The 144,179-nt window shown below is 41.6% G+C and overlaps 4 protein-coding genes across 5 annotated transcripts; 1 reads left to right on the top strand and 3 right to left on the bottom strand.

Annotated features, from left to right (window-relative positions):
* Nucleotides 1-1,612: 1,612 nt before the first annotated feature.
* sec14l8 (SEC14-like lipid binding 8) lies at nt 1,613-26,672 on the bottom strand. The gene is made up of 12 exons (XM_080739072.1): nt 26,539-26,672; nt 25,183-25,258; nt 16,465-16,508; nt 14,124-14,186; nt 13,732-13,920; nt 12,908-13,003; nt 12,729-12,789; nt 11,132-11,215; nt 10,536-10,642; nt 6,509-6,648; nt 5,459-5,628; nt 1,613-3,154 (listed from the first exon to the last, which is right to left on the bottom strand). Exons 1-12 carry the CDS (start codon nt 26,590-26,592, stop codon nt 2,847-2,849), a joined length of 1,392 nt encoding a protein of 463 aa, XP_080595198.1. The 5' UTR covers nt 26,593-26,672; the 3' UTR covers nt 1,613-2,846.
* A 1,465-nt stretch (nt 26,673-28,137) lies between these two features.
* rnf215 (ring finger protein 215) lies at nt 28,138-33,222 on the top strand. The gene is made up of 10 exons (XM_080737855.1): nt 28,138-28,443; nt 30,264-30,416; nt 30,514-30,585; nt 30,749-30,834; nt 30,947-31,001; nt 31,110-31,214; nt 31,414-31,530; nt 31,741-31,884; nt 32,120-32,222; nt 32,374-33,222. The coding sequence occupies exons 1-10, from the start codon at nt 28,213-28,215 to the stop codon at nt 32,394-32,396; spliced, it is 1,089 nt and encodes a 362-aa protein (XP_080593981.1). The 5' UTR covers nt 28,138-28,212; the 3' UTR covers nt 32,397-33,222.
* Nucleotides 33,223-33,406: 184 nt separating this feature from the next.
* On the bottom strand, nt 33,407-52,927 carry ascc2 (activating signal cointegrator 1 complex subunit 2). The gene is made up of 19 exons (XM_080737854.1): nt 52,822-52,927; nt 50,777-50,887; nt 48,198-48,356; nt 47,587-47,760; nt 46,438-46,567; nt 46,045-46,112; nt 45,770-45,883; nt 43,155-43,267; nt 42,910-42,984; nt 42,081-42,185; nt 41,921-41,989; nt 41,325-41,399; nt 39,241-39,475; nt 38,574-38,770; nt 37,793-37,912; nt 37,139-37,363; nt 36,825-36,915; nt 36,137-36,231; nt 33,407-35,668 (listed from the first exon to the last, which is right to left on the bottom strand). The coding sequence occupies exons 2-19, from the start codon at nt 50,861-50,863 to the stop codon at nt 35,497-35,499; spliced, it is 2,304 nt and encodes a 767-aa protein (XP_080593980.1). The 5' UTR covers nt 50,864-50,887; nt 52,822-52,927; the 3' UTR covers nt 33,407-35,496.
* Nucleotides 52,928-57,798: 4,871 nt separating this feature from the next.
* slc39a14 (solute carrier family 39 member 14) lies at nt 57,799-79,327 on the bottom strand. Of its 2 annotated transcripts, none has more exons than XM_080739111.1 (10): nt 79,088-79,327; nt 73,003-73,202; nt 71,552-71,880; nt 69,364-69,544; nt 66,736-66,905; nt 63,701-63,823; nt 61,880-62,059; nt 60,589-60,814; nt 60,242-60,426; nt 57,799-60,123 (listed from the first exon to the last, which is right to left on the bottom strand). In XM_080739111.1, the coding sequence occupies exons 3-10, from the start codon at nt 71,864-71,866 to the stop codon at nt 59,968-59,970; spliced, it is 1,536 nt and encodes a 511-aa protein (XP_080595237.1). In that variant the 5' UTR covers nt 71,867-71,880; nt 73,003-73,202; nt 79,088-79,327; the 3' UTR covers nt 57,799-59,967. The 2 variants fall into 2 exon arrangements, with proteins under 2 accessions (XP_080595237.1, XP_080595236.1); XM_080739110.1 differs by having other exon boundaries at nt 71,552-71,894.
* Nucleotides 79,328-144,179: the final 64,852 nt, after the last annotated feature.

Genomic DNA, 144,179 nt, shown 5'->3' on the forward strand with positions numbered 1-144,179 from the left:
AACTTATGTGCTGTATGTTGTAGTACTCTTGTGTCTGTCGTTATTAGAGGTGCAGCAGTTAATTGATGACCTGATGAAGATGTACTGACATCGAAAGGTTGTCAGACTTGAATTGTCAGTTTGCTTCAGTGCCTTCAGTCCTTACTTTCAGTCCCGCTCCTGACTGAGATGCACGGACCAGCCTGTATTTGGCTTGAGGCGTGGTGGAACGCCTTGTTCCTGGTTAATTGAACAGATTCATATTAATCAAACTACTGTAAATAGGAAATTAAACTAATTTGCGATTGCGAAGCGATTTTCACAATTTCAAATCATTGTGCATCAAAGTATAAAATAAGCCTCAGTTAATTCATTTGTTGATAAATACAAATTTTAAAACAAAATGTAAAAAAGTCCTCTACATTATTTTATTAATCTATAGATATTTTATTAATCTATAGATTAATCGCTAAGAAAATAGTCTGTCTCGTGTGTGTACCAGTGTGTATATATATATACTGTATGTATAAATATGCACAATACATAGTTTGCATAATGAAATAGTATGTTGTCGATAAGAAAATAGTCGATAGTCATGGTCAGCTTTCTATAAAATATTAATATGCAAAATAAAATTTGTGTATGAAGTGATTATTTGTATTGTTTTATTGTACTTACCAGGATGAGTTAACTATGCAAAATCTAGCTTCCATATTGGTGACAAAATATTTTGCATTCACAAGTTGGTCTGCTTTAATATATACTGTAACACAATAACAGTCATGGATTGACACTCAAACTACACACACATGCGCAAACGAATGAAAAATGGCAAGGCATAATTGTGGTATTCGTTTAATTTGGAACAATGAAATTCCTAAGGAATATAGATATTTAAAGGAGTCTTTGCCACTTTTCAACCCATCTTCATATAATAGGTCCTCACTAATGTTCATAATAAAATGGCACACATTTCTTCTACTCTGTCCAAGTCTCTTAGGAGAGCTGTGGGAAGTTCAGAAATCCATAGTCTTGTGACATCATTTTCCAAAAGAAATCTAATCAATATTTTAGAAAGAAATATTTAGATTTTTATTATCACGAGAACAATGGCTTCCACTTTAACATTGCAACTTTTCAGGAATAGAAAGCCTGCATTTTCTATTAGCTTGGATTCCAAAAAAAACTAACCCTAACCCAATTATATGAAGATAGGTTGAAAAGTGGAAGTCCTCCTTAATAGAACATTAAAGCTATAGCTATACAGTACATTTTGCATATCCATATGTACAAATTATTTCAGTTTCAGTTCTGTTCCCATACACCAATCATACTGTACCTTAGCTTTCACATTTGTTAAGCATGGGGTTTGAACCAGACTTGGGCTGTGGGAGATATGTATTGGGTTGCAGAATTGTGTACAGTAAAATTGTAATGGCAATGCAATGCAACGGGCCATTTTTGAGTGTTCAAACAATTTGTATGTGTTATGTGTTACTGATATATTATCTACTTCAAGAGCAGGCTTTAGTGTGCCTCAAAAACACTAGTTTGCCTGAAGGCAACTTTGTTTGCACTGAAACCAAAAGCTATGCTTTTTCTTTTTTCTTTACAAATCTTTACCTACATTCTATAACTGTCAGGTAAGGATTATATAATAGAGAGGCAATTAACAAAAATAGTTTAATATACTGTATAATATAATACTGGACATTCTTTTGAATCATTTTAAATTAAGGCTTTAATGTTTAACCTGAACATTGATCTTATTTCTTTCCACTACAAACTTCTGTTGGGCTAAACAATCAGGCTGATACTAGGATAAGAAGAAAGAGCCAGTGTTGCTGGGTGATAAGCACATTTAAATATTCACAACCATACTGTATTTCCTGCTCCAACTGTAGGAGGTATGTACAGTATTAGATACATCTCAAGTAATCCAGAGGATTTATTTGGTGCCGTGAGTTATCCTCTTGAATGCAGACCGTTCCTCCATTTCTGTATCAGTGCATGGGCGACATGGTCATTAATGTCCATGGCCTCAGATTGTTTTCAGATCAAGTATCTCAGGACATGTGTACCAGTGGGGACTAATCAGTGCAGCTGCAGTTCCAACACTTCCAATGAAGCCCATAACTATATACGAATTAACCTGCATATAAAACTGTATGAATGGCTACTTATAAGAACTTACAAGTATATAATTAATTATTCATAACAATAATCAAAATAACACAGTACTATAAGCATTTTATAACTACTTTTAAGGCCATGTACGCATCGTAATCTGCTAATGAGTAACACTATAAATTACAGTTATAAGCACTGACAAATAGAGTACCCATAATGCAATCAGAACACATTATAAAGTGAAGTATCATAATACTTCATAATTAATTACTAGTCACTCAGACATTTTCATTTGGCCAGGATCACAGTTTATTTTAAATAATACATTATAATCACTGTTATAATTCATTATGGTGTGGTATACGTCACTATAAGTGATAATTTAGTGCTTTAAATAAAGTGGGAAAATAGCAATACATGTTTTCTGCCCACGCCTCCTGGAATGTCATTACTTACTGCAAAGCACCAAATTAACATTTATGCATATGCATTGTAACAGTGATTATAATAATAATTCAATTCAATTCAAGTATTACAATTATGAGGATTCATAATACAATGCTGTTACGAGTTTATGAGGTATTATGATGTGCTTATAACTATAATCATATAGTTCAGTTCAGCTTATAACTATAATCATATAGTTCAGTTCAGAATCAGTTTTATTGTTATAGGCAGATTGTAATGCATTATATAGAGACAGGCTTCATAGGAAATGTTAGCAAATTTGTCTTCAATCATGACTGGCTGGTACTCGCCTCTTCTGATTGGTTGCCAGACCCACCGTTGGAATTTGCGGACTGTGAGTGGATTGGCAGTAGGACCTCTGATTGGCTGGGACTGCGAGAGCCACCGTTGACCTTTGGGGACTGTGACTGGGTTGGTAGTAGGACCTCTGACTGGCTGGGGCTCCCCTCTTCTGATTGGCTGCTAGACCCACCGTTAGCCTTTGGGGACTGTAAGTTGGTTGGCAATAGGACCTCGACAGAGAAGCTGATCCTCTTGGACTGGAAGATGCTGTAAGTGTTGTCAAATCGCAGCACATCTGGAAGGGCACGGAAAAAACATGTCAATCAACCACAGTTTTTCAGTTCTAATCATGAAACTTGTTTACGGGCAGCCACATCTGATCTTTAGTACCGACAGTCCACAACTACACACTGTTAATAATCAAGTGATTAGACTGGATTCTGAAGTATTCAAACAATGTTGACCTGTATGCATTGCTTGCTGTGGTAATGACGTAATGACTTGACTTGCTTGAGAATGCTTAAGTTGTACATACGTCAGTGTTACTCGACAAAAGAACAGATATACAAGCTCACAACATGTCACATCGCGATGCACTAGGAGCTAGTCCTACACACCGAAAACCAACCATCTACAAGCTCACACTGATTTACACTGAAATGCGCTGTGCGCTTGTAGATTGGGTATTTTCAGCAAGCGACACCATCGTATGACAAATATAAACCAGGTGTCTGTGCCTCGTGTCAAGACTGAGACTGAGCTCTTTAGAAATCAGATTTGAATCTAACGATTTCACCTATGAACCTATGAATGTGGTTCAAATCTGATTCACAATCCTCCAATTAGCTATAGCTCCAACATCTGGCTTTGTCCGGTCAAAAACCAATGGGAAAACGTTAGAAAATGTCTGGGCTTAAAAGGATCCCTGACTAATACGGCAAATATGCCTTAATACATTATACAGTAATTGTCCTCTATAACTACAATGTAAAATAAAAAATATCTTAAATATTTAATTTCTTCTAGAAATAGCATTTCCCCTATTGTCATTGAGTGAAAGATTAGCTATTTCTAGAAGAAATAAAATATTTAAGGTGTTTTTAATTTTACATTGTAGTTATAGAGAACAATTATAATGTATTAAGGCATATTTGTCGTATTAGCCAGGGATCCCTTTAAGTAAACTGAAGCACGGCTACAAATGGCTAAAAGTTTGTTGTCACATCAAGTATGTCATCCCAGGCTTGGGCCACAGGGTAGTGGTCCAGGCACCTAGGCTCCAGCCCTTGCAGCGTCGCAGGTTCGAGACCCGATCCTGACGACCTTGGCTGCGGGTCACCCCACCCCCCCCATCTCTCCCCGTTTCCTGTCAGCCTACTGTGTAAACCTATCAATAGAGGCAGAAAAAAGCCCAAAGAATATCTTTAAAAAAGGACACTTGAAATGCAGTTCATTCAGAAATTGCATGGGCTCACTGAAAACACACACAAAGTATATTATGTACTATAGAAAATGTACACATCCCTCCTCAAGAGAGTAAGAGAGAGTAAGCACAGCAGTACATGCCAATATAACTGCATGTTTAACAATCCTCAGGCTCGCACCACTCCTCCATTGAACTCAATGGACTTTTGGGGTTTTGAGTTTACAAGAAAGGTTACAGGAAAAGGTCCATTGAACTCATGCAGAACTTTGTGGTATTGCTACTATTTATACTACAGGCCGTAATATAGTAAGACAGAATTCATTTCCCATAGGAATTCACTGGGACTTTTTGAAAAATCTCAAAAAGTATAAAAGATTGTAATGAGAAAGATACAAGCACACATAACGGTGTAAAGCTGAACAAGTTGAATTTTGAACAAAAAGCGAGCCCACAATTAACTCATAAATAGCACCGCTCACTTGACAATGATTTTGGTGTGATTTTTTATTTCCAGTAAAAGTAATTGTAATTCAAGGAGTTTTGGGAGGAGGTTAGAAAGGAGCTACAACGGATACTACTTATTAACATTGAGCTAGATCCAAAACTCTTCTTATTAGGCCTTTACCCGATCGGCCATAGGATAAAAAACAACGAGATAACATTTCTGGATCTTGGGCTCCTACAAGCCAAAAGGGTTATCGCCCTTTCATGGAAAAAGACAGGGAAACCTAGCATCGCTCAGTGGTTTAAGGAACTGTCTTTGTGCCTTCCATTAGAAAGAATCACATACACTCTCAAAAATAAACAAGAGCTGTTTGAGAAAATATGGGGGAACTTTATTCAGTATATAAAGGGCAATGATCTTTCTCACTTCATGGAGGAATCGGAAGTGGGGTAATTGCACTCTCTGCAGGCACTTGTTCGGGGCGTGGGACTCTGTGGGTGTTAATGGTACATGTGCTCATGTTTTGTTTGTTTTTGTTTTTTGTAAGTTGATGTTTTTTTTGTTTTTGTTTTTCGTATGTGGTGTCATTCGGGTTGTTTTGTTGCAGTTTGTGTTTTCATTTTCACTGTCATGTATTTGTATTTGTTATGTGAGTCTTTAAAAAAGAAAGAAAAAGAAAATAAACATTGTTTAAAAAAAAAAAAAAAAGTAATTGTAATTCAGCTCACAGACTCCAGGTAGTTCACATGTAAGTGAGCCATCCTCGGGCACCAGGTGGGAGTTGTAGCGCTGGCTGCACACCACCTGCTGCATCTGACCTTTCTTCTGCCATTCCCCCTTCTTGGACTTCAGAAACACCCCAAAGCCGATGTCTGCCCCCTCGCTGGCAAACTGCCACCTGAGAATGGTTACATTGGTTTTACACAGGAAGACGTTGCTTGAAACCACATCTACTTACAGTCTAACTACCTGTAAATGAATGGGTGTTTAGGCCCATTCCCACTGGGCCAGATAACAGATAAAAAAAAATCTCTTTCTCAAGATATTTTTCCATTCAAAGTGGATGGTAGATACAGATAAAAAGAAATATCTGCCACAAATAAAAGACATATCTGTGGCAGATATTTAGTTCCAACTGTATCTACCATCCAGTTTGAATGGGAAAATATCTGGAGAAAGAGATCTTTTTATCTGTTATCTAGCACAGTGGGAATGGGCCTTTTGAGTTATAAAAAGTATAAGGCAGGAATAGTGGGTTGCAATTGCAAATAAGGATTTGTGGGCACAGACTAATAACAGTAGTTAAGATACAATGGAGCTCAAACAAACAGGAGGCCTTGTTCCTAAACTTCAGTCGGTTAAAATGTGTAAATAATATAGCAATTTTTCTGTTGAACTACTGTTGTCTTGAGCGCTTACATAAACCTGTGTTAGATATTACAAAAAAAGTAGAGGAGCTATGTCACTGGTTATCAATTGGACACCTCACATAATAAATAGATTTTTTTTATAGTGGTTAGTGGTTACTGAATGATTCAGAATAATCACTCATCCATTTTTGTCTCCACCAGGCCGAAGGCGTGGCCGAGACTATGTTTTTTTCCCGCCCGTCAGAGTGTGTGTGTGTCCGTCCGTCTGTGAGCAGCTAATCTACGGCATTGTTGGACCAGTGGCCCTTGGGTAGTCAGATCCCAAATTCCCGCCAGTACCTAGCAAGTTTCAAACTGATCTCTGTTTGCGAACTGTGGCATTTCAACACTATATAAAACAGAGTTAACCTGAGAACGCAGCCGGGAAACAGGATCTCATATTCCAGCTGCTTGGAGGAACCTCGATTGACTGTGAGACACTGCTCATAGTTCACCTTCACATGGTCCCGAACATAGTAGGACTTGGGCACAGGACCTACATAATGGATCTGGAAAACACACACGCGCGCGCGGCACACACACACACACACACACACACACACACACACACACACACACACACACACACACACACACACACACACACACACACACACACACACACACACACACACACACACACACACACACAGTTAGAATATTGTTGTTAAACAGTTCATGTTGAAATGTAGCCAGGCTATGTAAGAGTTTAAAGGAGATGAGGGTAAATAGAAGGCTTAACTTACTGTGACACCAGTGGCCTTTAAATAACTGCCAGGAATACCATGAATGTTCAGTAGAAGACGGATTCAGAATTATCTCAAAGAGGTATAGATTTTCAAAGTCTTTTTTCTCTTTTCTGTCCTACAAATTCAAGTATTCCTAGACCTAGACATACAAGAAGGAGCCCAGACAGCAACTGTAAAGGAGCAGTGAGCACGTATCTATTTATTCAAGTAAAACCAAACCAAAGACATGGTGTGAAATCCTGTACTGTACTGGAACCGAGCAATAGAGGGCAGTGTGAAATCAGAAAAGAAAGCAGTCATGAGCCCAGGAGAAATAAAGAGTTTCTGTTCACCACACCAGGCTATGGTTGAGATCAATCCCACTTATATGATAGTTAACACAATACCAACATTCATGCACACACCACTGTGCTAACTTGTCAATTACACACTGCATGCTTACTTAAAGGGAATATTCAGAACTTAGTATATAAATAGAATAGAAACTGATGTGTTCATTTCTTTTATTTTATTACTGATCTATTAATGGTGTACTATACCTTCATCTACCAGAAAATACACTGTGGCAGGAGGTAAAAAACTAAATAAAAACAACACCATAAACGTCCTTGAATAAAGTGACATACTGGGCCACTTTCTTCATGACATTATGCATTAGCAATGCTAACAAACACTAACAGGTCAGGAGGTTAGACACTTTTTGAACGTACTAAAATTCTGTAGAAGAAAAGCGTAGTCCTTCCCATTATCAGTTGTATCCACCTATCAGCCTCTTATCGTGGTCCAACTGCACATTGATAAGAACAGCCATTCAGAACGACCGTTGAAGAATGTAAAGGCCTGATATCACAGCAGTTCATTTAAGCACTAGCAAACTCCATACAGTTAATGCCAATGACATTCAAATAGCTAGCATTCTCCATTTGCAATAACAACTACAACCAGTGGTGGAAAAGGTACTCACATTTCTTACTTAAGTAAAAGTACCAATACGGCAATGTTGAAATACTCTGTTACAAGTAACTGTCCAGAATTCAAAATGTACTTGAGTAAAAGTACAAAGGTACTGGTATCAAAATATACTTAAAGTACAAGAAATCTCTTAAAAGTACTCAAGGTGCAGAATGTCCCATTTCACAAGTTTTTGAATGTATAAAATATTATGAAAATAACAGATCTACAAGCTCAGATGTGATGCATTGTGAGATTGTAGGCTATTTTCAAATGGCCGAAATGGATATACAGTAGGGCTGAGGTGCTTAATGTTTGTTTTGTAATAGTAATCTACAAAGTAACTAGTAACTAAAGTTTTAAAATAAATAATTGCAGTTCAGTAAAAGTACAATATTTGCCTCTGAGATAGTGGAGTAGAAGTAAAAGTATTGGAAATTGGAAATACTCAAGTAAAGTACAAATATCTAAACATTTTACGTAAGTACAGTACTTGAGTAAATGTAATTAGTTACTTTACACCACTGACTACAAAAAAAAGAAAGTTGTGTAAAAATAGGGGTTGAGGTTGAGCCTCTGTCCATTGAATCTAGCAGGTCATTCCAATGTTCTGATATTCTTTCCTCTTCCTCATCTGTCTCGGGCCCAATTACGTATCTACAGAAACAATGATAAATCCGGATTCAGTTTGCATTATCTAGAAAAATTATCGAATGCATTGCATACTCAAGCTAAAGTTCAGTCATCCTTACTGCTTCTAGGCCAACTCTATGCTGTGAGGCAGGATTGCACTGGGGGAGGGAAGCACAAGCTGTCATTTAAGCAATAGATAATATTTTTAATTGTGCATTATCATCTGGTGGAGTTGTCTCACCAGAAAGGCCTTTTGATTGAAAGTATGTTGTGGTCTTTCTTGGTAGTCTTGCATGGCGAGACACAATTTGCAAATGCTTCTGTTCCGTCATACAGTCTGGTTGACGGAAGTTCTAACCATGAGTGTCGAAGAGATCGCTGAGCATCACTGAAGCGATGAAACCTCCTCCCCACCTCTGTTTAGTTTTTACAGCCGCGTACATTTATCTTAATATATACCAGTAAGACTCCCTAATCGGGACATAAGCGACCATCAAGTCGCATACACAAACTTTAGAAGGCAATCGTAGCCAATCAGGAAGGAATATGGGAAATGGGACAGATCCATGTTGATGACATGACTTCAGAGATACTGTGTACCGCTTTGTGTGATTTAAGGCCAAAATCTGTAGGAGCAAGGAGAGCCAGTCTATGGTTGAGATCAATCCCGCTTATATGATAATTAACACAATACCAACATTCATGCACACACCACTGTTTTTAATGACTTGTTCTATACCTTTGCAGCACCGTTGGCATCGATAGGGCCAACGGTGCCAGATATAAGAGTAGGGGCAAAAGTGTGACGTGACGTGATGGGCAGACTGAGGGACGAAGGGACTAGTCTAGATGGACAGAGGGGTCCGAGCACATAGGGTGGACCTGGCAGAATCTTAAAATATACCCTTCAAGGATTAAGAAAAAACAGGTGGCGAAAGAAAATCCACCCTATGCGTGAGGACCCCTCTGTCCATCTAGACTAGACTGATGGAGGGACGGACTGATGGACAGCCGGTGGAGCTTTTCATAGTAACTTGCGACCTGAAGGTTGCAATAAAAATAATTTAAGCATAAATAGCTTGCTGCTTATCAGAAATTATATTTTAAAATATATTTTCGTGAAGGTGACAGTCTGACTATGCGAGACTATGGTCTTGGTGTTCGGTTTTAAATCCATATCCAGTGTTGTAGATCCAGGCTTGTCTCCAAAATAAGAGCGGTCCATGTGGTGAATATCCATGACAATTCTAGTGGTTTGGAGGATCCCAGGTGGAATGTATTGATCAGCTTCAACTGGCCAAGCAGTTTAATTGGCATGGTCTTGTTGTGAAACACTTTGTTGCTTCTTGGGTAATAGAACACTAGGGAGTCACAGGTGCAACAGTTAATTGAACTAATTGATTGAATTGATTATAACACAAATACATTTGATGAAAATAGTGATTTTATGGGGAAATATATTTACAGTATTCTTTTTATTATACGAATGTTGCACAATGTTTTTGTACATCAATGTTATGACGAAGTATTGAATATAATTTAATCGGTTAATCGATTTAGTTGATTGTGAAAAATGTATTTGCGTTGATTCGTTGACATAAAAAATGACTGAATGAGTGCTTCTCAATTATTCAATTATTCTGAAAAGTAATCGCTAAGGAAATACAGTAATTGACAGTAAAATAGGACAGGTGATACAGCCGACTATGAAAAGCTCCAAAATACAGCCAGAACATTTTGAGGTGTGGTTGCTATTGAAAACCCCAGTCCAAACACATTGAGCCACCAGGACATCTCTCAGAACAGCTTCTTAACTACAGGAGCAGACTGTAGAATCTTCTATGATAACTACAAACATACACATCAATGTCAAGGCAGAAGGATTTGCAACAACACCATGTCATCTGTGCAGACTACACAACCAGAGCCAACATCTTGCATATATATTCAGCGATGGGTTGCAAGTCTATTTGGCAGGTTTACTGTAACAGCACTAGAGAACAGCAGCCTAGAGGTTTGCAGAGAGGATCTGCTTCAGTCCTTGTGACAGAGATTGGACTCACCCTGGACTTACAGCGAGGATCTCCATCAGGATCAGTCAGTTTACCCCCATAGACCACAGGCAGCTGCTCTGGGTCGATGTATTTCACTAATACCTCCTTCCAGTTGTCTGCAGATCCAGAGATTTTGAAAGGGCAAAGACAGAGGAAATGTAAATATTGGTGACAATTATAGGCGAGAAGAGGACCAACTGACCATATTCACATGGTGCCCATTTTGCTCTAACTCAGGAGTTCCCACATTTGTGAATTTTATGAATTTATCACATACGCCCTTAAAATTGTAGATAAGCTTTTTACACTATTTCTGAACTTTGTATTTCTATACAATCTCCGATTTTTCCCCCCTGAAAAATCTCAGATTTATTTTTGTAGGAAAGGTTAAAAAGTGGATATTTATTTACAACCCATAAAACGGGTCGGCGACCGACCCTATGTTTGGGAATCATTGCTCTAACTTCCTTTTAGTCTTGGAGGATGGGGTTTTCACATTGTATGAAGTTAGGACAAAACGGCCTCCATGTGGTCATTTACCCAGCAATGAAACAACGTGTCATAATTGCATGAGATGCAGTTGCAAAAAGGGTATCTTGTCTCACCACCCAGCACATGGATCTTTTGTCGTGTGACCTCGCTCAGGAAGTGCTTTACAAGGTTGTAGGCCACAGGGAAGATTTTAGGGGCTGTAGAGATACAAAGAGTCAAGTTAGGCAAGTTAGGCAACTGATCAGTGGTGTAAAGTAACTAAGTATATTTACTCAAATACTTTACTCAAGTACAGTTTTGACTGAGGTATTTTGACTTTACTGGAGTATTTCCAATTCTAGTGCTTTTACTTTTACTCTGAACTTTGAAAACTTTAGCACTGGTTACTTTGTAGATTTTGATTATTATGATTACAAAACATACAGTAACCACTTCAGCCTTATATACATTTCAGCCATTTGAAAATAGCCCATCTACAAGCTCACAATGCGTCGCAATCACTTTGCTATGATGACACTTATGATGACCATAATGATATTAACCCCTTATGAGGTCCTGAGGCAGGAACCGGTTTGTTGTTCCCGAGCTGAAGACAAAGCATGACAGTGCCTTTGCTTGTCAGGGCTCCTTGACTGGAAAATCCTGTTTTCAGCACTGTCTTCTCTTAAATCCCTTATTAAAATGCATGTCAAAAGACATTTCCACAATTTTACATTTATATCTAACTATTAATTTACCGAATGTCTGTCCGCAGTCCGCCGTCTGACCGCCTGTCTGCATGCTGACATCACTGATACTAAACAGTGTCGCCACCAAAATTGTTAACAATGCCCAACTGACATCAACAAAGCCCAACTGACATCACTGACTGACATCACTACAGTGCCCAAATTTGGAGATGACATCACAGACTGGCCTGGACACAGAACACCATATATGGGTATAAAAGAGTGCCAGCCAGGCAGACAGACTGATACAACGGGTATTGCACAACTGGACATCGATGGTGACTATTCTGCCCAACGGGACTCCTACATTCATTCAATCTCTCATCGCACACCGCGGGGCACAGAACTAATATATCTATGAATTACAGAAATGTTGTATGTGTTTACGCTCCTAGCCAATCACGGGCCACAGGCTGTGTATGCCCGTAGCCAAACAGAGAGGGACAAAGGGTGACATCACAATATCAAGGCATACATAAGGCTGCATATCGGTATTTATCCAGTTTAGAGATTGGACGGCTGAGGGATAGGTAAGGATCCCCTAGTTTATTCTAATGAATGATTCCCTTAATGTTTTTGCCAGACCCATGAAATGGGTAGGCCTACATAAGCAAATGTCGGTCTGTCCGGGTTTTCTATATAAAGGGTATATATGATGATGACATGATGATGACATGCCTACAAAAGGCATGATGTCATAAATGATGATGACAGACAGGGGGTTGGCAGAACCGGGGTCTGGCACAACCAGGTTGACCTGGTCTAGTTATTTATCACTGCACTTATTATTTTATACATCTTATTGTGTGTTTCCTGTTGATGAATTACATTGTAAAATAAGTACACTGAATCTTTGTTTTGATAAGTTCCAACTAAAAAGGCCTGACAAAAATTACTCAATCACTCATCCTCAATGTACTGTACTTGCTTTAACATGTACCGATCACTACTAGCTACTAGCTAGGGGAAAAGACAAATGCACCTTTAATGACAAATACTCTTTTCAACCCCTCTGGATAGTTTTCTTCAAACATCTGGAGGATCTAAAGATGCAAAACAACACACATTAAGTCACTGCTCATTTCAGTTCAAGAATGTCTTATTTTCAGGACACATTTTGAGTGAGCTATGTTTGTGATATATGTTTGCGTTCATGTATACCTCTGTATATGTCTCAATAGCAGGCTTCCATAAGTGCTTCACACCCAGACCCTCAACGTCATAGATCATGGTTACGGCCTCCACATGCTTCCCCAGCTAAAAGACAACACACATACATCAAGAAAGGGAGCCATTATTAGGGGTGCCCTGTTGCCTTCAATGGGAAAACATACTTTTATCCCCGTTAGTGATGGGGCTCTAAGAACGGTAGTGTTGGTCAGTCGGGCTGTCTACCCACAGCACCACTTTAGTCCCAAACAACATATCTTGAAAGCTAATACCCAATGGCCTTTCCTCTAGCTCCACCGTTAGGCCAAACCTTCCACTTGCACAAAAGTTGTCTCAAAATCTATCGGGTAGATTGCCAAAACACTTGCTGGATTGCCTTCCCTGAAATCTCTGAAATGATTAGATATCTTAAAACGACAGTACAACAAAACAGCATACTTTTAGAATATGTAAACAACTCATGTTAACCTTGAACAACTCATGTTAATGCTCAGGGAATTTGACATGCATGTAAAGTTATCAAGCAGAGCACACAAACACAGTCTCCCATGCACACATTCTAGAAAAAAGCACTGTCAGTCAGCAGTGGAGCACCCTTCATTGATTAAAAAGGGAGCGTTCCCAGCGTTGGCGCTGACGCAACACTCGATGGCTCCGGTGGAGTCAGGGGGTAAGAGAGAGAGATATCGCCCTCTTTATAGATCGAAATGTACTGTTGAAAGGTAGTGTATGATCAATTTTGTACCTTTCTGGCCTGTTTGCAACTATGCCCAACAAAAACAAAACAAACGTGAAAACCTTCCTGCTCATCTTACCCGCTGGCACTGCAGGTCACATTCCTTCTGCAGCAACTCACAGTCTCTGATCTTGGACTTAACAAAATCCTGCTTGGAGGCGGACATGAAGAGGCCTTTGGGATCCACTGGTCCGATGACATCATACCAGATAGGACTGCCCTCGCGGTCAAAGCCGCACATCCCTCCAGACAGATGTTTCTCTATCACCTAAAAGAAAAGAACCACTGCATATTCACACATGCCGAGTTTATTTGACAGTATAAAGACATGGATTACCCCCCCCCCCCCCCCCCAGCAAATCAAACCATGGGTACTTTAATCAAATCTAGCCAAGAGCAACATGTGATAAACTAAATCTATCCGTAAAATGCTGCTATTCAATGACACATTTTATATACTGTAACACTTACTTCAGGAGGTCGCCATTCAGTGGCCAATGTGTCTACTTTCATTCGATTCCTGAACTCCAAATGCTGGAATGAAACAGAAATGTGACAGGCCAAATGTAAACATGACCAGTTAAACCCTCTACTTAGACGACTGTATTCCTGTGGGCTACACTAAATATCTTTGCTGAAATAGTCGATCTATAAGCTTGTGGATCTGCTATTTTCGTCTGTTCTCCCCAAATAGTGGTTAATGCCTGGCTTTGGTTAGCAAATCGAGTAGTAATGCGTTCTAAACATATTAACCACTTAAGCCCTATATATTTATATATTGTCATATAACTGTTTCAAACAAAAATAGCTACTGTAAAGTAAAATGGCTGATTTACAAGATCACAATGTAAACATTTTCACCTAGAATGACATGCCCCAAAAACTTTAGATGCCAGGTTGGAAGAGGTTAATGGTGTAAAATGAATGAAAGTAGAACAGAGTGGACTGAGTTAAGTGGCTCAGGAGGTTTTAGACATGCAACTAAGACCTGCCCCCTCAGCTAGAAGAGGATTGTCTGCTGCAGCAGTGTACAGTATGCACGCATACACACAAATAGGGATTAAATAATATAAACACCACACACACAAACTACACTGTGCACACATTCTCGCTCTCATTCTCTCACGTTGTCAACATGTTGTTGCTGTCAGTCAGAAACCTTCTAGTCCCACTTTTCAACTTCTTATGTCTTTTCATAAATTACGAAATTAATGTTGTACTTCATGTCGCGCAAAGTTAGCAGCTTGTGAGCTCGTAGATCAGCAGTTTTACCGTTTTTCTCCTCCAAGGTTTGGAAGTGAAACACACACATGACCCAAAGGTCATTCGGGAGACTTTCTGGCACGAACAACTCGAATCACTTGTCATTATAAGTGACAATCTTGAGTATAAATATTTAACCAACACAGGTTTTACAAGGATTCCACAGAGGATTCCACCCCAGTGACCCCACAGCGATGATATTATCTCCACCAGGCTAATCTATCAAGACTGTCAGTAATCTGTCAGCGCCATAAACATGTAATGTTGTGTTGTTAAGGGATACAAGAAGAGTAACCTAGCGTAAGGGTCTACAGCGTTTTCAGGCCAAGGACCCCTTAGTTGAGACAGAGATGAAGCAGGGACCCCCACAACCTTTTCATAGATTCCATATAGTTTTGTTGTTTGGCAGCACAATCATCTGTGTATTTTGGATTCATGTCAATTTGTGTTTTTAGATATTTAACAACTTGAACCATCAATACTTAATAAACCTGACCTTTCACTCTGTACTTAGTCTGCTCTTTTTCCCCCTCTACATCAAAGCTCTTTGCCAAAAATAGCCGATCTACAAGCTCACAACGCCTCGCAGCACGAGGCGTTGTGAGCTTGTAGATCTGCTATTTTTGGCTAATGTTCTCAGAATATGGATGCTAGGGTTCAAGTGGTTAATATAAAAAAGGAGAAAAAAGGTTTCTATCACACAAAGATTTGGAGGATCCCCTGTAGTAACTCTGAGGACCCCCTGTTGAAGACCCCTGACCTAGCGTCACCAGGCTTTCCACCACGGAGGAAAGCCTGGTATTTGACAGTTGTGATCCAGTTTAGAAAAGAAGGGAAAAAAGAATCGGGTTCCGGTTGACGCCACATTGTTTTTGTTCCCCACAAAATTCGAATCAATTTGTTTAGTCCCGCTAGTCAGAATCAAGAGTCAGCTTCATTGTCACATCACAGGTTTAGAGCACTATGGAAGAGTGGCCTTCTCGATGTAAGTAATGTAAACATGATTTGAATATGCACGGTGCATCATTATCAGAATTCAATTTAAATTTTGTGTGCGTGTGTGTGTGTGTGTGTCAGTCTGCACCAAATCACTCGCCCTCCCTCCCAAATCTTGCAAAAATTCAACTCTGATTTGCGTCAAATTTCTTGTTATGAAATGTCACTGTTGTTCTGTCGCAAACTAAAGGTGTTGCAAGTGTCTTTGGCAAGTCTCATTTGGAAAAGATGGTGCTGATCGCAAAGCAACTAAACTAGGGGTTAAATATTAAACCCAACACACAAAAAACACTCTCAGTACACAAAAACAAAGACACACACACACACACACACACACACACACACACACACACACACACACACACACACACACACACACACACACACACACACACACACACACACACACACACACAGACAGACACACAGACACACAGACACAAATAAACCATTTGCACAGGCCAAATAAAGACCTTCACATACACTGCAGGTATAGAAGGAAAACAGCTCTAGAAATGGCATCTCCAATTGAAAAGAAGACCTGCAGGATTACCTTTCGCAGCATAGCCTCAGACTTGGTGAGATTGAAGTTTCTGGCTGTAAAAAGACAAGGGAGAAAGTAAGAGTTAGGGGTTGAGTCTTGAGTGCTTTGCTCAGGGACACTGTGACACATGTCGTCTATACCACTGTACCACTACAATAATGCTAAACTAGTAATAACACAATGTCAAATGTCATGTGAAATTAGAGCTGCGCAAGTGAGTAATAAGAACAGTAGTATAGTTTAGCATTTTTCATAAGTTTTAATTTTTACATTTAGTTTGACTTTCAATTACTTTTTAAGGTTTGCTAGTTTAGAAAAACCCCAGCATTTGATTTGATGTATTTATTAGATCCCCATTAGCTTACTGTACAGTCACAGCAGCTACTCTTCCTGGGGTCTTAAAAACATGTCATCATCGACAACATCAGCTTATTTTACATAACATACAATCCATTCATACAATACACAACAGTACAATACAAAAACACATAACCTGTCTAATACATTTGATAGCTCCAGTCCACAGTACCAATTCAACGTACTTGATGTGAAATGGGATATATATAGCTCTTCCTTTTTTTCTCTCTCTTTTTTTCAGAAACGTGGACCTCTACAGGGGTCTCCCTAGGGTCACAGACAATGTCAGGGAGAGAAGGATGAGGCTGGCTGCACTGTGTCAGGCACCCGGAACTGGTGGCAAGCAAACTTGACAATGTGGGAACCAGCCCAAGTCACAACTGCAGTACAAAGAGAAAGAGCCGCACCACCTACGTAGACACTAGCCCTGAAACATAACTGTCATATCATGACAGTTACGGATCCACCCCAACCTGGTGTTGAGCAGTTTAGCGTTGGTGTAGACGTACGTGGGAAATTGGCTAAACTGCTCAACACCAGGTTGAGGTGGATCCATGACAGTTGTGAGATACGACCGTCATGTTTCGCATGGCTACGTAAACACAATGCTACATGACAGAGGAACTAGCAACAAACACTACAGAGCTCCGGGTCCTGATGCTGGATAGATTAAAATTGTAATTCTGTTAACTCATTATTTTCCCTTCACATTTAGTTTTAGTTAAAGAGATATTTCACTTTCAAAAATCTTTTGGTCATTTTATCATCTAATCAGGCTTTTGGGAACACCCAGGACAGTTTCTGAATTCGGTATTTAGATACTTGATATTCATTTTTCCCTAGTTGTCCCCTTCCTATACAAACCCATTGTAACTTCAAACTCTAATTTTAACCATGATAGATTCAATGAAAACACCATTATTTTTTAAATACTGAATCAAGCAATTCAAAACTGTCCTGGGTATTCCCAAAAGCCTGATTGGATGATAAAATGACCAAAAGCTTTTTTGAAAGTGAAATATCCCTTTAAGTATAATTGATAGAGTTGATAGAGTTGCAGCCAATGTCTTTCATGATCAAGCCATTTTGACCATGAATGACTCAGGGGCCCCAGAGCCAGACACCCAGAGATACCAGGCTACAGGCAATTGCAGGTAGATATGTTGACCATATGGGAAAGCCAAGTTTGTAATGCATCATGGGAATTGTGGGAGTACAGTATTTGCTGCATGCAGTATATACCCAATCAGAATCCAAAAAAATCGCTAATGAAAAAGAACACATTTCTGGCAGGACACAAAGTCATGTCTTGTGTCAGGTCATGCTCTAGTGAAGTCATCTCAAATAAACTAATTTTGGTATTTAAGGCCATCCTGTCCTGTTATTTTCTGCAATTTCTGCTACCATCCATTACCCCAGTCCAAATGGTCATGGCCTCTTTTGCACTTACTAGTACCAGTAACCACTGGAAGTTGACTGCAAGTACTATAGTGCTGTCTGCCGACCTGAGTGTAATTTACAGTGGCCGACATCTACGCTGCAGTAGACAGTAAAGTAAACACACATGCAAGCTGATTCAACAGAATGGATTTGGTATGCCTAGGTGTGGCAGTTAGTTACAGGGTAGGGTAGGTATGTATGTACTGTATCATTTGATGGGCCCCTTTACAATAAAGAAATCCAAAACAAAAATTAGGAAGTGCAGATGGTAACGATCACACAGATTGTCAGCCACATGTACTGTAAATATAACAGCTATTAATGCTTTTCAAATAAGTACTTAAGCTTAGCACACATCCTATTTAATTATACTATGCTTGAGCACATCTGAACGAAACTGCAGTAGCAAGCTACTGTAGAATTACTGATTAACAAATGCTGGCGATTAAACTTCCTTCAACAGTGAAAATCAGGAAGTCAACAAGAAAATATAAAAAAGGAAGCCAATCAGACCACTAGGCTAATAAGCCTAAGTCTTAAAGGGCCTACACCATGCTTTTAAAACTATATTTTTTGTATAAATATATTCTCAAAATTGAGTCTTATGCTGCATTCACACTGCAGATATATAGTTGAACGTTTTGCTTGCTTGGTCAATGTTATCTCAATGGAAACCAGCTTTAAAGCTTTCAAAGCTTTGTTCTGTGTATGTCCTGTATCTTTAAAGCTGGTTTCCATTGAGATAACATTGACCAAGCAAGCAAAACGTTCAACTATATATCTGCAGTGTGAATGCAGCAAGAGACAGGTTTTAACCCTCAAAAAACACTCTGACCATTCTTTTTGTTTGTTCTAGCTCTACTATAATGAGGCTCTCCAGCTGCAATACCAAAACGGCCTCTGTTTGCTCAGGGGCGCATCTAGTGGGGTTTTTCCAGAAAAAAAAGTTTTTTGAAAAAGAAAAAGTTTTTTGAAAAAAAAAGAAGTTTTTTGAAAAAGAAAGTTTTTTGGAAAAAAAAAAGTTTTTGGAAAAAAAAAAGTTTTTTGAAAAAAAAAAATTGAAAAAAAAAAAGTTTTTTGAAAAAAAGTTTTGAAAAAAAAAAATTGGAAAAATTTCTGGAAAAAAAACGGGAAACGAGAGTGACGTCACTCTCGTCAACTCTCAGAACAGCACTGTTCTGAGAACCCGTGGAAAGCTTTTCATCTCTGTCTGCCCAAAACCAGAGAAAGACACAACGGTCAGAAATAGGACTTTGTGAGGATAGAAGGTGCCAGTGGGACCCCAAAAAAAGGTTTTAAAATAGAAAAAGTGAAAATTCATGGTGTAGGTCCTTTAAAGGGTACTGTAATTGTTTTTTTTTTTAAACATGTCTTTATTGAAATTCACATTGAGAAATAATTTGTACATACAGTATATACGGTAGATCTCTTTTTTTTTTCTTTTTTTTCTCCCCCCGTCCCAAAAATTACAAAAACAAAAAACTGCCATAGCAAATACCCTCCGGCTGACCCCCAAAACCAGCCTCTTCAAACATCCCCCCTCCCCCTAAAACTTGGATTGAGATTACAACTCAAACTGATCCAATGCAAGCAAGGGAGCAGATAACCAAGCTAAGCCTTCTGTCCAGAACCAAGCTAACTTAATCCTAAACTAACCACCTATCCCCGGCGTGGCTCCCGACTATGAGCCATTGCAAAACAGCCCTTCACTGTTCAAAAGTTAAAGTTTTATATTCCGGCAAGCATTGCTGTTAGAGACTGAGTGTTTGTTCAGTAACAGGGGTCTCCCCATCTCTTTAGCAAACAGAAAATAAATGTTCAGGTGGGTTACACATTTCATCCAATCAGGAGAGGGAACCAGCTTGTGTTCCAGCAACAACAATAACAACAAATCACTCAGAAGCTCAAAAATAGCAGATCTACAGGCTCACAAAGAGTGACAATGTGTTGTGAGCTTGTACTGTGCATCGCCTATTTTTTCTATTCGTAGCCTCTATCGTATAAAGAGGCTTAAAGTAGGTAGTAGGTTACAGTAGGTACTTAAAGGGGAAAACCACCCATTTTCAATATTGAACTATGTCATTAAAGGGGAAGACCACCCATTTTCAATATTGAACTGTCATTAATATACCTTAGAGGAATTGTGTGGAAATAGAAAAAAAAAATCCCCCCCTTCTGTGTTGCCTAGAACTGGAAGATTGATTTTGGGGTTTGTATTGTAAAGTACAACTGTGTGATGTCATCAAGTTGTACTTTACAATACAAACCCCAAAATCAATCCTCCAGTTCTAGGCAACACAGAAGAGGGGGTACTTTTTTCAATTTCCAAAAAAATGGGCGGTCTTCCCCTTTAATATACCTTAGAGGAGTTGTGTGGAAATAAAAAAAAGCCCCCCCCCCCTTCTGTGTTGCCTAGAACTGGAGGATTGATTTTGAGGTTTGTATTGTAAATCACACCGGTGTGATGTCATCACGGTGTGATTTATTGCATCTTTGCAGCCAGGAAACTTGAAAGAACAGTACTGTTCTGAATATGGTCTAATTGTTTTTGCACCAACACATACTGAAGCATGAACCGAGATAATGACACTTTTATTGGAGGCAATTCCCAGGAAATGAGAAGGCTCTCTCACTGACCTCTGGTACACCCTTGCACAACGTGGAATATACCAGGATAGGATCAAGATACTAGTCTTGAACAGTGTCACCAGATTTTGAGAGAGAAATAAGCAATCATGTCTATGAAAACAAAGCCCCAAAGAAGCGGCTAATAGGCCACATGAGCACTTAATAACTTTATACATCTGCTATTTGAAAATAGACCATCTACAAGCTTGCTGATCTGCTATTGATTTAACAAATCTTGGGGGGAAAAAATCTAAACATTTTAATAACACAAATCTGGTACAGATGTTCCTGGCACAAAATATTTCCAGATGGGAATTCAGGGACAAATACATATTAATTTGGGGTCCTTGACATTTATGAAGAGAAGGCTTTCGCACTCCCAGTTCCTCTCAAGCAGGTGCGTGAGTAACAAAACATTAGGAAGGAATCTGACGAGGAGACAGATGAACAGATGAGGGAGTAATTTATTAATAGAGCAAGGTTTCGGTCGTGAGACCTTTCTCAAGCTCGTCCTTGGCATTAAAATGTTTGTTTAAACAACACAGGAAACAAGCCCTAATAAAAACATTATGAAACAAGCCCAAATAAGCAACTACACTCAACAAACAAGCCCAAAAAATGAAACCCACAATTACCAATATTTTGTTCGAACAGGGGCGCGGTAGCAACACGCACAGCGTAGGGCACCACGCCCGACAGCCAGTTGTGCATAGGGCACCCAAATGACTAGTGGCAGCCCTGCGTTCAAAGTCCAAAGTCGCTTATAATAAGCAGGCATGGCAACGCTGGTCATGACCCATCACAATTTCCACACTCGTGAGAATACTATTACGGATCAAATGGTTGCCATAAATCTGGTCTTTTATCTCTCAAAGTGAAATTCTCCACAGATAAATATGTCTTAAAGCATTATGTCCGGGTCATCTGAAAGTTGATATCACCAGTGGTTTCAATCAGTAATGACTCAGAAAGGAAGGGACTCCTGCTGACCCCTAGAACACACTAGAACACTGTTTCCCAAACAGTGGGTCGTGGACCAATTCTTATGGGTCACAAATAATACCACTTTTTGTTTCCCACATTTTGTTTTTAATTATTATTTTTTCAAAAGAATATACAAAAATGTACAATCTAAAAAACAAATCCATTAAATTAGAGGGAAAATTTACTTTTAAGTGAAGATGGAAGATCTACAAACTCACAACATGTCGCAGACGTGTTGTGAGCTTGTAGATCTGCTATTTTGGGTGTCGAGCTAAAAGGTTTGGGAACCACTGCTCAAGTCTAGATAAAACATTGTCCATACTTTCTGTCACAAGGATAGTGTAACAGAGAGGCATATGGATAGTCCATTAACCCCCCGAAATTGAAACTGTATACAAATCAAGGGCAGAGAACAAATCTGTAAGATACATTTTGGATAGTTGGCTAACGTGCTAATTACAAATATTGAAATGTACTATTACAATATAATATAAAGCATGGGTCTTCTTCAACTGGGTGTCCGGAGCCCTTATGGGGTATTATAGAGTTACTACAAGATTCCTGTCAATATGTGAAAAGGACATTTTTTTGTTTTCTTTCCTAGCTGAAAATACACTTTAAGGTGAATCCAACATATTATTAGCAAAGATAATGTGTACTGTAAACATAATAATACATTTAATTTGCTAAACACTGATGATAGTCCTGCCATATGAATCTGTGAAGCCATCAAAGCTGCAGCATCACTTGACGATAACTCAGGGTCATTTAAAAGAAAAACCTGCGGAATACTTCCAAGGTAAAATCTCTCCAAAAACTCTGCACACTGGGTCATGCACCAAAGCTTTAAAAATATATATTGGTTACTTTTTACACCATTGGACACGACAACATGTGATGTGTCAGACATCTGTTGAAGAGCCAGCACGAAACGTCACGTCTAATTGTGTAAAAAGTAACCAATTTTTTTAAAAAGCTATGGCGCATGTAGTGGGGCTGCTTCGTCTGTCTCTGCTAAGGGGTCCATGGCTTGAAAAACTAAGACCCCTGATTTATATAATTTCATATTGTTTCTCTAATCTTGCATACCCTCTGCCATTGGAACAGATCAATGCCTTCATTTGCCTGAGTTGCAAATCTCCTTTCTCTCTGTTTCACTGCCCGTGTTCACAACATGTTTGGTGAAACATGACATCATCCACAGGGTCACTCGTTCAGTGAGATGGAAATAACTGAATCCCTCAGCACACATAGTACCCTAACAGAGCCCTCTTTGTCAGAGCTTGGACTCTTTCTATAAAGGTTTTACGCTCTGTGATTATTCAAGAGGTTCTAATTGACAGAATGATACACCAACTCAAAACTACATTCGGCTATCCCTAATGTAACCAATTACATACAGTAGGGTAGGCCTAGCGCATGCATAATTGGAGTACTCTGATCCCTACTGAAAGTGATTGCTGAGCCTATTTGCACGCTGTGCTCTAAGAAGGTTGTTGGCACTTATTTACCTCTGTTCTTCGGAGAATACTCTCCACTGGCCAGATTCAGTCAGATGGTTGCTTCTAACTTCTTTGACATGTTTAATATCAGTGATGTTAGTCATGAAGTCATCTCCAAATTTGGGCACTGTTTAGTATCAGTCATGTCAGTCATCTTCAAATGTGGACTGACTGATGACAGTCAGTGATGTCAGTCAGTGATGTCAGTCATCTCCAAATGTGGTCATTGTTTCACAATGCGGCTGTTACCATGGTGGCGACACTGTTTAGTATCAGTGATGTCAGCATTCAGACAGACAGACATTCGGTAAATTAATAGTTAGATATCAGTTTAATGGAAGGTTGGATAAAGTAAGAGAATAAGATAAGGGTAACCGTGGGATAGGAATAAATCAGTGGTTCTCAACCTTTTTTTGAGCTCTGTCCGGACTACTCGCATATTCCAGTTAAATAGTGCCTGGGCTTGATATACAGTAATTTGTTGCATGTAGAATCGGGGAACAAATGTAATCAAGTATTTTTCTCACACACCATGCAAATTAATTCAAACATTTTCTTGCATTAGACACATTTTAATATACATTCTATGTATGTATTTACATAATTAATCAAATGGACCATTTGCAGACCTAATTATGCCATGGACAATTAGTAGTCCGTGGACCATTGGTTGTTCAACAGTGGGATGCATAGACATGGATGGATACACAGCAAGTGTTACCAGAAAAAACTAAACTTAGCCCAAATCGCCTCCCAACAGTGGTCCCCAGGTTGATTCTTAGTCAGGGTGGTGGTCCTGGGGCCAGTGGTGCATTGGTGATTCAATGTTTGGGGGGGTCGCTTATCTAGAGACGTCACACACACGTCGCTCAACACCTACTATACAGGTCTATTGGTATGCATACAGGCTTGTTTCTTTGTTAAAACACCCTGTTGTGACACTAAAGCATTGGCGAAGTGTGAACTTGGGGGGCTTTGGCGTCAATGCATGTATGTTTGCGTGAAAGCGTGACCCCTGCTCAGAAAAGATATGGGGTGGCAGTTATGCAACGAACATCAATAAAGGGAAAATATTTGATTAAAAAAGAAAAACGCTGGGATTAAGAATTTCTGTATCGGTTATGAAATATTCTAGGAATTCTGGGCAGTCCTTGGCGGAAACAAAACTAGAGAGACCTACAGCAGCCAGGCCACATCTACTTCATCTTGGGTTCATGGCGTAAGTACAGTGACTACTGGCAGATGCGCCGTGACCCATCGTTGTCAAACTTTAATGCGATTATCTCTAGATAAGGATCAATCACAGAGTCCTCGCCCTCTTCCACAGAGCAGAGCCAGCCTGCTCAACAAGGCCTCTTTTATAATACCTTGCACTTCCGTCCCTCCTCACTGTAACATCACGCGTGCTGGGGAAAATCAGATTCTATAGGCTGGTCACTGCTCATAAATAAAAAAAAGGCCATGACCAAGTGTTGATGTTTCAGTCATACTGTACATCCAGAGTCACATTTCAGCTTAAAAGAAGTTACCAATGGTTGCTCTCTTTCTTAACTTCACTACTGTACATCACCACGTGCTGCAACAACCGACCACAGAGGATGTTTGCAAAAGCTTTATCTAACATGTCCACTTGTGTAGCAATGGCTTATACGGTACCTCCACTGCAACTTCTCTATATTGCAGACGTATGGAGAAATTGAGAATTTGGAAAGAACTTCCTCTGTTCCCTCCTTGACACATGAACATACACGTAATTATAACCCACAGCGCAGCACTGAGTGCATCTCAGTACACACTGTATATTGATGTATCATACCTCTTAGCCAGCGTAACAGGAAGTGATCATTCTGCGCCGGAAGCTGAGGAAGAATGTCTTGTATCCTCTCTCGAAACTTTGGGGGAGAGAGAGATAGAGAGAGAGAGAGAGAGAGAGAGAGAGAGAGAGAGAGAGAGAGAGAGAGAGAGAGAGAGGGAGAGAGAGGGAGGGGGGGGGGGGGGATTGATTGATTGATTGAAGAATTTATTAGCAGTTTGCAATAGAAGAAAGTACAGTTTCATGATAGCACAAATCACTGGTACAACACGGTCAACTAAAAGGAGATCCTAGAAAGTCTTACGGTTTATTTTACACAGGAACCACACTTTTATGTATCTCATACAACATTGAAACACAGACGGATAGAACATAGTACTTTATCTATAGGATAACATCCATTTCAAAAAGCTGAAAGAGCGTAACATCATTTACAAAAGCAGAAAAGGGAGGGGGGAGCATGGGGGCTTAGTCTATTTACAAGTCACGAGTAGCAGCCGCCTGAAGGTGACTTTTCATACCAATTTCGAAGGAGGCTAGGGATTTACTCTCCTTCAAGGCTTGCGAAAGGGCGTTCCACATGTTGGTGGTATAGCAGGAGACAGGTGGGTTTGCTGGACATCTCTGATCATAATCATGCATTATGACCATTAAGGATTTTAATACTATGAGCTCAATTTAAGGTAATCTTCAGGTTTAGCTGAGAGAACAAATGCTTCATGTGGGTTTAAAGGAGTAGTTCAACCCCTAAATGACTTTTGTTCTATTGATTACTCATACCATGGAGACTTGGTGTGAGTTATGCATTTGGGTCCACATCTTTGTCTTAGGAATGGGACAAATACGAAAACATATTATTGATCCATGGCGTGAGTAATCAATAGGGCTATAAAAAAAAGTCATTTTGGGGGTGAACTACTCCTTTAACAGTGTAACGGTCCAACATTTTTTTAGATCAAGTTCTAGTTCCTAATTTGACTTATCATGTGATATGATGACTATACACATGGACATAGCATGCCTGCATATGATACAACACAGTATAACGACGATGGTATTAACTGTAAGCAGTGCACGGTATGAAAAATAAACAATGTTATTTCGACATTCCAGTGAGAACAATGAATTGAATTAAATAAAGATAACAATAATAATAATTTGCCAGACAACGAACACTAGAGAAGAATTGGGCCTCAATATCAAAGTCTGCGCTGCAGCAATAGGGACATTATGCTCGCAAAGATAACAACTGAGTGATAACAATCGTCATGTGTCAACTGCAGGTTTTTAAACCACAACTGACTCAAACGTTTACCCAACGCATTTCACAAGAATCAAAGTAACGTAGCTATATATTACCTGTGCCAACGCATCGGCCTGTTTGGGACTGAGGTCTCCGACCCGTCCGCTCATCGCCTCTGTGGATAATAATATGAAGTTGTTAATCCTATGATATGAGCTGAGTGAGTTAGTGTATTATTATCCTCTCTCCGCTGTATCCGCCGTGCTGAGCACTGCTGCTGCCTGTGGCTGTTTGTCTGTGTAAACGTGTGAGTGATGATGCTGGGGGGGGCGCTGTCCATGTAAACACGCCATATGCAACGCCCACTGCGCTCTCAGATCTATGAACAGATCTACAAGAAATAACACGTTGCGAGGCGACGCGTTATTAGCTTGTAGGTCTGTTCTTTTTCAGGGGGCAACGGGTCCCTTGCCTCCACTGACGCACCAAGCAGTCGCAGACCACAGTACAGTCGAACATTCCAAAGTGCCCCGTCAGTTTCCAGCTGGTGTTACATCAGAATTGGTTATCAATGAATGTCGGTACTGCGCACCTGTCGACTTGTAGAAGAGACAGATTGATGTGAAGACACACTCCTCTCCTGCGTGTTGTCAGTGCCACCCAACAGAATTCTTCTGGTAGCTTCTTTATTTTATTGTTTGTATTATGCCGTTTTTTTTTTACTATCGTCGCTTAAGTTTCTGCCAATTGGTCCTTTCGTGTATTGTTCATGTAAAGAAAGAAAGAAAAGGAAAGGTTAGATTGTCTTTCTTTCTAGAATAAGTAACATGTCAAAACAACATGTTAAAACCCTCCGTAGTATCGCTGTGGTTTCCAGATCCCCCACCAGATGGCAGTCTCATTTCAGGCCTTTTCCTGTGCAGCCAGGAAGCTGCCTTCATGTTTACATTCTGGGCCCAAGCAGAAACCAGCTGATCAAAATCAGACATTCCGCTAGTAGCCTTCAAAGTAAAAGATAACCAAAAGTGCCAACCACATTAAACTTTGGGTTGAAAAGGTCACGGTCAAGGGCCATAATCGCTGGCAAGTGGCAAGAGTGTATCTGGGTGGATTTTCGTGAAACTTGGTGTGAATTAGTTGCTAAGTAGTCTTAAAGAGATGATTGACCTCAATTTGGGCTGAGTTTTTAAGAGACCATGTGTGATCCTATTCTGTCAAACATAGACAGACAGACTGCCAGTCATGTCCATGATAGCTGAGACACAGAGACAGAACAGTACTATTTAGCCAACTTTTTGCCGTAAATGTGTCTTCCTCCCCATTTCCAGACTCCCAAATGCACCAACACAAGGACAATATGGTAATTTGACAGTTCAAGGCCATATGTTTTATTTAATTAATGAAATCTGGGGTATTTGGAATATTGCAGTAAATTGATGTCATTCATCAAACCAGTCTAGTTTTACAGTGCTGTCACTGCTGTGTTGGTACACTTTTGTATACACACACGCACGCGCGCGCGCGCACACACACACACACACACACACACACACACACACACACACACACAACAACTTTAATACATCGCGCAGAGACAGCCACGAGGTGAAACGCAAACAAGAGCTTTTATTATGAAGGCAGGATCAATCCATCAGCTGTGGTCAGCTGTGGCTGAGCTAACGCACTGTTCCAGACAGTCGAACAGACAGTGGGACCATAACATGAGGGCTGACAGCTTTTGTTGGGGTTATTTATTCGTGGCAATTTCAGATCAGTTCGGTTTTTAGGCAATGGCTTCGAGTTCCCGCTGGTACTACTTATTGTGCATGTCGCTTGTCCTTTGTGCTCCCTCTCTGCTGTCGGGTCTGCTGGTCACGGGTGAACAGGCAGCGCTGGTGGAGGTTTTCCTGGAGGAGCGGAGAGACATTGTAAACACCGTGCTGCAAGGAGAGGTGGTCGAGGCGACCTGGGGCAGCATCTCCTCCGACAATGACGATCAAAAGCTCCATGATCTGATTCTGGTCAGTGCTGTTTTTAAACCACAGGTTCCCAAACACTGGGTCGGGAACCATTTGTGGGTCGCGGACATTTTATTTTTATGGGTCCCTTAATTTTAGTTTCTTACATTTTGTTTTTAATTATTGTGATTTCAAAACATTTTCTAAAAACATTCCCATAAAAAGCAATCATTTAATGAATAAAAGAAAAGAAAAAACAAAGAAATTCCATAAATTAGAAAATAAATGTTCTTAATTAACCAAGGGGACTGCCCATAAGTCCGACATCTCATTGCGACCGTTGGTCGCAGATTAGTATGTGAACGGTCACAGCTTGTCCGTATATGTGTGTGTGTGTCTGTCTGTCTGTCACGCCTGACACTGTGGTTCTATGCGTTTGTCGCTCTGACATCATGCTCTGATGTCACACTAACAGAATCCCTTTTAGGCCCATATGGAGTTCCCTGATGTCATCAATATTCACTTCATATGGGAATGCCCAATTGCTCATATATGGAGGCCACATACCACACTAACAGAATCCATATATGGCCAAGACAGCCCATATCTATGTGGCTGGTTCTACAGACAGGGATCTCCATGTATGGGCATAAAAGGGTATGATGACTTTCACATAACGAATAACTGAGTAAGCATGTTTGCTCTCACAGCATATCTCCATATACAGTACATGGATCTCCATATATGGGTAACAGGGGTCTCCATATATGGGTAACTGGTCCGATATAGCCTACATTACTGGCCAGATGGCCAAGAATTGTCAAAGGGCGAGGTCATATGTCGACCTGAGGCGTCTTACTAGTTAGTCCTACATTGGTTAAGGTTAGGGTTAGAAGTGTAAAGAGCCGATCTACAAGCTGTGAGCCTACATTGGCTAAGGTTAGGGTTAGAAGTGAAAAGAGCCGATCTACAAGCTGTGAGCTTGTAGATCTGCTATTTTCAATAGTTCGGGTCCCGGGCAAACGTTTAATTTCTGTTTTGGGTCTTGACTGTTCCTCAGACAGTTATTTAGAAATCATATGGCTCAGTTGTCTTATTTATATATCTCCTTTATGAATGTATTTGAATACATTTGAAGTCATCTTTTTTTTTTTTTTTTTTAGATTTTCTTTGGGGCTTTTATGCCTTTATTTGATAGGATAGTAGACTGACAGGACATGGGGAGAGAGATGGGGAATGACATGTGGCAAAGGTCGTCCGGATCGGGAATCGAACCAGCGACGCCAGCAGGCATCATAGCCTAGTATGTGGTATGCACCTTGACCACTAGGCCAGCGGGTGCCCCGAAGCCATCTTATTTAGATTGATTATAATCCACGTCAGGATTGATTTACATCTTGGCACTAGTTCAAGAGTGCTGTCAAAGTTAAAGACCAATTCCCTGCAGGGGTCATCATCGCCATGCTGGTTTGTGGTGGAAATCTTTGTCAAAATTCAATTTTTGCCACGGACATACAAAAGGAGTGGACAATAATATTTCAAAAAACACAAATAGCTAGCTAGCCCTGAATGACAACAGGTCTGTAACTCTTGAGTGTGCAAATGGTAACCATTTGTACACTCCAAATGGGGGGGGGGGGGGTAAGGGGTCCATTTGATTCCATTTGTACACTAAGGGCCCTATTATGATCCAGGTCTTATGCCTTATGCCTTAACTTCTTTACCCTTTTTTCACTATTTTGAAAAACATTTTTAAATACTTCAAATGCTGATCTACATCTGCACGTTGTGAACTTGCAGATCAGCTATTTGAAATAATTAAAAACACATTTGTCTGTGCATGGACACATTGATGACTCCTGAATTCTCTGCAATGTGATCAGGTGCAGGATGAGGAGACCCAGGTGAGAAGAGGGAAGGACGAAGATGAACCCAAAGAGCAGGAGCCATGGATCGGTGTGGTGCCTGTTAAGATGGAGGAAAGTCAGGTTTCTACCAGGAACCAGGAGTCCTTTGCTGCTGCTGTGGTAAATAAAGTGAGTGTTTACTTTGAATCATAAATGTTTATTCTGCAAAGCAAGGCCCTTAAAGTGTATAAGTCACTACTCAGCCTGTTTCGTTTCTCTTTGTCAGATGCAACGAGCCTTGGTCCTGGGGGCATCTGCGTTGATCATTCTGGCCCTCAACCAAAACCCTGTCAGTGAGGTAACTGAACACATACCTGAGTAATTACACCAATCTGAGTTGTTGAATACGACTTGCTTGCCAAAACGTACATGTTACTGTTACATTAGCCTCTGGATTCCAGGCGTTTCACTGTTACATTAACTGTCTTCTGCCAGTTGAACGATCCTCTTGACTATTTCAGATGGATCTGTCCCAAGTTCTGTCCAAGCCAATCATTGTCATCCAGACATCCGAGAATGTCACCAAGCTCATTGGTGCCCTCCTCAGGTACATGTGTAGTAGTAGCACACACAATTTATCTAAATACCATTTACTGGCATTGATAAACCAAGCATGGACCTTGAGTGGCACTGAGTTGAGTGACTCGATTTTTGCACAGAGGTCTTCATGCAACAGCCAAAGTCACATACAAGACCATTCTACAGGACAACCTGGTGAGAAACTATCTTTTTGCTATAAGATAGAAACCTGTAGCCTACTGTTATCAATTATTGAATATTGACCGAAGGATGCTACAACTAGTTTCTGTGAACTCTTTTTAGGGGGCCACCCTGACATTGTGGTCCACTTGTGGTCGCTCCAGAGGTGGTCTGTATGGTGAATGGCAGGGAGTCATCTGTACAGGAGAGACCAACTCTCAGGTCCAGGTGAGGTTGTGGCAGATCTCCATATTTAATATTATATGCACTCTCAACGTTGACAAGCTTACCATGGATTTGCACTGTTGGACCAAATGAGACTTAAACATAATCATTCCCAATGATTCAGAAATTATGATCAACAGATCATCATATTCTTACTTTTAAACAAATACTGTAAATGCCCTTGACTCTGGTGCATTTCCAGAAGTATCTGCAGCAACTTTGGAACACAGTTCTCCTGGTGGCCCTGATCCTCAGTACGGGGGTCATAGTTCAAGCCCGCTGGCAGTATCAAGATAATCAGCTTAATGATGATTTGGAGGTACATGTGTCCGTTTCTATTGTCAACATTATTAGCGTATTGCTCTTGATTAGTCCTCTTTTAGTTTTAATAGATTTCAGCTACTGTTTTTTCATGAATGTATTCACTTTGAACATGATGCAGTCTCAACCCCCACCTGGGGCCTAATCAAAATGTTGAACACTCACTCACTCACTCACTCACTCATTTGCCCTTTGTTCCACCATTCAGTTACTACCTAAACAGGACATACTGCAGAGGATGTCTTCTCTCAAGACTAAGACATACCGTCAGCCCAAGCTGTGGTGTGATCCATCCCAGCCCATAGAGACTGATGACTGTGCTGTCTGCCTGGAGCCTTTCAACAACAACCAGGTTTGAAGCTGCGTCAGTCCCAGTGATGGCTGCATGAACCTGCATCCCTAATAGAATAAAACCAAGCCCTACAGTATATAAAGGTCTCTGTGATGCCAGATGCTTTATAGGCCATCATTTCTACATTCTTTGAGGTTGTTGATCATGTTCTGTAAAATGCATGCAAACTGAGATGCACAGTTGCTGCACAATAACAGTCTCATACTCAATCCATGTGTGTTATGTTGTATTACAGTGTCTGCGTGTGCTGCCATGCCACCATGAGTACCACAGGGACTGTGTGGACCCCTGGCTCCTCCGGCAGCACACCTGTCCCCTCTGCAAACGTAGCATATTCAGTAAGTCTGCAATAACAGTGTTCAACTGGGAAAAATACCACATTTATAATATTGTTGAATGTTTTTTACACATAAGCATTCTGCCTTAAGTGCTGTATGGACAAAGGTCTGAAACTCACCATACCCTTCTCTCTTCAACAATCCTCACAAGGCAACCTCTGCAGAGACAGTTAACAGTTGCCACCATTAAGGTAATCCCCCTGCATCAACAGCAGAACGACAATGGGGATCAAGGCTTGTGCTGTGTTTGGGAACACTTCAAGTAGCTCTCCTCGGACCTCACCACCACCGGTACTGGATTTGTGGGAGCACTCCGTCTTCTCATAGCTGGCAGCCAGCCTTTGGGACCGTGTCTGTGGTCCAACCAATCATATAGCAGCTCATCAACACGGTGGCAGTGTAAAAACAATACTATGTACTGTACCAGTACTATTGTTTAAATGGTACTTTTTCTTGGGATTACAATGTTACTGTACAATTGTGGATCAACGGCAGGTATGTAATGTGTACGTGTGACTTGCCACCATCATTGGCATGTCAGTTTACATACAGTATACAGGAGATAACGAAGGGCAAAACACATTCTAGCACATGGGTGGCCAATAATGCTCTTTTCAAAAAAGGTAAGTGGGTTCGTGTTCAGCTCTATGGCTTTCAAGAACCACGTTTAGCCACCCTCGTTCAAGAATGTGTGCTTTGGAACTTCGCTGTACCGTTTTATTTTCCTTCTTTTTCTGAATTAGATTTATAAAGGCTTTTAACCTGACCCTAGTCAGAAGCCTTTGTTGAGTGAATTGTTTGTGCATGGATGTTTAATACTTTATGTTATGTCATCCTTAATAACAATAGTCTCTTTGCACATCAGTATTTCCTATTGTAGGACAGGTGTAGATGAGCAAAGTCACTTTTTAAAGTACTGTCACTTTATGCATTTTGATTAATTCCACGTTCATCAGGTATACTTTTCTCCATGTTGACAAATATAGTGGGACAATATCAGTCCGGGTCCCCTCTGTCCAAATAATATCAATAACTAACTATTGGTTTGGACTAATTGAAAATTTAAATAGATTTCTGTCAATGAATAAGCAAAACAGTTGTCATAACTGCCACAGTTGAACTTGACAGACAACACGAAAATGGCCCTTCAAGTGCAATGATGCCTTTTCCATGAATTTAAGTGGGCAGTGGTGAAACTGCATGCCATAAAGTTTCTTTAATTTGGTTAAAGTTTCTTTAATTTGGTTCCTAACTTGAGTTCTGTACAGTAGACTACCATATTATTTAGTTTATATGTTTTAGTTCAAAGTAGCCTGCTTATCCCGGTTTAGAAATACTAGTGGTTGACTAAAGGTCTTTACACACTGGGGGCATGACGAGTAATGATCTGAAAATTGCTGCCGATTATTTCACATAAAGAATTATACCGGTAGTTAATGCCTTTATTCGCAATGAAAATTGTACCTTATTGTGTCGCTTTATTGCTGCAAGATATTCCATGTTTTGGATGTAATCTTGGAAAACTAAATGCCCCTGGTGTGCAAAAGTGGGGGTTGGTCTCAAAACTTTGAAACATTGATCTCAAACCTTTGCTCATCTTTCCCAAGTTTTTTTTTTCTTTTTTTAATAAAGCGGGTTCCACGCGGTTGCCGTCAGGGCTGCAGCTAGGCTCAGCAGTGGCCGCACCGCGGTGAGACACAAACACACTTGCTCATTGCGCAGTATTTCATAAAGATGAACACAATCCATCTCTGATCGCTTCAAATAACAGTTTCAAAAAGCTCCAGTTGGCTTTGACGCAACATAACCTTGATGTCCATCACTTTAGCAAATATATCACAAAGCTTTGACCAAAATAATCCTCAAAACAGTCAGTATTATTACTGTATTTATTTTGTTTTTGTAATAAAAAAGAAGTCACAAATATGCCTTTCTTTGTTACAAAATGCTCTTATAGATCTATTCTCTGCCTAGAAAATAGCTGCTGTGCATGGCAAAATGTAGAATCTTTCTTTCCTCATTTGTTTGAGATAGGAGGGACCTCTCTGTGCTTCCAAACATGGGAACACACACAACTATGCTAGTGAGATGTTGATATAGCAGAACGAATGCCTGATTTATACCTAGTTATGCGCCATGTCACACACCAAAAATAGCCAATGTACAAGCTCACAATGAGTTTGTGGATTGGTTATTGTTGGGGCACAACACCTGCGCACAACCAACTATAAATAACCCATTACTTGGTATAGGATTTTACCGAGGCTGGTGGAGACCGGGTGGGTAAGATGTAGACAAAATTCACACACGCACTTGAAAAGGTTTAGCTAACAACTTCCACACATGGTACTCTGAAGAGTAGGGGGATATCAAACACTCCAAAAGCTTTTTTTCTTTTCTTTTTTGTTAAACAATTCTCCCCCAGCCTCTGATGTTCGGAATAGCATTACCAGGGCAGGACATGGTATTTCAAAGCGCTAGCCTGTGTCTCTTCCTTTTATTCCTATGTTGTTCATTTAATGATAATTAAACTGTCAGTTTACTCAAAACGGACCTTAATAATAAACTGCTTTGTTACTTGGCAAAAATAAAGCTCTTGTCATGTCTTTCTCCAAGTCGCCTGCTCACACTCGCTGATTTGGTGGGTATTTTATTTCTTAAAGCTACAATCTGCATCTTTTCATGTCCTGGTCGAGAGACAAATTGCAACTGTAACGCCCAGGGCTCGACTCCAGGTCTCCCACATGGGAAACCAAAAGTCTACAGCTCATTCAAGAGGGAATCCCCACTTGGGCAAGGGAGCTACTGGGCTTGTGAGCTTCAGGCAGGGCTACCTGTCAACCAGCGTGTCCTGACTGTCTCCTACCCAACACCAGGGTCTACATTTCTCAATGGAAAGAAAGGGGAGACCACCTACAACCACCGCAGACGTGCCAGTTCTATCGTTTTAACATACTATACCATAGAGATTGGTCAAAATAAGGATTTATTCATTATAAAAGTCCTGGATTGCAGCTGTGAAGGACAATGAAAGAAAAATCTTAACTTGTGCGCAGATGTCGACTATTATCAGGACTATAGCACGATGTTGGGGAGACTTGAAGAGGGTCATGCGTTGACTGAAAGCCACAACCATAAAATGTAGCTCATTAGGATTAGGATACCTCAGTCCTGACCTCTTGCCTCAAGTGTTTGGCCACATAGCCTCTCTGTGTTTCCGGAAGCGGACGTGCCGTTTCGCGCTGCTCCAGGGTGCCTGTCACACGAGTGGAGGTCAGGAGGGGATCATGCCCTTGTTCCTTTTGCGGTCAGCCATGGAACGGCGGTTGTGGTTGCCACCTCGGCTCTTGTTGGCCTCCTTCTTCCGTCTGTCCTGTACGGTATCCTGGGTCTGGCCCTGGCCCTTGGGCTTGCCCAACACGTCTCTGGCAGGTGCTGGCCGGTATCTGGAAGAACAGGAATGATTTCTGCACAGGTTTTTGGCCCTTAGTATGAAAAGTAACAAGTGAGTCAAGACCAGGGGTCATCGCCATGCTGGCTTGTGGTGGACATTTTTGTCAATTTTTTTTTTGCAATGGACCAGAAACACAAGAGAGCCCTGGATGACTATAACAGGTCTGTAACTCAGAGTTGAGCAAATAACACATTTGTGAACCACTAGTACTAATGGACTCCTAATGTGCCATAGTAAATCGGTGTCATACATATTCTGAAGAAAACCTGGAAACGTTCAGTAATTGGGTCCATGATCCAATGATCCAAATTATAATGGTATTTAAGAAAGAAAATCTAAAACTTTCCACGGGCAAGACCTAGTCTTGCCACAAACACATTTGTCCATGTACGGACACATGGTCAAGAGACGCATTGCAGGAGTGTGTGTGTGTGTGTGTGTGTGTGTGTGCCGTCTTTACCCTCTCCTCTGCTGCATGGCAGCTCTTCTGGCTTCAGCCCTCTCCCGCAGCAGGGCTGGGTCCTGTATAAACTGGTCCTTATTCACAGCATTGCCCTGGAATGTAATGGGTTCAAGTTACATCATATAGGGGTTATGTTGGACAAAGGACAGCAGATGAAATGAGAACACAAATACAGATCCGTATATGGGCAGGGCGGTATATGGACTGAAAATCAGGAGAGACTAACGCTGGCATGGCTTCATTGCAGAAAAGGTCAAGTATTGAGATGCACCTTCAAAATATCGAATTATCGATATGGCTAAAACGGTATTGTTTCACCCTTTATCTAGTTTGAAAACTAAACTACGTCGATATAACTGAAAACATTAAGTCCTGAAATTATTTTATACTTTAGCTATTGAAAAATAGAAGATATACAAGCTCACAACGTGGCACCGAGTGCAGCGCTGCAAGCTTATAGATCTGCTATTTTTGAAAAGTTGTGAAAATTTGAGCAAATCTTTGAATATATTTATTTTTCTATCGTATAGATCTGCTATTTCGTAATAGTTAAAGCATAAAATAATGGTTAAAGTAATAAAAGCGTAATAATGTGTTCCCAGTCGTACTGGGTTAAAAAGGTCGATATAGCGCCCAGCCCTGTGTGCATGTGGAGACCACATGCCTCTGCATCTCTGACTGTTACCTCCTCAGCCTCCTCGTCGTCGTCTTCATCCTCCTCGTCCTCCAGGGCTGCTCTGCCTCCTGCTCGTAGTATCTGTGGAACAGTGAATGGCCTGCAGGGAGACAGAAAGGCGCGTGAATGAATGTTTTTTTCACAGTTCTAAAGACAGACACACCGACCTCTGGTGGTTAAAGGACAACTTTGTTTTTTTACAACAAGGGTTCATATTTTAGATTGTAATTAGAGAAAAGAAAAAGTGAGAGTTAAAATCTGAATCTAAAACATTTAAATGTACGGTAAATGTATACACAGATAATAAAAACCACAGCTCCAACCTTCGGTTCAGCAGGCTGTCTCCATCCAGGTCGTTGGCCCCCACTTGGTTGATGTCGTAGGTGTCGTCATAGTCGTCATCATAGTCGTCCAGGCCGTAATCAGCTGGTGTACGCCCTGGTTCGATGATGATCTCGTCTACTACCGTCTCGTAGGCCTGGTAGCGGGCCCTCTGCTCCTCTATGTGCTGCTTGTCATTCAATAGGTCTCGAGCACTTTCCCCTTTCCTGTGGGATCAAACATGTAGTGCAGAGATCAGGCTTACTTCCACCAACACAAAACATCTACTGCTGTTCAGACTTACAGGGCCATACTGGTGACCTGGCATGTTTCATAGAGTTGGAGCAATTTCCTGTTTATCTGGTTTAGTCCATTGTACAAGCTTTAAAGGGCCAGTTCACCTCTGGGACAACCAGATCTTGTTTTATTGTTGTTTGGGACACGTTCAACACAATCCTGAGTTATTTTTTGTGTTCAATCTGTGTTTTGAGATATTTTAGTATTTAGTAAGATCTGGTTGTCCCAGAGGTGAACTGGCCCTTTAAGTGGTTTCATTTAATGTGGACTGACCGGCACACATCATTGTAAGGCGTGTTGTCAAGTTAAAAGTAGCAACAGCAACCTATGCTGTTGGTGTCACGTCCCAGTCCACTCACCTTCTGCCCTTCCAGATGCGGGACATGTCCACTTGGTCTCTGTGGAAGACATCAAACTCGTCGTCGTCAAACACATTGGACCTGTCACTAAGCACGGCTGGAGGCTCCTGCTTCACCGGCCTGGGGAGACGGGGAGGGAAATAAGTCAAATACAGCTACATCATTTTCAGAATGATCAGAAATCAGTCCTTTCGTCCTGAAACATCTACCTCGGTATGAAATGGAAGAGATCAACCTTACTTCCACAGCTATCCCAAGTAAGAAAAGAGCAACGAAGCTGGCTATTTTCACAATTTGTCACACGACAATGGCTTGAGTGGTTAGGTTATAGGAGTGGCTCTCGACCAGTGGTCCTTGAGGGGGTTCCAGGTGGTCCCCAGGTAAATGATGGAGAGTTGGTGACCAAATGGACCCTTGTAGATCTCTTGAGTGTAAAATGAAACCAAATGGAGCCTTACGGGTCCATTTGGTTTAATTTTTGAATTATCGATAAACATCAAGTCTACACAATTAGAGAATGTAGAAAAAATAATATTTTAATCAACTTTTGCCTGTTGTCTCTCCTATGGTACTAACATCAATACAGCATGGAATTCGGGACAAAACCTTATCCAACGATAACAAAATATTCTAAAGTTTTGGGTCTGAGCAGCTAAATCTCATCAAATCGTGGGTTGTGGGCCAAATGCCAGATAAATAATGGACCTTGATATGAAAAGGGTAGAAAACCACTGGTGTCTAGTGATATTTCCCTTGTGGGATGAAGGTAAATTCTCTATACCTGGGCATGGTGCGGTCCAGTTTGTCCAGGCCGGGTGACAGGTTGCCCTCTAGGATGTTGTTGATGACCAGCTCAGTGTTATAGTCGTACTCCTGCAGACAAGCCAGCAGGAAACCCTCTCCCAGGTCAGGCAGCAAGTCCCTGATGCACGTCAGGAGAGACTCCAGCTCCCCAGCACTCAATGAACCCGCTGCACCCTGGACCACACACACACACACACCAGTTCAAGTAGCAGAGTGTAAGTATTTAAAGGACCAGGCCGCTCGTTAAACATGTAATTCTATGAAAAGTAGAGCCTGACCGATATATTGGCCATAATTCCACTTTTTTTACATTGGTATCGGCAATTATGCAACCCGATATACTGTATTTACCGCTTTTCAACCTGGTGTCCCTATTTTTGGCATGTGATTATAAAATAAATAAAAAAGAATGTGTAGATTTTTTTTTTAAATAAATAGGAGATCCACAGGCTCTGAATGTGTTGGGGGGGGGCATCTAAAAATTCATTTATTACTTAATTTATTACTTTTGGTAAAAACATCTTCAAAATCGGCATCAGACCAGAAAATGTGGCATCGGTCAGGCTCGAAAAGGAGTGAAGTATATTAGGTATACCACAATCTCAATGAGTTAAAGTCAGAATAACAATAACAGGAGGACTAACATTGTTTCCCTTGTAGGGCATGTCCAGCGTGGCCTCTGCTCCCCGGACACTCTCCCCGCCCTCCCCTGCTTCTCTGACCCCTGGTGGTGACTCCCCACCACCCCAGGCCCCGCCAACTGCCCCTTGTGCAGCTGCAGAGGTCGTGGGCTGAGCTTGGCTTTGAGGTCTCCTCCGGCCCATGTTGTCCCAGGCACTCTGCACTCCTTGCAGCAGGTATGACGTCCTGGTCTCATCACTAAAAGGAATCAGGGGTACCGTTTAGAGGGAGTGCTGGCCCAAATTGTTGAGTCCACTCCACTCATGACAACATTAACAGTAATAACTGTGGTAAGAATAACAAGGCAACCTAAAGGTGTGCTGTGCACTGTGCAAAGCTGAACAGACAGCACCCCCTGGTGGAATTATGGTTGGTTTAGTTTTGCCTTGGCCTCCCATCTATACTATAATTTTGCGAATGTCTGAGTGAGTGAGTGAGTGAGTGTCTGTCTGTCTGTCTCAGCGTTTCTCCTCGGTGGCTGGAGCAATTGATCTGAAATCGCATCACCATTAGCATATGAACACACCTGACATAACTGTGAAGCCCGTTTGTCACTTTCACAAATCGTATGCTGTATATTAGCATTTTTATGGTGTATCTATATCTATTTAGCCTACAGTACCTTTTGTGACCACACATGTTAAGGGAGGGGCACTGTTGTTCAGGCCATGCACAATCACACACAAACCCACACACACACACACACACACACACGGGGGGGGGGGGGGGGGGGGTGTGTGCAGGCAGGTCTGTAGCCATTAAACGAAACGGGTTTCTTACATTGATGCTCCTACATCATGCAAGCACCAGTTAAAGTTACTTTCCATCCCTCATATACTGTGTGCACAGTGCACATCCCATAACCCACACACTGCACATCATTTTGGAGCTCATATCTTTGAACGGGTAAGAGCTAGTCTATACTATAATTTTGCGAATGTCTGAGTGAGTGAGTGAGTGAGTGAGTGAGTGTCTGTCTGTCACAGCGTTTCTCCTCGGTGGCTGGAGCAATTGATCTGAAATCGCATCACCATAAGCATATGAACACACCTGACATAACTGTGAAGCCCGTTTGTCACTTTCACAAATCGTATGCTGTATATTAGCATTTTTATGGTGTATCTACTATATATTCTGCATCTAGCATGAGGCACATCTATTCTGCATCTAGCTTGAGGCAAAATGTTTAACCAGCTCTGTGTGTGTGTGCAGGCAGGCGGGTGTGTGTGCAGGCGGGTGGGCTGGGGGGGGGGGGGGGGGGGACAGTATCTCTGTAGCCATTAAACGAAACGGGTTTCTTACATTGATGCTCCTACATCATGCAAGCACCAGTTAAAGTTACTTTCCATCCCTCATATACTGTGTGCAGTGCACATCCCATAACCCACACACTGCACATCACTTTGGAGCTCATATCTTTGAACGGGTAAGGGCTAGTAAGGGCTACTTTAATTCATCAAATATTGGAATAGTGGATCAGGAATGCGACAAAAACAAACCAAAGTATAAATCCTCCATTAACCGCTGTCATCTCATTGTATGTGCATATGAGAGAGGGGGAGACAGAAAAGCAAATGAGTGGAACCAGGTAGAGTGAAATTAAATGATGACCTGAGTGGATTATTCAACTGTATCATGCTCTACTTATTTGGGTGGAGAAAAAAAACAGCTTTCACGTCACTTGGTGAAAGAAAGTTTCAGTTCATTTTGTGACTGTATTTTGTGAAATTAAATGAATAAAGTTGTAAATCCATAGGACCTAGGGACAACAGCAGCTGTCATCTTTTAGACCTGGAAAGCACCTGTGTCGCTTCAAATTTTAACCACTTTAACCATTATTTTATATTTTGGCTATTCAAAAATAGCAGATATATAAACTTATTATACATCATGCAGTTAACTTGTTTATTTTTGTTAATAAAAAAATAAGCAACAAACATCAGCAAAATTAACAAATATCTATTCGAGTTTCTCGATTGAAAACAGATATATTGGATATTAGAACCAGAAAGAAACACAGTACTAAAACTATAAAGCTTCTAGTTACATGAGAGGTATGGCCTGCTGTAGAAGGCTGATGTCGTCTGCGATGGGGAATAGGTCATCATAATCTGACAAGAACCTGAGAGGAAAAACACAACATACACATGATTAATACCTTCAATAAAATCCCAGTACTTGTCACTTATTCTACAGACAGTCATGAAAATTATTGCTTGGTTCATTGGTCCACACTTTGAGACTGTATATTTGCATATACAATGAAATGTGGTATGTATCTGCATTTAACCCATACAAAGTAACAGGTGCAGTGGCCAGCTACAGGGGCAACCACTCTGGGAGCAGTTAGGGGTTAAATCAGCTCAGAGACATTTCGACAAAGGGCAGTCTCTCTAACCACTCAGCTATCGCCACCCCTAATCCCCTATTCAATGTTTTTATTTTATTTGACTGGATATTTGATTGAGCATTGATATGCTACATAGCCAACGTGAATGAAATTTGACTATTCCTCATATCGACTTGCAGTTGATCCCTATTAATCAACGCTCAGCTGGTAGCATTGATTAATAGAGATCAACTTTAAGTTGATCCCTAGAACCACACTTTGAAAACCACAGTCTCTTGGACCTTTGAATGTACCTCTTCTCGGGTAGAAAAGATGTGAAATGTTGTAGGAGCTCCTCTGCAAACGTTTGAATGTTTTCTCCCCTGCAAGGCACCAAAATCAGTGTTAGGATGTGTCGAAATAGAGTAGAATGCTGCATGATAAACTTCTCTTATAACAGTAGTGGACTCTTACCCCTCAAGGATGGGCTGGAGGCAAGTGTGTTGTAGCAGTAAGTGCGCCATCTCCACCATCTTGCGGCCAGAGTGGGACACCCGCTTCCATAAGTCCTCCTGAAGACTAGAGGAGGAGGATCATTCATTAAGACTTCTAAACAATACAGCTGTATGGCATGTATTCAGTCCTCACAACTGCTGCATCAGACTCCACAGAAAAAGCACATTTTGATAAACCAGAACCTAGGATTATATAATGAGGATGGAACACAATCTTAACATTCTCCTGGAAGTAGTTTAGCACTGGGAGACTTAGAGACTTATGTCTCAAATGTCTGAACCTGTGGTTCATTTCGTACTTAATGGGATTACTATTGCAACAACACATCATCAGTAGGGTAAAACTGACCTGCCTCACGACAGTCTAAACCCAGCTCACGTTCCCTATTAGTGGTTGAACAAACCAACGGTTGGTGAAGGCTGCTTCACAATGATGGGAAAAGCCGACATCGAAGGATCAAAAGGCAGACGACACTTGGCTCCCGTTATGCCTGTGGTAACTTTTCTGACGTCTCCCGCTTAAAACCCTAAAAGCCAGAACAACTTTGGCCATGCTCTAAGACATTCAGTTACTTGTTTTGTTCATTAACTGTCAAGTAACTTTATAGCTCTTCTCCCAGTGCTTCTCCCAGTGCAGGAGTTTTCAAATTCAAAGCAAAGATTATCCATTGTGTGGAAGATACATTCTGATCCAAATATAGCATCGGAATGTCTTTCACCAAGATATTAACACTTAAGTGTTCCCCCTCTTACTGCGGAACAAGTAAGTCACAAGTTGATTTACCCACCTTTTATCGTCTAAGTTCCTCTTTCTCAGTGCCTTCTCAAGTTCAGGTATGGCGGTCTCATAAAACGAGGCCAGTCTGCCATTCAAAGAAACAAAGTGGAATATTAATTATTAGAGATGTTGCCCTGAAGGGCAACACACTCGAGTGCTTGTAATTCATTAATCTGCGAGTGATTCATGCTTGTAATTCATTAATCTACGAGTGATTCACATTAAGTAGGTGCTGCTCTGAGCTCATCTGGGTACCTGCTGAGGAAGCCGTGGGAGTGGAAGGTGGCACAGGCAGGAGGGAAGATGTCCAGGAAGGCGTGTATGGTGCTGGTGGAGTCACACAGGTATAACACCAGGTCCGCCAGGTCCTGAGACCGACACCGACACACAAGCACGTTTCAACTGGCCTGTCCCAATCACCCTGAAAACATCTCTCCTCTTCAAGCTTTTGAACAGTGGTGGAAAACTCTAATTTTTTACTTAAGTAAAAGTATCAATACTGCAATGTAGGAATATTCTGTTACAAGCACAAGTCCGGAATTCAAAATTTACTTAAGTAAAACATTGGAAATACTCCAGTAAAGTAAAAGTAGCCTCCCTGAAAATAGTAAAAGTATTGGCATCAAAAAAGTAAAAGTACAAAAGTATTGGCATCAAAATGTACTTAAAGTACCAAAAGTAAAAGTACTTAAAACACAGAATGCCCCATTTCAAGTTTTCGAATGTATACAAATCTTTTGAAAATAGCAGATCTACAAGAACTCACAATGCGACACATTGTGAGCTTGTATTTCGGCTATTTTCAAATGGCCGAAATGTATATAGGGCTGAAGTTGTTAATGTCAGTTTTGTAATAATGATCTAAATCTACAAAGTAGAAAGATGCAATTGGAAATTGCGAGTGTGGTTTCTGACGGTTGCTGACTATATTCTACAGTAAGCTAACTGTCATGCTCGACCAATTGATTTCCTATTGATTCCCACTCCCATTGATTCCCTATTGATTCCCTATCCCTACCATTTCCAATGGCAGCGGAAAAGATACCCTAGTAATCAATAAAGTTTCCGGAAAAGTTACCCTAGTAATAGATATAGTTTCCCCCGGACTATAATGTGTTGCCCTGTTGGGCAACCACTCTAATTAACTAGTAATAACTAACGTTTTCAAATAATTGTATTGGAGTAATAGTACAATATTTGCCTCTGAGATGTAGTGGAGTAGATGTAAAACTAGCGGAAATTGGAAATAGGGCTGCACGATTTTGGGAAAAAACCTAATTGCGATTTTTCTGACTAATATTGCGATTGCGATTTTATTCGCGATATTTACAGGGGCTAAAGCAAAAAAAAAAAATCCTAAGACGGAAATTTATTTTGACTTGACTAGCAAGTATTATGCTGCATTTTGACGATTTCGGTCATGTTATTAACATCACGGCCATGGCTACACCCCCCCACCCCCATTTTTTGTTTTCTCTTTTTTGGCAAATCTGCCTCGATCTCATAAATGGCCCCTAGAGACTCCTCAGGACGGAAATCCATCCCCAGGACGGAGAACCTTAACCCCTGTATTTATATATTTATTTCAAGGTAGGATAAGTGATAGTTTTTTTTTTGTTAAAAGGATATAATAAATTATTTTAACCATAGGAAAATCATTTCACTACCTTAGGTCAAGCTTCCGTTGAATATTTATTGTGTAATACATTTAAAAAATAAATTGATTATTATTAACTAGGCTAATTGGCAATCATGTAAATGGTTTGATTCAGTTCAGTTATATTTCCAAAAGATTACCTTTTATTTTGCTTTAGCAATATAAAAAGGTTTTTTATTCAGAAAAATCTCAGTAATAATGCCTCTCATTGTCAAGGAAATTATTTAAACAAAGAACATCATTTAAGCTTCCTTGAATATTTATTGTGTGTTTAATGAATTGATTATCACTAACTAGGCAAATTGGCAAATGGTTTGATTCAGTTCAATTATATTTCCAAAAGATTCCCTTTTACTTTGCTTATTAGCAATATAAACCGTTTTTATATTCAGAAAAATGTCAGTAATGGTTTTGTCTGCCGCTCATTATTATTGTCAAGGAAGAAAGTACCGTATGTCGCTGCCTTGCTTAAGTTTTATCAAGGCAAAAAAAAGCACCATAAGACACACACCATAAGTTTCACATGTGTGCGGGGGACGGAGGAGGGGGAGCCGCAGCATGCTGCACAGAAATTACTTTCACTTTCAGTTTACGGATCTAATCTATGCACAAGGATTTAAGGATGTTATATTTATAATGATTACCAGAACATTCACTACCTGTAGCCATGGAGTACTCCGTTGGAAGGGATCATACACTTTTACATGCTGTTAGACAGACAGTGTCATGCCTTGGCTTGGCTCCTCTCCTCTGAGGAGATTGGAGCAACCTGTAATGCTAATCCTCGGTGCGGACGGCGATGCGCAAAGAAAGACACCACAGTTTGATTTGATCATTCCTTAGTCAATTATGAACGGATTTCTAAAATTAAAACGTCTGCATAATGCTTGGGAAGTCAACTTCGCAGAAAATCGCCAAAACCGCGGCCTTTGCGATTCGCTAATCGCGACATTTCACATCGCGATTTCGGTTTGAAAACGATTAACCGTGCAGCCCTAATTGGAAATACACAAGTAAAGTAGAAATAACTCAAAACTGTACTTAAGTACAGTACTTAAGTAAATGTACTTACAGTACTTACTTTCAAAATTACATTACGTAGCTACGAATGGAGTGCGCACGCAGGCAGTTGTGCATGCATGTGTGTGTGCGCGCATACGTTGAGTGTGTGTGTGCGTGCGTGCGTGCGTGCGTGTGTGTGTGTGCGCCAGACCTGCTGACTCATGGTCATTGCAGTGGGGCGGCTGTGTGCGTTCAGCTTCAGCGGTTCCATGGCTATGGCTTCTTCACACTGGAGACCACACTTATCTAAGATGGTATCAAATATCTACAGAGAACAGAGGAAAAGGCATAGTGAGGTCAGGAAAGTGAACAAGTATAGAGACAGTCTGATGCATTCATTCAAGAAGATCTTGTGTCGTACAAGAGGAGATCTCCTTTATGGACTGAAGGGCTCAGTTTGGAAAATAGCCATTGTGTCTTTCTTACTTGTAATACGGAGGGCACAGTCTCATCCAAGTCGACATAGTAACTGGGCTGCTGGGTAAAGATGTTTTCTAAAAAGGATAAAACGAGGACCATTATCACCAGTGAAATAAACACAACAGGGTATAAGGGATCATGAAGAACAATTCCAACCTTTACAATCCAGTTTCTTATGTTTTCAGTGACGCAATTGTTAAATTGTAATGAGGCTCAGTAAGTGTCTCTGTTCAGAAATTACTCGGTGCATTTGTATCATTATCAAACCACTGTATCTCTAAATCTAGTTTGTCTTATCTACGGTGTCAAAGGTTGGCGAAGAGCCAAGCAGGTCAACCTTGTACATTTCTACTAGTTGGTTGCCCTTATTCTTTAGGATTTGTGTCATTAATAGCTTACCTATCATCTTATGCAGCAGCTGGGTGTTTCCCTTCCCAAAGAGAACACATAGGTCCAGGATCTTGGGAATGTCAAAGAGGTAGTTCTCGTAGATGATCTCTCCAAATACACTCGGGCTTAGGAAGTTCTCCTGGAGGAGATTAATACCTCAATAGAACATTCAAAAACCTTTTGTATTTGGGTTAACAATATATCTTTAAATCTGGGCAGTGAAAACACCTAATCTAGGCAGTCATGTGACAATCAGTGTCAAATAGATTGATTGATATCCCATACTCTTTGTCTTTGATTAGTTTCCACTGTGGGAAGAGCATATTCTCCTGATTACAAATGAACATAAAATACAATTAACCCCAAATTTGGATCACATTGAGGGCCCTCTTTAGTGCACCTCCAAAAGCTTGGTAGAAACAATTTCCCCCACAGCTACCGCAGTCCCTGGCAGCTGCAATCCAGGACTTACACATCCCTGGTAAAGACATGTGCTCCATGAGCACTCTTCTAATTTAAATTTGCTTTGTAAAAAAGACAATTAACTGGTAGCGTGCCCAGGATTATTCAACATTTAATCGGCAGGTGCCCATGGCAACCCGCCATTTTACGTACTTTTGAGGTCCTCCAGGCAAAAAAGTAATCAGAGTAAATGTAATCCAAGCATGTCAGGACCGCTTTTAAACAATCACGGGCCGCAGTGCTTTTGTAACGGCCGGTAGAAAAGGCCGCGTTTTGAACATGAAGGTGATTTAAAAGCTAGATTAGGAGAAAAATGCACTTTTCTGCAGCAGCGTAACAGGCATGTCTATGAGGGAGACAGCACTTCCCGGTCACGTGATCTTGTGCTGTATTTCGGGATATGGAGTGTTTTTCGTCACCACGGTAGCCTGGTACAGTAGCTACAGTACGGTATAGTTTACTGTACAACGCGTCGAACGCGTCAATGGGCCCCCAGAGACATCAAAGAGATTGGCGCGTTGCCATGTCGTGGACCTCTAATGAGTTAAGATAGAGGCTGGTCATTTTTCACTCATGCACATGCTCCTAAATACAGTTGACCTTTTGCCCATATCTACTGTATCTGTGCAAGTGAAATGGTCTAACTGTCAAGGCTCTGACCTCTTAGAATCCATGTTCAGCTACCGTTCTTCCTACCTTGGACTCCTTGTGTGTGGCCATCCTGAGGAAGGTCATGAAGACAGCTCGGTGGACGCAGCGCTGCGTGTCCGCCACGAGCGGGCTGGAGGGCAGAGCGGCAGGGTCCAGGCCTCGGGGAGCATGATGGAGGTAAGAGTCCAGACATTTCTGCAGAGACTCGTCAAAAACCACCTGATAAGACACACAGATGGCTGATGGTTAAAAACTCTGCTGATGCCATTATCAAAAGGAATACGTAATCCTTAATTATTAGGCATACTGATGCAGATATTAATTCAAACTTAAATGTAGTAAAGATTTAACATTTACTTTACTCGATTTGATTTTGCAGAGCCACACCACAACTATAACAAAGACAATGGTGAACCATATAGTTATCATTTTAGTTATATTGCTTGCTGTGAAAGGCCCTTAATCCAGTTGTAGCCCGGGATCAAACCGGAAACCTTCTGATTCCCAAACGGTCGCTCTACCTCCTCCTGAGCCACTGCTGCCCCTCTATCATATCCACTACTCATTAAGCCAGCCAAGAGCCACGACTATGTATACAACAACAAAACAGTGAAGGATTTGAACCATAAAAAGGCAGTATGCAGATGGTCCCACACCTGACACCAGAACTTGTCATGGGGCAGTGCTAGCAGCCACTCCAGATCCTCCACAATGAACTTGGCATGTTCGAGGAACTCCTCCACCTCGGCAGGACAGACGTTCTCTGGCAGGGGCTTGTAAGGCACAAAACACCTCTCCTCCTTCCTGTCGGGATGCTGACAAGTAGGGATGGGACGATATGAAAAATTCATGTCACGATTATCATGACCAAAGCAATTGAGATTTACGATAGTATCGCGATAATCTAAATATCCCCAACATCCATTATCCTGGGGCGGCCACGGAACATTTGCCAAAATAATAGCAGATCTACAAGCTGATCTACAAGTCGCAACAAGCTTGTAGATCGACGCGTTGTGAGCTTGTAGATCAGGCAATCTTTGAGATTTTGTAGAGAGTGAAAAGAACACAAGTATAAGTATCAAATGTACTGTATACGTTATTTCCAGGTCCATTAGAGCAGTGGTTCTCAAACTTTTTGGGCTTCAATACCCCCTTTTGCTGATTGCTGAATCCCTTTAACCCCCTTTAATTGACAACCACATAAAGAAAAACTACTGACATCAAAGGTTTTTATGTCAATATGTTGAACATAAAATGAAGTAGCCTATTGTTTTCTATTCAGTAACAACTGTGCTAGTCAAAAATTGTACTTGATTTGGTTTAAAGGGCAGCACGTTGACATACACGTCAATGTTTTATCATTAAACATAACAGTAAAATAAATGTTTCCAATTTCCATTTCTCTCAAGTACCCCCTGTAGTGCCTGTGCGTACCCCTAGGGGTACACACACCCCCATTTGAGAAACACTGCATTAGAGGGTTTAGGCGCATTTCCACTGCGGGGCCAAGCCAGAACCAGAACCAGAACTTTCCAGAACCAAGAACTTTCAAGAACCTGTGAAGTTCCAGAACCAAGTTCTGCTTTTGTTTCCATATAACCAGACCCAACCGGGAAGCTCAACTGGTCAGCCTGATTTGGCTGAGACAAAACAGCTGGTCATTTGAACAGCAGCACATTCGGGAATCTAAAATCTAAAATAACAGCTGTATGTAAGAAATACGTCTTTAGTTACTACTTTCTGGATATAAAAATAAAATAAAAAACAAAAATAAAAAACAATAGAACGTTCAAACAAGCTGCTAACTGTACTGAGCTGGTACGCTGCCTTTGCTCTAGGGAGAAAAAAAAGTGTGTCTCTCTCACACACGCACGCGCGCGCGCACACACACACACACACGATACGAAGCAACACAGCGCATGGCTAGGCTGCTGAGTGCCGACTCGAGTCACCAATGCACGGGCGAATGTAGAAATGCTTATCTCCACTGTTTTAGTTTGTTGTCGGTCAATTGACGTACATTTTCTTTATTTGTGCTTGGCACCGTGTGTGTCTGCTTGTGCGGTGACTCGACGCCCATTTCAGAAAGACGACCGTGACGGAATTTGTTTGAAAATCCTTTCATTTAGAACGGATGCTTCTAGCTCCTTCTGGATATTTTCTTCTCCCGCCCAGACACAAATAAGAGCCTCTATCATCACATTCACTTGACCAATGTGTCGTGGCTGTCGTCTGGCGTTGCGTCCATAGTGTTTCTGTGTTTCTGTCTGTCGGAATAGGATTTTAAAAATGACGCTGTTGTGTTGTGAGAGATTTCTCCCCGTTCTCCTCGGTGTCGTTACCTCCGCTCGACCAATCGAGAGCCAGAGTGCTGCTGGCCCCGCCCATAGGTTCCCAGAACTCAAGTTTAGTTCTACATCAGGAGCAGGACCTAAAAAAGGTTCCAGGAGGTTCCAGGAACCTCGTCTGGAACCGGGCCGTTCGCAATGGAAACAAAACCAGAACCAAAAAAAATAGGTTCTGGTTCCTGAAAGTTCTGGTTCCACCTTGCAGTGGAAAAGCGCCTTTTGAATTGTAAAGGAAAATGTCACGATAAATTTCAATCTCCACAATTTATCAGAATAAACGATAATAACGATCACAATAAACAATAATAACGATTATCATCCCATCCCTACTGACAAGACAAAGCTGAACATCAGCTGACAGTTTTCTTCAGTCACTCGCACACGTAAACGTAAATAATCCCAATGAGAGGCAAGCAAGCCTTTCCTAGTGAGCAAGCACAGCGCCAACGTTGCAGTGTTTAGATCAGGGGTCTTCAACGTTTTCAGGCCAAGACTTGTTTGACAGCACTGTCATCAGTCGATGTTGGATTTGTGTTAATGTGTTTTTTCAGACATTTAATCACTTAAATTTTCGATACTGTGTAAACTTGACCTTTCACTCTGTACTTGGTTTGCTCTTTGTTTACCTCCACACCCAACCTATTTGCCGAAAATAGCCGATCTACAAGCTCTCAACGCCTCGTGCTGTGAGGCGTTGAGAGCTTGCAGATCTGCTATTTTAGGCAAAAGTTCTCCTCAGAATAGGGATGCCAAGGGTTCAAGTTGTTAATCTAAAAGAATTATGCTATCACACAAAGATTTGGTGGCCCCCCTGTAGTAACCCTGAGGACCCCCTAGGGGTCCCGGACACCCTGTTTAGATAACAGCCTTTAGGGCTGACTCACCAGAGCAGGCAAGGTCCTCTCCTTTCCCAGCGCTCCACCTGGCTCTGTCACCTGCTGCTCATCCAGCGGCACTCTGGCGCACGCCATGGGTCGTCGCCCCTCTAGTGGTTTCTGATATAGGAAGGAACACAAGGTAGGTTTATAAACATGTAGTTTGGAGTCTTGACTCTTGAGATCTATTGTACAACTAAAACCTCATCGTTGATTTATCGGATTGTAACTCTGAAAGTGTACAAATGGATCTCGACTCCATTACACTCTGAGAGAGTTAAATTATTAACACTGAGGATCACAGCTGGATTAACAGGGTTTAGACTACAGGGGCTAAAGCAGCTGCTTCTGGTTTATGGTGACAGAAAATGTAGGCAGCAGAATGCAACAGTCCCGTCCTCTTTTTTTTTTAAAGCTAGGTGGTCGAGTTTATTGAATAGCATAGTTATCATAGGTGGCCTTTGCTGTGTTTCATCACTTTTCAAATGAACTAGGCGTCTCTTTTTTTTTACTCCTCTCTCAACTCTAACCTCCTTCACAGTCCTACGACTTCAAAGTGATGATCCCCGGATTTCCTCTAGTGCCCACTCTTCTGAGGTCTAGTGCCCACTCTGTTTTGGTGCCCAGATTTCCCTAGTGCCTTCTCTTCTCACCCTAACCCCATTTAGAACCTCACCCTGACGGGTTCCGATCGGAGCTCTAGTGCCCACTCTTCTGAGGTCTAGTGCCCACTCTGTTTTGGGGCCCAGATTTCCCTAGTGCCTTCTCTTCTCACCCTAACCCCATTTAGAACCTCACCCTGACGGGTTCCGATCGGAGCTCGGAGCTATTCACACCCCAAAGTTTGCACTCTTCCAGGTAGTGCAGGTACCCACTTCTCCATACAGTAGCCACTCTTCCTCTGTGCCGAGAATGTTTTTGTGACCACCTTTCCTGTTACCCGATAGGCCTATATCAAAAGAAAGTTACCAAGTTGCAGTGCTATATTTGTGTTTCTGTTTTTAACTTGATTGTGTCTCGAACGTGCGCTGTTCTTTCTTGACATGATGTTAAGCAGACTGAGCAATTTATCAGTGTGGGCCTTGGAGCTTGAGAGCTGGAGCTTTTTGTGTTTATATCGGTACATCACATTTGTGTGTCCCCTATTGCACCTCCCTTTAATTTATTCTGGTGCTGGGCCTGTCAGATCTGTTTATTAACCATTTGTAAATTACAGTCAGTGAAACGTGTGTGTAGTGTCATAATGTTATAATTATGTTTTGGTGTCCTGCATTCAACCTAGCTGTTGTCCTTGTATCAGGTAAGAGTATACAGATGTTCTAATTCATACTCTTGTCTTTCTTAATATTAGTAATATATCTATATATTTTCAACTCGGTCCTCGATTTGTCTTGATTGTCTTTAACAGTTTGTTTCGTTGGTCTGAGGATTAGCAACCGCATAAGTTTTCCACCTACCTAGAAAGGCGACTGAAAATATTGTGTATAATATTTAGAGGGGTCCCTTTAGGGTGTAGCCCCACTGACTGAGGGCCCCTTTGTGTTTTTAATCCAAACACCGGTGTTATATTTTCCGGCCCTGGTGGGGATTTTTATTGTGACAGTAACGTCACCAAAGAGATAGCTAGCCATGCACCAGGCTGTGAAAACCTGCCACATGACAGGGCTCAAGCACCACCAAACTAGCCCGCCGTAGCTGCCAAATAGAAATACGTTAACCGATATAACGAATTAAATCAGTGGAAATGCCAAATATCATTAGGCAGTTTAGCTAGCTAGCTGGGTCAACGACGTTATTATGTTCTGGTGACTGTGTGTCACTGACAGCCAGTCTGTGTGTAAATAACCCATACAGTTTGCAGAGGAGCCAACGTGCTAACATTTAAGGCAACAGTGGGCTACATAACTTCAACACAAGTGACAGCTACAGTGGCTAGCAGCAGACCGGGTCAGACATTCTCATGTCTTTTTATTATTACCAGTTACTTAAGTTACCACAGCATCTTATAAGTATATTCTTCTACATTAAGGTTACAGAATATAACTAGCACTTACCTCTTGCTATGGTTATTTTTTAGCCATTCCATCAAGTACAGTCACAGTTTAGCAACGTTTACCGTTCATCTGCATCTGTAAGTGGACAGGAAGTGTAACGTTTTTTTTTCCAGGAGGACGCATGTGCGGTGACTGACGTGACGTCAACGGACCGGACTGTTTCCCACGGCACCTGTGGAAAGCCTTTGTTTCTATTCCAAATTAAGCAGTGTGATCCGGTCTAGACTCTAGATTTACCGGATATAGTAGGCGGGCTCTAGACTCTAGTTATTAATAATAATAATAACTAAATCTGGGGGAGGACTCCCAGACCCGGACCCCCCCCCCCCCCCCCCGCAAGCAATCAGAGATATTCATAAGTAATGATGACTGGCTATATTAAAGATGGGTCTTTGCTTCGTTTTAGTGGCTTAAATTGTACCTAGCTGTTGATACCCACTAGTGGCTAGAAACGGTACCTCATATTTGTGAATGAGTTCCACCAAATAAATATTAGAGTTTAAAAAATAAACGCTATGATATGACATCAGACCCCAAAATCTATTCACCCTTTGTTAGGCACCTGGTTGGTCCCTGACTGACCAACCAGCAGGCTCTATCTGCCTTGTCCCGCCCTGGTTCCGCCTTTTTTATGTTGAATTAGCTAAAACATAATTTTTTGAGAAATAAAAACATTTAAAGGCATGCTGATTCACTATGCTGCCACTGAGCAGCTCCAATTGATTGAAACAAAGTTTGAAATTAGAATTGAGCACACAGAATAACAATATGAAGCAACTGAATTAACATGGCAGTGGATGGAATGTCCCACTGTATGTCCCTCCAAGACACAGCAACCAATGGGTGTGGAGAGGGGCAGGACAATGGGCGGGACTTGACAAAGGGTGTCAATCATCCACGCAGCCCTTTCTCGGGACCAGCCATATGGGTTATCTGCATGTATGTGTGCATTATCTATACCAGTGTTTCTCAATCTTTTTTGGCTTGAGTACCCCCTTTCCATGATTTCTGAATCCAAGTACCCCCTTTACCCGACAACAGTGCCTCCTTTTCTCATTTTCAACACTGCATGTGGTCATAACATTTCAGTCAAGTTTTCATGTCAATAACTTCCAAACATCTTTAAAACATATCCCAGTTACCTTGTACCATGTAATTTGGATTAACAACTCAGGTTCATATCAAGTTTCTCCATGTGTCTTCATTAAACATAACAGTAAATGTTTTTTCCCCCTCCTAATTCAATTGTAGTTCATTCTTTAACTATGAACAAACATGATTTATACTAGTTTTCTTTTTTGAGGGCATTTTTTGAGTACCCCCTGCAGTACCTCCGCGTACCCCTAGGGGTACACGTACCCCCATTTGAGAAACACTGATCTATACTATAATTTTGCGAATGTCTGAGTGGTGTCTGTCTGAAACAGCGTTTCTCCTCAGTGGCTGGAGCAATTGATCTGAAATCGCATCACCATTAGCATATGAACACACCTAACATAACTGTGAAGCCTGTTTGTCACTTTCACAAATCGTATACTGTATATTAGCATTTTTATGGTGTATCTACTATCTATTCTGCATCTAGCATGAGGCACATCTATTCTGCATCTAGCATGAGGCAACATGTTTAACCAGCTCTCTCTCTCTCTCTGTGTCTGTGTGTGTGTGTGTGTGTGTGTGTGTGTGTGTGTGTGTGTGTGTGCAGGCAGGCGGGTGTGTGCGCAGGCGGGTGGGCGGGGGGTAGCCATTACACGAAACGGGTATTTCTTACATTGATGCTCCTACATATTATCATGCAAGCACCAGTTAAAGTTACTTTCCATCCCTCATATACTGTATGCACAGTGCACAACCCATAACCCACACACTGCACATCATTTTGGAGCTCATATCTTTGAACGGCAGAACGGGTAAGGGCTAGTTATTATAATCACAAGGAGCGTCTTTGTGTGTGTGGGGATAGATACAGCTGTCTCAAAAAATAGAAGAATATTGTGTTAAAAAAAAGCATTGGAAGCAGCAGATGCCATAGCATCCCAAATCATCACTGCATGACTGCGGAAAGTTCACACTTTACTTCAAGCAACTCTGACTTCAGACATTTCTCTCTCCTTTTACTCTGTTTTCTTTTTAAAGTGGTCTTGTGTAATATTGGAATATTTTGAGATGTGGACTTTTGATTTTCATGAGCTGTATGCCATACAAATCCAAATTAAAATAATGTTGAATATTTCACTGCATGCACAATGTATCTAGAATATATTATGAAAGTTATATTTTTTTTTACAGAATTATGGAAAGTAATTAACTTTTCCACAATATTATTATTATTTTAGCTGGACACACACACACACACACACACACACACACACACACACACACACACACACACACACACACACACACACACACACACACACACACACACACACACACACACACACACACACACACACACACACACACACACACACACACACACACACACACACACACACACACACACACACACACACACAACACTAAAGAGCTGGAGGTGGGGAGACTTACTGGGGAGACTGACAAACACTAGCTCTGGTCCATAGCGTTAGGAGTTCTCTCCTTCCAACACTATGGACCAGAGCTAAACAAACACTATACAGTAATGATTACAGAATATAGAGATTTCAACACTTTATCAAAGGACTTTTTGTTTCAGAACCCAAAAATAGCTTACAGCACCTTTACACAAATATATGGTTAACTTGCAAACACAACATCTTCATAACTTGCCAACACATCACACTGCATTGTAGAAAAATGATACTAAAGCATTTGCTGTTGGAAAAGGATGTTTATACAAAAAAAGACATTCCTGCCTCAACACACGGAGAAGGCCAAGGATGTATTCCCATAAATTACATTAGATACAATACTTTTTCAAGATACCGCTGTGCACGTCTGGTCTGAAACAGGATAAATAAATAAATGTATTTAAAATATCCAACATTGGTCATTTCTTTTCATCAGAACAACCAAAACATGTGTTGAGGAAGCTAGATAGGAGTAGAATCTTTAACGGGACAATATGTGTGCCAGTAGCTTTTAGTTTTGTGTGTGGCATTTCTTATTGCTTTTAGATAGGAGAGAACCTGTGTAGGGAGATAGGAAACAAGGGCAGAAAGAGGGGAGACACGCAAGACAAGATGCTGGAAGTCGGATTGTAACCCATGTCCTTGCAACTCACGAGCAGCATGTGGTCGGGTCAGTGCCCGATAAATTAAACTTAGTTGTGCGTGGATGTCACACAGGGACGTGCTGGCCATTGGGAAAAGCGGGACAACTCCCGAACGACCGGTTCATTCCCGGCCGGTCCAGGCCGGCCATTAGGAAAATAATTAAAATAAATAAATAATGTCGGCCTTTGTTCCATTTTAGGGGCTGGGCAGCCAACAGTCGGGCAGAAACCTTGTATCTCCAAGTTTCAAATTTGTAAATTCTTTCGCAAAGCAAAGCCCTGCTTCATCATACAAGGCCGTCGCACAAAAGTAGTGAAAACAGCAGATCTACAAGCACACAACGCCCCGCGGTGCGAGGCGCTGTGTGCTTGTAGATCGGCTGTTTTCACTAGTTTATATCATTTTTAAAAGAATACAAAACAAACGGTTTTGGACATACAAGGTTTCCACCCGACAACGACGAAATATAACTCATGTAATTGGCCCACTGGCTGCTGGAGTAGCAGCAGCGCTATCTCTCTCTATAGCGCGCAATGAGGGCCTCTCCAACTCTTTTTCCCAGGCTGAATCAGGGGCCCAGCATGTCTCTGATGTCACACCCTGAACATGTCAGATCTACAAGTTGTGATGTACATTTTCAATGAGCTACCCCTGCCCACAAGTCACAATTAAGTCAAACTCAGGCTTAACTGGTTGAGCCACCAGGCACAGCAGCAGTCTTTTCTTTTCTTTTTTTTTTCTTCTTTTTTGTTCAAAACGGTACAGTATTACAATTATCTCTTACAGTATGTGCATTATGAATTGTCCAACTGTTCCACTACTTTGACAGAAGCAGTTTATATTAATACATATGCACGACAAACAAAAACAAATAAACAATGCCTCTTTCTGGCTCCATGGGTTAAAGATAAAGAAATTAATCTTATGAGCTTACAGGTTCATATAAAACAAAGACATGAAATATCACATATACTCTCCACCTGGGAATAACTTAGAAATGTTATGCTAAAGAATGGTGTTGTATAATTATAGCACAGTCCCAAATTTAGATCACTGTACATTTTTATTTTGTACAGCTCTTTTTTAATTGCTAACATTTCATCTAATAAAGTATGCGCAGCTCTTGATAAGAGACTTCCTTCACATTGTATAAAGGACAGCCCGGGCATGTCTGAAAGGCTTTAACCCATTTTAGACCTGAACACGTTATGACGCAATACTTAATGCTTTAAATATTAAAAAATAGCAGATATACAAGCTCACAGCGCGGCACCGAGTGCCGCGCTGCGAGCTTGTAGATCTGCTATTTTTGAAAAATCGTGAAAATTAGAATTTTGACCCGATTCTATAAGTGTCTTTAAAATCCTTCTAAGTCATCTTTCTAGGTCAGCAATCTGGCCAGCCATCGTCAAAGAAAAGGTCCTTTTCACTTAACTGGAGCTCAGTTCGTCTGTTCTTGAGACTACTAGTGTCAGTAATTCTCAAACCTTTTCATGTGAAGGACCCCCAGCATGATATGTATTTGGCGACGGACCCCCATCTCAAAGTATTTCGTTCCAGGGACCACCCAGAAGCAAAATTTGAGTTACAAACCTTCACTTTGAAAATGCATATATTCAAAGATTTGCACACATTTTCACGACTTTTTCAAAAATAGCAGATCTACAAGCTCGCAGCGCGGCACTCGGTGCCGCGCTGTGAGCTTGTATATCTGCTATTTTTCACTGGTTAAAGCAGTCAATAATTTCTAGGCCTAAATGGGTTAACTCTATGTCGCATATGAAGGAAAACTGTACAGAGAATGATCAATACCATGCAGACATTACCTCCTGTGTGTAACCGTGAAAATGTGCACCAGACGACAAGAGCAGTGGTTCTCAAACGTTGTGGTCTCAGGTCACCCCTGTAAATAACCTTTTCATCCACGGCACCCCTGAATTACGTTGTTAGTTACTTTATAGCACCTTGAATTTATGTCATATTACGCTATGAAAATATGTAAATGTTCCCCCCTAAGATACAGTACTTTATGTCACAAGGAAAATGTATAATATCCATTTCCTTTAGGACAGATTGAAAATAATGTTATAGCACTTGAAATCAGCATCACTATTCTAGAAATAGTCAACAATTGCTGATCTACAAGCTCTACGCGTCATAACATGACACGTTGTGAGCCTGTAGATCAGCTATTTGGCCAGGAGATTTGGTGTAGATTGAATAAGTATAGAGTCAGTGTCGAAAGTGGTTAAACTGAAGTGTTGTTAATACATTCCGAATATTATCAAAGTATTCTGCAGCACCCCAGGACTTGCGTCACCTACTTTGAGAACCACTGCACTAGAGACACCTGCCATCCTTATGCTTATTATGAGATAAAACACCATTATGGTGTTCTGGTTCTATAGACGCTGTAATGTAATGTCATTCTATCTTGTTAATAATACCACAAGGTCCCTTGATGATAGAGCCTAAGAGGGTGATCACACAGACACCATTAGGCACAGAATTGCACCGCTCAGTGTCACACTTTGCCCAGGCAGCCAATCAAATAAAGCAAGAGGTGGGCTTTACAAATTCATCACCATCTTCCTGTTTTGATGCTGATAGTTGAATAATGGCGAATACAGATGGAGCTTGTATTTAGAAGTACAGTATTTAATGACAATTAACTGTATAATTCAAGTCACCCCATTATTCAAATACTAATCCAATAGCACAGCAATGGCAGGAGCTCAAAGTTTACCCCTGCTCCATACAGTAGGAGCACCATACAGTTTTGCCTGACACTTTTCCAAGGTTTTTTTTAAGAAGCCATGTCTGTAGCAATAGGTCTTGGTGTGATCACATGGAATGAAAAAAGTTGATGCTGTATTTATGCACGGTATGCGCAGGTGGCCAAGTATTGGAAATTGATCAGTGAAAAATAACCTCGGGGGGAGACCATAATAATTGCTCTCATTTTCCCGAACCGAGCCAGGCTTTAACGGCATTCTAAGCACTTCGCAACTCTAAACATGAATGAATGTATGCCAATCCAGACAGAGTCTACGTCACAATGTAGCCCTTCACCATTCTCAATGGCCTCCCTGTATTTGGTCTTCTAAAAAGTCATATTATTTTTCACAAATAATTACACACAAAAACAAAGTAAGTTTGCTGTTGACGCTTGATCACAATTCATTGGAGACACCGGAGCAATTTTTGGTATGTAATAAAAATGGAAATGGAGATGACAATAAGTTCAAAGGTGTCTACAATGCAATTGCATTTACCTGATTGTGCTTATCCCACTTCCTGGGGCAGGTGTATGGGCAAGGAGGATTTATTCATATACAGCGTCCATTAACTCTAAATAGGACCTGTTTGAGACTTGCCTGCATCCAATGACAGGAGGGAGAGAAGACAGAGGGGGGAGAAATACCAGAGTGGCAAATCAGTAGTCTGGGAAGAGAGGCCGGTTTGAGCAATCATGTAAGTATTGCACATCAGCTTGCGGTCAACAAATGATTTCATACAGTGCTTCTCATGTACTGTACTAGGCTCATCTCTCCGGGTCCTTCAGAGCACCTGCATTATGGGTGCCTCCACACTAGTAGAGGGAGAGGTCAGTCATGAGAAGGCCAACGAGAGTTCCAAAGGATGAAAGCTGGAACAACGTCCAGTATACTGCATATGGGAACTGCAAATGAACTGGGTTCCTAATAGTCCTATAGATGTGCGTTCCTGCCGCACTAGAGACAACGTCCTGATAATTGGGAGCTAAGGGTAAATTTGGAGCGGGAGGGAGAGGAGATGGGGGGGCGGGGGTTACCTTTCGTCCCGGTTGTTCCCATTTAGGACCAGTTTGCACCTGCACAAACCGGATTAGGTCAGTTCCTGTTCACACAGATCTAAATCCGTGTTGGTCTGTTTGTTTATATTGCTGCTAGCCCATCTGTCCTATCTGTCCAGAGTAGGTGGTGAGAAGGAGCATGATGGCAAAGCCTGTCAGCAGGCCGGCGTTTTGGATAGCGAATGTCACAAGGAATCGCCGACCACCCGCCTCCTCTTCCTCCCGGCTGACCTCGTTCATCTCTGGGAACTGGAAGATATAAAGGATAGAAGGAGGAGGCATTACAGAGCATGTAAAGAGGACGCACATATATCACTTTATACACCTCCCTAACATTCCCTGTCCACAAAATATTTCTGCCACTAACCATGTCTGCCAATGCAATGTAGAGGAACATGCCCCCTGCCAGGGCGAAGATCCAGTTGGGCGAGAAGCTGTTGCCGGCCAGGATGCCAAACCCCATGCCCAGGTAGCAGCAGCACGCAGAAAGGAAGTTGAAGAACAGTGCCTGCTGGATGCTCATGCCAGCATTCAGCAAGATAACAAAATCACCTGGTGAGAGAGAAGGATGGAGACAAGAGTGACAGTTTTGAGTATCGAATAGTTGTTTTTCCGAAATGTTTTGTTTTCGGCAAAAGACAAACAAAGACAACCTTGTAACTGCAGGATACAAAAAATATGTGTCAAACAATGGGGTCCTCTCGCAGGACTCACCCAGCTCATGGGGGAACTCTTCGCACAAGATGGCAACAGAGGTGCTGATTCCCTGGAAGACAGACGCGGTGAAGGAGGCACCGATGGCCAGGCCATCGATGAAGTTGTGCAGGCCGTCACTCAGCGTGATCATCCAGGCCAGCGTGCCGATGTCAGAGTAGGCGATGCCCTTCAGCCAGTAGCAGCCACCGCAAGACCGGCGCGTTCCCTCCGTGCTCTGGGACTCCTGGGACATGTAAAGGCCGTGTTATATACTTTGTCAAACAAGGCGTGTCGCTCACCAAAAAATAGCACATCTACAAAGCAACACGTTGAACGTAATTTTCAACGTTATTGTTGGCAAGTGACACGGTCATACAACAGCATATAAAATAAGTTGTCAAAGCAGATTCTGTTTAATACTACAAATCTGTGATGATATGATAACATCTGTGATGATATAATGCGGAACAAATACAAGCATTTCATATTTTGGTGAAGATGTAAATAACACAAAAGAAATACACTGATACTTGATAATTTATGATCACTAAACAGATTTCCAGGTTACGGTAATTGATTATTTGATTCATCGTTTCTCCTCTACTGATAATGCATGGACCCTGTTTTTTCCATGATTTGTAAGAGCTATTTCAAGTGAGTTGGAGGTCGTCAGGGGTCCACTTGAAATCAGAGATGGAAGAAGGTTTTTAAATATTATGTTGATTAAAAGGTCTTTCACATCACATCTGTATCATCGGGAAAATGTAACATACCTTACTCTTATTCCCTCAGTTCCATTTCGCACTGAACAGGCACACCGTCCATCCTGTATCGCCCACTGTAACAGGCTTCCCACCCACAAACATGGCCAATTGTGTTCGTTAGAGCACCCGGTCAAGCTGGATGCATCGAGGTATCTAACCCCAAGTTCCCCACATGGTGTGCAAGAACATTACCCATGCACCATTTGGATGCCCCAGGTATGTGGCTACTGATGCTGTTGGTGCATATCCAGCTGTAATGTACTGTACGTATTTTGCCAAACAGAAATTACAGCACCAGCTTAAAACCCGTTCAACTGGTAACACACTTGACGTCCCAAGGTGCTGTGATAATGTGGGAGACCCCAGGTGCCTACAAGTCATGAGAAGAATTTTCATATAGTAATAATTACTAAAGGGTAACAGGGGTCTCGCCAGCTCTTTAATAAATGGATTTTTCCCCCACATTTTTCCAAAGTACATGTATACAAACATACATGTACAGTATAGAGTACACCCACATGTTGAACCCTGTGTGTTTCCTATACCTGTGGCGTCTGTGCAGGGTTGAGCATGAGCTCGCCCTCTCCTGCATCTCCATCCTTGGCCAGGCCCAGGCCACCAGCCTCCCCGTTGAGCTGCTTATGTTTCTCCCTCACCCCTTCCTCTGTGTCGCCGTTGGCTGTCGAATAGTGCTCCGCACCGGTGTAGTGGCTGTGGCCATGACCCTGGTAGAGATAAGAGAGAGAAAATGATACATGGACATTAGTCGTGATGATCATGATAATGAGCCAAATCTGTTACAATTCAATATTGTTATTTTGAGAATAAGTTTAAATTCAGTGACCATTGACATTTGGTCATTGGTTAAGAAGCTAAAGTATGTTGGTGCCTATACAGTATGTAGGTCAAAGAGTTTCTATAATGGGATCAACAGGTGTCATACTGTAGGTGTTAACATGGAGCAGGGTGGACCTAATCTGGGTTCCCAGACGTTTTATGGCTCTCTGGTGAGTGCTCACTAGGGGGAGCTACTGCCCCAGATTCACCACTCCATTGAGCTCCAAACTACTGATTTCTATGAATGAATGCTGGATAGCACTCTGACTATATTAGCCTTGTATCCATTCACAATATAACATTTTGCAGACCTAGTTACATATTCAAAAGTTGAAGTTACATCCAATAAAAAGGCATATATTACTGTACAGTTGAAGCTTAAAAGGTCACATCAACTTGTAATTTGTTGATATAGCACATTTAAAAACAACAGTTGAACCAAAATGCTTTCCAACCGAGGGCAATGTAAACGACAATGTTTTCTCATGCCAATAAAGCTCCTTTGAATAGAATTGCCAAAATAGAAACATGTGATACACAATAGTCCACAAAAGCAAGATGAAATAATGTGACAGAGGCTTGGTTAAGGAGCTGGACAGACTCCTTGGTGAAGCAGGGTCTGATCCTCTGGATGTTGTACAGTGAAAAATGACAGAATTAAGTGATCGCCGCAATGTGTGCCTTTAAGGACAGCTCACTGACCAGGACCACTCCCAGCCTGGATCTTGGCAGTTGGAACAGGAGGGTTGTAAACAGAAATAGAAAGATCATGTGCATTATGTAAGATAGACATTGCTCTACCTACCCCTACCTAGCATTGCCTTGTAAGTTATACTCATTGCCTAAGGACACACGTGTCAACTTGATCTACAAGTGCCTCCTCTACGCAATTCAAGTACACGTGTGTAAAGATTCCAGGCACTTGACGGTGAGTCAATAAATGTGGATATGAATGTGTGAGTAGTACAAAGCTAAAGTACTTATGACACATCATGACACCATATAATCACTCATCAGCAGCCGTTATGCCAGCCTCCTGTGTAACTGGTCAAACCTGCCTTAGATTGAATGGAAAGTTAAAAATGCCGACTTTGGAAGAGACATACACACCATTAACTTGAGGCTTCTGCAGTTACAATAAGAACACGTGTGTGGGAATAGAATAGAATAGTCCCCACTCCTTGGGGTGTTCTTTTTTTTGTCACATTATATGTATACTGTATATATACACATAGGTAAAATTTGTCCTCTGCATTTACCCATCCTATAACGACTTGGAGCAGTGAGCAGCCATTGGATTCTACAGTGCTCCGAGAGCAATTAGGGGTTAAGAGTCTTGCTCAGGGCCACACATCGACATTGTTGGCCTGGCCTGGAATCGTACCTGGGGCAACCAGGAGCTCTGGCTCCCCAGGCAGGCTCACTAACCACTCAGCTATTATAATTCAAACCAATAAAAAGGTTTTGTTGTGCACATCCAATATGTTTGGATGATAGATAAATTGCTAGTAAAAAAAGAAATAGCTCACCTTGTTTTTCTGTTTCAGCAGCACCTTAAGGATCTTCTCGGTGAAGAAGAACAAGTAGAATCCTCCGAACACCACGGTGGACTTGCTCACATAAAAATCCACCATCGGGTCAAATCCAAAGGCCTAGTAGTGTACAGGGAGGACATTATGGTTAGCTTGGATGCAATTTCCCATATTCCCACAGTGGCCATTTTGCTCTTATGTTATTGCCTCTCCACTCCCAACCCCAGATAATAACATGGAGCCAAAATTGCTGCTGTGAGATTATGGTAAATTCTGATGACAGAAAGAATAATACACTGTCATTGCCTAAAAACAGCAAGTTGTGAAACCCAGTAAATGATGTAGGATCAGGGGGTTTTCAGAGGGATACTGCCTGGGCCTACAGTCAATGTGTGACTTAACAGGCACATTGGAGTGGAGGAGTAAGGCTTTAAGGCTTAGGCCAAGGGTTGTGGCTCTGCTGTTTCTGTGGGCCAGTAATTGTCGAATAGTGAATTACTAGGTTCCAACTCACTCAGTCTACCATTTTTTGTTTTTGTTTGGTTTTTGTCTCGTACATGGACATTTCATCTCTGGGAGAAAGTGAAAGAGATTTGACAATTGAGACATGCTTTCACTTCTCTGTAGTGCGCTGTTGCACAAACAGAATACTTATTGTATGCAAGCCAAAATGCCAAATTGTGTACTGTATCTTTCCCATGACTTAATTGACACTACATAATCAAAACCAGATCGTTGTTTGGGAACCTGGTGCTGATTTGCCTTGCACAACATTCCCAGATTTGAAGGACATGTTGGGGTGTGCGCGTCCGTGTTCGGGCCCCAAGGAGACAAAAACATCCCATGACTCAAAACCCCTCAACGTGAGGTAAACAGAATAATTATGGAGCGATTGTGAAACATACAGTAGCTCTTAAGTAGTCAACAGCTATGTGCTAATGACAAATGCAAATTTCGCATTGACCAATATGCACACTGAGTCAATGCAGGATTTAAGGATGGCAGCTAAAACAATGTCATTAGTGTTTAGCTTACAGTTTAAGCATTACTTGGTTAGCCTGGGCACCAGCCTGCTACGCTACGTTCAGTGGATTGGTTTTGTCACTTCGCTTCTCAGTCTGGCAAGCCTCCATTTGACTCGTATTTTCGAACATCACCTGTTACATAGGCGATGTCGTTGCCGATTGGATGTTCTTCCAAGGAATCAGAGTCGAGTTAGGGTAGCTACGTCATCAGCCAGCCAATACACACTGGTGTATTTGTCCCACCCCGCACCACAGACCAATCAGAAGCTGTTTTCTATGTCCCGCCTCCCTTGGAGAGCCTGCGTTTAGAGCCGGGCCAGACTCAGAAGCAAGTGACAAAACCAATCCACTGAACGTAGTGTAGCAGGCTGGTACCCAGGCTATTACTTGGTCCCTCAGCAGATTGTCAGGTTAAAAAGCGCTTTTCTAAATACTAAATGTGCCCCCATCTGAGTGACCAGCGCGGTAGCTTCCTGCGAGCGGTTAAAGCGGGCCCAAGCCAGCGGGAAAGAAACTCTACCTCTGGGATGAGCTGAAACAAGGCGTTGGAATACAGCGTGCCAATGGCCAGGGCTATGAAGTAGAGCAGCAGCCGCTTGTAAAAGGTTTTCCTCATGAACGGCACCACGCAGGCACCCACCAGCGAACACAATGAGATGAGCGTCACGCACAGGAACCCATAACCCCACACTGACCACCAGCAAAACAGAGAAGGCGGGGGCAAAGGAGGAGAGCGCAGAGAAAGAGGAGAAAGACAGGGAGGAGATCATTAGAATTATTTGAAGAAAAAAATAAAATAAAATAAAGATTGACCATTTCTGAAGACAAAAACATGAGCACACCATGTAGTTCCCACACCTCCCCTAAAAAGGAAGTAAGAATCAAATGTGATCACCCAACTGCTTAAAATAAAGAGATGCCAGATAAGGACACATCCACCCTCCGGGGAGAGAAGTGGTCCACTGTCCATTCAAAAGACGATTGTTAGATCACTGAAAGACCACCGTTCCCGTGCATGTGGAGATAATAGTTGGCTAGGCGTACACCCCTTCCACTGGACAAACACATGTCCTTTGATCAAGATTAGGGTCAATTACTACAATGAAATTACGGCATTGTTAAAATCCACATCCAAACACACACATTCTCTTTGTTTCAGTCAGCCCAGGTGTGTCTGCACCAGTCCATTATCTCTTGACAGTAGCCCCAGGTTACACACTAAACAGCTCTTTGAAGACAAAGGGGGCGAATGAACTCTAAAATAGCTTACTTAATAAGAGCAAGGGGAGCCCTGCAACCAAGTGTTCCTTTCCCAATTAGAAAAAAAATTGGACTTTTTAAGGGCATCGCAGTCCTTTGTTCTATTACTGTATTTTGACCAAATTACAATCATGCTGCATACCAAGCAGCACCTTTAGGCTAGCTTTCTCTGGTGAACTGCACACTGCATTGTTTAGAACACAGAGTGCAATGAATTCTGAGAAGTAAAATAACTGTGCCGTGCACAGCACAACTGAACAGCAAGCTGGCCAACAACAACTCTCAAATGTTAGCAACACAGCATGTTTGGCCTAGATCTCGATGCCATGGGATGGGTCAGACACACATACAGCCTTGGAAAAACAAATGCACGCACGCACGCACGCACACAAACACCCCTTCTTCTTATGATCAGCAATGCAGTGAAGTTGATTAACCACAGCCAAATAACCTGCCCGTTGAAAAAAGTGAGCCAGAGAAAAAAACAAAAGGAAGCCAAGGAAAAGAGGAAGGAAGGAGATAGGGGCGGTAAATGACATGCCCCAAGGGCAGCCAAATGCAGGATTAGTTTGGTTGATGAAAAAGCCATGTGTGAAATAAGGGAGGGCTTTCCTGCTTTGTGTGTGTGTGTGTGTGTGTGTGTGTGTGTGTGTGCGCGTGTGTGTGCGTATGCGTGTGTGCGTGTGTGCTGTCAGGGACGGATGGGTGGATGGGTGGATGAAGGGAGAGGTAGGTTGGATAGCACACCTCAGGCAGGAGCTGGAAGACAGCGGTGGAGTAGAGGGTTCCGATGGACAGAGCGATGAAATAGGTGAGCACACGGTCCATGTAGCCCGCCGTCATGAGGGGAACCAGGAAGGCTCCGGTCAGGGAAAAAACACTGACCAAACTCACACTCAGGATAGAGAAGCCCCACACTGGGGGAGGGAAGGGAAGGGAAGGGTGAGGTAGTTGAAAAGTCACAACCTAGGCTTGTACATGCAGAGCATGACCTAATGAAGCATCATTAAAAAGGTGAAATAATGTCTCATGTGTTAAACATGTAGTCACTCCGGGAGGCGTTCATACCTGTGGAAAGCAGAAAATAAAATAATCTTGCAGACATTAAGTAAGGCCTTGAGGTGGTTCAGCCCTGCAGCGTCTACAATGTTTACTGCAAAAGAAGGTATAAATTGTTAAAATAATTGTTAAACCTGGTTAAGGTTTTTTAAAGATGTTGTTCTAAACTATTTGGTTAAGCTTTTTTTTGTAAACATTGATTTTACCCAGGCTATCCATAACAGATTTCATCAGGAATCCATGCACATTGCACAATGCTATACTGTATCCTATTTGCCAACCTGCTTTGCTGTTCAGAAAACAGAAATGTAGAAATTTGTACAGGATGAAGAGAAGGCTTTCGCATACCCAGTTCCTCTCTAGCATTAGTCTGGTAGGATTCACCTTGAAACATGGGCTGCATATTGTTGTAGTGTTTTTGGTTGGTTTCTGTTCTGAATGTTTTGAAGGTTTGCACAGGGCTCTACTTCCTGTATTGTCCCAGCTCAGATTCTGAGCCAACTTCCTGCCCAGGAATATCATAGTTTTGGCCCAGAGGTTCTTCTCGCCCCCCTAGTGGCGAGAAAAAGAACCTCTGGGAACTCAGATTGCTCTAGCATAGGTAACAAAACATTTAGAGGAGATATCTGACGAGAGTAGACAGATACAGTTTGACCCGCACACAGTGTAGTGACTAAAATGTAAAATAGCAATATTTCATTCAAAGAAAGACCTTCGTCAGGCATCAATTGGCCAAACAATACTGTAGATGCATGAGGACTTTGACCGAAAAGTTACTACTATGAATACAATTAAAGCTGCAAGCAGCATTAACTCTGATAAGGTGTAAAAAAAAGTTTGACTCAGTTTGACACATCTTACTGTATGTTGTGGGCGCTGCGCATTAATCACACAGAAAACTCATAACATTACAGAACATGCCATGCAACAATTGAGGTCTTTCAATTCCAAGCATTGCTCACTTGATTAAAATTTTTGACAATACTAGAGATGCTGGCTTTGAACAATGGATCCTGTGCAGTCTACAGTTGTAAATTCTAAATCCAGTTTTTGTCCTGAGATGAATTTCCATAATCATCATCATCATCAGCCTACTGAAACTAAATGGAGATAAGGAGAACAGGTTTAGGTTGCAATACACAAACAGTTCCATCTGCAGACTCAGAAACAAGGTAGGTGGTCGAAATTTAAATTAAATGTTCTGTCTGACCGTCCAATCAACTTCAAACTCGCTGTGAGACCGAATTCCCACTCGGCACTGACTGCAAGTTTGAAGTAATTTAGTCGGACAATTTCAGAGTTATGCCTGTGACACTGAGGGACAGTCACAGGTTTCGTGCATTTATAGGTAGATAAAGTCCAACTGCCATTGTGGCATAAAGTTAAGCCTGTTTTAGTCATAAAACAGTACTGCTAGCCTAGAGCAGTAGTTTTAGTTCTCAAACCTTTTCATGCCAAGGAAATTGATATATTTGGCCGTGCACCTCACGCCATCTTCAAATGCAAAGAAATTATAATCGGGAATTTTACTTTGCTTTTGGGAAACACAATGTTTCGGTCCTAAGACCTTCAACAGGTTCTCTTGATACCTTCATAACCTGATAAAGGTCTCAACAAGAATGGCTTGCTTATTAATAATGACAAGTTTGACAACATTCATTGCATATGAGTGACGCATCACCAACTTAACAACCACATTGTGAGCTAGCTTGGCAAGGCCCTGCTGCACCCTCAAGAGAGGAACGTTGCATGTATTCTCCAAATTCTCTAAGTCTTTCATTACTCGCCTTTTTTTATATCCTCCTCTCCTCTGGACAATTTAGTTTCCTCTTGACGGGAAACACAAAAGGCACACAACGGCCTATGCTGCAGTCCACTTCTCCAAGCCCAGCAGATTGGAAGCAGATGCCAGAGTGGCTTAAAGAGCTCCCAGGGACATCCGGTGGGGTTTTTTACAGTCAAACTTTACAGTACCAGTGTGTTTATGTAACGCAGTTACTCATTAAAAGTAAAGAGATGCAATAATAAGTCATAAAACTTCAAAAGTGTGTGAATAGTAAAATATTCCTAATCCTCAGGGCTCTTTCGGGTACTTTTTACACTTACACCGTATTGTGTGAAAGCAGAGTTCCAAAAGGCAATTACACGCAAACAGTCATGAAAAGCACATTTTTCACCACAACATCTCATTTCACAATTTATAATATAATAAAATCCCAGCATGTTTGTCATTAAGCATTAAATGCATAATCATTGTAAAAGAAAAAAAGTAAGACAAAAATATTTAGAAGCCGTGCTTCCAGACTGGATGCTCACCTTCAGCACCCGAAGGCCTGGGAGGTGCTTCGGAGCTGGGCTGCTCCTGTTTCTGTTGTTCCTCACAGGCCCTGGCGTCCAGCTGCTGCAGCATGGTGGGGCAGAGCTCCTGTAGGCCTCGTCCATCCAAACGTGACTGCTCACTGATGCTGTAAACAGCCAGCGTGTCTGCAGGCAGGCACTGTGGACGGAAGAGTACACGCAGCAGTCAGTCTCTGGTAAAAGAAAATACACAATCAGTGTATACAGGATGGGTACCACTTTTGTATATCTCAAAATGTGAAAGTTTGCAGTTTCACCCTCAAAGCCAGCTGAATGGCAGATGAATAAATACTTTAGGCGAGTTGGTAGTAATTAATGCATATTTAGGCGAGTTGGTAGTAACTAATGCGTCAACTGTACAGTAGCATACACTGTATACTAACTTGTAGATAAGAAATGTCTAATTAACAATACAGTCATATTTAAATTGCAACCATTTCCTTCCTGATTCAAGTCATTATCAAATGAAATTGTTCACCTGCCTTGTACAAACGAGGGAAACATTTGGCAGCTAACAACTAGGAACGTCAAGTGCAATTACAATTTCTATAAATGTGTCTAAAAATATACGCATGATGTAGTGGCGGTCATTTAAGAGATGCGAGTTACATTAGAAGTGAGAACAAAGGCGTTCATCGCCCTGAAGCCTATTTTGTACCGATGTTCCCCGGTTACTGGGAATGGTTCACACTACACATACACACACACATTTTGTCGGCTTTTCTCTCATGACATGCATGCAATGAAGTCAGCAACACTGCACCTAAAGGCCTCTACAAAGAAATTCTACAAGGTGAGTTGTCTTGACTACTACAGACTAAACGTCGGGAGAACCGTCGGGTCAGAAGGTGTTGACAAGTAACTGTATTCACGCAGAGTACGCATCACACATACTGTACAGTCGGCTGATGGCACTGTTGTGATTGTGCGTTGAGTTTAAATAACTCCATAACACGAGGTGGCAGTAGTCTGCAATGTAAAGAAGAAAAATGATTCTACTGTGGGTCGGGTGAGTGACGCCTCACTACCCCTAGCCGTACACATCTCTTATACAGTACCAAGAAATTAAACTCAATACTGTTACACATGACCTTATTGTTGCATTTTTAGGTTCCCTGCCTGGGTCTCTGATAGTAGCAAATCCGCTCAAAGCAGATCAGGAAGTTAAGCGAGTCGATCGTATGTGGCAGTAAGCCTGGGAAACATTTTAGTTATCTGGCACCGGTGGCTCCTGGCCCTTCCAGACAGAATTACGTTTTCCCTCCTGCTCTCATGATAGCAGCTCGCGACCCGAGGGAGATTTCTAGCTTAAGAGGACAATGAGGACGCTATAAACTTTTGAGGCCCATTCGTGGGTTTCCATGGATTTTAGAGTTGGCTTAACTTTTACAGGCATTGACACTAAGGCTTGCCTACCTAAATAAAACTTTAGGGCAAGTGGAGTTTGCTTTCAGTTTGCCCGACCAGGCAAGTGCTTGTGGGGACGCAACTGTCTATGAACACACCCGGCATATCTGTTTAAACACCTGAACAGAAGACAGAGGGCTGTCTTCTGCTACTGTATGTGGAATGTAAAATAAGAGCACCGTTTACCTATAATGCTGTTTTTTATTATTATTACATACAAATATAAAATGTGTGAAACCACAGACATTCAATCATAGCTATGTAGGTATTTGGTATTTGGATTTGGAGGTATTGAGAACTTGAGGTGTGACTTTTCTTTTTTTTCGCACAGTCCCAGAAAGGAAAGAAATGTAGTATTAAATTGAGGGGTAATTAGAATCTTGCCCGTCATTTTATAATGGACGATTTACTTACTTTTCGGGCAAGTAGAACATGACCTGTACTTGCCCAACAGGCAAGTGCCTCTGAGACCTTAGTGTCAACCCCTGTATCTAAATAATTATATATTATATCTATTATCTATTAATATTGCATTAAGTATATTATGGTGAGATATACACTTGTTTCACTATTTAAAAACATTTCTTAAAACAGAATAGTGAATAATGTCACTATGCTAGTGCAACTCTACTTATTCAAATGTACCAGTATTTGGCTAGTGGCTAATTTAATACATGTTTTGGTTATGTTAATCTCCTAATGCATGTAACATAACATCAGGTGGTCAGAGTCTTTTCACCTTGGAGCTGTTGGCCTTAGGCCATGTGGCTGGAGGTCTCTCGGTGGCTGTGGTCCCATTGCTGCTGCCATCGCCTTGGCCCTGGCTGAGACGGGCCAGCAAGGAGCGGAGCTGGGGCACCGTGATGGTGGCGTTGTCACCGTAGCGGGACAACAGGTCTTGGAGGACCTGGGCAGGGGACTGGGCCTCCGCCTGGCCCTGCACCCCGCCCAGGGGATGCAGCAACAGCAGAATGGTGAGAGCAAGGGTGAGGGTCAGCTTGCACTGGAGGAGAGCGGTGGCAGTCGCGCGGCCATGACCGATCAGATAAATCATGGCTCCTCCACTAGCTGTAGAAGGGGGCCTGGGATTAATGGCAGAGTGCGAGCTGTAACAGTTGCTAATGGCAAAACAAATATAAAACTTCACATTATATGTGTGTGTCCAATCCTTTGTTGCTTAGGTGTCTGTGTGTGGAGTGGGAGGAGTGAGTGGGAGGGGATGGGGTTAATTACATATCTAGCAGCAACACAAGCACACATTGTCGTGGAAAATATAACCCGTTCACACGCGACTGCAACTCATTTCCAACACAATCAATCAATCAATCAATCTTTATTTCAGACTCTACAGGTCCATATATCAACAATCAACAATACAAGAAACAACAGAGATTAAAAACAAAAACAACAACAACAACAGGGCACAACAGAAAAGGCACTAAAAAACATACAGACACTCAATCCAATGTCTCCAGAGACAAGAGGAGTATCTAATGCTGCTCTTCTTAGGCATGATTAAAGTCATTATAATTTCATTTTTAGAGTCCTTCAGCCTCATCATGAAGCTGTACATCAGATTCCTGATTACCGCATTCAAAGTGGCAACCCCACTGTTCACAAACAAATGGCTGGCACTTGTCCACCTAGGGACCCGCAGCAGGATTCTGAGGGCATCATTATACGCCACCCGCAACTTATTATATTTACTTTTGCTATATCTGCACCACAAGTGGGCAGTATACAGTGGTGTACAATAGGCTTTAAAAAGGGCTATCTTTACATCATCAGTACACATGTAAAATTTACGTGAGAGCATATTGGCTTGTGCATATAGTTTACAGTATTGTCTTTGTATATCATCATCATCACTGAGGTCGTCTCTTATAATGTAAACAAGAGCTATCTGGAGCCTGTAACAGGTCCAGATTGGAGCGGAGAGAGGGTTCAAGAATAAGCACACGTATACAGAAGACTGACAGGCGAGGCAAACCCTCCAATTGTTCAAACCCCAGTGCAGGTATGTATATACAGGGTTTGTTCATGCAGCCTATAAGGGTGCTATAACCCTAATAGACTGCATGCTCGTACTGTACCCATAGAGTGTACTACACAGATAGTTGCAGCTGCAGAGTGCAGACTGAATCATTTGGTTTGGACAAGGAGCCCCATTCATTCCTATAAGACACTCACCTTTGCCTGGCGAGGCCCTGGTGATGGTCCTTGTGCAGAGCTCTCCGAGTCAGTACGTTCGTCTGTCTGTCTGATACAGAGTTCCTTCTAAGATGCCCGTTGCTCAGCAGCGGTTACAGATATGCAGGAACAGTGAGTGCCGAATCTGCCGATGGAAGAGAGGTCTGGAGAGAACTGCAGAGTCCTCAGAGTGCACTCAACTGTATAGGAGAGAGGAAGATAGAGAGAGAGAAACAGACACAAGGATGAGCATTGCTACCACTCAGCGGTGAGGAAGAACGGAGCACGCAAGGACAAAATACAAGGAGCAGTAGCGACAACCAGCCCTCTTGACATTCCAAGGCTGCACTGGCGAACCACAGACTCGAGCGCTATGCCAGAAGAACCCACAGATCAGCGCTGCTGCTGCAGCAAGAGCATTTTCATGTTGATTCCTGCTCCGCGCTGTACAGCGAAGGCCGTTTAGCGAGCGGTGGAATTTGCTCAGTTCATACGGCAGAATGAAAGAAACATTTGATCCAGTTCCCTGCAGCGTTGCACAGCACACTGTGTCCTGATATGCCCATAAGGCTTCAGCACCGCGCAAGGTCAGGCAGGTCTCTGGCTCTGCTGCCCCTCCATTATCCCGCTGGTTCCCAAACACTGGTTCGGGACCCATTTGTGGGTTCGCAGACACATTTTTATGGGGCCATTTGTTTTTGGTTTCATACATTTTTTTACATTATTATTATTATACATAAAAAAAAAGTTTTCTTTGTTTTTAAAAACTTAATTCAATGATTTGTTTCAGTAATTTCATGAAGAAATCAAAGACAAATCTATTAAATTCCATAAATTAGAGCACAAATGTTCAAGAAGTAGTGAACATAGCTGATCTACTAGCTCACCCTGTGAGCTTGTAGATGTGCTGTTTCACTATAATTTGGGTCCCAGGCAAACGTCTAATCTCTCTTTTGGGTCACGAGCTAAAAAGTCACTGAAGAACATAGTACCCTTTTACCACCCCTCCCCCCTCTCTATGCAAATGGAAGCAGTAGATGAGCTGTGCCGTTGGTTCACTGACACACCCTCCCCGGCTCCAAAACATACACACCCGGATAGAGGCCAGAGGTAAAGTGAGCCCTCACCTTCCTCGTCATCAATGTTTCATGAGAGAAACAGAGAAGGCAGTCGCGTATGTGACGTGTGTGTGTGTGTGTGTGTGTGTGTGTGTGTGTGTGTGTGTGTGTGTGTGTGTGTGTGTATGTTTGTGTGTAAGATGGAATGTCTGGGAGTGGCAGGCAGGTGGCTGCAGCATCAATGTAAAAGATAACAGAGTGCTACTGTCTCATATGCTTACAATTTTAGATCCTGTTAGTAAATCTAATATCCATCCTAAATTAGATGGGCCTGTGGCATATCCATGCAACTACAGTAGTTCTGCCATTATTGGCAGTACAACATAATGTTGGCAAATGAACAGACATAGTTAGTATAATAGTTGTTTAGGGTGGAAAATACGTATAATTGATAACCTTTGACATGTCTTGGCTACTAGGGTAAAACAAGCACTAAGGCCCCAAAGTATGAACTCTGAGCACTACTCTACATGCTGGGGGTTTATTGTAATAAACACTGCAAAGGAGCAGAAGCCTTTAGTTGTCAACTAAATATACCTCTGGTGCCATGGCATTGGTCTGAAGGTTCATTAGTCCGAAGCATTAGTCCGAATTTGTTAAGAATACTATGCCTAACTCTAACCCTAACCCTAACCTTAACCTCAGTAACCCTAACTAAATTCGGACTAATGAACCTTCAGACTAATGAACCTTCGGAGTTCGGACTTATGGGCAGTCCCCATACCTCTGTAGATACTTCTTGGTGTGGCGACGGTCAAATCAGGTCAGTGCAAACATTTGCTTGGTGACATTTTCATATCAGAGCAGCCTAGGGTCACTGCACACTCTGTGTGTATGTGTGTGCGCACACGCACGCGCGTGTGTGTGTGTCTCTGTCTCTACGAAAGTCCAAGGCCTTGTGGTTTGGAGATAAGGGGCAGGCTGACCATCAACACCGCACCAGGCAACAGCTTGCTTGTAGAGGAAATCTCAGGCTGCCTTCACTTTGCCTGTAGTAAATCTGTACAGTGCTCTGTAATATAATTCAGTTGAAGCTTTGCAAGAGGCAGAGAGAACGCAGGGAAGAGCAGGGTGTGAAAATGTTTCGACACAGTCTGCTGGTCTCCGATCCCACAGGAATGTGACCGATCCCAGTTCTGTGCATCCTCTCTTCCATCGTTCATCTTCAGAAAGAGAGATCACACCCTCCCTCACACTTTCAATTATTTCTGGTCAGTGCTTTTCTGTAGAGCTGGCTGATGTGACTTAAAAGATCATGTTTTCTCTAAAGTGTCACGGTCTAATAAAAATGGGTAGAAAAGGGTAGCCTACATGCTGTACATACGGAATAAAGCCACACACACATAAATCTCCTGTTAGCGTATAATACTGACAAACAAAAGCACAAACGGCCAACTTTTGTCCACTATTTATTTACCATCCATTTTGACTTTTCCACGTGACTGCATGTTCAGCCATGATATGCATGCCTAATTAAAAAGATAAATAAATCTAATATAGCCTAAGTAGCCATTGGTTCTCAAAAGTGGGGTCTCAAGGGGTCCTTGGGGGGGCTTCCAGGGGGTCAGTCCCCAGCAAAATTAGTTAACTCATTGCCTGCCACAGGACAAATTTGATGAGTCATGTCTTTTTGATGCTGGATGGCAATCTTCTTTTTTAACATACATCTTCTCTTCTAGGGGTCCCTGGCACAAAACATTATCCGATGACTGAATATGTACTTCCTATCAACTTCACATAATACTCCTCACTACATTACGGTACGTATTGTTGGTTAAATGAATACCAACTCATATAAGGGCACAGGGTGGGCGATATGGTGATAATTATCGTTGAGGCGATACAATGTCTCCACGTCCACGATATACCTTTTCAGAGGTATCATATATATTGTGAAACAATTGATGTATCAAGGTCTCCCTTAACTCTGGCAGTATACAAATGAAACCAAATGGACCCTTACATACTTGTAAAGTTCAATTTAGACCTCCCAAAAGGAACCCAGAGAGTCTAGTTTTTGTCAAGTAACTTGAAAAATAACGATAAAAACCAACGTGAAAAAGAATCATGATAAAATCCTGTATCGTGATACAGCTTGGGAAAATATTGTGATATTGCATTTTTCCATATCGCCCACCCCTACACTGACTATATCCCTCCCTCTTTGACAAGGGCAGCACAACAACTGAGCCGATGCAAACCAATAAACATACAGTCACACACAGTAATACAAGTACAGTACACAGTAAATAAAGTTAACACATGATACAGCGGGGAAAATATAAATCGATATTGTGACATGAGACTATCAAGATATCATCTGGGATTTTGGATATCCAAGATTACATAGTGAACACGCATACAGAAGACAGAGAGAGAAGAGAAAACCAGGTGCTCACCGGAGATTAAAATAGTAAAAAGGAGGATAATGGTGATCTTGGATCGACGGGATCACGGCATAAAAAAGAAAAAGGGTGATTCAGGCACTCAAGGTTACAGAAGTGTTCTTTTCCTGGCTTTCATCAAATTTATGGTTATGAATGACGCAGACCTCATTGCATCTACTGTAGATCTGCTGCATGAGCAGCAGCACTAGTGATTCCATAGGTAGGCAAATTTCTAGTGAGTTATGAGCCCTCATACACACACACCCATAAAAATACAGCCTGTGAAAGTTTCCCTGTGATCATCATCACCTTTATCAGTTGACTGAGCAGAAAATGTTCCAGGAGCATGTGACACCTTATCAGGCAGAGATGGCAGCCCAGCAGCCAGCAGATTATCCATCACGATGGGGAATGATAATAACCCTAAATAACCCTTAAAACTATTATTATTGTTGAGGTGGTAATATGCTGCTGAACCAAACCTTACACAGTAGTAGTACAATACTGGCAAACTGGAAAAGGATGACTTAAAGGCTAATTTAGACCTATACAAGTTACTTATACAAGTTACACTAGGCAAGCGCTGGACTGGAATCCACAGGGCAAAAGGAAAGTGGGGAGGCCAAAGGCAAAGCAGACCTGGAGAAGATCAGTCGAGAGTGAGGCAAAAGCAACGGGACTATCGTGGGCCCAACTGAAGAAAACTGCCCAAAACAGAGTCCGATGGCCGGGTGTGATTGCGGCCCTATGCTCCATCTAGGAGCCTACAGGAATAAGTCAAGTAAGTCAAGTTACTTAAGCAACTTCTAGGAATTGAGAACATAATTGAAATATTAGAAAATATGTCAACCAGACAAGCCATCCACAAGTTTACCATTGTCTCAGCATCATTGGCTCAACTAATCGTCTGTAAAGGTCTGTCAAGGAACGTAGTTGAGGTATGAGGAAAAGTTAATGTATTCATCTACTGTCAATGAGGATTTAAACTAAATATTTGTGTATTATTTAAAATAACTTGCAGTAAGCAGAATCCATGACGTTAAGCATTTATATATTCTTCTGCAGTTGTTGCTATTCATAATATTTCTGTATCTGTCGAGCATAAGATGCTCACAGAAAGACCAGATAGAAAAATATAAATGACTTTATTAGCGGGACGGTAAATTAAAATAAATAAGCAATGTCAATCCAATGTTACAAATAAATAAAACATTGACACAAACTATAAATAAAACCTGATGGTAAGAAATTAAGAATGATCTCTTCAGAGTGTGAAATATCTACAGTACAGTACACCAAGTTAAATACTCATATTTAAAGTAAAAACAAAAATGACCCAAATGGTCTGTTTTGGTCATGTTTTACACTGTCAACTCAAGTCAAGAGATAAATTAACACCGAGTGCCAACATACACATGAACATAGCAAAGCAACATACTTGCCACCAGCCAGGAAGATCTTTTAACGTGGTCTAGTCCCTTCACATTCCCATCCTCGAACCAAACTGAAGGGGAGCTCACTTATCAAGGAACACTTTATAATGTTGGAGGGTTGGGGGAGATAAGCACCACACTAACAGTCCAACCATTCTCTAAGTCCCATAATAATAGTGTTTGCTTGGGGAACAGGTGACATCAGGCACCAACACTGTCATTAGTTGAGAAAGTAACCCACAGGCAGAATGCATCTTCTAAAACCAACCAAATGGGCAGAATATTCAGATGGGTCATTGTCATTACATAGTAATAGTCACCATGAGTATGCAAAACTACAGTACAAAGGACCCCAATGTAAACAAGCCATAGTGCTTTCTTGGGTTTAAATCCTATCAGTAGACCTTGTATCCAAATTGTGCCATCCTATACGAAGTGGGCACTGTTAAAGTATTAAGAGAAGACATAAGGCTTGGTTCAACTTCAAAGTAAAAATCCTCAGGGTTTCTTATCTATGTAAATCTGTAGTGTTACTATTATGAAAAACACGTGGAAGTAGGCCTAAGTATGAATTGAGTACAAAAGGACCCCAATGTAAACAAGCCATTGTGCTTTCTTGGGTGACCTTGTATCTGAACTGTACTGTGCAGTGCTGTTCTTTTCCAGTGCGAACTGATAATAAAGTATTCAATCAATCAATCAATCAATCAATCAATCAATCAGTCAGTCAGTAAGCAATACCTCCTTGTATACTGTACCATAATATTTCTGGCTCTGTACTTGGACCACTCTTTCCCCCGTCTACACAACAATAGCTTCACCAACGTGACGATCTACTATTGGATACAGTTCCCCCCGCACAAAATATGGAAGTGGTTTTTGTCACATGTAAATGACTGCCCTGAAGCTCTCTCAGATGTCAGAAATGCTGACATCTCTCTCTCTCACACACACGCACACAAAGCAAGCTAGCAAACCTCCCTTATACACATACATGTATTGCAGGCAGGCAGCTTACCTGAGCAAACAAATGTCTTCTCAGTCGTGGTGAGTGAGTTTACCATAACCAATAATAATAATAACAAGATAAATGTCAAAACTAAAACTGCTAGCTTTAGCCGCTATACGTAGCCTTGAATTAGCTTACCTATAGTGATGCTGCTGGCTGCCTGGCAGTGCCGACGCTCTGTTCTATGGAAAATAAATGCTCAACCAACGTCGTCCTCGTTCCCCGGGGTCATGTATTTCCACATTAAACGCGTTTCACATAAAGATGTCTAATGCGTTAGTACGGACTGGAGGGGTTGGCGACCGTCCCCTCAAATTAATTTATTCCCTTTTTCTAAACGCTCCATTCAATCACAGCGTCCAGGTTCATGTCCAGACTCCAGCGTGTGGACGATGGATGGAGCGATGGAGGACATTTTTTAGGTGACGTCGGGCGTCGACGCTAAATGACGTCAACCATCCATCCTCCCACCGCTAGACGCGTGTATCTATTCTGCATCTAGCTTGAGGCAAGAAGACTCAAATTCAGAGTGAACACTTTCAACTCAAAATCGTTGCTTTTGAAAAATAGCTTAGATGGGGTCTGCAGCCTAATGTCATTTTGGGGGTCCTTGACATGACAATGTTTGGTTTTCCGAAAACTGCTGAAACAATGATTTGAGTTAAAAATGTTCACTCTGAAGTCAGAATAGATACATACACGCCCACTAGACTAGCCTCTCCCCCAACAAGGCTATGTAAAGAAGGACAGGACAGGACAGGACAAGACAATATACAGGGGGTTTTCTATGGACCAGGACCACTTGATTGTCTCCACCAGCCGAAGGCATGGGGGAGAGTATGTTTTCGCCCCTGTCCGTCCGTGCGTGCGTCTGTCCGTCCGTTACCAGCTAATCTCCGGTGCCGTTGGCCTGGTCGCTGCCAAACTGTGCACACACACACCCTGGATACCAATCCAGAACCATTTTTCACATGGGCCTGTTCTAGCGCCACCAGGAGGCAGTTTTTTGCAAAACTAACTATTGCCAGTACTCCTCCTACAGATTTTGTCCAAAAATCACGCAAATCGGTAGACAGTGTCTCTACAGTCATGTGATCGACATGGATCTGTCCGATTTTCCCTAAAACCGGCTTCCAAAGTTTGCAGGATTGGTCAGTTTTTAATAAAATGCCTGAAATCATGAACGCAGTGTGGGATTTTGGTGAAATTGTGCATGCACATTCCCAATAGGCAGAGGAATAAATGCCACTTAAATATTTTCAAATCAGCCTCATTGTGGCGCTATAGCAGGCCAATTCGTGTTTTACCTATAACTCCACTTATCAGTGTACAACTTTGTATGTGCACTCCCTAGAGGCCAAGGAAAAACCTTTGCCCTGCTTTTTTCATATCTGCCTTTTATAGCGCCACCAGGAGGCCGACTTATGTAAAACAAAAATGTTCCTATTATTCCTTGAGATTTTATCCGAAAATCATGCAAATCACTACACAGGACTATCTCTATAGTCATGTGATCAAGACAGATCTGTCCGATATTTCATATTCCATCCTAATTGGCTTACATTAGCTTCCAAAGTTTGCAGGATTGGTCCATTTTCAACAAAATCACTTAAATCATGAACGCAGCTTGTGATTACAGAGAAATTCTGCACGCACATTCCCACTATACGTCAAGGAACAAATGCCACTCTTTTCACATTGGCCTGTTATAGCGCCACCAGCAGGTCGACTTTTTCCAAACATATTTTTGGAACAACATGCCTCAAGTCATACATGCAGCGTCACATTGCCGTTAAAGGCCAAAGAAGACATGGCACCCTTTTCACATTTAGCGCCACCAGGACCTACCTAACCTGGTGGAGAGACCTGTGCTCGGAAGAGCACTGCTTCTAGTTTTGATATGCATTATCATGGCACGGACCCCCATTTGATGCACTTTGTTTTGTTTTGATTCTCTGAGGCCCAAATCGACTCTGTAATAATTCATGTACCTCACTGTACTGTACTTTAATGTACTCTACTGTACCTTACTGTACTGTACTTTAATGTACTCTAGTGTACCTTACTGTACTGTACTTTAATGTACTCTACTGTACTTTACTATACCTTACTGTACTGTACTCTACTGTACCTGACTACCTTACTGTACTTTTATGTGCTCTACTGTACCTTATTGTACTGTACTCTACTGTACCTTATTGTACTGTACCTTGCTGTCAAATTCTGTAATTGTAGCGGAGTAGAAGTAATAAAAATGAAAAGCCTGTCAACTGATCTCCCTGACAACCAACAACAACCAACACAATGGCTGACTGTCCCCTCAGGCCACTGGGACCTACAGTAAAATCCTTAAATTCTATAGCCTGAAGGGACAGTCCGCCATTTCCCGTCCTGCGTGACCTCGCCCTTTAGGGTATTATAAAGTGAGGTATGGCGACTGCTCATGGCACTTTTCATGTTTGTATGCATGTCCTGATAGATTATATCACTGTATGCCCCACTGGTGGCCATCTTGAACAAAATGGTTGCCATCTTTGAGTGGCCAGCATCATTTTCCATAAGAGTGGCCCTTAGAGAGTATTTGTGCCAAATGTCATGCTTGCATCACAAAGTGAATGATCTATGAAATTAGCCATTAAAGGAGTAGTTCACCCCCAACATGACTTTTTTTCTATTGATTACTCATGCCATGGAGAGTAGAGTTCAATAATATTTTTTGGTTTTTGTCACATTCCTAAGACAAAAATGCGATAACAATACATTTTCCCCCATTGATTCCGGATGGTGACCCGTTTCGAAACGGGTCACCATCCGGAATCAATGGGGGAAAATTTACTCGAATCAAATTTTGTCTTAGGAATGTGACAAAAACCAAAAAATATTATTGAACTCTAGTCTCCATGGCATGAGTAATCAATAGAAAAAAAGTCATTTTGGGGGTGAACTACTCCTTTAATCTGCTCTGAATATGCTGTATCTCAAGAACCGTAATAGACATGTACTTGGTACCAAAACATCTGCAATATCCATCTTTATATTCAACTTTAATACATGTATGGGTCTTAAAATCAATGCAATTCGAGTAAAAAAAACATCATTTTTGGACAGACATCATGGATTTCGGGGGCCACCATCTTGGCCCCCGAAATCACTGTCCTTGAGGAAGGTAGGTCTTACTCCCGTTTCTCCAGCTGAGCAGCTAGTCGAGCCCATCATCACCAGCACCGCTCACTTCACATTGGTATGATTTCTTTTTACAACCTTTTCATTTGGGCCGGGCTTCCTGGCACAACCTCTTTTCAGATGGGGGGTCCACAGACAAATACATAACGGTCAACTCTGGGGGTCCTTGACATGAAAACGGTTGTGAACGCCTGCCCTAGTGCAGTGATTCTCAATCTGTGGGTCCCACAATTATTTTGGGGGGGTCCCCAGATGAATAACTTAAAGGAGTGGTTCACCCCCAAAATGACCTGTTTTCTATTGATTGTTCACCCCATACTTGAATTCATGGATATATCTTTGTATTTGTCGTTTGGGTCCCAATCCGGAATCAATGGGGGCAAATTTACAATTATATAGTCAAATTCTTGTGACAAATACAAAAAAAAATATGATTGAACTCCAAGAGATTGCAAGTTGAGGTCCTTTAGTAGGCTATCCAATTCAACTTGTAGGAGTTGAAGCTGAGGTTACATTCAGTCCCACAGATATTGTGAAAATAGATGATCTAGCTTGTAGATCGGCAAAGCCGTTAGAGGCATAACCAATACGGATCAAAGCCGACAGAGGCATTATTGGGCGATCACGATCACTCAAAGATCAATTGGCACATCTCTATCAAATACTTTTTCAATAATAATGTAAGGGATCACCTGTCCATGACAGACCTCCTCAACACAAGAGCAGTAAATACATTGATAAAACATCACAGATTTTTCTCTTTTTTTATATAATAGATTTTAATAAATTTCAATTTGCATTGCAAATATTCAACATCAACAATTAACAAAAAAAAAGCCTGTACCTGTAGCTACTCCTTGAGTCTTTTACAGTAGCATTTATTGTAGAAAATACTCTTGCAAATAAAATAAAAAATACTCTTGCTTGGCACTTTTACTGTTAGTATTGCAAAGAAAGAAAACATTGTGATATGTTTTTTAAACAAGTACTGTAGACTTGGACTGAACATGAACATATGACAGTTTTAATCTGTCTCTTTTCTACTGTACATCAAACATCACTTTAGACAAAAAAAAGTCTCTAAAACTGGCAATTAATCATCATTCAAAAACAACAGCTTGTTCACACCATCGGTATTCTTCATGGCAAATCAATGGCCAGAGGCTAATGCTTTTTCTTCAACAGATAGATAGGGAGGTTCTCGGGGTGGTCTCGGGGTGGTGGGGAGGGGTCTCAGGCTGGTGGGGAGGGGTCTCAGCCAATCAGATGACGCCTGAGTGATCTGAGAGAGAGAGAGGGGGGGGGGGGGGGGGGGGTTATGATATGACAGTGTCACTCATGGGAAATAACATCGCAAATAAAAACATTTATAAACACTTCTTTGCAACAAAAAAAAAATACCCCTTTGTACCCCTTCCCTGCCATGCCCGAGGAACCCGAAGATTTAATAAAGAAATAATTTATCGAAGTGGAACTAAAATAGGCCGGAACTAATGCTCCGTGATCAGTTTCTACACGGACACATTATTGAGCGGACCAGTTAACATTGAGACCGTAAACCGGAAGCGGCTGTCCATCCTCTATTCGTTAGCTTTCTGTGTAAACACGGCAGCTTACAGACGGAGAACTTATTGATCAATTGAAAAAAGAAAAAAAGGATTTGAGAAGCTGATGGAATACGCAAACACACGATGCATAGCAGTGTCCGATCACGCACGATGGGAACTGGATTAGCGGCCGCTTTAACAGGTAGGAGAAGCCAGCAGTGAAAGACATAGAAAAAATTCGGGCTCCTTGGCCGTAAACTACGAATGAGTTAAGTACAATATCTGGGCAACCTAAAAAACCAAGTGGTTTGAAGTGGACTTTCCGACGTCATTTTGTAATGAAATGTTAACAACCTTAAATGTAATAAATGTTGGTATAGCAATGATGATATTGTCTAATTATTATACAACTGGATGGAATCTCATCTAAGCCCTTAAACTTGTTAGTAGCGTATGTTTGTGATGATTCATACTAGAGATGCTCCGATTGCGATATTTGGTGCAGATACCGATCACCGATCAAATGGAATCAGTATCTGCCGATCTATACATCACATTCTACAGAGCCAAATCCATAAATTCTTCTATTTATTGTGTTACTGTAAGAGCATTTATATATTTAATGATTCTTCTTCTTCAAAACATTGACATTGCTCTTTCTCAGCCATTTACAATATGCTTGTGCGCCTATACTGCCAGGAACATTATTAATTTCCAAGTTATCAGTAGCCTAACCCAGCAGGGATAATATAATTGCAGAATGTAGTACACGTACTATACCACTAGAGTGTGCCCAACGATTAGGTCTTGCAGTCTGGACTAAGCCTGGACAGCATGTGGACCATAATGGCCGCCTATGGAGCCGCCATTATGGCTCCCGGTCCGCCGAACGGGAGCGATCCTGGAGCGCGTGCACGTCGTGCGCACGCCGTGTACACTCGTTTTTGCTCCTGAGTGACCACTCTGTCAGCCTGCCATTTTTTTCCGAATGAAAATCCGTCTAAATATGGTAAAGTTTGATAAGAAAAACGTCAGCTTTCAATGCTATGGAAAGGCCTATGCTATGTTATGGCCGAACGACTTCCGGGTTACGTCATCGATGATGTCATTTCCATCGTAATATGTTTCTTTAGACTGAAATGAAGCTAGAAAGGTCAGTTTTTGCTCTAAAAATGTAAAAAAAATACCAAAAAAATCAGAAAATCATCAGCAAGGCGACGTTTGGCGATTTGGCTGGCTGGGCCTCCTCAAAATGGCGACGTTTGGCGATTTGGCTGAGAAATTGTTAAGTATAAACATTAGGAGATTGCAGGCTGAGGTCCTTTAGTATCCAATTCAACTTGTAGGAGTTGAAGCTGAGGTTACATTCAGTCCCACAGATAAATATTGTTAAAATAGATGATCTAGCTTGTAGATCGGCAAAGCCGATAGAGGCATTATCGCCGATCACGATCACTCACCGGTCAGTTCTGCGTGGTTCTGCAGGCCGATCCACTGGCGAGAATCCAACGCAAGAGCCCGGACATCTCCATGTTCATTCGCCGCTGGGATAAAGAGGACATTGAAATAAAGAATAAAGAGAATTGATGAAGCTTAGATCAAGAAAACAATAACTTTTAAAGGGCTTTTCAAAACAGGATTACAAAGCGCTTAACAGCAAGATACAATACTTCCAAGAAGAACATCTGTCAAATAAAAATTGAATTATAAATTAAACAAAAACTAATAACATGAATAAACAAATTAAGGCAAAGTAGGGTTGTCCTGATCACATCATTGTTAGAGGCGACCACTGCTGTAGTGACGCCTTAATAAATGAATGTAAATGAGGATCACACAACTAGACTTGCAGATAGCGTACAATGCAATACATTTAACATAGCCTGATTTCAGACTCAGCTGATGCTTGAGTCTGACACAGTGACCCGTCTGAACGATTTGCGGGGGAGGAACTTTTGTGCGACTGATCGCGGCGTGTGTGTGTCTGTCTGTGCCATTGACTGCTTCCACACAGAACTGTGACCAGGGCCTGTTTCACGAAAGTAGAATAAACTAAGACAGGATTTAAAGTTATACCATGTAACTTTTTTTATAAAACAAATCTTAAAATTGTCCTAACTGTTAAATCGCTAAAGTTTTAGAACACCCACTCCGTTATTTGCAGCTTCTGAAGCCTTCTCTTTATATGTTTTCTTCTTAGCAGTGACAGGGGCGGGATTTCCCGGCAAAATGACGTAATCTGCATCATCTGTATACGTTGTGTATACGTTGGCCAATCACATCGCAGATCATACACACATGATACACTACCGGCCAATAACCGACTCTTCAGCAACCAGTGTTTACGATGGTGAAGGATTCTTAACCTCTTATTTCCCAAATCCTGCTCAGAAAATTACGGCTCGATAAGGGGCGTCGATTCCTTGATCGTGACCAATCACGGCACAGAAGAACAGAGCAGTGTTCTTCTGCCCCACCCCCACATAAACTAGAAATGACGCAGTCATTATTAATCTGATTGTAATTGTTGATTTGTTTAGTATGAGAAAGAAAAGGAAAGTAGACTACCCAAATGGCAAGTGAGATAAGTGCAAGTGCTGTGAAGAGGTAACAGCATTGTAGTTGAATAGAGTTGTGTTGTTACTTGCCACCGCTGGTATTTATTTTTTATAAGTATTCTTGCATGTCATTATGATGATCCAGTCATTGGCCAGTACGCTCCCGTTTTAATCAATTAAGGGAGCTCCACTGCTGACGGCAACGGCAACGTCGGACGCTCCGGTGACGGCGTCCACAACGTCCAGTCATGTATAAATTATGATTAAATGTAATTTAATTGCATATTTAAATGTAAATACGTGCCTTTCTGCTGTTGGATATCCATTCACGTCATTCACAAGGGTGACTAGATGTCCTAAAATTCCTAGCATATTTTTAATGTAATTACAGTGGTCTTCCCACTTGATAAAATTATGTATAGGCTAATCACAACAGGCTAGGAAACAACTTTCTCAATTCTTCCTCCTAAAAACAGGCCAGCAGTGAGTGATTGAGTCTGAACACTAAAGACAGATTTTTATACATTATCGTGGCTGCGCTGGTGCACCGAAAATAGCCAATCTACAAGCTCACAGACAGTCACAAAACTGCATGATGATGACAGATTCATGCACGCGACGTGTTGTGAGCTTGTAGATCTGCTACTTTTTTCCGGCACTACACAGCATAAATTATTAGGCATATATAACACTACAGTTGATAATGCGAATATTCTATGATCTTTGATTGAAATATCAACACATTCACGTTCAGTGGAGCCAGTCGGACGGCAAACGTGTCTGCGTCAATGACGCCGTCAAGACGCAGAGCAACGCGATGCCGCCAGTGGAGCCTTGGACTAAGGTTTAAACCATTAACTTGTCGCTGAAATGTAGGCTTAGGTGCCTAATGTATGGTTTGTATCCTAAATACAAATACAGGGTAACTACTAACTGGTACTGGAACTGTAACTAAACCTTTCAAAAAGATGTGATGAAGTAACAGTTGCGTGCAGCCTATGATCTCAAGGAGGACATGGATGGACCGTAGCAGGCGGAAGAATAGGCTACAGAGAAAGACCTAGACGAAGCCAATTGTCACACGTTTCGCATCCATGTTTTTGTAACACACAAAAAAAGCAGTTAATGATAACAAACATTACAACAAGAAAAAATGATAAAGTCCCAGGAACAAAGAAAATTGTCACACGTTTTGCATCCATCTCAGTGTAAAATCCTCAGCTACTCAGGGCAGGAGTAGCCTACTTGCCCAGTCAAACCATGTGTCCCCCAAATAGCCAATAGTCAAATAACTAATCTAGTTGATTAGCAGGAGGGGCTGCCAAAAAAGCAACTAGAGCCCAAAAGCCCACCATAAGCGCTCAAATTCACCTCCTTTGAACGCCACCGGCACCGTTCAATTGAAACGAACGTGCTGTGAGCCTAGCTCCGCCTGCCCAAAATTTCTCCGTCTCATTTTTCAAGTGCCATACGATGGCGTCACTTCAGGACTGTTTTGGAACCTGGTTATTGATCTGCTTGTAGCTTCTACAATCAGATAAAATCAGACAGGCATGCAAGTTTTCAAATAAATATAGTGGAGTAAAACTAAAAGTACAATGTTTGGATCTGAGATGTATAGTGGAGTAGAAGTAAATAATGTGTTGGAAATTGGACATACTCAAGTAAAGTACAAATACCTCAAGATTATACTTAAAGGGGGCGTGACACGGCCAAAACAGCTAATTATGGCTATCAAATTAGCCAATTTTTTTAATGATGTCATGTACCCCCATGTTAAATTACCCAATCAAATTAATTTATTGTAGTTACTGTACTGAAAGTAGTACTTTCTGTACAGTAACGGCAATACATTAATTTGATTGGGCTAATATGGGGGGAGGGGCGGAGACTCGCGGAGTCGAGTATCCATATCATTATCTTTTGAAACTGCCCCAAAAAAAGCTGACCGAGGTGTGTTTCCGACTTTCTAAACCAACTTTAAAACTATCAGTTCTAGGGGTAAAAATGATATAGCATTCGCTAAAATCAATGGTTAGACCGATACAAAAGTACATGTCTTCTTCAAAAAAGGTGTCAAAAAAGGTGTACGAGGGTCAACACGCTTCTCCCCGTCTATGAGACGGTTTTGTCGGCCATACCCTGCTGTCTCTTTCCCTAACCTGACTGGAGCACCAGAGTAGACCGACCGGAGCAAGCCATGTCCTGCTGTCTCACCGGCCGGACTGAGGTCCGTGCTCCGTGGCTCATACACTCTGTGTGTGTGTGTGCTTTAGCGTGTGTGTGTGTGTGTGTGTGTGTACACACAATAGCTCTCGCAAACATCTATGCTCGCAAATAGCCGTGCGGTGCAGCATTAGCAGGGCTACACGCTAACAACAAAGCCGTCACGTTGTGCGCGGCACCGCACGACGGACGAAGTATACATTGCGCGGCACCGCACGACGGATGAAGTATACATTCACTACTAACTGATACGGCCCCGCCTCCCTTTCAGACTGTTTGAAGAAACACCACGTGACCTACTGTATCATAATGTTAATTTTCGGCCGGTGTCGCCACTCCTTTAAGTACAATACTTAAAGGGGCAGTTCAGGGAATTAAGCTATTTGTCTATAGACATATTAAACATGTAGAATAGTCGTTTCTGAACCTGTTAAAAAAATTGGAACTGTATCTTACATAATTGTAGAATAAGACCACTTTTTTAATCATGTCTGGGGTAGCATATTTCCAGGCTTTCAACCTCGTACGTATCACGTAATACTGTAATATTTAATGAGCCTACTGTGAATGGGCGTGGCTTCATACTGCACATAGGCAACGCCCCTGCAGTCCTTGGCCAGAGAGGCCAGAAAATATGTATTGGATTTGACACATTTTGAAACATAATTTTTCAAACATTTTGTTTTTTTTCATGATTAAAATTTAGTCAGAAAGTATTTGCCCCAATGCTGCTCAGAGTCAGGCATTTACATTTGTTATTGACATTGCCAATAGTTATAGAAAGAAGTACAATAACACCATTGCCCTGGGTAGTATATCTTTAAAAAAGTTAAAACATGCAGCTGAGTACATTGTATTATCCACAAATGGAATACTGTTGGAATAAAGGACAGAGGATGTTATTCTATTCAGTACATGTTAAAATAAAGTAACTTGTGTTTAAACTAGAATTGAAATATTTCAATATTAAGCTTTGTTGCTTTTTTGCTACTTAGTACTTTTAAATGTACTTAAGTTACTTTTACAACATTGATGACTGGCCATATCACGCCAACAATAACTGTAAATACTTAAAATGCAAATATTGTACTTTTACTCCCCTACAATTATTTGAAGACTTTAGTTACTAGTTACTTTGCAGATTGCAGACATTATAATGGTATAAAACATACATTAATCAACTTTAGCCCCATGTATTCACGTTATTCCTGGCCCCGCCCCCGGCTTCCTGTTCATATCCTGAAAGAGGTCTAGGATTAATAAGAGAAGGATATCACACTGGGCGTGTCCCAGCGTGGTACCGGGGTATGGCACATGCGCAGTGTTAACAGGAGTGTTCCAGCAGAGGCACTAGATAAAAAAGATCATGATCCGTTCTCAGTAGAGCGAGGTGTGTGTTTGGTGTTCTCTCCAGTCTCCACTCAGCACCTAAACAGCTACAGGTTTGTAATTCTTATCCACAACAGTGGACTAATTGACTGACATAGTTATAAAGAACAATGAAAGTCACACAAACACCCATATCCAAGTTATTATTATGCCTATCTATTGTGTTTATTTGTCTCTACTGTTTTTGTTTCTTATTGTTTTGCTTTCATTGTTGTTCTCAACATTTTAGAACTGGCCTCATTACTTTGGTTTACTTTACAGGCAGTAATGTTAAAAATGTGTGATAATTCAGCACCTTGGTCAGTGAGTTGTTTAAATATGCTTTATGAATAAAAATCTTGTTTCTATCTTGCATTTCATGCCTTGTTTATTAATTCTCAAATATGTTTACTGAGTTAGACTTACAAAAGACAGCTCTGTGACAAACAAGTGGTCTTCACAATTGACAAATTGATGAATAAAAATACATTTTGAAGACTAACATGTTTTATACTGTGTGCATATCTAAACATGTATAGCCAAGACATAGATCATTTATTTACCTATTAAGCTCAATTTGCTGCTCATCTATTCTATGCGGCAACTCCGAATACAATGCAGTCTTAAGATGTGGGCTACAAATACACTAAAAGTTGTAATACCGTGTAACTAGTTTTAAATGCAATTTCTGGGCACTGATTTCCAATTTAAGACAGTGATTCTATACATGTGGTTATTGTGTAAATAAAAACAATGCTGTTTACCACACTACAGCACATCTGGCTGCACATCTGAATCTGGAGCCCTTCAATTTGCACAAAATACCTGACAGTAAAACATCAGTGGATGAGAATTCTATGGATTTTTATAACTTTGGGCTAATATTCATTCAGGGATACGCAACACAATTGTGCCTATTAGGGCACTAAATAGGCCTACTTGTTTTGGTCATATGAACTTTTAATTTCAGCAATTAAAGATCTTCAGCAAGTCTCCACGGACATTGAAGTGACACAAAACAAACACTACCATTTAATGTTTACACGCCGCCATCTACTGAGCCAAAGTGTAGGTGCAGGCCAGATTGTACTGGCATGTGCCATACCCCGGTACCACGGCTGGGACACGCCCAGTGTGATATCCTTCTCTTATTAATCCTAGAAAGAGGTGGAGGCTGAAAAAGCTGGCCTAAAAAACATCATTTGGTTTCCTGTTGTCCTTGCATTAAAGCAGGGCTACTCAACTTAAGATGGCTCAGGGGCCACTCAGCAAAATACCAAAAGTCCAAAGGGCCGCAAGCTAAAAATGACGGTCCCATTTTGGACATTTACAATGATTTTGTAACACACTTATGGCAAGTCTAATAATTAAGGAAACACCCAGAAAACAAACAGCCACATTTCCATCTATATAAGCCAGGCCAAACCTCATTGAACCAAAAGATTGTCATGGATGGAATGAAGAAATGATCAAATGTTATCAAATTAGGCTTTATTCACAAACTTTGGCAATGTAAAGGTTTGTTTTCTCATGCCAATAACGCTCCTTTTCATTAATAGGATGGATTTAAAATAAATAGACGTTTATATTCAATCACTCAAACCCCAGCATCCCTATTCTTGGGGGACATTGACCAAAAATAGCCGATCTACAAGCTCACCACAAGATGCATTGTGAGCTTGTAGATCGGCTATTTTTGGTTAAGAGTTGTTAAAAATAAAAATAACTCAAGTACTGTTCAACTCAGCCAGTTGTGGGCTTCTGTGCTTGTAAAACAGTTTGATGCTTTGAGTTCTCCTTCAATGAGCAGTTAGTTGTGTTTAAGCTCAAAGCATTAAACTGTTTTACAAACTACTGGCTGAGTTGAACTGTACTTGAGTTATTTCTCCATACAACAACAACTCTTAACCAAAAATAGCCGATCTACAAGCTCAAAATGCATCCTGTGGTGAGCTTGTAGATCGGCTATTTTTGGTGAATGTCCCCCAAGAATAGGGATGCTGGCGTTTGAGTGATTGAATAATAAGTATAAACGTCCATTTATTTTAAATCCGTCCTATTAATGAAAAGGAGCGTTATTGGCATGAGAAAACTTCCCCATTTGGGGTACAAGCATAGTTCCCTGGCTGCTACGATCTGTTGGAATGTGTGCACTGTCTGTCGGTGCTGACTGGCGGAGTCACGGAGGCAGAGACGTCTTCACTAGCCTAAAACATGACGGTCCGGGTCGCGAGCGTTCATATCGCACGACCGTCATGCGTCTCCACTCCAGTGAGCCCGACTGTGGTTGTCTGCAGCCTGCTGCAAAATCTCTGCAGATTTGTCTGTCTGACCGTCTCGTTGTACAATAGATCTAGTGTAGCCACCTGCATCTCCGCACAGCTGTCTGTGCTCTGTGCATAATGCATTGACTCGACTGCATTCGCTTCCTGACTACGGAGTCCACCGAGGCTCAAACATCACCGCATTTTGCGTTGCGCGTTAACTTTGACAGGCTTAGAAAAATCATATTTTTATTGGCATGATCATGACGGGCCGCACAGACATGCGGAAAGGGCCGCATGCGGCCCGCGGGCCGCGGGTTGAGTAGCGCTGCATTAAAGTGTCAGTAGTTGGTGTTCTAGGCTCTGGGCTCTGAATGTACCTGGGTTGCCATGTCTGCTTATAATAAGCAATTTGTGTCTCTAAAAAAAATGTTGCTTATTGGGCTTACTTTCTAATATTTTTTAAACCAGTGGTTCCCAAATCTTTTCATATCAAGGACCCCAGATTACATATTTGTCCACAGTCGCAGACCCCCATCTGAAAATATGTGGTGCCAGGGACCTCCACACAGATTTATGTTGTTAAATGTTTCAAAAATATTCAAATTTCTTTTTTTTCTCCCTCAATATTTTTTAAATAGCAAATATACAAGCTCACAATGTGTCGCAATGTGACACATTGTGAGCTTGCTGATCTGCTATTTTCAAATGTGAATGTAAAGTAGTATCGCCTACTGTAGTTGCTTCTGTTGGGCTTATTTCTTTGGAAAAATCTGGCAACAGACAATTCCATGTCTGTTGCCAGTGTTGGAAGTTGGAAGTGAAAAGATGTTTATGAAGCAGCACACAAAGAAAAATGCTCCAGCGCCCTCTGTAAAAGGAAAATGGCAGCCTCCATAGAATGGCCAGGAATATGGTGAATAGGCTACCTAGGCTATTTGAAAATAGCCTATCTACAAGCAGTCACAACGCAAACATTTTGTACTTTGATGCCAATACTTTTGTACTTTTACTTTTTGAATTCCACACTTTTACTTGTAACAGTGGGCTATTTCTATTGCAGTATTGATACTTTTACTTAAGTAAGTCATCTGAGTACTTTTACCATCACTGCTTTGTTTTTAACTCACCGGCACAGAGCGGTCAGCGTGGGCCAACGGATCTGTTACCAAACAGCATAGTGTGGAGGGACACTTATTCAAACCACAGTGTCCCCCAAATAGCCCAGTAGAACACCATAGTGTGTGGAGGGACATTTCAGACCACATTGTCCACGCTTCTGCCTACCCCTACAACTAGACGATAAGAAAGGAGGGGCTACCAAACGGAGCAACTACGGGGGGAAATCTCGCTCAGAGCGTACGATTTCTACATCTTTGCAGTGTGACATAAAAAAAGAGAAAAAAAAAAAGAAAACCATTTGACTATTTTTTTTTAAATTTTGAAACCGAAATGAGAACCGGAACAGATAAGCAGAACCGGAACCGGACTCATAAAAATCCTAACGATACCCATCCCTACTCACCAACGTCAAGTTTCCCCACATGGAGGCCACCGTGCCAAACGTCATTGAAAGCTTGGGCACATGCCGGCAGCCGCTGGACTCGATCATGCCATTGCTTCACAATTTCTGGAAGATTGCCGTCTTGTGCTAGGAAAGGGAGTAGAAGAATAGGAACAAGTGAGGGGAAACATTGTGACAAAAATCAAGTTTAGAACATGGATTAACAGTAAAACAAGTAATAAGAATGATAACTAGAAATACTCCTCCTACAAAACAGTGTGAGCTTGCATGTAACACCATGTATGGGCATAAAGATCTACCCTTTGGCTGGACCTCATTGGCTAAGGGCCCTGCCTTTGTACTGTCGAGGAGAACTTGACTGATAGATAAAGATCTACCCTTTGGCTGCACCTCGTGCAACCAAGTGCATAGACGGGAGCTGAGTTGCTCCCGGTGAGCTGGTTGGTGCCTTGCATGGTTTCCTCCGCCACCGGTGTATGAATGTGTGTGTGTGTGTGTGTGTGTGTGTGTGTGTGTGTGTGTGTGTGTGTGTGTGTGTGTGTGTGAATGTAATGCACAATGTAAAGTGCCTTTGATAAAGGCGCTATATAAAATGCACCATTTACCCGTCCCGACCCATTCCTTTCTGATAATCAGAGGATTGGGGAATGACGCCATATCATAGTTTAGACAGAGCCGAACCGAAATAAATTAGGCTCTAAAAGTATGAATCAGGTATTAGCCAAGACATTTGTAAAGCATTTACCATCCTGTGCCAGGGTTGCCCATAAAATGATGTCCGCCACACTCAGCTGGGGCTGAAACAGAAAACGGCATTATTATCATGTGATTAATTGAGTATTTTATTAGACAAAAGTGGAGAACATAACAAGTATTGTCAATACATTAAAGGAGCTAAAGTCAACTTTTTCTTGAAAAACGGCCGCTAAAATAAAAATGTTTCGAAAATATTTTATAAAAAAAAAGATTAAGCTTCATATATGTGTTTCTATTACAAAATGACCACAAAGAATATAATGATATAATAATATATATAATATAATAATATTTTTTGCCATTGTCAGACTGACTTAGTTTATATCCCTCTACTATTCTTTTATATGGATTGGTCTGGCAATGGCCAAAATGATTATTAGTGTGGTTGCCCAGCAGGGCAACCAGACTATAGTTCTGGGGAAACTTTATTCTCTGTTTCTAGAGTAACTAAAAGTTTAACGCCTACTCATCCCACAGTTTTCGCGCCACACACTCGCACCATATGTGAAATCCGGAATTAGCAATTTGCATTTTTCTACGAGAAAGGTTTTATTGTTTAATTGATATTATTAATTTATTAGTGAATTGATTTTCCCCACTAGTCAGTGGTTAATACCAGTAAGACTCCCTAATCGGGAGATAAGCGACCGTTGGTCGCTTATCTCCACAAATAGGCCAAAAGTTTGTTTTACCAATTATCAAGACATACGGGCAGTTGACAGTTTGCCATGGTTACTCATTGAAGTTGAATCTCCATATATGGAGATAACCTACGCATCACACTAAGACTGACCTCACCAGCCCATATTTGGGCATGAGCAACTTATGTCTCCATATATGGAGATATGATGACATCACACAGTCCTCAGCCGATGATGTGGCGTGATGTCATACAATACACAAACTAGCCCTACAGTATAAAGGGGCAATTCTTGCCAGGAAAGAAGCATTTCTTCGACTCAGACCTTATCGCCAGGGTTGGCTTATAGCAGCTGTCGGTAGGACCATATATGGATTCTGTTAGTGTGGATCTCCTAACAGGGCATCATCTGGGATACAATCCCTTTTATGCCCATATATGGAGATCCCTAACATAATCCCTTTCATGCCCATATATGGAGATCCCTAACAGAATCCCTTTTATGCCCATATATGGAGATCCCTAACAGCATCCCTTTTATGCCCATATATGGAGATCACTAACAGCTAACAGAATCCCTTTTATGCCCATATATGGAGATCCCTAACAGAATCCCTTTTATGCCCATATATGGAGATCCCTAACAGAAGATACTTCAATGGTTTCCAGTGGAAATAAGCTTAGTCTTTTCATGGATCTCCTTTTAGTAGACCTTGTACCAGTGAACTGTACCGTCATGAAACTGTACCTTTTCCTATGCAAACTTCTAATAAAGTCTTCAATCAATCAATCAAATCCCTTTTATGCCCATATATGGAGATCCCTAACAGAATCCCTTTTATGCCCATATATGGAGATCCCTAACAGAATCCCTTTTATGCCCATATATGGAGATCCCTAACAGCATCCCTTTTATGCCCATATATGGAGATCACTAACAGCTAACAGAATCCCTTTTATGCCCATATATGGAGATCCCTAACAGAATCCCTTTTATGCCCATATATGGAGATCCCTAACAGAATCCCTTTTATGCCCATATATGGAGATCCCTAACAGAATCCCTTTTATGCCCAGTTGGTTGCTAGGGTAAAAAAACATGGTTGCTATGGTAAACAGTTGGTTGCTAGGGTAAACAGTTGGTTGCTAGGGTAAAACCATGGTTGCTAAGGTGGTTGCTAACGTACACTAACAGACCAGCAACAACAGACTGTTGCCACAGCAACGTACACAAAGGTTTGTGTACACATGTGGTGTGATGTCATACATATATATGACATCACACCGTACACAAACAAAGGTGTGACGTGTGACGGACGGACGGACGGACGGCCGGTGGAGGTTTTCATAGTAAACTGCTCCCTGACGGTCGCAATTAACTCTTCCCAAATATGGAGATGACTGACATCATAGACCACATGAGACCATATATGTCCATATCTGGGCATTCCCCCCGAAAACGTTACTATTAAGTCCATATATATATATATTAGGGCATTCACCGAATATTCGAATATTCGAATATCAAAACACTATTCGATTACTGTAATCACTATTCGAAAATTCACCGAAATTAATTTTAATATTATTTTCGTTTTTTTTTTGTTTTTTGTTTTTTTTTAGCCGTGACAATATTTCTACAGCAGACATGCAGCTGTGAGCTCTGGTGTTAGTATTTCTCCTAATCCATTCATGTTTGATTGTTGTCAAATCCAACCACACTGTAGTGGCTAGCCTATGTGATTGATGTGCCGACTGCCGACATACACGGCTGGCCCGTCACTATAGATGACACAGTCACTCAGTGTAGGAGGGGAGGGGCGCTCTAGAACAAGCAAGCTCAATGATCGTTGCTGACAAAAGTGTGTAATACTTTAGGCTACTTTACTTTATTGCTGCGGAGTTTCGTTCCTCTTGCCGAGTATATCCAGTTTAGAGGACACCCTTCTCTTTACAGTAGCTCTTTCGGACCGCACTTCACCGCAACCGCGTTGATGTCATGCTTCATATTCAAATGTATCTCCTCTTTAAACCATAAAGGTACACGCGTCCGGCGTTTTATTTATGATAACGGGTCGAGAGTTTCGCGACACGGATTGGAGTGGAATTGATGATCTTGTAAAGCTTGTGTTACATACTGTATACTTCTATACTATAGCATGCAATCATAACCCATCATAAGGCTGTTGTACTGGTCGAGACTCGAGTCACACCAGCCTTCATTAACATTGGAATGAATCTCGGTACATATTAATGGCCTGCTAAGTAGCGTGTTAACGACATGCGTGTGAAGTCATTAACATAGCGTGCATCCCATCAAACAATCACTATAATGCCTGAATCCCGAGGCTAAACAATTCACAATACAACACTGCTTGTAACGAACAAAGGATGAACAGTAGGCTATAAATGTGGTTGTTGTTGAACATAGATAGGATAGGCTTGTACAGTTATTTTCGGAGTTTTCCTAGTAAAATGAACTCGTTTTTCATCACAAGTTTCATCAGCATGTTTATGCTATGTTCAGTCGTAAGACAGTGCAGCGTGTCAAAAATAGCAGACCTACAAGCTCACAACGCGTCTATCCGCGACGCATTGTGCATTGTAGGTCTGTTCTCTCTCTGCTGCTTAAGGTCCGCATCCACCAGTGAAAACCTCTCACAGCCAATCGATGGCTGTTATTTCACGAACCACGCATTTTGTCCCGCCTACAGAGGTTAACCCGTAAATTGCTGGTTGTTTTTAAGGCTCGCAAAGGAGCGTTTTAATGATTTATTAGATTACAAAAATATGATATTTCACCCGTCGAATTCCGAATATTCGAATACTTTGAGGTCGAATAATTCGAATTCTAAAAATCACTATTCGTGAATGCCCTAATATATATATATATATATATATATATTAATAAAGGATAAAATAAATATAATGTCCATATACAGTATGAACATTCCGAGATGATGCCCTGTTAGAGTTTATAGATGCCCTGTTAGGGTACCCCTTTATACTCATATATGGGGATTACAATGCACAAGATGCATTTACTTACTGGTAAACAAACATGGCCCCCAAAATAATGGAAATTCACTTCCCAAAACTCAAATATGATTTGAAACACAGGGCAACCACAGGCAAAAACAGAGAACAACCGGGTGCTCAATGGAGATAAAAAACATCTTAAAAAGTGAGTGGTGCTACCACAGACCTGCCAACCTTGGGATTTTTTTTTTGAGTACTCATGCGCCCAGTTTCCTTGCCGCAAATGTTGCTGTTTCCCTGCACGAAACACGCACAGCATATATTTTGGGGGGGTCGGTCACACGCGCCTTTTTGGGTGGGACCTTTACAGTCATGTTAAAGAAATTTCACAAAAGAAATGTAGCACATTGCATGTCTTGACTTACACTAATAATGGAGGCAAGATGTTATATAAATGTTAAATAAAAATGCCATTTGGTCAGGAGAAAAAGTAGTATTACCAGGCAATACAGTAATGTTGCATTGGCAATATTGTTGACAAATCTTTAATAAAATATACTAACTGCACTTGCTCAGAGTTAGTTAACAATAGACTAGCAAAACAGTGATTTTATGAATGAACATACATCAATATAATCATGTTATTCAAATTGCAAAATAGCTTTACATTGTCAGGTAGGCTATTTACCTGTAAATATTTACCTGTGTCTTTGTTAAACATCGTTAATTGAGCAGCCTAAATAAAACCACCTTTCTGTGCATGATTTGCATGAAGTTGAAAGTATTCAACTCATGTAGGTTTCTATTGCATTCATTAAATGATATATAGGCCTACATTGTGTATAGATCACATTCCGTCTAGTCTGTATATTCATTCATAGAGGCTACAGGCTACTCATTGTTAATAAACCATTAATGTTTTTGACAATACACATAGTCCTCCCAATTCCTTCATTCATACTCATTTAGAGATAGAGTGGAACAGGCAGGCAGCATCTGTTTTTCAAGAAAAAGTTGACTATAGCTCCTTTAAAGAATGTAGTACATGTACAGTTAAACACCCTGCCTAAAAGGAACATCGCAAATAAGTATTTTTACAGTATTTTTTACGTCGCAAGTCCTAGGTATTCAACTCATGGTTATACAAATAACATACAGACATCATCACAGTTATACAAAACAGTACATGTACAGGGTGTGTGTGTGTGTGTGTGTGTGTGTGTGTGTGTGTGTGTGTGTGTGTGTGTGTGTGTGTGTGTGTGTGTGTGTGCGCGCGCGCGCGCGCGCACATGCATGCTCGTACTCACTCCCAATAAAAAGTCGTGATGGTCTTTCTTGCGGATATTCAACATCCCTTTCAGTCTTGGGAAGTTTGGTTTGTCCTAGGAAAAACATTTCAAAGATATTTTTTTAAACAAAAGAAACCAGCCTAAGTGCCTGGACCACTAGCCTGTGGCCCAGGCCGAAAATAATGTTTTCTAAACATTTTGAAAATAGCAGAACTACAAGTTGTGTTTTGAGCTTGACTATTTTAGAGCTATGGGGCTTTTAAGCTGTGACATCATTTTGTAGACAGACCTCCAAGCAGATTTATTGTCAATATATGTCCCTCGCTATTTCAACAGATCCGAGACAAAAATAACGACTAAAGTATAATTCTACCACTTTCCTTTCAACAACAAAGACCAAAAGTTCTCCTCTGCCTACAAAATGATGTCAGACTTAACAGCCCCATAGCAAGATGAGAAATTAACAATCGCAACCACCACATCTGCTGTAAAAAATATCTGATGTGGTTTCCAACAGGAAACAGGATGTTGGACTGGTCAGGTCGTCTTTGACAAATGAATCTGACCGCTCTTAGCGAGATGCTCAACTCTTACTCAGCAAGGGTATAGATAGATGGAACAAAATGGACCTGTGGTATTGTTTAAGTAGGCTTTCAACTCCCTAAATCCATCTTTGTTTTGGTGAGTAGCAAAACTGTATATTTTATTTTCACCACAGACGAGTGAGCGCGCTGCCTGTAATGCCAGCACAAGGTCTCATTAGTGACACATCTTTGTGCGTCCGTCGTCCGAGAGCAAATCAGATCACGATGTATACATAAAAAATAAATCCTTCCAGAATACTGAAAAAACAAAATCAATCTTATTTTCACATTTTCTAACTTCTAAAATAGTTATGGTAAATTCCCATTTGGTAAATTAGTAGTTAGATTCATGTTTTCTAGGGATGTGATCGGATATTCGGATATCCGAATAAATGGGGCAGCCCCCACTATTCGGTTTGAAAATGTGGTTATTCTATTACATTTATTTTTAATTATTGAGATATTACCTTCATTAAAGATTTACATTTTGCATCCATATTACTGTCATGTTTTAATAAAATGCTGTTGCATTTGCTCAACACAAAATCTTACCAGGTTATCGATGTAATCCAACATGTTTGCACAGCTGTCATCCACCCCTCCACGTCCCAGCTTTCTCACAAAGGACCTGAGGTGTTACATTAAAAAATAAACAAAAGGATAATGAGGATGGCGATTTTCATTTGCCAGAATCAGACCACTCATTCGACATGACTTTGTTTCTATGTACTGTACACTAAAGGCTCGTGCATACCCCAGGTGAAGTGATAGCTCTTCACTTTTTTCAGGTGATAAGCTATCACCTTTTTAGTTTATGTCGGAAAGTAAAAGCAGAGGAGATGTGTCGGGGTTTGTGGTGAAGCCTAGGGATGGGACGATATGCCATTTTCATATCACGATTATTGTGACAAAAGAAATCACGATTTACAATTAGTTCCCCCGCCGATATGGTCATTTTTAAAAGATCGAAGATATGGAAATAAAATATATATTTTTTCTCTTTTTTTTTTACAATTACAATTTAATTACAAAACAAACATAACCAGTCCGTCAATTGTGCAGAACCATAGAGTTAGGTCTGACTCTGAACTGCATGCACTTGCTCTATTTCTCTGTCAGCTGTGTCAGCTGTGTCACCCATCAATTCTCACATGGCCCTCTTCTAGCGCCACCATGAGGCCGATTCTTGCAAAACACATCTTTGGACACTGCTCCTACACTTTTTGCCCTAAAATCACGCAAATCGGTACACAGCAGGCCTTGAATTTCGTCATTTTAGGGGCAAGGCCACTTGGCCTTTAGTGTTGTCAAATTTTTGAGTGCCAGGGCAAGAAGGCCATCAATTACAACAGTGATTTTAAGTCCACACCTCGACGGTCATAATTAATTTTGCTTAAAGATTAAGTACAAACAAAAACTGTTGACATTTTAGACTAGTTTTAGTCATCATGACAATTATTTTACCCCTTTATTTACCCCTTAATTGGACAAAGACTGCCATGTAATCATAATTATTTCACACAACATTTCCTCTCATCCTTTTGATGAAAAAAATATATATTTTAGGAATACAGTACAAGACAACACAGAACACCTGTCCTGGTTATATAACCAATGTCTATTCAACCAACTGATCTCAGTACATTACAGTAGTAGGCCTACACTACATACAGTACAGTACAGTACAGGACAGGACAGGACAATACCAGCTAGTAGACAATGTCCAGTTCATCCAACTGAACCCACAACCCAGTAGCCACAGCCTAACATTACTAAACAACTTCTGCCGAAGTTGCAGAACCACCAGTCCAGTAGCCTATAGGTAAACTAAATAAGCATGTACCACACACACACACACACGCACGCACGCACGCACACACACACACACACACACACACGTGAGCCGCGCGCAAACAAGCGGGCTAGTCGTTTGAGTTTGTGTTTGTTGTTACTACACGCTAGGCTAACAGTAGACCAACATGGATTTAACATTTTTGTATGGATTCGTTTTTTTGGCTAATGCTAGAGTGCAGGTAGGCCTACGTGTACACAGCCGTTCACTCACATTCTCTCAGTCTCCACACATCTGCGCAGGGGGATTATTTCCAAATTCACATCATCACATCATCATCAGCTGGTTCCCTGTTCTAGCCTTATTATTCCTTTATTTTGTCGCGTGTTGGACGTATGGCTTGATAACGTTGGAACATGTTGCAAACATAAAGTACATAATGAGTACTTTCTAGCTACTATCAGTACTTTAACTACATTTTGATACCAATACTTTGATATTTTTACTCAAGTAGCCTAATTCTTTTATTCCAAACTTCCAACTTGTGGCAGAGTATTTCTACGTTGTTGTACTTTTCCCACCAATGTTGTTCATTAGAAAGGAACGGCTCCCTATACTGCGAACCGGATCACATCGTTCATATCAAAGAGCCGTTCATAGCGGGGCAGATAAATGCATTTTTGCACTAAAATACTTCACAAGTGGAAAGAAACCTAAAACTTTTCACAAGTACTCCTTAGGGGTTGTTCCTATGATAAAACACGTTAGACACTGAAAAATCAAAATGGCTGCCATGTTTCCAAGATGGCTGCCTCTGAACAGTACGCCAGCCAGTTAATGTACGATTTTCATAATATTAGAGTTGTTTTGTAGGTTTTAAAACATCCTGAGTTCATTTATTACACTTTTAAAGCAGCCAGAATAACCTTTCTGACTTTTGGTTGGGGTCTTTCCTCACCTGGGATCCCCCAAACAGACCCCTGAGCCTATCTCAGTAATCGCTTTGCTCCTGCTCCAGAGCAATGTTAAATTAGATCATAACTGAAGCATTAAAGTTGTTGTAACTGGGCTCTGAAAGCAAAAATGAGTAGTAGCAAATACCCAGGGGTCTTCCACAGGGGGTCCGGGACCCCTAGGGGGTCCTCAGAGTTACTACAGGGGGCCTGCCGAATCTTGATGGGGAAGTTTTTTTTTTTTTTTTATATATATTTGAAACAGTTTTTATCAGTATTCTCAGTATTATTTATAACATTTTTGTGTTAGACAGACAGGTTCACAGGTGTTACTGCAGGGATTGTAAGAATTAAGGTATTGCAACTTCTCACTTTGGGCGCGCAGTCTAACATTTATTATTTAACCATTTATTGCACTGCACTCACACTGACAACACAACACAACACAACACACACACCTCTTTGTTATCGTCACCCCAAAACCCGCACCCTATCCTCTTACAACAAGGGTTCATATTTTAGATTGTAATTAGAGAAAAGAAAAGGTGAGTGTTAAAATGTTTTCATTTGCTTCGTTCTATTGTTTTATCGCGTTTACCGTGCTAAAATGTGGGGCATGCGTAGTACAAGTGGCTAAATATGTCTTTTTAGACACAATAAGCCAGCAGTTTCTTTATTGCTGTTTACAGTAACACTTCTAGCCCCCATAAGTCACATCCAACCATGAAAGGTTGCGTTGTATCTTGGGAATGGGCTTATGCTGTGTAAAATGACATATTTAGCCACTTGTACGCATGCCCCCAACCACTGAAATAAGAATCTCTAAAACAATAGAAAAAAGTAAATGAAATCATTTTAACACTCATCTTTTATATTCTTTCATTACAATCTAAAATATGAACCCTTGTTGTAAAAAACTAAAGTTGTCCTTTAAAGAGCTCACGGTCAATTGTACCCAAAGAAATTCAATACTATACATGTCCTCCCTAATAGTGTTGACAGTTTCCACTATAGCATTTGCAGGGAGGAGAGTGCAAGGCAGGTTATTGTTCGAGCAGCTGCACCGTCCCTCAAGTACTGCCTTTGCAGCGGCTAGGGCAAGAAACCTGACGGGAACATACCTTCCACTCTCTGAATTCCATCTATTCTTTTTTTTCAATTGATGGAAGCTCAGGGCAATTTGTCAGGTATAACAAAGTAGGCATCATAATACGATACCTTCATCAAGGGACATGATTTTGTGGAGGTGCAAACACATGAAGAGGCTGATACCCAGATTCCTTATCAAGTCCTTGCCTCCGGTACAAAAAAAGGAAATTGATATATTCGAGTGAGTTCAAGTTATTGGATGTTTCAAATGTCAAGGGTTCCTTTGCGTACATAGTTTTTCAGGTGCTGACTGGGGAAGAACATTTGTTGGAATCACCAAAAAGACATGGGTCAATGCCTACTTGATGATGATGATGATGACCAAGCCATTAACTGCTTCAAGGACCTTGGCAAGGTCATTGGCCATTCCTCCTGAGCTTATAAATGGTGAGCTTCCATCAACATTGCAGTCGGAACATTTTGCATGCCATATTTACAGTTCAAAAGGTCCAACAACCCTGGGATTACTCAGATGGGAACTATTTCTGTCAAAGAACTTGGAGGTGAGATGCTACCTCCAACTCATGCTGCACTGCTACCACATTACCTCCGTGCCAACTCTGTCACATATAGCATACCTGACAAATTGCCCTGTGCTCCCACCAATCGAAGAAAATAGATGGAATTCAGAGAGTGGAGGGTATATTCCAGTCAGGTTTCTTGCTCTCCCTGCTCCAAAGGCAGTACTTGAGCTCATCAAATGTGTCTGCAAAGCAGGTTGTAAGGGACGGTGCAGCTGCTCAAATAACTTTCACTCTATGCTATGGTGGAGACTGTGTCAACACTATTAGGTTGGACATTGAAGATGATGATGATGAAGACGAATATATCTGTCTGAAATTACTGTATTGTAGTGAATCTCTTTGGGCGTAATTGACCATGGGCACTATAAGAGGATGTGTGTGTGTGTGTGTGTTGTGTGTGTGTGTGTGTGTGTGTGTGTGTGTGTGTGTGTGTGTGTGTGTGTGTGTGTGTGTGTGTGTGTGTGTGTGTGTGTGTGTGGTCAGTGTGAGTGCAGTGCAATAAATGGAAATGTTGTTCTGCGAAATGTTGCAATACCTTCATTATTGCAATCCCTGCAGTAACAGCTGTCAACCATAACTGTTTAACACAAAAACATTATAAATAATACTGAGAATACTAATAAACCATCAAAGTACAATACATAAAACCAGGATACATAAAAACATTCGAAGTTTCAAATAAAAAAATAAAAAATAAAAGATCTCATCGAGATTTGGCAGGCCCCTGTAGTAGCTCTGAGGACCCCCCCCCCGGGTCCCGGACCCCCCGTGGAAGACCTCTGTTATTTGCTACTAGTCATTTTTGATTTCAGAGCATACTTCAGATCTAATTTAACATTGTTCTGGAGCAGGAGCAGAGCGATTACTGAAATAGGCTCAGGGGTCTGTCTGGGGGGTCCCAGGTGAGGAAAGGCCCCAACCAAAAGTCAGAAAGGTTATTCTGGCTGCTTTAAAAGTGTAATAAATGAACTCAGGATGTTTTAAAACCTACAAAACAACTCTAATATTATGAAAATTCGATATTAACTGGCTGGCGTACTGTAAAACATATCCGAAAAGGCGGCCATATTTAAAACTGGCGGCCATTTTGAAAATTAAGTGTCTAATGTGATTTTTCTAAAGAATGACCCAAGAGGTACACTCTGTCAAATTTTGGTGCTTCTTTCCAGAACTGAAGTATTGTTCTCCTTAACTGCCCCGCTATCAAAAGACTCGATTCGTTCGCGAACGTCCCACCTCTATCTGCCACTACATGTCAGAAAGCAGCAGGTGTTTGACCGTAATGCGCATCACAGGTCACAGGGCATATTTCGTACTCTCTTTGTTCGTGAACTAAAATGAAGACAGATTTTAGCCCAGTCTTTATTTTGTATTTCTACATTTTCGTCTCCTCTTTATTCCTCAATGAAATTGTGAACTGCTGTGGGCGCTGGGCACTGCATGGGGCACCACTGCTACGCTGATGACACTCAACTGTTTTTGTCCTTCCCCCCTTCTGCCACCCAGGTGGAAGAGCGCATTGCTGCATGTCTGGCCGACATCTCACAGTGGATGTCAGCCCACCACCTCAAGCTGAACCCGGACAAGACGGAGCTACTCTTCTTCCCAGCTAAGTCTTGCCCCATGCAAGATCTCACTATTTCCATAGATAATGCATTGGTGACTTCAGTTCCGACTGCTAGAAACCTTGGTGTGGTCCTGGACACCCAGCTATCATTTAAGGCACATATTGCATCAGTCACCCAGTCCTGTAGGTTCACACTCTATAACATCCGTAAAATCAGACCGTTCCTCACCCAGGAGGCAGCGCAGCTCCTCATTCAGACATCTGTCATATCAAAACTCGACTATTGTAACTCTCTCCTCACTGGTCTCCCGGCATGTGCACTCAAACCCATAGATATATATAAGAAGGCTAGATGGCGCAAGGCGGAGTCGGCGGCGTCGTTCACTGGCGGCCATCTTAGGACAGGACCATCCCCCGCGTCCTGCCGTTGTATTGTGCCTGTAAGGTGAGTGATCTGCACACTTAAATACTCTTTACTCTCTGAAATCTTGACCGATTTACTAACGGTTTGGATTATTACAAACATTATTAGCGTGGCTATGAGCTCAGGCTGGTTGACATGTTGAAATTGAAGCTTTTCATTTCGAAAAAAGAGCATGCAGCATAGTTAAGTGACATGGCTGCTTGCACAAGTTCATCAAGACAACAACAATCGAGATTTTCAAATATTATCAGGTTTTCCTGAGACCAATAACGATTTCATGACAACTAATCTTTTGTCTAAATTACATTTCTTTGTGTGGATATTGTTGTATTTTTTAGCTGCAGGCTAAGAGACAAGAAAGAGGCTGTGAGTGTGAGCTAGACCTATATCTTATTACAAAGTTGACAGCAAAGTTACAATGGTGGGAGAGGCAGAATTACATGATTTCCAAGCGGTTTGGTTTGTTAAAAATATCTTACATTTAGATACATTGATACAGGGAATTGCTGGCTTTTTGTTTATAGAAATAGGCCTAGGCTACTGTATGTGAACTTAAGTCTGTTGTGAAGATGCCTGATTGTTTTCCTGCCTAATGCCTATGGCTGCTCCAATGAAAGGAGTAGGCCTATCCAAATGTAACCTGTGGGATCACCTGCCACAAATATGACAATATTATATTATAATTAGGATAATCATTATGTACAATACAAGTTCTGCTTCACAGGAACAACAGGGCTGTGAGATAATAACACTGCAAGAGTGTTGTTGACCCTGGCTTTTAGAAATATTTCTACCACCTGTTTACACACTTTTTAACTCTTTTATTGTGGTTGTCTTATTCTCAAAGTTTGCATAGGCTAATGCATACATGCATACATACATAGTGTACATAGGCCTACATACATCCTACATAAATCCTTAAAGGAGTAGTTCACCCCCAAAACGACTTTTTTTATATAGATTATTCACACCATGGAGACTTGAGTTCAATAATTTCTTTTTGTGTTTGTCACATTCTTCACAAAAAAATGATTATAGTAAATTTACCTCCATTGATTCCGGATGGGGACTAATGCATTTGGGTCCCCTTCCGGAATCAATGGGGGTACATTTATTGGGGTAATAATAATATTAATAATATTATAATAATCTGTCTACTGCTAATTTCAGGATTTGTTGTGCGACGCTCTTTGAAGAAGCTGTCCTGTGATGTCTGCCGGGCCAGCCTTGTGACCGATGCTGAATCTGCCTGTAAGGACAAGAGCTACCACCTGCTGACCCTGAAAAGCAATGGAGGTCTGGTGATACCATCTGTTCTGAAGGCATGGTGAAGGCAGCAGAGTGGGTCGTTCGCCAGGCATCTGCAGAATCCAGATGAAAACAGCCCATAGGATAGGAGGATAGGTTCAGAGGATGTGTTTTTGCTCAGGCATTGACAGTCACCACCATACACTGATGAAGTTAGTTATGTCCCTGTTTTTTAAGCTGAGGCTGCACCATATTGCTAAAATGACTACCCAAAACAGTCCTTTTTAAAGGCCATTCGCTCAAACTCTGTGTGCACATACGGAAGCCTAATTTTGGCTTCGAGCCAATGTTCCTCAGTGGTTTATACTGTATATATATATATATATATATATATATATATATATATATATATATATATGTATGTATGTGTATGGAAACATTTCATCCACAATTCCATGCTGTATTGATCTGGTACCATAGGAGAGATAACAGGCAAACAATGATCAAATAAAACATTCTTCTACATTCTATAATTGTGTAGTCTTCTTGTAAGTAATGCAGATGTTAAATAATGGGTAATTTTTCCCCCAATGAATGTATTTGAGTCTGGTTTACCTCCTTTTTAGGCTTTACATTTAAAGTTGACTCCAAGCAAGAACGTATGAGCCCATGAGTAGTGCACTGAATGCCATCTGAGAAAAGGAACCCACTGTGATTTTGCTATTCAGTTAATGCTACAGGTATACTTGATGATGGTAAATCCTGTCTGTCTCTACACTGCCACACCACCGCCCTCTCAACAGCCCCCAACAGTTCCAGTCTAACCCCCAACCTCATTGATCATTGTTGAGCTGTTCAATACAATATTGGTCCATTGAACCTTCAAACAGGTGTACTGCATGTAGCCTACTTCAATATCAAGGGCCACCAAAAGCTACCTGTGCAGCATGGGGTTTAACACAAAAAAAAAAAGATTATTATATATCATGATTATTGCTGTTATGACTATAGTTGGTATATATTATGTATGTACTCGTCTAGCTGTTAGTGGTCTGATTTCAGAGGGAGGGGAGGATTGGTCATGTTACTGATTGGGAAATGACTTGCAGTTGCAGTGCTGAAATAAAATGTATTATTTTAGTTAAAAAAGAGGTTTATTTCGTTTTGTTATGTCCTTAATAAAATAACCTTGAAGCCCCATCTCTAATCTCATATTTTACAGAATGGCAACATGAGACTATTTTATATGAAATAAATATAAGCCAAATGAGACAGTTTTTTATATTAAATAAATACATTGATACATTTAATACATAATGTATTAAATAATATAAATATTACTAATAATGGAACTATTACATGTTATATTTACAATATAAATACAGTGTGTATAGCTAATTGCTTTACTTTACCTATATACTTAATGTTATTTCATATGGAAATCCATGGTTATAATTATTCTAAGTATACAGTAACGTAGCTACGTTTCTTAGGTTTATAACAAACCAATCCGTTTCAAAATAGGTTGAAAATTGAGCAAGCTCTGGTCATTTAAATAGTTCATGCACTATAGAAATGAATGTTAAACTGGGCGATCGGTCCTGTCCCAAGATGGCCGACCTGTAGCGTCGTCAGTCCCCATTGGCCAACAGCGGGCGTGAGCTATCTAGCCTTTATATATATCTATGCTCAAACCTCTCCAACTGATCCAAAATGCCGCGGCACGACTGGTCTTCAACCAGCCTAAGTTCTCACATGTCTCTCCCCTTCTCCGCAGCCTCCACTGGCTCCCGGTTGCGGCCCGCATGGAATACAAAACACTGATGCTGACCTTCAAAGCAGCCAAAGGTATGGCTCCTCCATACCTCCAAAAGCTGATCAACCCCTACACCCCCACTCGTTCACTTAGATCAGCCAACACAGGGATGCTGACCGAACCCTCGCTAAAAACTCCAGGGCAAAAATCCACTCGTCCGAGACAGTTTGCCCTCTTGGCTCCCAAGTTGTGGAATAAACTCCCTGTCGCACTTAGAACAACGGACTCACTCGCTACCTTTCGCCGTGGACTGAAGACTCACCTTTTCAGACTCCACCTAAACCCTTAGCACTACAGTAAAATCAATGACCATACATGAAGCTAGTTAACATTTGTTTGTTAGGTTTCTTTAGAACTTGATTATATTGTGTTTTTCTCTAGATAGATATCCATTTACATTGTTATATTGCTGTTAATGTACTGACCTATTATCTTGTTTATTATTGCGATGTTGTATCTGCTTATTGTAAGTCGCTTTGGATTAAAAGCGTCTGCTAAATGCCTAAACTGTAAACTGTAAACTGTAACCACGGCCACTGTGGCCGTTTGAGCATGTCATTTTCACACGGCCAAAGAGAGGGGCGACGACGGCCATGGCCGTCGTGGCCGCCGTGAAATTCCTGCCCTGGTACACAGTATGTCTACACTCATCTCATCAACATGGATCTGTCCCATTTAGCGCCACCTTCAGGCAGATCTTTTAAAACACATTTTTGGACACTACTCCTACAGATTTTGCCCTAAAATCACGCAAATCACTACACAGTATGTCTACTCTCATGTCATCAACATGGATCTGTCCCATATAGCGCCACCATCAGGCCATTTTTTTCAAACACATTTTTGGACACTCCTCCTACAAATTTTGCCCTAAAATCACACAAATCGGTACACACTTGCTCTACACTCATGTCATCAACATGGATCTGTCCCATTTAGCGCCACCTTCAGGCTGAAAATGTCTGATCTACAAGCTCACAACAAATAAAACGCAACCAGCAACTATCAATATATACAAGCAACTTTACGAAAATCAAACCCACAGTCGCTTATAATTAGCAGACATGGGCACATGGCAACGACTCCGCTTGCTCAAGTCGCTTGACTCGCTTCAGTTTGTTGTCTGTGTTTCTTTCTCCAACCTCGTGTTTCTCTCTCTCATCCTAAACCCTACAAGTGGATTTAACAAGTTACAAGACTTAAGGCCTGTCCATACTTTGACCGAAACTCATGCCCCTCTCATCCCCTGAACGAGAGTCTAATACAGGCCATGCCCGTACCACCGACGGCTAGATGTGCTCGCCTCCTCCTCAGCCGCACAAAGCAGGGCAAAATCCTCCTCCTGCTCTCTGCCTCCGCTAACATTTCCTCCTCGTCTTCCTCCTCCTCCATAACCTCCACAATACGTGACACCGCTTCCAACTACCAACGTGCCAAGCCTCCGAACAGGAGCGAAGTATGAACATCCGACGCTTTTTTTTCCGGAAAAGATAAAAAATAAAAAAGTTTATTTTTCAACCGAAAAGTTCGGTTCTGTCGAAGTATGGAGAGGCCTTTATTTATTCTTCATGCAACAACTCTTAAGGTTTAGAAAGGATTGCTGATACAACGTCTTGTAGCGGAGGAGGAGAGGTTCTGAAATGAGTCATGTTTAGGGATGGGTATCGTTTGGATTTTTATGAGTCCGGTTCCGGTTCTGCTTATCGGTTCCGGTTCCTAGCGGTTCCTATTTCGGTTCCAAAATGGTTAAAAATATACTTTTTTCCCGAAACTGAATAGAGATTTTATATACACACACACACACACACACACACACACACACACACACACACACACACACACACACACACACACTTTTTAAACATTCTTTATTTTATTTATTGGGTAATAAAAGGTAATATTATGTCTCCAGTTGCATAATTGCACATTTATGGCCTAATTGTATTGTTATTACTATATAGTGTGGGGCCTTAAGGGGAGCAAATGCTAATTTCGTGCAATTTTGTCTTATAGCGCCAAATTTTGCACAGATGTAGCCCAGGGCTTGCTCTAATGATTTAGCTAGGGCGCCCGAGTCTGCGACCTTTGGGGTCGCCACAGCGGCCAAATCAAGTTGGGCTCCCATTGACTTTCTGGAGGAAAATACCCAGAAAAATATTATAAAAGTATTTAAGGAGGATCTGAGGGGTCTAACAAGGGGTTTGTCATGATGATGAATCCATTGCAGGCATTTGTTTTGCACAAAAAACATTCCGTGGGCTAGAAATGGCCTCAGAAAAGTATCATCACATGAGTATTCATGTTAGTCGGAGGCCTTAGGGTTTTTTTTTTCTCGTGCTAATCAGTCTAAAACAGGGGTCCTCAAATACAAATCTTGAAGGTCCACAAATATTCTTTTGAAACTGGTCCGGGGAAAAATAAAACAATTAATATATATATATATATATATATATATATATATATATATATATATCTTACATATAGTATTGGTGAAGGGGTCCATGGAGTGCCAACATGGAGTGCCAAATGATATGTTCCCTATTACCAGCAAACCAGTTATCCTAGAGGCTCCACACTTGGTACACGTACTGCTCAGTACTCTGGCAACGTTATAGGCACATTTGCCACCATGCTATGTACTTACATTGCGTACAGTAATATAAAACAAAATTATTCAGGCACATGTTAGCCAGCTCTTTTGGCTGCTATAGGACCCCACTCACTGTGCAGCTGCAGCCAGGGTCAGAGGCCAGGGGTTATTCAGGTCAACGAGCCATAACATTCCACACACACACCAGACAATTGTACAAGTCCCTCTGATCCGAGTCCAAGTCGAGTAGCAAGTCATTTGGTCCAAGTCTCAAGCAAGTCTCAAGTTTTTTCTGTTGTGGGCAAGTCAAGTCGAGCCGAGTCACAAGGTTATGTCAAGTCGCGTCGAGTCAGGTTGTCAAGTCAAGTCACAAGGTTGTCAGTCGAGTAAGTCACACGCTTTTCAAGTTGAGTCACAGGTTATATCTCAGGTTTATATCTTGAAGAGAGAAACCTTTCTCCTAAAGTAAATGTCAGAAAATACCATGCAGATTAGTCTGCAACTCCGCATGAATTAAACCAGTATACCTTAAAAGCTATTCATTTATCCATTACATGTCTGATCATTTAGAACCTAGGTAGATGGCAAAGGCAACATTCCATTAAAGAAATGGCATGTTTGACAAATGTTTATTTTCAACATTTTGCAACATTTATTAAAATGTATTTAATACTGCTACAGGCCTATTGCTTTAAAAACAAAAACGAACAAGACACAACAATCTTAACGTGCATGCTTTGTTTTGTACTACTAGTACTGTATATTAATGTCATTTCTCATCAGGCACAAATTTAGCTGCCTATACTCCACTACACGTGCATTTGTTTGGGGTCCCACCATGTTCCAAAAAGATACGGGGAAATCTCACTTTTCCGAACGGACATTATTTCGACCATAGAGTCGGGTGTCGAAAAGATGACATGTAGTAACAGCGACACGCTCCAGCGACAAACAAGAAAGTAACAGAGTGGAGTGGACTAAATTAGGGTGACCATATTTTCAGCCACTCAAACCGGGACGCAAAACACTGTTGCCTAAAACTGGGACCCTAAAAGCAATGCGCACGTTACCGCGCACGCGCGTGCCCATTCTCCAACGTTCGTGCACGCGCGCGCACGCACCACAGGGTTGCAAACAGGCAGTGAGTGATTGACAAACAGGCTCAGTGTTGAATTCAGACACGCAATGAATTTCTTCCTTTTTTCTGATTGGTTAGGTGAGCATGTTTTCACGAAAAGAACATGATAAATGTCTATGCAACCACTGAAAACAGCTACTATTATTTTAATTCTGGCGAAAACCGGGACAATTTTGTAGTGAATGTTGAAAACCGGGACATATTAGTGTTTTAGAGATATTTGTCGGGACACCGGGACACGTAGCTTGAAAACGGGACTGTCCCGGGTAAAACGGGACGTCTGGTCACCCTAGACTAAATTCAACTCTAGCTAAGCAAAACTTGTCGGAGGCTAAATGAGAAGGAATAAAGCTTTTGCGTGGGAGTTATTTAGTGAAGTTCTTAACCCTGCTGACGACTGGATGTATGTTATGAAAAGTGATAAAGTGTTGGAAGACGGAGGCTTGCTACCATGAATGGATATTATTTGTGCAGTCACAGATCAACATTCGTGACAGTGGTGAGTGACATTGTTGTCTTATTATTAATGTTCAAAAAATTATCGACCGACAGTATATCACCAACACACACATGCACACGCGCACACACTTCTAATAATGTTATGTTCTTATGTTTGGTTTCACTTCTCTTCATGCGCCGTCTTCAAGTTGCGGACAAAGTTTGACGTCGTTCCCTCTTTGTCTTTGAGTTTAGCGTTGCATATCTTGCATTGAGCGTTGCTCTGTTTACCATCGGTGTGGAAGTTTTTATATGCAAATCGTGTAGTGGCTGCATCAGGCTGGGGGGCAGCAGTAGCCATTCGTGCTGTGTGTGTGTGTGTGTGTGGTGTCCAGTCTGATCATAGTGTTTGGCTGCGTCCGTGCTTGTGCTCTCGCTTACATGCCTGTCTCCAATCAATCAAATCAATCAATCAATAAAAGTGTGAACCTAGCGGTGGCGTTCACGACTGCTTTGGTGAGTGGCGTATTGGCAAGTCGTCCGAGTCAGCGTGTCTCAAGTCGAGTCGAGTCGGGAGTCATTGTCTTCCAAGTCAAGTCGAGTCTCAAGTTTTTGCCCTTAATGTCCGAGTCAAGTCGCAAGTCGTCAAATAGGTGACTCGAGTCAGACTCGGCTCGAGTCATCATGACTCGAGTCCAATTGTCTGACACACACACACACACACACACACACACACACACACACACACACACACACACACACACACACACACACACACACACGGTGCAGGGCCCACACAGTGGTAGATGAAATACATGGATGTATCCATCCATGGATGATGGATGGATGGGTGGACGGACGGACGGACGGACGGACAGACGGACAGACACACCTGGGCGATAGGGACATGTGGGCACTTGGACAACTGGGCAATGGGGGCATGTGGGCACTTGCAGAGGTGGGCACCTGGACAACTGGGCACTAGGGACAAGTGGGCACTTGGAGAGGTGGGCACCTGGACAACTGGGCACTAGGGACATGTGGGCACTTGGAGAGGTGGGCACCTGCACAACTGGGCACTAGGGACATGTGGGCACTTGGACAACTGGGCAATAGGGGCATGTGGGCACTTGGAGAGGTGGGCACCTGGACAACTTGGCACTAGGGACATGTGGGCACTTGGAGAGGTGGGCACCTGGACAACTTGGCACTAGGGACATGTGGGCAGGTGGGCACTTGGACAACTGGGCACTAGGGACACGTGGGCGCTTGGAGAGGTGGGCACCTGGACAACTGGGCACTAAGGACACATGGACACTTGGAGAGGTGGGCACTTAGACAACTGGGCAATAGGGGAACGTGGGCACTTGGAGAGGTGGGCACCTGGACAACTGGGCACTAGGGATACGTGGGCACTTGGAGAGGTGGGCACTGGACAACTGGGCACTAGGGACAAGTGGCCTCTTAGAGAGGTGGGCACCTGGACAACTGGGCACTAGGGACAAGTGGCCATTTGGAGAGGTGGGCACCTGGACAACTGGCCACTAAGGACATGTGGGAAAGTGTGCAAGGACTGACAGGATACAGTACAGATCTCCATATATGGCCATATCAGTTGCATCACTGCTACAACGCAGCTGTGAGCGCCCGCGATCTCTAGATGTGAGCGGCCCAAAGGGCCGCGAACTTCTAGTATATATATATATATATATATATATATATATATATACTAGAAGTTTGCGGCCCAAAGTCTAGAGTTCAGGCCGCTGCGTGGCCTTCACCGCCATGTTGCGGCAGTGTGTGTAATGGCCAAATATGGGTAGTTCTTTTTTTGAGAAAAAAAAATGTTTTGAGAAAAAAAAAATGTTTGAGAAAAAAAACGTTTTTTGAGAAAAAAAAAGTGTTTTGAAAAAAAAAAAAAAAAGTTTTTTGAAAAAAAAAAAGTTTTTGGAGAATTTTTTTTTTGGAAAAAAAAAACGCGCGCGCACACACACACACACACACACACACACACACACACACACACACACACACACCCCTCTGTTGTAATTCGATACTCTACTCTGCTCAGCTCCTCTCCCCCCTCCCTCCCCCCCCCCTCCCTCTATGTTCTGGCTCGTTGACCTGAATAACCCCTGGCCTCTGACCCTGGCTGCAGCTGCACAGTGAGTGGGGTCCTATCCACAATTTTCCCCGGGGGTTTACTGGAGGCGACCGAGTATTTCCCGGTGAATCTGTGCGCAAGGGTGGGGGCCGATGGGCAAGGAGGGTTGCGAGCTTATGAGAAACAACTAAACTAAGACCTTAAAACCTGGCGAAAACAGTTGCGTGCATTAGCGGAAGATGACGATAAAGGAAATCATTTAATGGAAAACATTAAATTAACTTCTGAAAAGCAGTGAGTGGGAGTGTGGGGGACATGAACCACTGACTATTGCTGATGATGGAGAGGTTATATAGCTTAGCTTTTATGTATTATTATGTTATGTAATGTAGCCTAATCTTGCCGATTTAGTAAGAGACTCGTCGCCAATTGCAAGATATTTAAAAGTTATTTGGGGCCATGATGATAGGCTATCCTTTCTTCCCACAACAAGGATTTATATTGTCTGTGTTATTGTTTACAACCACAATTATTCACGTATGGCAAGATCGCGGTTCACTAGTTTTTAGTAGGCTATAGACTCGAGGTGGGTGAAGCCTTTTCAGAAGTTAATTTAATGTTTTCCATAACATTTAATGATTTCCTTTATCCTCTTCTAATCTTGCGCTAATGCACGCAACTGTTTTTGCCATGTTTTAAGGCCGTGTATGCTTTTCAGAAGTTAATTTAATGTTTTCCATTAAATGATTTCCTTTATCGTCATCTTCCGCTAATGCACGCAACTGTTTTCGCCAGGTTTTAAGGTCTTAGTTTAGTTGTTTCTCATAAGCTCGCAACCCTCCTTGCCCATCGGCCCCCACCTTTGCGCACAGATTCACCGGGAAATACTCGGTCGCTTACTGGAGACTATCAGGACCAAACTTCCGGGTTTAACAGCAGACATACAAGCTCACGTTGCGTTGCAGATGCAACCCGTTGTGAGCTTGTAAATCGGCGGCGGAAGATCGGTGCAAACGTCTGCGCAATGCACTATGGGGCGTAGGAAAATCGTGGATAGCAGCCAAAAGAGCTGGCTAAAATGTGCCTGAATAATTTTGTTTTATATTACTGTACGCAATGTAAGTACATAGCATGGTGGCAAATGTGCCTATAACGTTGCCAGAGTACTGAGCAGTACGTGTACCAAGTGTGGAGCCTCTAGGATAACTGGTTTGCTGGGAATAGGGAACATACCATTTGGCACTCCATGTTGGCACTCCATGGACCCCTTCACCAATACTATATGTAAGATATTTATATTTGCTTATTTTTATTATGTCGGTCAATCTTAAATAGTAGGCCAAGATACAAAAAAGTACCAACCAGGGGTTGACACTATGGTCTCAGAAGCACTTGTCCGTCTGGAAAGTACAGGTCATGTTCTACTTGCCCTCAGGTCATGGCCACTTGCCCTCATTATTTTTCATCTTAGGGATCCCTTTCTTATTTTTTTTTTACATTGGCTTTTAGTAGTTTGTTGATGCAGTAATGGTCTTTTTCAGTTTCTTTCTTTATTAAAAGGGTCCTTAAATTATGACTTCGCTGTCATCTGGGCTGGGGACTCCTCCAAAATCATTTGGGGGCCTTACTTGATTGAAGAGAAACAACCCATTAAAGCAGGGAGAACAGAATGTTCAAAGTGGAGCAGAGTGCTGCGCTAGTGCTCTGGTTTCTTTTAACAAACTGAGATTGTCAGAGACAAAGCATATCCATGCAGAAAGAGAGGCAGCCGTCACGGGCCGTGGCACGTCGCGACAAACTCTGGAGATAAGATTACAATCCTGCAAACGTATTCACGTTGATGATGTTTTGCGTGAAAGAAACTCCACTGATTTATAACTAGTTGCATTGTTAGTGGCTTAGTGGCTGAAGCTACTGCTGCTGCTGCTGCTCCGAAAACTTCCGCGGTCTGTGGTAACAGCCTATCAGCGCATCCGGCATCAGCCAATCAGCGCGTCGTTGTCTCTCTCTCTCTCACACACACACACTCAGCGCACAGCGCATGCAATGAAAGTGAATGAATACAACGAGAAGTGGAAACAAAACGTGGAAATATTTTTCTCACTATAATTCGTCCTGGGTCCGGTCGGCGCTGCCTCTTGAGATAGATAGATAGATAGATACCTTTATTATCCCAAGGGGGAAATTCAGTTGTCCAGTAGTAGCACAGCAGTATACAGTTATTTAGAAAGTTACAGAGACGTAAGAAAAGACAGATAAGAGGGAAAAAACAAAACAAAGACAAGAGCAGTACAGTACCAATAAAGAGAAGGTGCATCAATAGAGGGGGCGAATAATATATAAGTATATATACATAAAGTGTCTTGCAAAAGAGACCATAGCAGTCAATGCTAGTTAGTGCAAACAAGTATCTCACTGTCATTGTTAAACGAAGCAAAAATACTCAGAAACTACCAACACTAACAACCTAATAGTGCAGTGTCAAAAATCAGTGCGAAAAAAGAAGAAACTAGGAAGCGTGTCACCGCAAGGCGCATATGAGCACTCTTCCTGGAAGGTCCTTAGAGGTCAAAGTCAATACAGCAATAGTTCCTTAGAGGTCAAAGTCAATAGTCAATTGAGGACCCCTGGTCTAAAAGTTCTACATTTTCACAGATGTAGCTCAGGGCATGTTCTAATGATTTAGCTAGGGCGCCCGAGTCTGCGACCTTCGGGGTCCCCACAGCACCCACAAAACTCTGAAAAGTGATGACTCATCACTCTGAAAAGTGATGACTCATCACTTTTCATCACTAAAGTCGATGGGAGCCCAACTTGATTTGGCCGCTGTGGCGACCCCGAATTAGCAAATATTGATGTGTGATTAAAATGTGAATTGAGATTAATTAATTACAAAGCCTGCAATTATAATTTCTTTAATCGCATCCCAGAGACTCTTATTGTTCCAATACATTGGATTCAGTTCTAAAATGAGCTGGCTAAACAGATTTTGCGGGTAAAAAAAAAAGTAATATAACTTAATATATTACATATTACTTTTGATTCCAAGTAATAAGTAATATAATATTATTACTTTTTCCAAGGAGTAATAAGTAATAAGTAACGATTACTCTCCTAAGTAATATTGCCCAACACTGCTCACAACACCTCACACTGCAAGGCGTTGTGAGCTTGTAGATCGGCTATTCTTGGCTAATGTTCCACACAGAATATGGATACTAGGGTTCAAGTGGTTAGTGTAGAAAAAATAAAGTTCTTATCACACACACATTTGTTCCGGATGGGGGGATGGGGACCCAAATAGATTCGGGTCCCCATCCGTAATCAATGGGGGTGAATGCGACAAAAACCCAAAAATATTATTGAACTCAAGTCTCCATGGGGTGAATAATCAATAGAAAAAAAGTCATTTAGGGGGTGAACTACTCCTTTAAGTAGCCTACTGTACTTTTAGGTATAATTTTTAATTTGTACTTTACTTGAGTATTTCCAATTTCCTATACTTTCGCTTCTACTCCACTACATCTCAGAAGCAAATATTCTACTTTTACTCAACTATTGGACAACTTAGTTGCTAGTTACTTTGTAGATTTAGAATATTATTATAAAACATACATTAATCTCTTCAGCCCTATACATTTTGTGTCTCACGCAGTGAGCGTGAGACTCACTCAAATGAGCCTCTTCACACACTCTCACGCCACACATCGTATTTCTCACGCCGTCAAATCACCAGCCGTCACAAAGTGGAAAACTGCGTCAACTCAAGTGCCACTGAGACATCCACTTTGGCTGCAATTTCACACTACAATACTACAATGTGCACACATAGATATATTTTGGATATCAGTGACTCACAACTTATTAACTGTATATTTGAAAAAACATGTATTTAAACTGGCAAACTACTTTGAGAAAGCTTGGGACTTGCGAAAAAAAGCATTGTACAACCAGTAGGGGTTAAGTACCAAAATGCTCTGTTTTGCTTTATTTTTCTTTACTTTTCCCCCCCACTGGTATCTATATTGTAGCCTATACTGGTAACGGATGTATAGAAAGAAGAAAAAAAAGAATGTACTTAAGAAAATTGTAACCTTGTTTGAAAAGGTGTCATATAATCCCATAAGCATAAGGGATGGGCCACGAGGTGGCATGACACTCAAATAAAATCATTCATTCATTCATTCATAGACATCAAAGGGGGCTTGAGCCCCTGCCCTTTTATCCTTCTGTAAAAAGTGCCCTCTGCAGACCATGAATGCAGTTTTTACTATGATGAAAGAAATGCAAACGCCCTGAACGTAGATCCTGAACTTGAATGCAGCATCTTAGGTTGAAACAATTGCCCTCTTTTAGAAATGTCAGCCCTGCCTCTCTAACAATCTCTGCACGTCCCTGGCACACAGCCGCACGCACACGTAGCACTAGCAGCAGCAGGCAACGGCCTGCGTCGCAGATACAACAAATCTACAGATCCACTGCCCACAACAATACGCTGAACTGGGAAATAAAACGGCAGTAGACAGTCCAACAGCAGCTGGTCTAGCCCGTCAACGCGTTGCGCTCTGAGCTTGTAGATCTGCTATTTTCAGAGCGCAACACCCGAACGCAACTGGGTTGATCTTCCACTAGTCCCTCTCTAACATTTTAATCTTTCTTGATGTTCAAAAAGCAATTAAATTGATAATTTTCTTCATTAAGCAGTACAGTATGTGGATTATCAAAGCTCATACTATCATAGTGGTATACATAGCCTAATGAAGTGGGGAAAATAGACTATATATTCGGGCCCGTGGTGACTTTCCGATTAAAAGTTAAATTAAAGTCCTTAAAGTCCGAAAGGCTGTTCAACTACGAGGAGAGGCGGCTGTTAGACGAGACGCTGATGCTTGCTGTGTGTGTGTGTGTGTGTGTGTGTGTGTGTGTGTGTGTGTGTGTGTGTGTGTGTGTCGCTTTCTCTCAAAAAGCAAAAAGAGAGGGAGAGAGAGCTCACACTAGAGATGTTGCATCTGTCCAAAAGCAAAAAGGTTCTCATCTCACAGGGCACTCTACCTTCTTCATTAATATGTTAAACTTGGTCATGGTCACACATAGGTTTGAGTGATTAGGCTACTTTGTTTGATGTGAAAACATTGTGATGGATAAAGACCTGGATGTTACCTCGTGTGCTGGATCCAGTCAATTTGAAGAAAAGTAAATAATCCAGCGTTTAATTTGAGGTGAGGACAATAAGAAAGCACAGGACTACGTTTTCATTCACAACTGCTTGGCAAGATCCATTTATGTCATTTTATCATTCAGACCAGCTGACTGGAGTGAGAGCTTAATTGAAATGACCTACATTGCGCAGTGAACTGGAATTATATAATTAATTATTTGTCAATCGCAATTATTTTGCATGAATAATCGTCTCGACAGCCCTAACTATAAGTTAAGTTTTTAGGCATAATTTTACTGTGGTAAATGTCATGTTGTTAGGGGAGGGTCAATCCTTTTTTTTTATGCCTGGGGAGGGTCATTGATTTCCCCCCCAATTGAGAGGGAGGGTCATGGCATTTATATCAGGGCTTATACATTTGCTCCTATAACCCCCTTCAATAAAAAACGAGTGCTCCCCCTTGGCAGCCCTGGGTGTGCCAATATGTAGTTCTAGAGCGGTCATTTCTTGGGTCAACACAGCCTTACACAGGTGTTCTGATTTGAGTAGAGCATTAGTTCTATGCCAATCAAACAATTGACCCAAAATATGGCCGCTCTAGGACTACAATTAGTCACCGTTGGCACACAAACCTTGATGCCGCGTAGTTTTGCTTTTAGAAGATTAGTTTGGTATATGCATCTTAGTCCAACTCGTAGCTGGCAAGACTACACTAGGCTACTCAAGCAATTTAATAGTGATTGGGGAAACAAAACAAAGCAACATCTCTTATTCTGCTTGTGGCAACGGCCAGTTGTAAACGAACACCAGGCGAGGTTACTTACCTGCATATCGCCTGCCCCTGTGGATCCACATCGTCTTCAGGCTTGGGAGTATGGTCGGGGACACCTCCTGCTGTGTAAACGTCAGAACTTCTCTTTGGCAGAAGGTCGGGTTCTGGTGAATCATACCAGTCCATCAGTGTTGGGAAAGTTCACTTTCAAAATGAACTAGTTCAAGTTAAACACTTCTAAAATGAACTAGTTCATTTCCTAGTTCCCCAAAATGAACTAACTTAGTTCTTTTTAGTTCTTTTAACCATAATATTTTTATACTTTTGGCTATTCAAATGTTTTTTTTTACGTTGCTGCAAGCTATTATTTGTCAAAATTATTGACACAGCCCAAATAGAACCACACACAGCAATTACCGTATTTCATCCAACTTAACATTGAAGTGCCCACAATATTTAGGTGCCCACCACTAGCCCAGTCTTCCTGCACCCTCATAATGACTGACCACTCACTGACTTTTCATTTAGACCAGGATATAGTTTTAATACACGATAATAGATTCTATTGTGTTATAACCACTTTCATAATCTATTATAGTGTATTATAATTATCATAATACATTAATACTTTATAGGCCTAGTGTATTATAGTCACAGTTATAATCCATTATAGTGTATTATAATTTAGGATAGTTGTAATACAAATTTATATTTTATTGTCAATTTGTTTCTTACCAATAGGGCTACTTTTGTGTAATGGAAAATGTAGATATTTGTATGTGGTGTGGTGGTGTGGTGCTAAAGCTGCAGTGGAAAAGGGGCTTATTGTGAACAAGTCAGGTTTCTAAACGTCGCGTCCATCTGCATGTTTAAGCGTTGGTTAAAATAGCTGATCTACAAGCTCATGTTGTCTTGTGGATGCGACACGTTGTGAGCTTGCAGATCAGCTATTTTCGGCATGCAACACAGCGAAGTAGTCAGGCTTTACTTGCGTTGCAACTTGCGAGACGTAACAAGGAAGAAGAGAAGCACCCAGACAGACCGCATCGAGGCGCGCCTCAGTCCGCTCACATATCAACTTTCGTGAGGTTTTCTGCAGCTGCGGGTGTAATTTGGAGCATGTGAAATGTGCAGTGGTGCAGTGGTGATTCAATGTTTGGGGGGTCGCGAACGTCGCTCAACACCTACTATACAGGTCTATTGATATGCAAATAGGCTCGTTTCTTTGTTAAAACAGTTGTCGAGGTGTGAACTTGGGGGGGTGCGAGACCCCGGCTCAAAAAAGATATGGGTCGTCGGGGGCGCGCGACCCAAGACCACGGCAACACTGGAAATGTGAATGAAAAGACGCGAGGACAGAAGACCGTGGACCGAACGAGCCGATGAGCGCCGTTCATGGACGTCAGAATAGCGTTCACCAAGCGGAAACAAAGAACGTTCAGTTCACGTTCGCCCAAAATATGAACGTTCATTGAACGCGGTCCCCGGCGGGGACCGCGTTCCCCTCTCTGGGGCGTACCCAGAAATGAGGGTCAGGGTAGGCGAAATGCCAGCCGAAATGCCAACGAGGTGCCCCAGGTGCCCACCCCACCCGGGGGAGGGGGGCGCCCATAAAAAAAAAAACAAAAAAAAAAAACACACATTTTACATTTTAAATACGTTACTATAAATTGTATATTTAGGTATATAATATAAACTATAGGCTAACATGTCCATGTCTCTCTCTCTCTCTCTCTTTTTTTTTTTTTTTTTTTTTACAGTGAATGCATATCTATGTTTTCCATTATCTTTTCTTTGTTTTAATCAACAACAAAAATCTATATAGGCCTATGCACTACATTAGACTAGGGCCTTCAAATACAGTACTTTAACAGACAGAAGGCAAGTAACCTTTTTATTTTGGGGAAATATTTGAAGAAACTAAATGTGTACCGTCTCTTTAAAAGTGTAATTTATAACGCATAGTACGGTGTCACGCAACAAAAAAAATACCCAATCAACAAGCTCACACTGCGTCTGCTCGCACCGCATTGTGAGCTTGTAGATCTGCTATTTTCGGTAGACTGAGAAGAAGTCACGCTGGCAACGGATTCATTCGCACGGAGCGATATAGTATAACTCTGCGGCGGGGATTTTGAGTATCCCAAACGTATTATTATCAATGGAATCATTCATATTTTCAAGCACCACATACTTTAGGTGGAAGAGAACGGTTGCTGCTGCAACAGCCTATACACTGGCGTTGTTTCAACTCGTCGCAGACATGCAAACATATTGCGTTCGGGTACAACACTGCAGTCCATTAGCCCCATATAGAACCTCACACTCCCCCGGCGAGCTGTTAGCTGAACTTAGCTCCGTGGTGAGCTAACAACAGCGGGCTAAGTGGCTAACCGTAAACTTAACCTCTATGACCGTGACGACGAGTAACTAACCTGTGGAAATAAGCTTAGTCTTTTCTAGGATCTCCTTTTAGTAGACCTTGTCACTCCCTTCGTCATAAACCAGTCAGGTGTTTCGTTTTTTACAGAGTTTATTAAACCCGTCAAAACTGTGAGTGAGAGAAAATAATAATCAGCATACAGAACATAAATCATGACAAAAAAGGTAAAAGGAAAAAATACAGAAATTAAATCACCTCTCTGATTGCATGGGAAAACAAAGGGAATGAATGAGTCCAGGGATCCAACATATTGGGCTACAAGGTGAACAACTGAAACCAAAACAAATAAACAACCCATCAATGAAACTCAAAATATTTGCAATCAAACTTAAACAGTGCATCAAAAATACGACAAAAGTTGCAGTTTCAAACACACCTTGTTTAGCTCACCACGCCGCTTACAAACTTTTCTGCCTCCTCTCACAGGAGAGAGACTGACTGAGGCTGCAGCGCGGCCATGTTCGGGTTGCCATATAAGGCGGAGACAACAAGCATTTCATGACGTCAAACAAAAGGTGCTCTCAAAGCAATATATTGGGAAACAAATTGCGTCAGCCAAACTCCCACCAAATAAATCCTTTTATTTCAAATAACTTTCAAAACAAATGAACAAAACAAAAAACCCAAACATTAGTCTTGACTATGAACTTTATTTGCTTCAAGTAATAAAACAATCTTCTGTACGGGCCTGTCAAGATAGACAGGTCTCGTACTCCTTTTCCCTTTATCGTCCAAGGTCGCATCGCACATTAAAAGCTTCACTTTCCTGACCCTTCCATCAGGGCTGGGATAAACTTCGACTACTCGAGCCATCTTCCAACGGTTTCGTGGAGCGTTCTCTTCCTTTAAAATCACAATGTCATTGACTTCTGTATTTCTCATTTCCTTCTGCCAGACTTGTCGCTGCTGAAGGTTGAGGAGATACTCCTTCTTCCACCGGGTCCAAAATTCGTTAGCCAAAAACTGCACCTGCCGCCATCGTTTCCGTAAGTATATGTCTTGGCTCACGAACTGCCCTGGAGGTGGCATGATGATGCTGGATTTCATTGTAAGTATGTGATTAGGTGTCAGTGGTTCTAGACTCGTAGGGTCGTTTAAGTGTTCGGTAGTGAGAGGCCTGCTATTCACTATAGCCATTATTTCATAGAAGAACGTCCTGAGCGACGTGCTGTCAAGTCTTTGGGCGGATTGATCCAAAATTGCCATCAATACATTTCGAACCGTTAAAATCTGTCGCTCCCAGACTCCTCCCATATGACTGGAAGACGGACAGTTCATTACAAATTCACAGCCATATTGCTTTAATTGCTCTTCATTTAGTCCTTGCATTGCCTCCATGAATTCTCCCTTTGCGCCAACAAAATTCGTGCCTTGGTCGCATTTTAATTGCCTGACATTTCCTCGTATTGCAATTAAAGTCCTCAGAGCGTTGATGAAAGCATCTGTAGTAAGGTCATCGAGCATCTCGATGTGGATGGCTCTACAACACAAACAGGTAAACAGTAGGCCATATTTTTTCAACTGCTTCCTAGCCTCCTTCACATAAAAAGGGCCAAAACAATCCACTCCACAGTACGTGAAGGGAGGAGTCGTTTCCATTCTTTCCGGTGGTAAATCGGCCATTTTTGGCTCTTGCGTGCTTCTCCTGTATCTTCGGCATCTTGTGCATTTATGGATATGAGAGGCAACAACGCTGCTACATCCGATGATCCAAATTCCATTTGATCTCAATTCATTTACAGTAATTCCTCTTCCTTGATGATGTACTCGTTCATGATAATGCTTAATGATTAATGAAGATATGTGGCTTGTTTTAGGTAAAATCAGTGGATGTTTTACATGGGGGTGAAGACTCGATCTTGTCAAACGTCCTCCAACCCTTAGGACCCCCACGTCGTCAATAAATGGGTCTAAAGCGTGCAGCTTGTTGCTCTTGTCCTTTGTTTTAACTGACTTGTGAAGCTTGACACTATCAAGTTCAGTTCTGAGAGACTCTTCCTGTGCCAGCTTAATGATGAAAATCTCTGCCTCTTTTCGCTGCTCCACACTTGTGGCTTCACCTTTAAGTGGGAGACCCTTGACCCCTTGAGCATAGCGTTTTAGGAAGGCAATGGCTTTAACTGCTCTTGTCCAGTCGGAGAACTTTTGTAAGCGGTCCAGCAATGTCCTCTTTTCCTTCGCTTGTACATTAAATACTTGGGCTTTGCGAAGTTCTGGATCATCGCTCATGACCTCTTTCACTATGGTTTCTCCTTCAGGTAGCTGTCTCTCCCATAAGAACTCTGGGCCTGTAAACCAATTTGAAGTTACAAGCTGCTCTACCGTTAGCCCTCTCGAAGCATGATCTGCCGGATTCGATTCCGACTGAACGAAGTGCCACTGCTTCACTTCAGTAAGAGACTTGATTCTCTCAATTCTGTTGGCAACAAAAACATGAAATCTTCTGGCATCATTGTTTAGATATCCAAGGACTACTTTGGAGTCAGTCCAGAAATATTCTTTAAGATTGTCCACTTCGAGTTCGTTTCTGAGCAGGGCACTAATTCTTGCCGAGATGACTGCGGCGGATAACTCCAGACGCGGTATTGTCGTCACCTTGGTGGGGGCAACACGTGCCTTACCCATGACAAGTGAGCAATGGACTTCACCGTTTGTGCTGATAGCTCTGAGGTAAGAGCATTCGCCATATCCGGTTACACTCGCATCTGAGAAATGGTGAAGCTCATACTGAGCGACAGTGAAATTTGCAGGAATATAGCACCGGTTGATCTTTATGGTGGACAAGTTCTTAAGGTCTTGCAGCCATGATTCCCACTGGGTTCTGAGATAATCTGGGAGCGGATCGTCCCAATCAAGCTTCTCTTGACACATTCGTTGCAATACTTGTTTGCCCAGAAGAATAAAAGGAGACAAGAAGCCCAGAGGGTCATAGATGGAGGCCACGGTGGAAAGTATGCCTCGTCGGGTTAGAGGTGATGGTTGAACAGTGACTTTAAATTCAAGGCTATCGGATGATAGACACCACTGAACACCGAGGGCTCTCTCCATAAGGGGTTCTCCAAAGTCCATACTGAGATTTTTGCCACTCTCAGCACATTCTTCCTTAGGTATTGAAGACAAGACATTCTTGTTATTGGAAACAAACTTATGCAGTCTCAATTGACCAGTACGGCAAAGATCTCTAGCTGAGTGAATAAGCTTGATGGCTTCTGCTTCACTTGTTACACTCGCCAGGCCATCATCAACGTAAAAGTCTCTCTGAATGAACTTGACAGTGGACAGGTCAAACTGTCCCTGACCTTCAGAGGCAAGATGCTTAAGACCGAAATTGGCACAACCGGGAGAGGAAGCTGCCCCAAAAAGATGCACCTTCATTCTGAAAACAGATGGTGGAGAATCCAAATCACCCTTCTCCCACCATAAGAAGCGTAAATAGTCTTGGTCTACAGGTTTTACATGGAATTGATGGAACATTCGTTCTACATCACACATGAAGGCAATTGGTCCTTTACGGAACCGACAAAGCACTCCCACCAAGGAGTTGGTAAGTTCTGGCCCAGTCAGAAGGTGGTCATTCAAAGATGTATCTTTATACCTGGCTGAACAATCAAAGACCACTCGTATCTTAGTGGGTTTTTTGGGATGGTACACCCCATGGTGGGGAATGTACCAAGCAGGAAAAGTGCCCAGCTGTTCTTCTGTGACCTTCTCTGCATCACCGCGAGAGATTATATCTTCCATAAAGTTCACGTAGTCCTCATAGTACTTCTGGTTTTTCTTGAACTTTCTTTGTAAACCAGAGAGACGGTGGACTGCACAAGCCTTATTGTCAGGCAGATTTGGTCGCTCATCCTTAAAGGGCAAGGGCATCTCGTAATGACCATCTGGTTTTTGTGTAATCTCCTCCTGCATTTTTGTCAAGAACTTGAGATCTTCCTGGGAGACTGTTGTATCTTCTCCAGTTCTTTCAATAAAATCAGACTCCAGGACCCTTATGATGTCATCTGGAGCAGTCATCTCTTTAATTTGAGTTTTGCAAACATAGTGAACCTCATTTTTGATTTCCGCCATTGGGCTCACTTCTGGCATCACTTGCCTCACAGTAATGCGGTGACTCACTCCGATATCGTCGCCATGAAATTCACCTGGGTCGCCATAGCTGATGACGCTCCACCCAAGGTCAGTTTTTTGCGCAAAAGGTTGGTTTCCTTCACCATAGACAACCTCTCGAGGCATTAGAGCACGTGGGCAATTATAGCCAATTAAGATAGCAATCTCACACTCTTGATGGGGAGCGATATGAGGAGAAAGGTGCTTCAAATGAGGCCAAGGCTTAACAGTCTGTGGAATTGGTATATGGGATCTATTTGCTGGTATGAATTCACGTGTATACATAACTGGAACAGTGATCTTTGTGTTGGAAAAGAACCCTCTCACTTGTAACTGCTTAAGTCTCTTGCATGGTACAATTGTCCCTTTGGAGGACATTGTGGACAATTTAAGTTTGACTGGTTCCGCAGATGCATTTAATTGGTCTGCAACTTCCTCAAGGATGAAGGAACAGTCACTTTGGGTATCAAGCATAGCATATATGAGGATTTCTTTCCCATCATTCTCAGGGGTCGAGACGTAGACAGGTACAATAGAAGAGGTTTGATTGACAGCTCCATCCTGTGAGACACTGTGAGATATTTTAGAATCAGTTTGCACAGATGCTGATGGTCCTTCATCCTTGTTGAAATGAGCTTCCTTTCTGGGCTCGAAGGGCTGATCATTATGAATACAGGTTGGGTGACGTTTCTGACAAATGTCACATGTCATTTTGTTCCTACAGCCCTTTGAATGATGACCAGGTGATAGACATCCGAAACAAAGCCTTTCCCTTTGTATGAACTGAATTCTGTCGGCAAGTGGTTTTGCTTGGAAATTGCGACAGTTGCTTAGTCCATGCCCAGTTTTATTACAAAGGTGGCAGGTGATTAGTTGCCTTTCTGCGGTTGTATTGAATGTTTTTGCATTTGCTGTTTGATTTCTGAATTTACTGCGTCCATCAGATTCAAGTTGTTTCAGAGCACTGTATGACGTTATTGGGTTGCAGGCAATACTGGATTCGAGATTGAGGTAGGTTACGAAATAGCTGAAATTCGGAAATTTTCCATATTGTAGCTGGTATGTGGTGGCTGAACGATTCCATCCTGGGATTAGCCAATCTGGCAATTTGCTTGCAAGCCTTTGATTTTCCATTGCATCGTCCAAGATTCTTAAGTGTCTGTTATGTGCAATAGCGGATTCACAACTCCTGAGAAAATCAACAAATTTACGCAGTTCCACTCCATCCTTCTGTATTATTTTTGGCCAGCTGTGCAATTTATCCCGGTATGCCTTCGCAATAATAAATGGATCTCCAAAACGCTCATCCAATACGTTCCATGCAGAGAAATATGCGTCCTCAGTATCCATCCAAAAATATCCCTCTACAGCCTCTTTGGCTGCTCCGCCTATATATCTTTGCAGGAAATACATTTTTTCCACTGTTGGGACGTTTTTCCTTTCAATTAAGGTTTGAAATGACGTTTTCCATAAGTTGTATTTCAATGGATCATTGCTGAAAATGTCGGGCTCCGGTATAGGCAACCGATTAGATGAGATAGCCTCAGAGAGCACCTTGACCAGCTTTAGGGTTTCATGTTCAGGTGTAATGGCGACCTCTTGTGATGATGGTTGGTCTTGCACATTGCTTTCTGCTGCACTCAGAGGTTCCCCATTTTCATTGTACACCGGGATATTTGCTTTAGCTGCACATAGTCTTTTTTGTTTTTCCAAACGATCTTGTTCCCTTTTTATTTCTTCCATTGCTCTTTTGTTTTTTAGATCCTCTTCTTCGAGCTGGTTGAGCCGTCGCTGCTGCTGCTCCTGTTCGGCCATTAACCTTAGAAATGCTTTGGTGGCGTTAAATTCAGCTGCAGCCTTGTTGGAATCTTTAAGTTGAACTTGCTGTGGAAATGTTTGATTTGTAACCGGCACGCTTGACGTGGTACTGCTGTCAAATACAGAGCTGACTTCTGGCCAGTCTATAAGCGTTTCCCCAGTTTGTTCAATCAAAGTTTTTGCATTACGGACAAGATTTGATGTAACCTCATTGCATTTATCGATTCTGCGACGAACGGTGAGTGTTGGAATTTCCACACGATAATCATTATATATTTCATTTAGCTCCTTTGAATACCTTTCCAACACATCAACATTATCTTGCAAAGTTTCAAGTTCAGTGTCATTAACAATGCCCTTCTTTGTATTTTTAGCCTCGACCTTCCAGTGTGCGTAGACACGGTCAAATTTACCCAGTAATGCATTTAATTTGGTAGCTAGGAAACCTTTCCCTTTCTCAGTAAGTTTGCGCTCTCGCTCTCCTCTGCGTGGTTCAGTACCAACTTCAGGAGTAAGAATTTCTGCTTGCTTTGTCTGTGCTAGTGACTTTTCAGCCGTCTTTGACCCATCTGCGTTTAGCGACATCTTTCACAAAACCATAAACCAAAACCAATAAAACACCAAAGCTTAAAACCAGATAAATCAATTTCCTGCAGACCTTAAAGTGCCGTTTTTTTTTTTTTTTTTTTTTTTTTTTACATTTAATTAAACAAACCCATAATGCATTTTTTAAGAACCACCAATATTTCACCAATAAAACCGATAAGTCTTTGTTTCACTCATATGATCCGTTTTCAATGCAAGTAATGTGATCTCTTCTCAAATGTCTCTTTAATGTTTAAAATCTCTTCAAGCACCTTTGATAGCACACATTTCTTTAGACTCTCGTGTGTGTACTAACCTCTTGTGCCGTTACGCGTTTGTGGTGCTGACAAGTACATGTTCGTGTCGCTTTACTCTGTTTGAGGGAAGGGTGAATGAGGGGGGGAGGGGGGCGATGAAGGGGTAGGCTACTCCAGCAGCTCCGCACCAGTCTGTAGCACAACGGGCTAGCGCTTGTTGAAAGGCGCCGCCTGGCCCTGTGTCTCCGCTGATTTGGCCGGGCTGCTAGCTGACGAACCTCCTCCAGGACGCCTTGGATCACTGATGAATGCGGAGTTTTGACTGTCACTCCCTTCGTCATAAACCAGTCAGGTGTTTCGTTTTTTACAGAGTTTATTAAACCCGTCAAAACTGTGAGTGAGAGAAAATAATAATCAGCATACAGAACATAAATCATGACAAAAAAGGTAAAAGGAAAAAATACAGAAATTAAATCACCTCTCTGATTGCATGGGAAAACAAAGGGAATGAATGAGTCCAGGGATCCAACATATTGGGCTACAAGGTGAACAACTGAAACCAAAACAAATAAACAACCCATCAATGAAACTCAAAATATTTGCAATCAAACTTAAACAGTGCATCAAAAATACGACAAAAGTTGCAGTTTCAAACACACCTTGTTTAGCTCACCACGCCGCTTACAAACTTTTCTGCCTCCTCTCACAGGAGAGAGACTGACTGAGGCTGCAGCGCGGCCATGTTCGGGTTGCCATATAAGGCGGAGACAACAAGCATTTCATGACGTCAAACAAAAGGTGCTCTCAAAGCAATATATTGGGAAACAAATTGCGTCAGCCAAAGACCTTGTACCAGTGAACTGTACCGTCATGAAACTACCTTTTCCTATGCAAACTTATAATAAAGTCTTCCATCAATCAATCAATCAATCAATCAAGCCGACGCTAGTCGGAACAGCGGACCCCCAACGGGCCTACATGACCATAACACATTATCCACATGTGAGTGAATAGAAAGGATTCTCTTACCCGACTCGCTGGTTCGAAAATGATAGTCGACGTCGTTCTTGATCAGAGTTGGGCCCACGCTCAGCCTCGTGGCCCACACTGCTAGTGTGCCAAGATGTCTTGGCTTGGAGCTCAAGGTGATAGTTATAGTTGGGCGTTTTGCTGCCATCTTCAAGCGTCTCCGTCAGCCTGCGTCACCGTCTTCCACGCAGAGTAGACTGTATGGCCCAGATCCAGACAGAACCGGACAGAACCAGTGTCGCCCACCAGTAACGGAAGTAGCCAGTGGCTCTCTAGTCTCGCGTGGCCAGACTCCGCGATTTGCAACATAGAAAGGTAGACGTAGCTTTGTGGGCTTGTAGATCGGCTGTTTTCTCGCCCCGTGAATCAAAACAGCACCACCTCGGTTTCGACAATGGAACAAGGGGGGAGCGCTTGTTTTCGGTGGAGGTGACGGAGGCACGCCGGCGTTATATTATAAACACAATCTGATCTAGCACTCATCACATAGGCTATTTATTATAATCACTAATTCACTATGAAGTGTCTTTAATTATAATTAAAGTAATTAAAGTCAAATAACAAACAAGGACAAATTGTTCTGCCCACAACCTTTTCAAACCAAAATGCCTAAACTACTGTAAATGTAGGCCTATTAGTATTTATAAGGTCAAGTATTATACTTAATAATTGGGACTAATTAAGAACCATTATCATAGTTATAATAGGCCTACATTTACAGTAGTTTAGGCATTTTGGTTTGATAAGGTTGTGTATGGAAAGCCAAATCTGCCAAATATAGAAATAAATAAATAAACGAATAAATGACATAATACAGAATTAAATGCAAATATAAATACGTAAATATGCAAAGAAATACAAAAAATAAATAATTAAATGTATATATTTATGTAATATTTTATGTATTTATTTATTTATTTCACTATTTGTCCATTTATTTATGTATTTATACATTTATTTTTTATTTACGTATATATTTATTTGTATATATATTTATTCATTTAATTATTTATGTATTTATTTATGTATTTATTTATTCATTTATCTATACATTTATTTATTCATTTATTTCTGCCTGTATTTCTGCCTGTATTTCATGAACCGTATGAAGGTCAGACGCTTTTTTTCACGCTCCGCGACTTCTCGCCCCACGCCACTAAACACTACTCTCCAGGGACAAATGGATGGATATTTTTATCTTTTCTAACGTTTCTCTGTGGTTTACCGACTCATGCTTGAGTTCACCGTGGATCCCACATAATTTGGATACGATGGATTATGTGCAGGACAGAGAGGAATCACACAATGATTTTTATCTCCACGGTGGCTCGGAATCCAAACACCTTGGCTATGGGAGAATGACTGTCTTTGGTACGCTGATATCAACAAAGAACAAACCCCCGGTTGGCAGTAATATGGACAGAAGGTCCTGTATTTACTTTTTGCAGCTACTCTCGGGTGATATAGAAACCCATCCTGGACCTGTTGCAACCCGACAGATGGGTCATAGGAGCGGTTTGCACCGCTCAACAAAAATAGGTTACTATTAGCTTACAGACCCCCATTTGACAATATATATAAGCCAAACCCCATTATAGGGCTCTAGCAGTGATTCTCAAGCATCTTAACCATTTAATTGCATCTATCACTGGGACCTTACATTTATTTTATGAAATCAATATTAATTGGTTAATTTTGTTATACACTTGAGTTACAGGACCTGGATCCTAAATATATCATTTAGCTGGGGAGGGGAGTGGACCCCTTTGGAACACACTCAAGAGTTAAAGATCTATAAGGGTCCATTTGGTTAACAACTCCATCATTTAGCTGGAGACCACCTGGAACCCCCTCAAGGACCACAGGTGCATGGTCTGGTTAATTTATTTGAATTGGATGATTTCCAGTTTAACAGTGTACCAAAAAAAACACAACTCAGTTTGGAGTTGATGGAGTTAATGCATAGGAATGGATTTACAAGGGGCAACATTCATGAGTGGTTCTTGAGTAAGTAAGTAATATATTTAGATTATTATTTTTGAAGCGGTGAAAACCGCTTCCAATGAATGGCTTTGTGTGTATCACGCCCATATATGGTCATTTCAGTCCAGAATGAACAGGCTTTTTCAAAAACAGAATTCCGTTTAATTACCATATATGGTGATCTCAGTCCAGAATGAACAGGGTTTTTCAAAAACACAAAGTCTGTTACCTCATGTCCATATATGGTCACTCCAGGCCAGAATGAACAGGTTTTTCCTGTCCCGTACGTGTAAAATATCAGTCCAGAATGAATAGGCTTTTTCAAGAAAGCAAAATGTCGATGTCCCTCCCGGTTAGATGAATGGATACTTTGATTGGTCAAGCTTCACATGATAATTTGGCCTTCAGGGTTTAAAAAATGTAGTAAGCCATAAATACATTCAGAATAGAGGTTTTATCTGTCCACCGCTTCACTTCGAACCGAGGTTTGATTTTTTAGATTTTGTTGGCTATTATATTATTTGCTGTTATTATATATACCACTGGCACTGCATTGTCTGAAGGATGCCAAACAAAAACAAGTTTTACTCTTATGGACCTGTACAAAAGACATAACAGTAAAGTACAACCTTGGAGTAAAGCTACTCCTGTTCAATTATTGCTCAAAGTGAAACTTGCTCAGTCCATTTTGTACTTCAGTTAAAAGTACTGGCATTATAAATATATACACAGAAGTAAATTTTCCACAAGAAAAATTAGATTTTCCCAGACATTTATTTTGAAAAACTATGTACAGGCGCACACTGTTGTTAAAGGAGTAGTTCACCCCCAAAATGACTTTTTTTCTATTGATTACTCATGCCATGGAGAGTAGAGTTCAATAATATTTTTGTGTTTTTGTCACATTCCTAAGACAAAGATTTGATTCGAGTAAATGTACCCCCATTGATTCTGGATGGCATCCGGAACGAACGGGGGTACATTTATTGTTCTCACATGTTTGTCTTAGGAATGCGACAAAAAACTAAAAATATTATTGAACTCTAGTCTCCATGGCATGGAAAAAATTCATTTTGGGGGTGAACTACTCCTTTAACTTGTAGATCTGCTATTTTCACCATTTCCAACGGGGCTTAAGTTGTTAATGTGTCCTTTTCTCTTGTGTAGTGTAGTGGAGTTAAAAGTACTATTGGTGGTGGACAGTAACTAAATGCATAGAGTGCTGTAATTTAAGTAAATATTTTACTTTTGACTACTACATTGGGGAAATTGTAAATTTACATAGGTTATGGTTTTTGGGTATTGAATACATGCCTAGGAGGCTAACATGAACGTTTTGCGATCTGACATTCCTGAAAGTACTGTTGTACTGAATACTGATCATTTGTCAATTCTCAGCAGCTCCAGCTACTGCACCTGCTCCTGCTCCTGCACCTGCTCCTGCACCTGCTCCTGCACCTGCACCTGCACCCGCACCTGCACCCGCACCTGCTCCTGGATCAGGTCAGCCAGTTGAAGGTAAGTAAAACCAAGGTCATGCATAATTTGACTGTCAACTGTTTCCAGATCATTATTTATATAATGTTTTATCCCTGTGATGTGTCAATAAATGATTATTTCCCCTCTTGTCTAGCTGAGGTTTCCATAATATTCGGTCAATACCAACCTCCCCTTGTAGCGTCACGCCGAAGGGGCGCAACTCCCAGTGCACCCCCCCTTTTATCATACACGCACACCTTTTGTTGCCTGGCCTGGCGATACTTGACCGCTGTCTACAAAAGGACCACTTGGCACGCATTGGTTTGGGGGAAAAGCAGCTCACATTTCGAGGTAAGCTGGTATTTCGTGATGTGTTGAAAGTTTCTCGACTTCTAACTTTGTACCAGTCGAGCCAGCTTTGTCTCTTCATGGGGTCTGTATAGCACAGACCACAGGTACAGCATATTCTACTATAATGTTATCATGCCTCACTCCCCATAGCTCTGCCCACAGAAATCTTGAGTGAATTCACAAATGCAATTAAACTGCTTAAATTTAGGGAAATTGTTCAGATCAGATCGATCGGTCAACCTACTGAGAAGAAAAATGGTTGCCTACAGAGGTTTCCTCATTTTTATAGAGTGAAGAAGTAATGGTAGTTGGATTTTCTTTTTCATAAACTATGATTGCGACCGTAGGTCGCATTTACTACCAAAACCTCCACCGGCTGTCCGTCAGTCAGTCAGTCAGTGAGTGAGTGAGTGAGTCACACGTCACACGTCACACTTTTGCCCTGCTCATATCTCCACAACCGTTGCCCCCATCCATGCCAAATCTTGCACACACACTCCTTACCTGCCAAACTACAACCTCCAAGGACCCCCGGAGCTCCAGGGATCCCCAGGTCCCTGGGGGACCCCCAGGTGTAAAAGAATGTCCCTCCGTGAGACACGTCACACGTCACACTTTTGCCCTGCTCATATCCCCACAACCGTTGCCCCCAGCCATGCCACATTTTGCACACACACTCCTTACCTGCCATAAGGACAGGTCGCTTATCTCCCGATTAGGGAGTCTTACTGCACTGTAAAAAAGGACTCTTTTGCCGAGTAGCATTTAAACAATATATGAAGTGAAATATACTCAATATAATTGCGTCCTTGATTTTGTGGCTATTATTTGAGTTAAGATTAAATAAAAATATCTCTAATTGGAATCCACTCATTCTATTTAAATAAAATATAATGATTCTGAGAATGATACTTGAATGTAACTCAATTTTATTGAGTAGTTTTTAAGGGTGAAATCATTCTGAGAATATTGTTTGAATCCAACTCAATTTTATTAAGTACTTTTTACAGATCTGAGTAGTGACTCCAGCCCTTTCCCTTGATTGGTCAAATACGTTGGTCACATGTTATGCTAAGCATGCTGGGAAAAGCATTTGTCTAGGTTTTCAGGGACATTTTTAAGCTTTGGGGAGCTAAAAATGCTAAATGTATCATACCCATGTGTCTGCCTTGGCAAGCTGACTGTCATATGTCAGAATTGTATTTGTCAGTATTTGAGCTTAAAACCATAACCCTAACTGCTATGCTGCTAGCTTAAAGTTGAGCTCCATGACCCTGCTAGTTTGAAGGAGAAGAGCACATGGTAAATTTGAGATTACTATTCGCTTCTCGGCCTTTTGGCTCAGACAGCGGTCGCCACTAGACGTGGGTATAGGTTGAGTCTCCTCTGTGGCTCATTCTTTCCTTTATATAGTGGTTCATTGTCAATTTGTTATCTCCTGTATAATAAAGTAATTTCATTCAGTCAAGTGAGTGAGATCTTTATATTACTTTTGCACTGTGTTTAGAATAATTTGTTTTAAAGTTATTGTCTGAATTACAATATCTGCTGACCGGTTTGAGGTGAGTGGTTAAAGTTTTCTTGTCCCCTTTGGGACATTATTTGCTTTTACTTAGTGCCTCTTGTCTGGTTTAGACTGTTGTTTGTTTTTAACTGTTGTTAGGTGGAGGTGCCTCCACCATGTCGGCTTCCCGTGCCGGCTTGGGGAGGCACCACACTGTTCGTTTTAATCTTCCTGATGATGGGCTGCGGGGTTTGACCAGGATGGATTTCTCCCGTAGATTTATCCTGGGAGAATTAAAATTCACCCCAGATGACATCAACTGCATTCTGCAACTACCCATGAAAAAAGGCTTTGATGTCAGTTTTTGCAGTGCTTGGAATTTAAGAGATTTTTGGAATCGCTATGAGAATGTGAAAGACCAGTTTGTATCCTTTCAAGTGGAAGAGCTAACTGACAGCTCAGAGAAAACAGTGACTGTCAGGATGTTTAATGAAACTGTGAAAGGCTGTGACATAAAAATATGGCTGGCCAGATATTGCTCTGTAAAAGCTGACCCTACCAAGCATTATGATGCTGATGGCATTTGGGATTGTAGCTGGAGGGTCAAGGTAAAACAGCTACCTGACCCCCAGGGCTACCAAGGCCTGAAGCAGATTCCACCTGTAATAATGCTTGGGGAAAACAGAGGCTACATTAACTATGTAGGTCAACCCAAGCTCTGCCGCAAGTGTGGAGAGCATGGACACCTGGTAGAGGCTTGCAAAAATGTTGTTTGTGGGAAATGCAGGAAAATTGGTCATGTTTTTGACAACTGTCCCAATGGTAGAAGCTGCAATCTCTGTGGAGAGAAAACACACCTCTTCAGAAATTGTCCTAAGTCTTTTGCTAATATTGCCAAAAATGGGCCCAGAAATGTGTCACAAAATGGCCGACCAAACATTTCGGCTAATGTGGCTAATATGGTAACTGATGACATCATTCACCAGGATCCCCCACAGAGCCCTTTCAGTGGTGGAGAGGATGTAGGTGAGGCGGGAGAAAGGGAGGAGTCTGTGATCCCCCCAGAGGGTGTGGTCGAGGGGGAGGTACAGACAGGAGGTGGAGCTGGAGCAGAGAGGGCGGAGCCAGTGGTGATGGGTGGTCATGTGTCTGACGTCTCTAGTGAGACCGGCAGTCAGATGTCCACAGAGTCAAGTAAGGAAGAAGTGAGTAGAGTGAGTGAGAGCCCTGCCAGTAACACCTCCCTCCCTAATGCCCAGCCAGGTGCCAAGAGGACAGCGTCTGAACTGTCTCCTCAAGCTCCTGGAGCTGAGGAGAAGAAGGGAAGACCTGGCTCTATAGAGGGAGAGCCCAGAGTTTTCCCTGAAAACAGTTCCCAAAACTCTGACTCTTTTGTCAGTATGACTACTATAAACCTGATGAACCCTATAACGCAATCAACACCAAATGATAAAGTCCATGACATGAGAATGGTTGAACGCCCTAGTGGCGAGGATGCAGCCAACAACCTGGCATCTAATGATGTGGATGTTAGGGAAGGGCTGTGTCCACAAGATGTTTTTGTTAATTTTAAGAAAGGATTTTAACCCTCTGGTTTTAGTCTTTTAAAATGTCAGCTCTACTGTTTTTAACCATACTCATGGCTTTCACAGTTTCCACACTAAATGTGCGAAGCGTGAGGTCGGGAGTGAGAGCCCAAAGTGTTCTATCCTTTCTTAATACTTTTAAGACTGATGTGCTTTTATTACAAGAATGCTCGTTGCCCTTTTTAAAATCATACAGAGAATGGGAAGACAAGTGGCCAGTGGGACCCTCCATATGGAGTGGTTCCAATCAGAATAAAGCGGACGGTGTGGCCATTTTAATTAAGAACCCCCACATTCTGGTGAAGGGAAGCACGGTGGTGAGAGACGGGCGGGCTCTTTTAGTACATCTGACTTATTTGGGGAGGGATTTTAACCTTCTTAATGTGTATGGTTTTACTGACAAGAACAGTAGATATGACCTTTTAGAAGACCTGCAGCCCCACATGCTAGGGAGGGATCCTTTAGTGGTGGGAGGGGATTTTAATTGTGTGTTAAGCAGGAAAGATAGACGAGGAGCAGGGGTTGAATTCAAAGTTGACAAGACGTCTGTTTTATTACAGAGCATCTGTAGGGATTTTAGACTAATTGACTGTTTTAAAACCCTGCATCCCAGAGAGGAGGGCTTCACCTGGTCTAATGGTGACGGCACCAGAGCCTCTCGCATTGACTATGTTTTTACACGGGACTGTCCGCCCACCGATGATAGATTAACCCCTGTTTTCTTTTCTGATCACGCTATGCTTTCTGTCACCCTTTCACTTCCCTCAGGTGTGACAGTAGGGAGGGGTCTGTGGAAACTGAACTGCTCCCTGTTAGAGGATGAGGAGTTAGTAGACCAGTACCGGGAGCAGTACAGTCAATGGCAGACCCTTCAGGACTGTTATGACTCACGTGCACTTTGGTGGGAGATGGTGAAGGGAAGGACACAGACTTTCTTCAGAGAGGCAGGTAAGAGAAAGAAAGCTAGGGAAGATAGACGCATGTTGGGGCTGCAAAAAAGACTCCAGCGTTATTTTGACTACAACCAGCAGGGTTTTGATTTTAATGACTTGATTAAAGAAGTAAAACAAGAAATGTCAGATTTGGCAGAAATCAAGAGTCGTGGAATCATTTTAAGAAGTAGAGAAAGAGAAATAGAAGAAGGAGAAAAGTGTACAAGGTACTTTTTTAAAAAGATTGTTAACAGAGGGGAGGGAATGGTAAAGTTAAAGAAGGAGAATGGGGAGGTGGTGGAAGACATAGAAGAGATGAAAGAAGTAGTAGAGGGCTTTTATGGGGACTTGTACTCTGAAAAAGAAATTGACTTAAATACCATGACAGAGGTTCTAGGTTTTTTAGACAAAACAGTCTCAGACAGTGAGCTTTTATCCCAGGATTTTACACTTTTAGAGTTGGATAAATGTTTGAGAGGTTTTAAGAAAGGGAAGTCCCCAGGAAATGACGGACTTCCTTTAAACTTTTATCTGACTTTCTGGGACATTTTAGCACCTGACTTATTGACTGTTTTTAAAGACCTAGAGCGACTAGATCGACTACCTGACAGTTTTAGGTTAGGGATAGTAACTCTACTCCACAAGAAAGATGACAAGACTGACCTGAAGAACTGGCGACCGATTACACTGTTAAATTTTGACTGTAAACTTTTTAGTAAACTTTTAGCGTCACGGATGTCCATGGCTTTGGGGGAGGTGATCCACCCGGATCAAGCCTGTGCCTTACCGGGGAGGAGGATCACAGACAACCTAGTTCTGATCCGAGACACCATCTGTTATGCGAGAGACAGAAACATGCGGCTTATAGTCCTAAATCTAGATTTTGAGAAAGCTTTTGATCGGGTCTCGCACCAGTACCTTTTTAAGGTACTGCAAAAACTGGGGTTTCCAGGGAGGTTCATAGCGTGGGTGGGTTTGCTGTATAGAGATATCAGCAGCAGATTTGTTGTAAATGGGCATCTTACAAATGCAGTTGACTTACACTGCGGTGTCCGTCAGGGATGTCCGTTATCCGCCCTCCTTTACATCGCCGCCGTTGAACCATTGGCACAAATCTTGAGAAGGGACCAATGGATCAAAGGGGTAAGTATTCCAGGGAGTGGGGGGGAAACAGCCAATTGTTTTTTATACATGGATGACGTGAACATTTTATGCACTGACCTTTCATCCGTTAACAGGACACTTGACTTGACTGATTTTTATGGACGGGCCTCTGGTGCTAAACTTAATAGACACAAAACCCAAGCCCAGTTTTATGGACCTTGGAGAGCAACTGACATGACTGGACTTCCCCTGACTGTGACCCAGACTGACTTAAAGATACTGGGGGTCAAATTTGACAGACAGGGGGAGGGCAAAACCAATTGGCCAGACCTGGTAGGGAGAGTTAGGCAGCGACTGGGGTACTGGGGACTTAGAAGACTGACAATAGAAGGTAAGGTTTTAATCATCAAAGCTGTGATTTTACCCTTGCTTTTATCTGTCTCCTCAGTTTTTATGCCTCCTAAACGAGTGATTTTAGACCTGGAACGAGCCATCTTTTATTTCATATGGGGATCCAAGTGGGAGAGACTGAGACGCGACGTAATGAAGAAGCCAAAGGAGAAGGGGGGGAAAGGAGTCCCCGACCTGTATTTATTTTTTGGCAGCCTTTACACCGCACTACACATCACACACGCTACAGCCCCATCCAGAGAACACAAGACAGCTGCTATGGCCAGATACTGCATGGGGTCTTATCTCAGACACTTGCACCTTTTACCAGTTGATCTTAGAGTTCCAGTGTCTTTTAACCTGCCACCTGCCTATGCTTTTATCAAGAAGTTTGTTCTGCACTTTAACCTTGAGCAGGATGTGGATGTTTTAAGTGACCACCGCTCTCTTCTCTCTCTTGTGCAGGAGCGGGAAACAGTGAGTCCAGTGCGCCTGCTTGCAGTAGGCGAGCCCCAGGCGGTGTGGTGCAATGTGAACCATCCTGCCCTCCCCAACAGACTCCGGGACCTGTCCTGGATGGTAGCTCACGACATCCTCCCAGTCAGGGCTGTTATGCACTCCCGGGGCATGGCAGCGCACTCAACATGCCCCCGTCCTGGTTGTGGCGCACCTGAGACGGTGAGGCACTTGCTCTGGGAGTGCCGCGGTGCCGTAGACCAGTGGGCGACAGCCGGCTCCCTGATCAATTCCCGTACTCAACCGGTAGGGGGCGTCCTTACAGCACAGCTAGTGCTGTATGGGGTGGGCCAGGATCGCTTGACAAAAGCTCAGTACACAAATCTCTGGCTCACCCTTGCCGCCATCAAAGACGCCATATGGACTACCCGCAACCTGCTGGTGAGCAAGCGCATGCACATCCCCCCCGTGGCTGCGATCCGTATGGCCGCAGCAACGGTCCAAGCGGCCGAAGCTGCAGGCGGCAGGCCCTAGGAAAGCAGCCGCAAAGAAGCATGGCCTCTGCGCTCATTCGGACGAGGGAGACCGAAGCCCACAACAAAGGTCAGGGCCGCAGGCAGACTGACTGGTGATGTTCATTGACAGGTCCCGAGAGACCTGTCCGTTTGGAGGAGGCAGGATGGGGATCTAACCTGTTAGTGACTCACCCCGCTCCTGCACACAGAAACAAGTTGAATTGTGAATAAAATTAAGAGTTTTTAACATCGTCCACTTTTTTAGTCTCTTGGTAAAAGAGCAACAGAACGTTTCCCTGATGATGGCTAGCCAGATTGCTTTTTAACTGACACTTTTTATGAACTCAATACAGTTTACACTGACATACATAATGGTCTTCAAACAGCACTTTCAACACTGTTTTTTTAACCTGCTTTTTTAGTCATGATGCTCTGTTGTTTTTTACAAACTATGTTTTTAACTATGAAACAGTTTTTTAATAGCATGTGACACATCTTTTATTTATTTAAAATGCAGGTTATTTATTATTTTTTGAGTAGAAGAGAACAAAAAAAACGGTGTAGAAGAGAAAAAAAAATGGTGTAGAAGAGAAAATGTGCTGTGTAGAAGAGAAAAAATACAATGAAATGTTATATATTTGTTTTTATTGATGAAATGAATGTATGTAAAGGACAAGTGTTAATAAACCTTTTCGAAACAAAAAAATATATATTTGTTTTTATTGATGAAATGAATGTATGTAAAGGACAAGTGTTAATAAACATTTACGAAACAAAAATTGGGGCTTCTTTAAAATGTTCCGATTTTACAGTGATCAATGTTATTGCATATTTCTTTTATTTATGTGTCTTTATGTTGATATTGTAAAACTTGGAACAAATCTTCTGGGAAGAAAACCTGAAACCAAACTCTCCCTATGTTAATGTCATATAATATTAGCATGGTCATTCTCCAGACCATGCTAATCTTATCTGTATCGTTCCAATCTTAGCACTGGCAATTTTAATTTCATTTTGAATCTACTCAATATTATGTTGAACCAACTTAAAATGTATGAGTACTATTTAGTATTTACACAAAACTAGGTTAACTTAATATTTTTGACTAGTATGAACTCAATATTTTTACTTAAGTTTTACTTAATTTAGTTAAGTTTCAATTTAAGTTACCCATACTAAATGCATTACATCAAATTATATGATATGAGTTAGATTTACTTAATTTCAAGCCAATAATATTTACTCAATGAAATTGAGTGTACATAGTTGCCATAATTTAATTAAGTAGTTCTTGTGTAATCGTTTTTACAGTTGGTAGTCATGTCCTGTGACTCAATATTGCCATTATCTTCCACAATTGCTGTGTAAAAACCAGGACTTAGAAATGGTTCCTTTATAAAACAATGAGTTGACCCTATACTTCTAATAAGCTGGAAACTAATCCTTTTTTCTTTTTACATTAACAGCAAGTACATCATATGACATGGGGTCATATGTATGGGCTGCAATGCCCAATTTGAAAGGTAAGCTAGTAAAACAACCTGTCATAATAACTTTGCTTAAACATATTAAGCATCCCCCTTTGTTTTTATTTCTCACTCGGTTTTCCTGATTCTAGATTACTGTCTGGAAGCCATAACTAATACACGTAATGATTCTCTCAATGAATTTTACTTTTACTCACAATGTTTTAGATGCTCATTTATGTTTTCGTGTTAAGCTTGGGTTACAGAGCCTGGCCCAGTTACGGCGGCACAGCTCTTTACGTCCTCCAAACGGGATAAGCATAAAAGGGAGGAGGACCTTCTTTTCAAATTGGACATGTAGGAATCAGCAGTGAAGAAAAGCAGAGCCATAATATGATTCTATAAGAATCCGAGAGTTGAATGGGCTCGTCCACTCTCCTCAAAATATAGAATTGTCTCTTACGACAAACTCTTCTGTTTTTGCATGTTTGTCTATCACTGTAAGACTTTTCACAGCAGAATTACAGTAAAGTACTGGCAGCACGTTATCTCCTAAGAAACTTTTTTTTGGCAGTCTCTTACTGTATTTTGAATTACAGTATATTACTGAAAAGAATTGTAGAGTTAATT

This window comes from Nannobrachium achirus (assembly GCF_963921795.1).
Source record: "Nannobrachium achirus genome assembly, chromosome: 12".
NCBI classification, from domain to species: domain Eukaryota; kingdom Metazoa; phylum Chordata; class Actinopteri; order Myctophiformes; family Myctophidae; genus Nannobrachium; species Nannobrachium achirus.

Bases quoted from the DNA above. Each gene is read 5' to 3' on its own strand.
- rnf215 (XM_080737855.1), top strand. From the start codon at position 28,213: ATGGCTTCGAGTTCCCGCTGGTACTACTTATTGTGCATGTCGCTTGTC. The intron at 30,417-30,513 runs GTGAGTGTTTAC...TCTCTTTGTCAG, and splicing joins CTGCTGCTGTGGTAAATAAA to ATGCAACGAGCCTTGGTCCT. The intron at 32,223-32,373 runs GTAAGTCTGCAA...AATCCTCACAAG, and splicing joins CTGCAAACGTAGCATATTCA to GCAACCTCTGCAGAGACAGT.
- ascc2 (XM_080737854.1), bottom strand. From the start codon at position 50,863: ATGGCGTGCGCCAGAGTGCCGCTGGATGAGCAGCAGGTGACAGAGCCA. The intron at 43,268-45,769 runs GTCTGGCGCACA...TGTCGGTCTCAG, and splicing joins CAATGACCATGAGTCAGCAG to GACCTGGCGGACCTGGTGTT. The intron at 41,400-41,920 runs GTACATTCAAAG...TTTTCCTCTCAG, and splicing joins TCTTTTCTACCCGAGAAGAG to GTTCTTGTCAGATTATGATG.
- sec14l8 (XM_080739072.1), bottom strand. From the start codon at position 26,592: ATGAGCGGACGGGTCGGAGACCTCAGTCCCAAACAGGCCGATGCGTTG. The intron at 14,187-16,464 runs GTAATCCTGCAG...GTTTCATTCCAG, and splicing joins CTGAGGCTATGCTGCGAAAG to CATTTGGAGTTCAGGAATCG. The intron at 5,629-6,508 runs GTTAACTCTGTT...AACCATTCTCAG, and splicing joins TTTCCCGGCTGCGTTCTCAG to GTGGCAGTTTGCCAGCGAGG.
- slc39a14 (XM_080739111.1), bottom strand. From the start codon at position 71,866: ATGATTTATCTGATCGGTCATGGCCGCGCGACTGCCACCGCTCTCCTC. The intron at 60,815-61,879 runs GTATAGGAAACA...TACATGTCCCAG, and splicing joins ACCCTGCACAGACGCCACAG to GAGTCCCAGAGCACGGAGGG. The intron at 60,427-60,588 runs GTGAGTCCTGCG...CTCTCTCACCAG, and splicing joins AGAGTTCCCCCATGAGCTGG to GTGATTTTGTTATCTTGCTG.